Source organism: Myodes glareolus, chromosome 25 (assembly GCF_982192425.1).
Source record: "Myodes glareolus chromosome 25, mMyoGla1.1, whole genome shotgun sequence".
NCBI classification, from domain to species: domain Eukaryota; kingdom Metazoa; phylum Chordata; class Mammalia; order Rodentia; family Cricetidae; genus Myodes; species Myodes glareolus.
This window is the reverse complement of record NC_142050.1, coordinates 36,356,106-36,500,284: the sequence shown is the minus strand read 5'-3', so window position 1 is coordinate 36,500,284 and position 144,179 is coordinate 36,356,106. Positions and strand designations below refer to the sequence as shown.

Below are 144,179 nucleotides of genomic sequence, written 5' to 3'. Positions count from 1 at the left end.
GTCACACTATATAGTTCAGGCTGGCCTGAAACTATAGATGTAGACCAGGATGGTCCCAAATTCAGCATCTTTAATCCTCTTTTGGTGTTAGAAGCTTACCCTAACACACTTATTTTTCCAGTCAAGTAATACTTCCTTCTAGACACCTCGTCTCCATTCAGGTCCACATGACAGAATTGGTCTAACTCACTTATTTGCTCTCTAAACTATTAGCTTATTTGGAAACCCTTTAGTTCTTTGAATGACTTTCTTCAAAAAGTTTTCTGAGTTTCATTTTCATATACAGAATAAATGATGAAACAGGTTATGCCAGAAACAATAGCACACAGCTGTAACCTAGCATTAAGGAGTTTGAGGTAGGCGGATTGCAAGTTCAAGGCTAGTATAGGCCACAAAGAGAAACCATGCCAAAAAAAATTAGTGCATATGAATAATAGCAAAGCTATTATTTATTGCTTTGTGGAAGACAGTATGTCAAACCAATAATGGATTTTTTAAAAGTACATTTTATTTAGAGAGTGAGAGTGTGGGAATGCATGAATATGTAAAGGTCAGAGGATAACTTTCAGGAGGTTGGTTCTCATCTTCCATCATGTGGGTGAAGGATCACAATCGAGCTATTAGGCTTGGCAGCAGGCATCTTTATTCACTGAGCCATCTCGCTGACCCACTAACACATCTTTTAAATACCTTAACTGATGACAATGGCATCTTTAGGGGCCCAGAGAGATGGCTCAGTGCCTAAGAGCACATTCATTCCCCTTCCAGAGGACCCAAGTTCAATTCGCAGCACCTACATCACCATGGCCCACAATTGCTTATGACTTCAGTTACAGAGGATACAACACTCTTTTGGCCTTTATGGGCACTTACATGCACAATCATATACCCACAAGTGAACACACACATGTAACCAAAAATAAACTCCTAGAAATGCAATGGTGCCTTTAATACATCAACGTTATACACTGACAAAAGATGATGTCATTGAGTAACTATGTCAATCCCCCCCCACACACAGGGTTTTCTTTGTAACAATCCTGGCTGTTCTAGAACTTGCTTTGTAGACCAGGCTGTACTCACATTCAAGAGATCCACCTCCGATCTCTCCGATCTGCCTCCCGAGTGCTGCCAGCCACAACCACCTGGCATGCCTAATTATTAACTCAGGTGTTTTGGAGGTTTGGGGAGGCGTTAAAAAGTGCTTCCAAGGCCAACAGGATTAACAGGCAAGAACAGACACAGCTAATTGGTAGTTCAAAGTTGCTGGTGCTATTTGAAATTTTTAGTAGTCCTTTTCCTCTTCAAGACACCAAAAATGAAAACAAGCATTCAAACCACTATTCTTATTTGGGGGGTGTGTCTATGTTCCTGTCTATTTTTTTCTATGTGCAGTTACATATCATTCAACACACACCATGCTGTTGCCTACAGAAAGGACCTAGGGAGCCTACATTCTAGGACTCTCCCAGCACATCTACTTGCCCCTTCTTCCTGACTGCCAATTCTTGACCTGTCCTTGGAGGTCCACCTAAAGCTTTCTCTACTCCTCGGAGTCTTCCCCTGTTGCTCTAAAACAGAACTCAAATGTCCAGTGGCAAAGGAGCACATTTTTGTACACAAAGTTTGAATAATTCTTGACAACTGTATATTGTCAAGTGATTGCAAACTGTTTAGGAACACAATGAGCAAGTTGTGCCCTTTCATTGCCCATGGTGCCCAGGTACAGTATAATAAAGAGTCTCAACCCCTGTTGACGGTGGAACATTTAAACCCAAATTAGCGTAGTAACACAAAAGACACAAGAGTAATATTTACAGTCCTCTTTATTTAATACAACAAACATATAACATATACAAAAGCAAAAAACCCACTCATGTAAAAGGTCCTGTCACAAAGGATAGACAGGAAACATCTATTCTGAGTCAAATAAGGCTCTTATTTCAAAATGGGTTTGCTAGTTACACTTGGAATATGAACAAGGCTGCTGCAAAGTAAGCTGAACAAAAATCCCTGCACTGAAGGAGTGTATCATGGGCCAGGTTGGGAAGTTCACATTTAGGAATGTTCTCGCATATCCCAAATTCATCAGGGATTCTTATGAAATGTGAGGTTCTTTTGTTGTTACTTTTTGTTGTTGTTGTTGTTGTTTTTAAGCCCGCCCCTTTTTTCTTAGAAAAGTTGAGTTCTAAAACCAGGAATCAGTGAAGGGTGGAAACTTTCATACCCAAGTTTAAAGGGTGCCGGAACTAGATCAAGATCGCAACAGCAAGATGGCTGTGGAGAAGAGCTTAGGTTCTAACTTCCCATTTACTAGTTCTGCGCAGAGAGACCACTGGAAAGGCAGGATGAAGGACATCCTCCTTGCTCAGTGCAGGGTCAGTAGCAGCAGTTTGTCCATATTCCTGCTGAGCTTAACTAGAAATTCAACAAGCACCAATTTGTCTTAAAAGAGCCTTATGCACACACACACACACACACACACACACACACACACACACAGACAGACAAACACATACATGTCATCACCACCCCCTTTTATTAAATTTATTTATTTATTTACTAAAATAATACAAAAAAAGGGAGACAGGTATATTTACAAAACTCCATGGCTGGTACAGTACATAATTTTTAAGACACACTAAATGCTACAATCTTTCAGGTCCTGAGATTATTACAAATACCAACTCAAAGCTTGTGTTCAGGTCCAGTTTTTAGAGGAAAAAAAAGTCTCAAAGTATTAAGTCACACACTTATTTGAAATACAGCATATATTCCTTCAAGTTAGCAAAAACACACCTTTCTAAGAGTAGATGCAACACAGTAATTGGGGCATCTCCCCTAAAGGACCATCAACTCCTCAGGCTCCTTTGTGGGAGACAAAGACAGTATCTGTGCAGGGTGGAGCTGCCGAAAGGGGAAAGGACTGTTTCCCTGGTGGGAGCAGCTCTGCAGAGTGGACACTCAGGAATAAATAACTGTTTTTCCTTCTCCTACTAAAGAAAAGTCTCCCCTTTCTAAATTTTAATGCGGGTTGGAAATATGTGTTTCACCAGACTAAAATTCAGACTCTTTTTTTCCAGTTATAGCAAATAGGTCTGCAATCCCATGGTAGTTCTTGCATTCATAAATAAACCTTGCTCACAAGCAAAGAGAGAAAACACCCAACTCTTAGCCACCTTGGTTATACTTTATTTCATTGTTTGGAGCACAAAATTTTCACCAGGTAGAAATTTCTTTTCATCTCCTTAAAGTTCGATACTGTTTAACAAGAGAAAGCTTGGGAGAGGCTCAAATTAACACACACTCCTCCAAGAACGGTTTAGCACTCCAGTATTTTCTAGAATAAGATAGTTCTTCAATTACGGTTGACAACAGGTCACTGCAAAACTTGGCTCTCTTCTCTGGTGCTAACTATGAATTAGAGGAAGTTGTGTGGGAGAAGACCCTTGCCGATCACGTGTCAGAAAGGTATGTATAATCTATTATGGAGGCAGAGCTGAAACATCAAGAAAGCTGTCCAAAGTTGGCTCAACTTTCTATTTAAAACAAATACATTGTTTTACATTGACAAAAATTTATTTCCCTTTTTATGTTTCTAGCTAAAACTGGGCAAATCCTTAGTAATTTTGCCAGTGTGAGAGAAAAACAATTTTCTGACAGGGCATAATGTTTCTGCAAACAGTAGAGGTAAGCAAGAAAGGAGGAAAGTCTATGGCTCTAAATACAAAAAAATATAACTGAAATTTTAAACACAAGTTGTCACACAGGCAGACAATGGCTTCTCTTAGTTGTTGTTGATTCCTAAATGTACTCTGAAGACAGATGGAGCCACTGACTTTCACATTCCCTCAGGGAAGTCATTGTTTCTGATGTCAGTCAGAGCTCTACCACCAAGCATCCACCAGTCAGACTCAGGGTAAACCAGAATTATGTAACCGTAGCAACGTTGGGGCAAATGATAGTTTTCCAAGGAATTTAAAATTGGGACTAAGGATTTAAAGGTCGGCTTGGCTTAGATAGACCTTAGCAAAAGAGCTCTATTCTAGGGGAGGCATGGAAACAAGGCAGGTTGTTAGGAGCCCTAATGAAGACTGTATTTCCTCTGATGAATCTTGAAAGGTACTGGTATTATTTAAAAATGAGACCTATTTATTGTTATTATGGACCTGGACCTCCAGGCTTTGCAAATGCTGGACAAGAGCTCTACCACTGAGCTACACCCTCAGCCTGTGAGATCTATTTTTTAATATAAATGAGAAGAGGAAAATATTCCAATCATCAGTAATCCCCCAAGTTCTGGACTATATACAGAACCTTAATTGTACGACTGAGACTTCAAAATGTGTTCCTGACCAGTTTGGATAGCAGTGTTTAAGTATACAAAGTTTGAATACCAACTGCTATGAAATGGGAATACATAGAAAACACAGAGAAGCAGAAGCATCACAACACAAGGAGATCACAAATAAACACCTTAAAGCAAATGGTACTTAGAGTGTGCATGAGAAAAGTGCCATTCAGCATCAGGTTGTTAAAGGCATTTCCACGAAACTCAAGATAACCTATGCTTGTGCCCTCTGCTAAGATGCAAACTATCCACCTATACTATCTTTGTGTTGGAACACAAAGAGCAGATGGAAAAGTGGGGGAGAAGAGGATGTAGAAACAATCTGCCTTTCCTCCCTAGATCTAACAACAAGCAACTTATGCTATAGTGAAGCAAGTGGCTAACTTAAGAGCTCCACACCAAAGGCAAGAATAAAGACCAAAAGAAATGAAGAACTCAACATTAATATTTGAAGCTCCTTTCAATCAGTCTTAGCCATCTTTTCAGCTCTGTCAACCAAACACGAATCTAAACTTCTCAGCAACACACTGGGTGACTTCATAAAAGCACAAACATGCTCCACGACACTAACTCCAGGTATGCACAGGTAAAAGGGTCTTTAGCTAGCTTTTTATGTAAAGTTCACATTTTAGGACAGATGAACACAGACAACGCATCTATTTTAGGCTGCTGTTATTCTTCCCCAGAGGAAACACACACACATTCGACAAAAACCCTAAACTTTATTACTTTGGGTTGAAATCTTAACATTTTTTATTGAAGAAGGAAATGCAGAAAATAAAGAGTATGTTTATCTGCATAGCTGATACTTAGAGGTTATGAACTAAGGCCTTATCTGGAGGATAAAAAAATCAACAAAATGTTAAAAGGGATTTTTAGAAAAACAATAACAAACACCTAGGACTTAGAGACTGACCAGGTCTGAGCCAGTTCTGGGGTCAGCCCAGATGTGCTGGCTGCTTAGGCCTAGTGCTTTCTCCTAACTCGCTTGAGCTGTAACTGTTCCTTGACAGCCTGGTCTCTGCTGACTCTGAATATGTGCTGTAATTTAAACTCACACTCACTCCCTCTCACACACTATTTAGCCCCAGCAAAAACTGCAGCATCCATTTCTTCCTTTGTTTTAAAGAGAAACGTTTTATGTATTATTACTTAGTATGCACAAATGGAAGGTGAGATAAAATAATCTCCTCCTGGGAGCAAGGGAAATCATGTTTCCTTCTACTCTGACCATCCCTACCTCTGCTCCTGGTAGGAAATGAATCCTGTCTTCTTTCTCCCATTTTCCTACAATCTGAGTAGCTGATGCCTCCGACTTGTTTATGGGCTGAAGAAGCATGAACTGCAAAGTTAAAAGTACACACAGCTCCCTCCCCCAGGGCAAAGCTGGACAAACCTACAGAAACAGGAGCAGTGTGCAGGATCTGATTTACTGTTAGAAACGCAAAACTTAGTTTCCACCACCAAGCAGGTACTACAAGTAAACTAAATTCAGAAGGTGGAAGAGGGAGCTACAACCTGTCAAGATCATTTATCTGTAAACCAGACTATCTTGAAAACACCATACAAGTAACAACACCATAAAAGCTTAAAACAATCAATTGGTAGTTAAGAAACTTGGTGTCATCCCCTTTGATTTAACCTGAAACTAGTAATTCTACCACACTATAAATATGGTATGTTTAAATATCAAATATGCATCTAAATTAAAATTCCAATGATTTTTTTAAACATAAAGACCATAGGGTGCTCTTTATATCCATTTTAAGGAAAACATTTGCTTTTCAACCTCTGCAGTAAGATAATACTATTAATTATATAGGATGTTCTAGAAAAACTGAAAATATTTTTGAAATAGTAAAGTCTCTGATATCCCTGGGAGGTAGGCAATTATTATTATACCCAATTGTCTCATGGGTAATCTGAGGCACAAAGGTTAAATGACATCCCCCTAGATAAAGATGTTTAGGAGTTAACACCCACTACCGATCCTAGCTGCCAGACAACAGCTCTGCTACCAGGAGCTTCTTTTTTTAGCCACAAGTCTCCTTTTCCAATTAAAATTTTACTTACATGGGGTCATTTGTAGATATATTTGTACTGTTTAGAGAATTGGTTCAATTTAGTCTCGTTCAACATGTCACATCTAAAATAAATAAATAAATTTTAGATTCTGGAAGTTATGCTATTTTGCTCAAGATAGATATTTAAATAATCACGAAATCAAATCAAAATCTAATCATCTGGAAAATAAAGAGATTAAAAATCTCAAGTATGTTGCAGATTATGAGTGTTTTCTCACTATCTAAATTCTAAGCTTACTTAAAGGTATTCAGCTATATAATTTCTTAAAGATCATTTTCCAGAAGAAAACACCTTTTAATACTGACATGAGTGCTGACTTCCTTCAAAGTGTATTCAGACACCACTGCATGGTTCTAGCTCTAGCCACCCATGTGTTTGTCTGCATAGGGCACCGTCTCTGATTGGCCCACAAGATGCTCTTATTATTCTGATGCTTCCTTACACACTATGTCTGCCAAATTTGAAGGGTAGAGAGAAGTGGATTACATCCAGAAAATGTCAATGAGTCCACCGAGTTTATTATGCTTGCAAAAACCAACACATATATGCTATATAATATCCTACACACACACACACACACACACACACACACACACACACACACTAACTTCTACAGATATTCAGAAGGGGAAGCCAGCATCATGTGCAAAGACTACTTCCCAATCTGCCCATCTGAATCAACTCAAAGCAATGGAACAAACAGGGCAGAAGTTCTGCAATGTCAAAAGGGCAGTGCTTACAAAGATTGCCATGAACAGCTGTTCCTGGTTTTAGACACACACTGTGCATCTCGTACTTGTGTCCACACATACAAAGCAGAAGGAAGAGTATTATAACATGATATGATCTTGGCAAGTCTGAGATTCTTTCTCCTGAATCCCCTGACTTTATCAGTATGTATTTGAAGGTGTCTGAAAAGTTTCAAAAGAGGGGAGAAAAGAAAGAAATAAAAGGCACTTAACAAAGACAAAGGCCTGAACTGAGCATGGTTTAGAGTATATAAGCATTTTTACCAGAGATAAGAAATTATTTACAAGGAGTTAAACTTTTCCCTTAAAACTTTATAAAATAAAATTGCATAACATGTTTGTGATCATTTATCTACTACTGTACTTTTTTCTGCTTTGTTTTTACAAAACCAAAAGCACCCCCAAAGCAAAAACAAAAAGTCACACATGTACAACTAAAAGTCAAAGTGCCCCTCAGAGAACATCCAGCCAGCAGAAGTGCTCGTGCTGAAGCACAGAGAGTTCTCAAGTTTGGCCTGCAGTATAGACTTTTGTCATTCTTCTATTTTCAATTTGAAAAATAAAACAAAACAAAATCCAACAAACAAAGGAAACAAATTAAAAACCTAGATAATAATAACAATACAAGGACCAGTGTGCTTTTGTAGTACACTCCTAAAATAAAGTACCCTAGTTCTACACTGGGAGCAAAGCACATGACAAAATCTCCTACAAACAGAGAAGTTAAAGTCAACCAACACAGGCAAATTCATTTTCCAAATGTAGCAGCAAGTAGGACAGATAAGTCTAGAGACGATCCCAAAGGACAGAGTTCTTATAACCAATGGCAGTTGCAATAACAGTAGAATTTTCATTTCAGAAAGTCTTGAGCCAAGTAGAGGTGGAAAGGGTTGTGGGAGAGGGCGTCTGGGGGAGAGCGAATAGGAGTGCCTGCCCTTTCCATCTCTGCATAGTAAACAATTTAGATCTGCTTTGGGAAAAAATATCCTGGGTTAAGATCAGTTCCAATAAGCTGTTTCCAAGCAGGTGTCAAACCCACAGTTTTCAAACGGGTATATGACCGGTTCTTACCCCAGTGTTGGGACCCAAATAAGCCTTATTCAGCATCTATGACACAAAACAATATAATTTGGGCTAATAACATCCATCAAAGGGGTGGTGGGCATGAGAGAATGTACTAATTAAATCTTCCTGATTTCTTCAAAGTATAAGGACTTTCTTACTATAGATTAACTTGGCTTCTTTCCCCCAAATCTTTTCTCCAGATTGTTTTAAAATCATGATTTCCCACTCTGTTCTCAGAAGCATGAGAAGAATTATAATTTAACTTTAAAAGAAATTATTGCTTGCATTTATTTTGGAGGCTCTCAATGAGCTTGACACTTTGCTCCCAAACAGTCTCCAACTGAGGTTCAACACTGCTGTCCAAGGACAGCTCTGCTGACTGTTATTGCTTGTGAATACTGAGGATCACCTTGTATGTACAGTAACAGCTTATACATCAGTGAAGGCAATTTCAAATATAAGACAGTTGGAAACAAATAGCTTAATCTTCCTGAATCAAGTACCCCATGAGTGGGTTAAGTGTGCTGATTTATCTCTGCATTTGGATCTTGCTAATGCTCTTTAGCGATACACATTGCTCTACAGATATCCTTTCCAGTTATTCACCATTTTAAAAATAACATAATTTGACTTTAAGTGCAAAAATACAGTATGAGTCGCAAGTCTCTGTTAAAAAATAACCAACTTATATGCTTGTTTTTAGTAATAAAAACTGTAAAGACAGGTAACCATAAAGTATGGAGACCATTTTCAATGTTATGATATAGAAAGAAATGTATTTACATGTAGAAAGGACTCTGATTCATCTGTATAACATGAGAGGGTTGCTGAAGTAGGGATCTCACAGCAGTCCTTAGGGAATCAAGACTGACAGGAACAGAATATACTTTACATCTTATATTCTTAGAGCCCAGGGCTTCAGGGAATTATATAAAAAGACACAGGAAAAAGAATTACTAATCTTGTTTCCTAATGATGGCAAAGAACCATCAGAGCCTTCATATAGTATGGTTCAGAAGTGATGGATTTAAGAAACTACAATTATCATTATTTGACTTTTAATAGCATTAGATTTATATGAATGGGTGTGTCTATGTAAACACACAGGTATCAGCAGGAAGAGACTAAAGCACTGACTTCTCCTTGGCAGAGGAAGTGAAGCCCAAGGTCGCCTTCCTAAGCACACCCCCAGCACAGCAGCCCAGGCAGTATTAGCAGGCATGGTTGAAAAGAAGTCACCCGGTACTGGAGTAAGCCAAGAGCTGAGCAAGTTCCTCTAAGAGACCTTTCAAATAAAAACATGCTAAGTTCAAGTCAAAACTCTCTTCAACGTCCCTGTATCTTTCCAAAATATTTAGTGGGCTCATGTAGCATCTGTATTTGTTTTATTGATAAACTAAATTACAATAGTCAAGAAATTATACCAATGATTTCTTTTCTTTTTTGAGACAGGGATTCATTGTTAGCCTAGTCCAGATTAGCCTGGGACTCACTGACATATACTCCAGGTTAGCCTCAAACCTGAGATCCTCCTGTCTCAGTCTCCTGAGTATTGAGATTACAAACACTGGGCAGAACCCAAGCTTCAATGGTTCTTCTGAACAATCATTTTCCCTTACTGTAACAAGTTCTTGGAACTAAAGTTTTAAATTATTTATTCATTGACTTTTGGCTATGAATCATGACAATGTGACTTCAGTCAAATTATAGGCATTAAAAATCTGAGTAGATCTGTGGTTGCTTATTATAGTCCTAGATGCTTCTTGGGACTTCTGCTTATCAAAGGAAAATTGGGCCTGGTTAACACTCTTATCTGTATAAACTTAGTCGTACATGGCAACATGTAACGAGACTATAAAACAACCTTGTTATTACCAGGCTAGTCTGTCATCATATATAAACGAATCTGTCATCATATATAGACTAAAGTTACATTACTCAGAGGTACTCTTAGTTTGAAAATACTCAGAAGTTTAAAATTCAAGGGACACCACAATGTAACTGAGGCAAAAATAAAATGTTTCCAAATAGAATTGTTTGTTTTCCCCTTTACATCCTTCATTGTCTCTATTCACATACAGAAACCAGAATTAAAGAATCTTAATTATCTGTAGGTTTACTTGAATATCAGCATTCTGAGTAAATTCTAGTAAAACTTTAAGATTCCAAATGCTTGAAACATTCTTACTGCACTGGATATAGGGCATAAAGTTTCAATGTGATAGGAATAAAAGGTGATCCCTTGTGCACATCAGCATTCCTACTGGGATTCGTCCCTTTAAAACAGTGTACTATTATGTATATGCTATTTAGTTGGCCCACAAAGAAACAGATACTGTGCACACTCTGTTTATATCAACAGCTCTAATCACCTAAAGTACCACTAGTAAAGAGCACTGTGCAGTGAGGGAACTGGGCATCTGCAGTTCTTGGCAGGCTACAAAGGAGACGAGCAGCAAAGCAGCAGCCCAACAGCAAAGACCCCATGAATCAAGAGAAAATGCGAGCACTCCCTTCTGCGCATCAGCAGGAGAAATAAATACTAACCAGTCCAGACCGGACGACAGCCAGCTGCACAGAGGAGTTCAGTACCTACTCTGGAAGGAGGATGAAATAGACCCTTTCACAAAAAGGGCCTACATTTTGTCTGTTAAGAGCAACAGGCTCACTTTCTTTACTTTAAAAATCTAGAAGATATAGTAATATATATCACTGTGCTACAGCAACTTTGCTGAAGCATTTTCAGTCTACTGACTTACACTGTGAACTGCTACATACTGGAGAAGATTCAAGTTTGCTCAGGACATTTGAGGGTACAGTACTCTTGGGCTGTTGTCTGGAGAGCATCATGCAACTGACTGTAGCAAATCTTTCTACTACACAGACATGACTGATTCTCCTCAAACTGGGTTAATCCTACTTTTTAGTTGCTTTTATTATGCACTTATATGTAGAGTGTTCAGATCCAACCCCCAGGATGGATGGCCATTTATCCAAATCCTCTCAACTTCCTTCTTTCTCCCCTCAGGGTAAAAAAAAAAATCAAATTGATACTTCTGTGGGTTTGACAGCTGAGTCTCTTTAAAGTACGTTACTATGGGAACTTTAAGAGACCAAAGGTCACTAACTTTGCACAAAAGCATTTCTTCCTCCTGCACCTGGCTTTGCTCAAGTAACATTTTCTTTCCTTTTCCTCCTCACCACAGTGCTTGGGACAAGAATGTAAACATCGACAGAAACAGCAGCCCTGTGACCACATAAGACTTTCCCATCAGGTAGGTCCCATCAGCCAGTCAAATGATTCCTCTCTTGATTGCTGGGAAGTCACTGAGATTTCCGTGGTAACTTAGTGTCCCCTTTACTTTGGCCTCCATCTGAGAAAATAAACAAATTGATATGGTTTGGCATATTGGAAAAAATAAAAAAGGAAAAAGAAAAAGAAAAAGCAGAAGAATCAGTTTATTGTGAATTATATTTCTAAAAAGATAACCTTTATCTCACATGATGATGGCATTATAGAAGTTGATTACACATACAATGTAGAAACTCAAGTGACTGAAAACTATATGGTGTTTACCATTTATTTACCTCATAACCATGTCCATGATGAATTACAGAGAAACCAGATCACACAATGCCCACCTTCAAGGGACCTACCACATCTTTTGATTTCTTTGAAAGCCTAGATCAATTTTATTTTCTTGTAAGTGAAACTGAATACTTTGCCATAACATGACATGTGGTAATTCCCAAGCATTATGAATATATCACATTGGTAGTAAAGAAAGTCCAGCTACGTCTCTGTGTATGTCCTAGCCTTGAGGTACAGGATGTGAGGCTGCTGCTGGGCAGCTTAGTTTCCAATATCTACTAATGCTATTGTCCTTCACTATTTACAGAAAATATTGACCCACTCCATGTGATCCTCAGCCAAATAGTTCTAAAATAACTGGTAGGAGAGAAAAAAGGGTTACCCAGGCAAGAGTAGGACCCAGTGACCCAGAGGGCCAACAGAAAAGAAAGTTCCCATAAGTGTAGAACCCTAGTAAGGAAAAGAAAGACTCAATGACAAGCCAGGCCTGAGAGATAACAACAAGGGAAGGAAACTCTTCAAAGGAAGAGGAATGAGTAGGGATCATAAGTCACATGTTCAGATTCACTCATATCCAAGAATCTTAGAAAACATTTAAAAAAAATTTAAAACACTGACCTTAGAAGAAAAACTGTATCAATGTTAGTGATTATTATAAAGTAACTTTGGTTAATTATCAAAATAAAACAATTCTATCAACTAGACTGAAATTCTTTAAACAAGCGTTTAGTGTGTAGTATGACCCATGGCGAAATCTGGTCCATCATCTGTTTTTGTTAATAGAGTTTTATTGGAAGTCAGCTTTACTTGCTTGTGTATAAATTACTTGTGGCTATTTTACATTACAATGATTTAAGTAGTTGTAAAAAAAAAAAACCAAAAGGACTAAATGACTTTAGCGACTGCAGACCACAAAATATTTATTATTTGTGCCACTCACGCTTGGTAACACACAGCACATAGTGAGTTCAAGGCAAGTATGATCTATAAAGCAAGTTCCTGAGCAGCCAAGTCTACACAGAGAGACCCAGTCTCTGAAAACAAAAGCAAAGAAAACCTTTTTTGACCTCTGTTTACCAGCTGAGACTCTTTCAATCAGTTATTTTTATTAGATTCCAGTAGGACAGCTATGAAAAACTTTTCTTTAATCTTCAGTGTGGGGTAAGAGAAGTGATGGTGAAGCCTTTTCAAACTGGCAGCTCTACAACTGGAAATCCAAAAAGTTTAATGCCTTATATCAAATTTTTTAAATGAAAAGTTTTAAACACTAAACTTCAGTTATTTGGAAAATACTCAGTCATCTTTTTCCTGCGCTGGGAGAGTGGGGTTGACAAAATAAGAAGATAGTTCCCATAGAGCTAGAACAATGGGGTCTTTTGACCATCAAGAATCCTGTTTGTCTACTTCCTTGTAGACAATCATCAAGAGCTCCCGTCCCCAGCTGGATCCCAGAACAGGAATATATTCAAGTCCAGCCAAGAGCAGGAAGGTCAGATGGGGTTTATGCTCCTTCTCTCAAGGATGAGTCTTGGGCAGCTGACCACAGGAATGACCATGAAGTTGATGATAGCCTATTGCCTTCAGACTGATGCACAGCTCCAATTTCTGCCCTATGCTCAAGAGTAAACCAGTGTAAAGACAGTTTTAGTTTTACTTTCACTTGTATGGGTATTTCGCCTGTATGTATATACCTGGTATCCATGAAGGCCAAAAGAGGGCATAATAGCCCCTAAAGTCACAGATGGCTACGAGATGCCACGTAGATGCTGGGAACTGAACTTGGGTCCTCTGGAAGAGCATTAAATGACTTTAACTGCTAAGGCTTGAGTATGACTTCAAAACACCTTGTATGTGTGCATGTATGTATGGGCACACATACCACAGTGTTCGCGTGAAGAGGATACTTTTGTGGAATTGGTCCCTTTACCTTTTTTTGTGGGTTCTGGGGACAAAACTCAAGAACTTTAACCTGCTGAACCTTCTTGTCAACATCTGTCTATGACTTTGGATAATTATTTTATGAATTCTTGATTAGGTAACATGTCTATATAATAGAATCCTTTCCCCAAGTGTCTATCAGATCTCATTTATCCTTTTTTCTTAAGAAAAAAGTGTTTGTTGCCGCTGAGGATCCAGGTAAATGAAAACCCCCAGTGTTTTGTCACTTCATTCACACTGTTTGAAGAAACTTTAATCAGCATCTATTCTCAGTTATACACAATAGGAACACGCAGCTTGCTTACCATTAAATGCTTGCTGTAAGTGTGTAGGCAGAGGTGAGTGGGAAAGTGTTGCTGCATGCTGAGTTCCCGGCTGTAAACTCTTTAGTAAATCTGAGAGGGAAACAGACTTGTCAGTGATCTTTACCATGTGGGCCCCCTTAACTCAAACTCAGCAAGACTCTGTCTTCTCTAATGCCGGCCTAAGCCCCAGCTCCAGAGTTTTCTAACACTACAGCACACACATGTAAAGAGTTGACTTATGTAAATAGAGCCATGAGTATGCTAAGAAATCCCCCATGTTGACTTTCTCCTACATACTTCATAACAGAAATGTGGGTGGACGGCCCATTTGTTCATTTGAAACAGAGCCCCACTTACTCTGAGTTAGGCTGTGATGGAAAGCGGCTGAGGTAGATCCCGAGGTGGTTGTCACTCCAGCTGTGTCCGTTCCAAAGCCAAGTAGCTCCAAGGGAAACTGGAAGGGCATGGTCACTGGAACAAGGCCACCCAGCATCCCAAAAGGAGTCACAGTTTGATTTGTTACAGACAAAGGTGATGTCATGAGAGTCAGAGGTGAGGCATTAGCCAATAATGATGCTCCTGTTGTGGACTGTGTAGAAACCAGGGGTCAAAATAGATAAGAAATAAAGCATTGCACCTAAGTTGATTTAACATCTTCATGGATGTAAGACTGTGTCTTTATCTGTTCTAACAAATGAGAGAAAAATTAAGACTGAGGTGAAAAATATAATCTAGAGAGTTACTAATAATGCTTCTGAAAATCTGCAAACGACATTTGAAAACTTTTGTATGTACAGTTCTTGTATCAGCACTGTAGTTCGCTTCTTAGCTGTTCAATGCCCATTCTTGCTTGTAAGCCTTAATCTCCCTTTCGCTACTTCTCCTTCCACAACTACAGATATGAATCACAGGGAGTAATTCAAGTCAACGTCCCTGGGACTCCGCAGACTCTTTCCTGGCACAAGGCCTACAGCTGCTGCTCCCATCTACTGTGCTTTTGTCACGGCACCCGACGCAGATGAGCCCCTGAGCACTCCTCATCCTTGGTCTTACCTGTGCTTCCCCAGAGCTGCACACTTCCCAACCTATACCGCAAAGGGCGCCAACTGTAGCCTCCCACAACATTCTTTCTTTCTACAGCTCCACTGTTATTTCTGCTTCTTTCCCATCTCCCAGTCATAATCTAATCTGTAATCCTTTTCAAAAATCAATACTGAATGACAACCTTCATTTTTCACACCATCTATAGTCTCTCCAGAACCACGAAAACTGGCTTCCGTTACATCGCTTTTCTGAAATGGGACTTTCAGAGTATAAAGCATTTTCTCATTTCTTTATGTGAGTTCTGAAGCCCTGAGCGATGAATCAGAAATCTGCTAATGTTGGTGTGCTTCTATGGGAAACTACTTAAGTATACTCAAATAAATATATTTGAGCTAATTCAGTATTTCCAATGACTTTCTATGCGATCAGATCTTTTCCACTTTTGATATTTCTTCATGATGGGCACTCATTATTATCAACATTTATTTAAACACATTCAACTTTCTCAGACGCAAACATTACACACTATAGTCCTGCCACTGTAGTTTTCTTTTGTAGACTATAATGTTTCCTCAGCTAAAAAATTGATAGTTTCAACTGTGGTCAATAAAACAGATTTTAATTTTATTTTTTTCTTTTTTTTTTTAAAATTTAGAAAATAGAGAGATGGTCAGTGGAGGTGTCACATGCCTTTAATTCCAGCACTTGGGAGGCAGAGGCAGGCGGATCTCTGAGTTCAAGGCCAGCCTGGCCTACACAGCAAGTTTCAGGCCAAGTAGAATTTCCAAAAAGGCTTTTCTTTCCTTCTTCCTTTTTTAAAAATTTATTTGTATTTATTATACCCAGTGTTCTGCCTGCACACCAGAAGAGGGAATCAGATCTCATTATAGATGGTTGTGAGCCACCATGTGGTTGCTGGGAATTAAGTCAGGACCTCTGGAAGAGCAGCCAGTGCTCTTAACCTCTGGGCCATCTCTCTAACCCCAAAAAGCTTTTTTCTTAAGTTAATGATACATATTAGATATTATTGGTTTTGTGTGCTATTTCTACCAAAAACATCATTAAATAGGTTGATGTTTTATTTATTTTTCAAACAGCATCTCATTATGTACCTCAGGGCTGGCTTGGAACTCATTATGTAACATTAAAAAAAAAAACAAAAAACCCACAACCTTGAAATCCGAGATCCGAGTCTCCTAGCCTCAGCCTCTTAACTACGATGATTACAGGCATGCCTCAGATACCACCACACATGGGAAAGTCTAAAGGTTTTATTTCGTAACATGTAAGAAAATATACGTAATTTTCCCATACATATGTGGCACCCCAGGGTTAACACCACTGCTGAACAAAAAGTGAGGTCACTCTCAAGAAGTCATCTTATTTAGGTTCCACAACTTCATTTCCCTGCTTTGCGCATCTCCTGTGTTATCACTGACATTTATAAGCTCAGTTCTGACCTGTCACCTCAATTTTAATCTCATGAACCAGAGTTTAGTGAGTATCACCATGTGTGTTTCCAACACTCAGCTAGCCTGACATGTCCAAACTGGAGTCACCTGGTTCCCACCCTCCACTGTCTTGCCATCAGCAAGTACTTCTTTTTCCAGGAGTTTGGGACATCAACCTTAGTCTGCAGGCCTCATAAACTAAAGGAGTCTCTTCTTCACCCAACTTTCTTTTTCCACCCAAGCAGTAATCCTCAACACTTTGTTAAGAGACACCTTGAAGAGTTGCCAGCCCTTTTCTCTACTATACCTCTTATGATACACGGTGGGTACATTTAAGAAAAAATATCCAGTTAGAAACAACACTGTTTTAAAGTGACTAGGACAAAAAGGATCCTATATCAGTTTAAAAGCAAGCAAGAATGGAGGTTGGAGATATGGCTCAGTGGCTAAGGGCACTGGCTGCTCTTCCAGAGGTCCTGGATTCAATTTCTACAACCACATGGTGTGGTGGCTCACAACCATCTCTAGTGTGATCTGATGCCCTCTCCTGGCATAAAGTCGACAGAGCACTCATATATATTAAATAAAGAAAGAAATTTAAAAAAAAAAGTAAGCAAGAGCTGGACAGATGGTTAAGAGCACTGACTGCTCTTCCAGAGGTCCTACGTTCAATTCCCAGGAACCACCTGGTGGCTCGCAACCCTCTGTAATGAGATCTGGTGCCCTCTTCTGGATTACAGGCATATATGCAGGCAGAACACTGAAGACATAATCAAAAAAAAAGTTTAAAAAGTAAGCAAGAATGGTTCCTTCATTTTAAACATAAGTCTATTGGAGTCTCAAGATAATCTCCAAGGTTGTGCCCCAAATGAACTCTCAGTGAAAAACAGTAAACAATGCAAATGATTGAACCTTTTAAAGCCTTTCTCCAAGAATCTAACTGAAGCATCACAACAGATAGAGAACATAAATTAGGACAAGTCCCAAATTTTAAAAATAATTTAAATACCAGCAATTAAAAATATGTTATAACTAATGTTTTATACTTTTTAAGAATTTTTCAAACCTAATTTTGTTTATGACTAAGTTAGAATTGCCAGGTGACCTCAAGGTTACACTGACATTTAGGCATTTCTCTAAGAGGCACTTTCAGATGCAGAAAATCCCACTTTTATAATATCCGGGAGCATAGAAAGGCTGTCAACACTGGCTGGATAAGCAGACTATACAGTGTCCATGATCAGACATATTTTTTTTTATGAATGGAAACTGCTTTTCTCAGGTAGGCACCTGATCCTATAAAGCTACGCATTCTGTTTGGTGAGACAGCTGCTTCCCATTCACCTAGAATAATATTCTGATATGTAGCCAGACTGTTCTTCTGGTTAAAACCTTCCAACAGGTTCCCTTCTTCACAAAATAAACCTCAAATCCGTACTGTCCCTTATCAGGCCCCCTTGACCTAGTGCAGGCTTATCTCCATAGTTAGGTCACACGCACACGGGCTTTCATCTCAGGCTCTTTTTATATTCATCTCAGCATTTCTATATTGCTGTTTCCTCTAGCTCATACCAATTTCCTGTCTTCTTTATGCATGGCTATGCCCTGTTATTTCAACTTACAGCTCAAATAAAATAGTATTTCCTTTAATAGGTCTTCTGTAGTCCCTTATGTCAGCAACAATCCATTTTTAACATTTTTTTTCATAGCACATGCTTCTTTCTTTTTAAAATAAAACTGGTATTTAGCTTATCTAGAATATATGCTCCACGAGAGCAGATGTACTATGCTATTCACCCTGGTGCCCCAGCACACAGAACAGAGCCTGGCACATGGTACGCAATTTGCTCACTGAATGATGGCTTTTAGAGTCATAAAGTGCCAAATACAAAGTAAGTTGAAGCGCAATAAAGAGGAAGACGTTCTGTAAGGAAAGTGGACAGAGCTTGGACTTAGAAACATTTTCACTTTCAGCCTTTGTTCAATAACCCATCTTTTCCACTGCTAGCACTGTAGATGCCTTGTAGACAGGAGGTGCAGGCTTCCCAAGACCGGATACCAAATGTACTCCCCTCATGAAGAAACACTGCTTTAAGCACCTGTGCTTAATAATACCCGGAGGCCACAAACAGCTGAGAAGGCTTCAAAGCTGCTATGTCATATGAAAACAACTACCAATGGCAGAGGCGATGTGACATTAATCAACTGTTGAGTTTTTCTTTAGTCAAACCAGTAAGACAGAAAAAAAGATCAAAGAAAGCAGGAATCTTGGGGCTTCCAAGTCATACAGTGACCCAAGAGTGGAAGAGTACGGGAAGGAACTCGTCAGGAACACACATTTTTGTCATGCTGCTTTCTTGCTGACAGATGAATATTCTTAAGACAGTGAATGGCTTCTTTTAGAATAAATGATAATCAAATACAAGATGGTCAGGTAGATTTTAGAGGTAAGAAAAAGTGAAGGACAATATAACCAGACTCTTGAAGGCAATGACATAAAAAACGACACAAAGCCAATTTTTAAGTATAGAAAACCCCCTTACCATTTTATAAGAAAGTAAATGAAGCCATAACTCTGATAATGGAACAAATACTTATGTCATGGGAGATTTAACCAAACTCTGATTACTATTTCAGCAAAATGGTACAGCTACAGGAGAACTGTAATTCTTATTTTCATAATGAAAATGACAAGATAACATAATGGTAACATTCATAAAATTAAGAGTTTATCATTCATTTCTTCACTCTCTTTTGAGACAGGGTCTCCCCATGTAGTCTTGACTGGTTGGGAACTCACTATGAAGGTAAAGTTAGACTCAAACTCACAGAGATCCACCTGTTTCTGCCTGGTATTAAAGGTGAGCCACACCATACCTAGTTGTTATTATTTTTGCTAGCTGGGCATGGTGGTGCATGTTTATAACCACAGTAGTGGCCTTATCAAAGGTCTTGTCTCAGAAAGAACAAAAGTATGGATAGTAAGGAGGAATGGGGCCTGGAACTATCACTTTTTTTTTAGAATTCCATTTTTTTTCCTTTGACCAAATTAAAGGTTAATTTTAGAAAGGATCGCCGTTTTAGCAAGTGTGAACATTAGTAAAGACTAATTCCCAAATTATCTATAAGGAACAAGTGTAGCCCATAACCCCCACTATCAGTATCTGAGCTTTGCTGTTCACCTCTCCCCTTTGTCTTTCCTGCTCTCTTTGAGATACAGTCTCACTAGTTTGCCTAGGTTGGTCTTAAACTTACGGGTTCAAGTGATCGTCCTGACTCTTGTGCTAGGCTGCAGATGAAGAACACTCATGTGAGTAGAAGAATGATAACTTGTTATTTTTAATGTGTATTCAACACCAAGTCTTATACTATACTAAACTGCATGAAGCCCTACAAATAGCAATGAGAAAGCTTTTCATTAAATTCCTAATGCACAAAAACTGGAGTAGCATGACAACTCACTTCCCAAACCAGAGTCATGTTCTCAAAGACTTAGGACCTAAGTACTTGTAAATCACAAAATATCATATTTATAACATGACACTGTGTAAGACAGTTTTTTTTTTTTTGAGAAAAGCCTTAAAATACCCTACATATGAAAGGTGGTGGGCACAGGTGGTTTTTATTTTGTCTCTAAATTTGCTCACAGTGACTATGTATTACTTCCAGGAGGAAAAAATTAAAGAAGCCACTTCATTAATGTGAAGGATAAGTCTTTGAAAGCCTCAAAATATAGTGAAGGCAGAGAAATGAACACAATACAAGATGGCATAGAAATTAGAGCCAAGAAATAGATGAACAACAAATTAGATGTGCTAGTCCAAGGCTGTCACCCAGCAGCGGATGCTGCAGTAGGGCTGCTACAAGTCTGAAGCTAGCCTGGGCTGCAGAGTGAGATCCTCTCTTTAAAAAAGAACAAAGTTCTCAGAATAACCCTAAGCGGGGCGTGGTAGCACATGCCAGGAATCTCCGTTTCCGGGACAGGTAGGGGTACAGCAGGTCCTGGCCAGTCTGACCTAAATATAAATGTCCATTGTCTAATCAAAGCGTTGGATCAGAAACAATTACCAAATATAGAATAATATAGTCTTTGCGTTTTTTTTTAAAAGAAACTTCTTAAAATGACATTTCTTCTTGAGTTGGGAGAACTGTGTTACCATGTATGTGCGCATAGGCCAGAGGACAACTTTCAGGAGTCTGTTCTCCTACCGCCTGAGTTTCCAGGGATCAAACTCAAATCATTAGGCTTGGCAGCAAGCACTGTTACCCATTCAACCATCTCGCTGGCCAAGAATAAAAATATTCTTGAGCTGAAAAAATAGCCAGGTCTGAGGCTCATTATGTTCTAAGTACAAAAATTAATGAAAACTAGATAAACATAGCTATAGTCTAAGAATACTGGGGTTTAAAGGTAAATTTTCTAGCTATCTCAGCAGACAAAACACATTACTTACATGAAGAATAAAATAATCCTAAACACTAAGCAATGAATTTGAAGTGGAAGTCTACCTTCATGTAAGTGCTACAACACAGAAAGGAGAGATTAAGTAAGTCTGAGAAAGCAATGGTGAAGTAAATACCATCTATGCCCCGTCTAGCAGAGTCATGTTTACACTAAAACTTGACAAATCACTGGGAAACTGTGATATACAGGTATTCCAACATTAAGTGGACAGAATTATACACGGATAACTAAAAAGTTAATGTAAAATAAAAATTTGGAGAGGATAAAATTTTAAAGAAAAGACAAATGTATAAATTTGATTAAATAAACAACAACAACAACAACAACAACAACAAAGCTGGTTCAATGGTTAAGAGCTCTTGTTCTTTCAGAGGACCAGAGGTTGGTTCCTAGCACTCAAGTCAGGGCTGACACCTGCCTGTTAACTCCAGCTCCAGGGAATCAGTCGCCCTCTCTGGCCTTCTTAAGCATTACACCCAACATGCATATCATGCCCCCATACACATTTATAAAGACAGAAGAAAAGGTAGGGAGACAACTGAATATGTTAAATTTCTGCACTAATACTTTCTGTTCTTGCTTTAGTAAGAGATAGAGATTGCGAAGACGTTTTACCCTCAACAGGATGTCATACAGCTTATGCTGGCCTCAAACTTGACTGCGTAACCAAGGGTAACTTTGAACTTCTAGTCATTTGGCCTCTACCTCTCAAGAGTTGGAATTGTAGGAGTGTGCCAGCATGTCTGGCTAAGAGATAAAGTTTTAAATATAATCTCAAGTTCTGTTTTCCAAAACAAATATTAAGGTAAATGTGAGTCTTTCCCTGATATTGGGGACTGAACCTGGGGTTTCATACGTGTTAGGAAGACACTGAACTAACAACCCCAAGTTCTCATCCTACCTTCTAAAGGTTTTATTTTTAGTAAGACTTTGTTGTGCAGCCCAGGTGAGCTTAGAATTCCCAGTGTATAGCCCAAGCTGGCCTTCAACTTGAGTTCTTCCTGCTTCACCCTCCCGTGTGCTAGGATTACAGGTATATGGTACCATACACAAAGATTAATGAGATACTTGGCTGAAAAAAATAAAAAACATACATCCCAACAAAAACCTCACCCAGCACTATGATGTCAACACTGAGAACAATCCATGACCATAGCTGTTATCAGCCTAGTATAAACACACTTTACACATTGTATATGTCACATGAGAAGTCATTAAGGTGACTTAGAAAGCTTGCTCAATCTTACATTTATCACATGGATGCACATCATATACATACCTGCACACTGGCTGTTACCACCGAAGACCCTGAGGCAGAGGCTGGTCTATGTGGAGTAGACAATGGTTTAGTAGCACCCTGTGTTCCACTTCCTGTTCCCCCAGATAGACTAGTCCTATTAGCTCCACTTGAGTTAAGGTTGCTACCTCTGCTGGCAGGTACATTCATTGGAATTCCGCTCAAGCTGTTCTTCCCAACAGTTCCAGTGGATGATGAGTTTGTTAGTTTAGAAGGGGTCTGAAGAGTTTTTGTAGATGGAAGGCCAGAAGTGCGATTTGAGGGCAACAAATTCAGAGTGGGAGACTGTCTGCTGATGTTCATTCCACTGGGCTGCTTATGGACGGGGTTGTTATTTGAGGGATGGCTACTCTGGGCTACTAGTGTGTTTGGACTGGAAGAAGTTGGGCATACAGCAGGCTTGGGAGTTGGGTTGGATTTAGAAATAAGTTTAGTTGATACTGAAGGCTTAGCTGACAGAGAGGGCTTGGGTGAGGCAGAAGGCTTAGGTGAGGGCAAAGGTTTGGGGGATGTGGCAGGTTTGGGAGATGCGGCAAGTTTGGGAGACGCAGCCATTGAGAAGGGAGATTTGAAACCCTGGGTGGAGATCTGTGACACCATAGCCTTGGCTAAATAATTACTGGAGGTAGTGGTGCTCGGTGCTGTCCTAGAAACCAGGGGGTGGGGCCCCTGAGAACCATTTCCAGGTGATGGGGTAGACAAAGGGAGGCGATACATCAGTGGCTTATCTGAAGTCTTGAGTAGTTGGGATGAACAGGAAAGCTGGGGGTTATTACTTAATTTCACCACTGGGTTGGTCTGTGATTTACTAATGGTGGCTTGTAATGGAGACACATAGTTCTGCTGGACAGCTGAGTGCTGGTGCACCTTGGTTGCTTGTGTTAACGGAGAAGCATCTTGGGCCTCTGATGTTCCCAGAGCATGAGAGGAGGCAGCAACTTGGGCTTGGGAGGAGGAGACATGAGTCTGAGAAGAGGAAGAAGCATGTATCTGGCTTGACCTTTGCAGTCCTTGCTGGAGTAGCCTGGCTGGCAAAGGTTCTAAGGAAACTTTAGGGTTCTGAATTGAAGAACCAGCAATAAGGCCTGAAGAAATGCCCGTATGAGCTAAATCCTGGGGTTTCTTTGGTACTGGCCCAGTGTGACCAGCAATAAGACTTGATGAGTGTGCAGTCTGAGCAGAATCTAGTTTTTTGGGAGTAGCCAGTGGTAACTTACTCATGATACTTGCTAGTTTTTCTTCTCTCAGTCCTGGACGAGGCTTTGTAGTTGGCACATTTAGCCTTGAGCCAACTGAGGGGCCCTTGTTCCCATTGTTGATGACAGCTAAAGCTTCAGATACAAGATCCAGTGAAGATGAGTGGAAAGAAAGGTCTTCATCCAGGGAGTCATCAAGGCAGATGGTTTCTTGGGCTGGTGCTGAGCTAGAGCTGGCTGAGGCAATGATGGATGTGCTGGAGCTCGTGGAAGGACCACCAACTGAAGCCACCAAAGATACAGGAGCCTTTGGGTCTTTTTTCGGGCTACATTCCTAGCACAAGTATCATTATATTGGAAAAAATACAGAGAGTTAATTATAAATTTTAAACTTAGTTTTTACAAGATTAAGAAATTCCTATGATGACTAAAATTACTTTTTGGCTGTTTTGTTTGTTTTGACACAAGTTTGTTTATAGCCCTGTCCTGAAACTCCCTACATAGATCAGGCTGGACTTAAACATACAAAGATGCCTCTGCCTCTTGAGTGTTGGTATTAAAGGCCTTTGTCACTGTACTGGACCTCTTTTATTTTTTTTATTTTTTATTTTTTTAGCTAGAAATCTTGAGAAGACCGCTGAAAATAAAATTATGTTGAGAAGACGTACTCTACCCAGCTCTCCTCATAACACAGTGTGTGACACACTATGCCATTATGTCCTTGCAAGTCATCTTACCAAATCCTGAAACTGGGGCTGAAGGGCAGTGACTGACGGAGACATCATTCGTTAACTCTACCTCCATCAAATTCAGAACCCATTTCAATCCCAACTTCTCAGAGCTTTTACTTTCCTGGTGCTCAGCAGGGACTTCACCTCCGTATCAAGACTCAAACTCCTGTCTAGTAAGGTTTGCTGGTGCTGGGCTCTCATTCCCTGTTTCCTTGCATTTCTATAGCTACCTACAACCAGGACATAGGGAAACTACTGAATTATCCAACCACATTTAAATCATATTACTACTCATTATGATGAACATTACTTGTAATTTATCAACTATGTGTTTAGTGTCTCCTATGAGTTAAGGCTCTGTCCTAAGGAAATAAAGACATTAGTAATTAAAGTGCTAAACATCTAGGTGAATACTGTCTATTAAATTAACTGTCTTGCCAAGCGGTGGTGGCGCACACCTTTAATCCCAGCACTCGGATCTGTCAGTTTGAGGTCAGCCTGGTCTACAAAGTGAGTTTCAGAATAGCTAGGGCCATTACACAGAGAAACCCTGTCTTGAAAAACCAAAATAAATAAAGTAAATAATTAAATAAATGAATAAATTTTCTTAAAATTCGAGGAAGAGTTAAGAGAATTATAGTTTTAAGTATTCAGAGTAAAAGAAAAACATTAGCAAGTCAAGAAGCAACTTTATTTGTTGGGAGTAATATAAAGTACTAGACTAACTATGTGTAGGAGAGTCTCCTATCTATCTGTTGCTTTCATTGGTTAATTAATAAACTGCTTGGCCTGATAGGTCAGAACATAGGTGGGTGGAGTAGACAGAATAGAATACAGGGAAGAAGGCAAAGACGCAGTCGCCATGACTCTCCTCTCCAAGACAGACGCAGGTTAAGATCTTTCCCGGTAAGCCACCACCTCATGGTGTTACATAGATTACTAAATATGGGTTAAAGCAAGATGTGAGAATTAGCCAATAAGAGGCTGAAACTAATGGGCCAGGCAGTGTTTAAATGAATACAGTTTCCATGTAATTATTTCGGGTAAAACTAGTCGGGATGCGGGCGCCGGGCTCCCACCACTACACCATTACACAGAGAAACTCTGTCTTGAAAAACCAAAATAAATAAAGTAAATAATTAAATAAATGAATAAATTTTCTTAAAATTCGAGGAAGAGTTAAGAAAATTATAGTTTTAAGTATTCAGAGTAAAAGAAAAATATTAGCAAGTCAAGAAACAACTGTTTATTTGTTGGGAGTAATATAAAGTACTAGACTAACTTTATGTTTACGATAAAGACAAAACTACTACACAGATCAATACATTATTTCAGGGGCTCTACTAATTCCTTGGAAAAAAAAGTCCCAAACCCAGAATCTCATATATTGATGTGTGCAGCCACATGACTTACCTTCAGCATAGTGGGGAAAGAACGAACAGGAAGGGTCTTTACCATCACCTCCTAGGTGTTACAGTAAGCAAGCTGTTAAGAGTGCTTTACACTCCAACTTCCATAGCACTTGTTCTAAACCTCCATCCTAAGAACTCCATTTTGCAAACCTCACTACTGATAGAAGCATGGGTATGATCCCATTAGGGTCCCATTGTTGGCTAAAATGAGAGGGTAACACATGACACATATGCTTGCACATGTGTACAATCCAAGTACACCATTACTCCATCATTAGAAAAAGTACAGGACTGAAGTGGGGCAGTAATAGCAAAGGTATTACCAACACAAAGATTCTATTTCAATTATTTTTGGGGAAGGCAGAGTCTCATATATCCCAGGTTAACCTCCAACTCCCTATCAAGCCAAGGATCATGCTGATCATTCAATCTTTCCTTGAACTTCTGATTCTACCGCTCTCTCTATAGTGATAATAGTCATGCACTACCATGACTGTCTCATGTGATGGTCAAGCATGCTAGGCAAGCACTTATCAAATGACCTATATTCATAAACCAACTATGCCTGCTTTTGAGGGATATTTTTATTACACTTTCCACTTCAAATATTAATTTTGGCAGTGAAGGAATGGAGGAAGGCTCATAATACAGCTTCTCCTGAGCACTATATTAAGATTATCCTATATTCCTTATTTTGGGGGTAGGAACAGGGTGAGGCAGGGCCTATGATTCCCTGAGTGGCCTGAAGTTATGTTTGAGAATAGCCTCAAACTTGCCGCAATTCTTCTGCCTCTGCCTCCAGAATGCTGAAATTACAGATATGTACCAACACTCACGCCCAGGTACTTTATGTTCTAAACTAACAAATCTACCACCTATTTGTGGTGGATTTGTTTGTGATGTCCACCGACTCTAACCTGTACTAATAATTCCCCTTACATATTCTGTATTTCAGACAGTAAGCTCTTAATTTTTTTTTTGGTTTTGTCTGTTTATTGTTGTTTGGAGCTTTTTTTTTTTTGTGGTGCTGGGTTTATGCACAGGGCCTCTGACATGCTGAATATACACTCTGCCTGAAATCCACCTATAGCTTTTATGCTTGACTTGTTCTGTAAGTGGGTAAGCCTCAAGATGTGTGCCATTATATGGCATAGAATGCTTTTACCTGCTGCCCTGGGTCACCACTAAATCAGTAAATTACTCTGCCACCTTGTGCAAGTAATGCAATTTAAACTCCTAACAAATGGGACATTTTCAGGCAGGACTGTCTTTCTCCAATCTAGAACCTTTGGCCAAGACAGATAATTCTCTCTGCTGGTAGGTAGATGCTCCCCCTCCCTGTCATTAACTAAAGACATTGTTCTTTTAGGAGCCTTCTTTACACAGGCTTCTTTTCTATCTCTGACTACTAAGCCTAGAAAACCCTACCTATTATATTCTGAGAAGACAGTAAAAAGAAACTATAAGGCGATAGATAGTCTCTCCAAGGGCAATGAAGGCCTTATTTGTATTTATAATTTTAGTTATTTTTTGGGGGGGGGGGCAGGGTATATCTGAGTAGCCCTGGCTGTGCTGTAACTTGTACTGCAAACCAGGCTGGCCTTGAACTTAAGAGACCCACCAGTCTCTTCCTCCCAAGTGTTAGGATTAAAGTCATATGCAACTATGCCCAGTTATTCAAATGAAATAAAGAACACTTGTTACATTTTATCTATTATTTTTTTCCTATTGTTTTTATTGAGTTATACATTTTTCTCTGCCCCCCTTCCTTCCTCCCCTCTTTCATGACCCCCATACTCCCAATTTACTCTGGATATCTTGTCTTTTTCTCCTTCCTATGTAGACCCATGTGTGTCTCTCTTAGGGTTCTCTTTGTTGTTTAGGTTCTCTAGGTTGTGGACTGTAGGCTGGTTTTTCTTTGCTTTATTTTAAGTCTAAAAGCCACTGATGAGTGAGTACATTTGATATTTATCTTTCTGAGACTGGGTTACCTTACTCAGTATGTTTTCTTCTAGATTCTTTATCCAACATTTCTATGTAGAAATAATAAATGCAAATCTCCACAGCTCCACAACAATCTACTCCTCAAATGGACTTTTATGAAGCTGAAAACAAGCAACGTAGCATAGCACCTATTAATCTTTGCTAAATATCATGTGTCCTTTCCTCTAAGAATTTATCCCAACACTCACCATTAAGGACCAACTACAGATTTGCTGGATTCTTACCTTGACTTTGGGTTTTGATGCAGGAATCACCTTTTTCTTTGCTCTAAGATAAAAGATTAAAACGGAATTAGTTATATATTCAGAAGTAGTTATATATTAGGAATTAAAGTAGACTACCTTAATTCTTTCCACTATTTAGAAAATTCTTTGAAGAAAGTAACTACTCAGCTTGCATGGGGATTGTCAGCAATATTTTTTTTTAATTCAGATGGACTAAAAGGCCAAATAATTACTAAAGAAAGAAATATAAGTAGAAAAATAAAAGCCACATATAATTACATAAAACATAAAATGACTCAAAACAGGTTAGCCTAAGGAGACTCATTTCAATGGATTGGTAAGAACTCACAATTTATTTGTAGGGAAACACCTTCAGGGTATGACATACTCAAATCAGGGTAATGGGTTATTAATGACTCTTTTAAGAAAAACATTAAGGTTTTATTAAAAATTATTTTTAATTGCAAAAATAAAAAATTGTTAGAATGATAACAAATTAACAAATTAATTAAAAGGCAAGAAGGAAGCTTTGTTGAGTTTGAGGTTACCCTGGTCTACATAGTGAGTTCCAGGCCAGCCAGGGCTACGTAAAACAAAAACTTTGAACCAGCAGAAACACCTGTCAATATGCAGTTTCAGGAAAGCAACACTAATTCTCCATGCCGTTTTGGGAGGAAGCCATTAGAGCATTAAGACATATTTGCTAGGTGGTGGCATATGCCTTTAATCTCAGCACTTGAGAGGCAGAAGCAGGCGGATCTCTGTGAGTTTGAGACCAGCCTGGTCTATAAGAGCTAGTTCCAGGACAGGGTCCAAAGCTACACAGAGAAGCCCTGTCTTGAAAATTAAAAAAAAAAAAAAAGTCAAATTTACCTATCCTGTTTTCTGATTAAAACAATAAAACACAAAGGTAGTGGTAACAATGGAACTATTTTAAGAGCCGAGGAGAGGACTAGGACGCAGCCCAGTGGCAGAGCACTTGTCTGGCATGTATAAACCTAGGCTCAGTGCCCAGCACTGAGGGAGCCAGACATAGTGGCAAGCACTCATGATCTGAGCTACTTGAGAAGCAGAGGAAGGAACACTTGGAGATCAGGAGTTTAAGACCAAACTGGGCAACAAAGCAAGATCTTGTCTTAAAAGAGAAAATGAAGAATAATAAGTGAAACAATAGATCTCTAATGATATATTAACAAAATGTCCTTTCTAAAACGAAAAATATCCATTTCTTCTGTGTACATAAAAGGAGAATAAGAATTTCATAATATCACTCCAAAATGATAATCTAATACCTTAATAGAATTAAAAGCACATTGAAGTGCTTAAATCATTTATAACTCGCTAACTTTATATTTCAGTAACTTCTTTTTTAAATGCTGGAAATGGAACCAAAGGCCTTAGTGCATGGTAGGTAAGTCCTCTACCAACTGAGCTACATTCCAGTGATCAATATGTACCCCCAAAACAAACACTAACAAAACATGGCATCTTCCAGTGTATTAGGAGAATAAAGGTTCATTCTTTAATAAGTTTCACTGGGCTGGGCAGGTAGTTCAGTAGAAGAGTGCTTGTCTAGCATATGCTAGACCTGTGTTTAATTCCTGGTATAAACATTTTTTAAAATTTGGTTTTGTGAGTGACTGTATGTGTGTATACAGGTAGAAATGTGCCTTAGGGCATATACAGTGGTCAGAGGGCAACTTTCAGGACTTCATTTTCTCCTTTCACCATGGGCTTTAGGGCTCCAATTCAGATTCGCATGGCAAGTGCTTTTATCCACTGAACCAGCTTGCAGATCTAGAAATCTGCTTTATATTTTTACTATAGCCAGTTGTGCACAGAAGGATGAACACTGAAAGCTTGCAAGGCAGGGGAGGAGTGTTTATGGAAGTGTCCTAGAAGCTCAGCTCATCCAATGCAGTTGCCCATGCCGACTGTAAGAACAAGGGGAGCAAACCTGAGCTCCCTGGGGGATGGCTCCCTACAGCAGAATCCCTCGAGACTGTTTCCAAAAGCAGCAGTCAAAATAATATAAAAACAAAACAAAACAAAAAGGTGGCAATACAGAGATGACCTAAAAATACGCTGAAGTCTTAACTATGTCAATGGGCATTTTAGTAAGTAATATTTTTGTTTTTAAAACCATAACATGGATGGGTAGTGGTGGCACAACCTTTAATCCCAACACTTGGGAGGCAGAGCCAGGTAGATCTCTGAGATCCAGGCCAGCCTGACCTACAGAGTTCCATGACAGTCAGGATTGTCATGACAAAAACCCTGTCTTAGAAAAACAAAAGAAAACACCCCCAAAGAAGCCATAACATGAATAAAACCACGTGTAAAAATCTAGAGCCAGTATTTACTCACGGAGCAGAGGTAAGGTGATTATGTACACTCCGGCTTTCCTTAAAAAGCATTCTGGAAAAATTAGAAAGATAAAATTATTTTTTTATAGCAGATAACATGGTAATTGCTTTACTTTTTGTTTTTGTTTTACATAAAAGATCTTGCTGTGTGCATCAGACTAGCTTCAAACTTAGTATTATTGCTCAGGCTGAACTTGAACTCAAAAATCATTAACCATTTGATTTTTACTTATTTATCAAGCAAAAGTAGTAACAACTTTATTTCTATGTATTCAGAATTTTTAACAAATCAATAGAAAAGATTGTTTTTGTTACTTTAAGGATGATAGGTTGATAGCCTATTCTCTTAAAATTTCTCCAGCCAGGCATTGTGGCACATGACTTTAATCCCAGTACTCAGGAAGCAGAAGCAAGCAGATCTTTGTGAATTCAAGGTCAACACGGCCTACTTAAACCACGTTGGCTTTGAACTCACAGAGATCTGCTTGCCTCTGTTTCCCATGTGCTGAAATTAAGAGGCATGCACCACCTCGACTGGCAATTTTGTTTCTTAAAGTAGATTTCACAACATAGCCCAAGTTGACCTGGAATTCTCTAGTATAGACTTGCCTCAAACCTGCAGCCCTCTGTATATTCTCATTACTGCTAGGTTATAAGTGTGTACCACCACATCTAGTTCTGTTCTAAATCCAGCATGTGGTTCCTTTCTATCTGTTAAAAACCCCTCAAGTTTATAACCATTATCTCCAGTCCTTTCTCCCTATCACTCAACTTAGAAGCAAAAAAAAAGTTTTAATTAAAAACAAAAAAAACCAAAAAACATCTTTATACCTATCTTATTTCTAGTTCCACAAGATTTGTTTTGTTAAGTGCTGATGATCTGAAATACCACACACACACACACACACACACACACACACACACACACACACACACACACAAAATAGTTGGTTTTTTTTTTGGGGGGGGTGTTGGTTTGAGATGGGGGTCCTCTTGATATACTAATGTTAAACATGTATGCTCATTTAAAATATTTCTTTAGATTATAATTTCCCCCTTTCTCTTTTCTCCCTCTAACCCTTCCCATGTAACACCCCCCACCCAAACATAAGTTCTTAGCAAAATCGATCTGATGTATGTTTGTCTGCAAATATAGCTTTATAACAACAAAAGTCCATTTCTTACCTTGCCTGCATCCAGCCCTTAGGCCAAAGTGGCTTCACCTCTGTCTCCATGAAGGATTTAAGATAATCCTCAGCAGACTGGCTTTTATTTGGCTCTAATTCATAGCATCCCAATTTGATCTCAACAAGGTTACACAACAAAGTTCTAAACAAATTAAAAATATATACTGATATAAAAATGTGAATTATAAAACTTAAAGAAATAAGATTCAAAACAGTTATTTTTGAAGCACACAAATCTGGTGGCAATAAAGAATATTAACTGAAGTATTCAGACAATGATAAGAGAAATAAATTCTAATATTGATCATTCACTGTACTACACTCAACTCTCATCATGAAACAATGGCCTTTGGTGCCTTTCTTTAGTGACCAGAGACTGAAAGGGATAGTTGTCTCCCTGGGGTAAAGCAAGCAGACAGTTCACACAAGTTTATCACATGCTTGTCCTTATGCAAACAGAATGACTTCAGTGCACTATTAGATCAGCTGATAAAATGTACTATATGAAGACCAAAACACCAACCCCTGAGGCCATTACACCAGATTACTATTCTTGAGTATGTTTTCTTAGACACTAATCTTTGGTTGCTTCTGATCTAGTCCTCCACTTCGGGGGATTCTTCTCATTTCTTTGCCTATAAATGAAGACTAAGAAAGCTCACCTAATGGTGTCATCCCAGTGGAATTTCTTTCGTGGGCCTATGACTCGTTTCCCTGGTTTCTCCTCATCATCATCTTCAGATCCATTTTTTTCCCGTTCTTCATCTGCTTGCACCCTAAAAAATGAACAACACTTTATTAAGCAGTTTTAACCCAGAATTCACGACCATATAGTCCTTAAATACTTCAGTTGCTCATCCAAATGTTTACTTGAGACAGAACAAATAGGGAGCAGTATTTCCACATGATATTGTGAATGTAGAGCTAGTATAAAGTAGATGAGTAAATAAGGCCTCTAAACTATAATACAGAGGTACAAATGCTCAGCCTTTAGACCAAACTCTTTGTGTCCAGTCCCAGTTTAGTATAATTGGTCAAGATGTGAAATGCCTTAAGCAGTATTAGGTTTTAGTTTTTTTATTTTTTACTTTTATTTATTTATTTACTTATTTATTTATTTTGAGACAAGGTCTCAGCATGAAGCCTAGGCTAGCCTAGAACCTAGATCACTCTGCTGCAACCTCCTAATTGCTGTTATTATAGGCACATCCCATTATGCCTCCCTTGGCTCTTCTTTTGTTCGCATCTGTACACTAACCAGACAAAGCCTTTTGCTTTTGACAGCAAAAGCAGTTTAGTGGGAAGTGACACATCACTCAGAAAATATTCGATTACATCATTTTAACTGTATACATGGTGTCTAGAGAATGAAGACTATTCAACTAAGCAGGGCAGTGGTAGTGCAAACCTTTAATCCCAGCGATCGGCAGGCAAAGGCAGGCGGATCTCTGAGTTTGGCGCCAGCCTGGTCTACACAGCTGTTCCAGAACAGCCAGGTCTGCACAGAAAAATTGTAACTCAAAAAAAGCAACAGACCAAAAACAAATGACAACAAACAAAACAAAATAAAACAAAACAAAAAAATATTAACCAATGTCACTGTCAATTTTAAAACCAGTCCAAAGCAGAGGTACATACTTGGCACACTTGGCTTGACTGCGAGCCTGGCAGTCCTCCTGGTATTTAAACAGCTGTTCGGGCATGACGTTGCTAACAGCCAACTTCAATTTTTGCAGAGGTTCCCTTAAACGATCATCCTGAAGGGAGGAATATATTTGGAGGTTTTTTTTTTCCAAATATAACAAAACTTACTCTATAAGCAGAACTTCAATAGGTAAAATCATATTTTACATACTGAATATAGACCTGAAATGTTATCTAACATGATATTTCTTCTACAGCCCTGACTTGTCAAAGGTACACTGGAAGAAAAATTAGATTGACTTTGTTTTCCACTACACCAAGCAGAGTCCCAGTTTTTGCCTGCTTCCCCAGTAACAGTGTTCCTTCACATTCTTAAGAATGAGTCCAAGTTTTGGTCAATAAGTTTTATGAATGAATTATAATACAAATAGAAAAAGGGGCTGATATTGCCCAGACTACTGTTTAACTCCTGGTGTTGAGATATAGCCAAGGAAGACTACTCTAAAATACTACAACACACAATCTGCTCTGATGACTACCAACAGGATGTGGGCATTCTGTTCTCCCAGTTACTGCTAGCAATTATAACTTATGATGCAAGCAAAACTTAAGTTCAAGGCCAAAAGAAAGATGAAACTGAGAAACTCTTCTCCAGATGGGTTCAGCATAGAAAGGAAAATAAGAATTTTGTATCTGACAGCTCAAGTCAGCCAACAGCATTTTCATCTTACAAATAACATGTACTTAAGTGCTTAAAACCTTCATCAGTGTCATAGGCCCAGAAATATCTTAACTCTTTCTTCACTAAAGCAAAAGGATTTTGTTTTTTATAATGCAGATTGAATTCAAGAAATTAAGACATACTAAGGAAGTCTTTACCTAAGCTATACTATACCCCCAACCCTTAATAAGTCATTACACCTTTTGATAAAAAATGTATTTAGAATGTAAAAATTATGACTAGAAACCTATGCCATAGATACTAATTAATAAACTAAGCATGTAATGGTATCTGGAATAAAAATCTAAACACTTATTAACAAGATTTCTTGAAGAATTATCTAGTTAAGATTACCCTGGGAAATTTCAAATATCTATCAACAGTGAAACTGAGAAACTAAATGAGATATACGCATATGGTAGAAAGCTATATACACATCAGTAGAAATGGATTTCTACTACATGTCGACATACAGCTGAAGTACAACATGGTGTTAGAAAGCAAGTTAGAGAAGAAAACAGTTTGTTTATATTTATATGAAGCTCAAACAATGTAAAGCTCCTAATACAATGGATATAAGTGGTATGACAAAGCTTAGATAAAGACCAACAAAGACAAGATTGATGATGCCTTTAACATCAAACCTCAGATGCTTCTCTGAAAGTATTTTGTTATTATTTTTGTTATCATTTTTTTGAGGCAGGGTCTCACTACGTAGCTCTGCCTATCTTGGAGCTCACTATATGGACCAGGTTGGTCTCAAGCTGCCAGATCTGCCTGGCTCTGCCTTCTGAGTGCTGGGATTAAAGGAGTGCACTACTATAGCTGGCCCTAAATATTTTATGATCTGGGGCTGGGGATGTAGCTCAATTGGTTAAAAGTTTACTTAACATGCATAAAGTCCTAGGTTTGAATCCTGGAAAAACATAAAACCAGGTGAGGTGAGGCCAATCATGGTTGTGCACGCCTTTAATCTCTGTATTCAGGAGGTAAAGGCAGGCAGGCCATCTAATCTATATAGCCTGTTCCAGGTCAGCCAGGGCTATCCAGATTCTGTTTCCAGAACCCACATGGAGCTAACCACAATCCTTAACATCAGTTCCAGGGGAGCCAATACCCTCTTCTTGCCTCTGTGAGCACCATGAACAATCATGATATACAGATGTACATACAAGCAGAACACCCAAACAGAAAATAAAAATTAAAAACATAAACCAACAAAAAAAGGCAAGGTGATGAAGGCCTACAATCCTAGTACCCAAACGTAAACCCTGCTCTATTTGGGCAGGTCTAGGACATAAGGGGAAAAAAAGGGTTCTATACTACACAAAACGGTGTTTCTCTGGGCTGGTATGATGGTGCATACCTCTGCACTGCTAGTTGATTTCTGTGAGTTTGACAGAAATTTACTGTACATTGTGAGCTCCAGGCCAGTCAAGTCAAGGCCACATAGTAAGACCCTGTCACAAAACAAAACAAAACAAAAACAAACAAACAAACAAAAGAAGCCTACTAAAAAGTTTTTCTACTTCTAGTTCTATTTTATCAGTTACCCATTTTTGTCATTTGAATTTTGGTTCCAATTGCCAAGATCTAAAGTTGCCAGGAAAGACACAAAATATGAGACAGAAACACAATTTTTTGTTCATTAACCTGCTTTGAATCAAGAAGGAACTATAATTTTTCAACTCAAAAGAAGTCTTTGTTAACAGGTATCGGTGCCTTAATAAAGAATTCTGGTTTTTGTACCTACTACATTGACTTTATAGACAAAGAAGCTACCCCTTCAGAATCAGCACTTTTCATCTAAAGCTATCAACTGTTGATGTAAATATTTTTGTAAATTGTGTGTGAGGATATCTATGGAGTTGTTCATGCCGTGGAAAATTTCTAGAATTCAGAGGACAATTTTGTCAGGCTTGCTCAACAAGAGCCGGTTGGGGTGTTTCGCCAGCCTCAAAGAAGAGGCTCCTAATCACCTTTAGTAATAAATACCCTATGGTTATTAAACACATGTAACAGGACTACAAAGTGATGAATGTGCAAAGACTCTGAGCAAACATGTTGTTTACTGGTTATAAATCCGAAGATCAAGGTACTGTTCTTCCACTTACCTGGACATTAAGATGTAGCTTCTTTAGACGCTTTACCAGTGTTTCCTTATTACATGGCACAAATGCTTCAAGATGGGAGTAGACACCACTACGAATGACAGGGCCTAGTTCTTGTAGCTGTAATTCGATGCTGACCACAAAACAAAACAACACACAATAGTAAACATCATAAAATACTTTTTATATAGTACCTATATATAAGCCAGAAAATAGCCAAGCGGTGGTGGCACACACCTTTAATCCTAGCACCTGGGAGGCAGAGGCAAGCAGATCTCTGAAATCGAGGCCAGAATAGTCTACAAAGCAGGTTCCAGGACAGTTAGGACTACGTAGAGAGAAACCCTGTCTTGAAAAGTAAACAAAGCAAAAACAATAACAGAAAAGGAAGAAAGCAAACAAGCACACGCAGATATTTTTGAAACTACAGTCCCAGAGTTCCTATAGCACTCTCCTTTAAAGTATCTGAAAGCGCAAGGCCCTTTACAGCCAGCTATGTGCACACGATAATTTCCTCATCTTTGTTTTCCTTTTATGCCTGTGACACAGCTGTGTATTTAATAGTTTACTTAATTTATTGTAAATGATTAGTTTTCACGTCCCTTTTGGGGGCAGAAAACTAAATGTTAAATCTTTATTTTGACTAGTAGCAATTTCTTTTTGATACTTCAACCTGACTCCATCTTAATTTTAGAATCTTGTTACAGGGTCGAAATAAGTTCCTTCCTGTTTTCTGTAAAACTTAAATTTGAGCATGTCTTTACCTATTTTCTGGAATTTGACATGTTCCACACCTGACCTCCTCCACTCTGATAGGATGTTCTGCCAAATAATTTTGAGACGTTCTACCAAGTTCCTATGTAACCAAAAAAACCCTTGGAAACTCCCTTGCCTTGCAGTCTTTTGGGTTATATAAGCCCCACTTTCACCTATGTTCAATGCTATTTTTCTCAAACCTGGCTTTAGCGAGATGGTCCTGTCTGACAGAAATTAAAGCTTGCTTAATTTGATCAAAAAGGACACTAAGAAAGACTAACATAGATCTAATCTACATGGAAAGTAGAAAAAGACAAGATCTGCTGAGTAATTGGGAGTATGGGAACCTTGAGGGAGGGTTGAAAGGGGGAGGAGAGAGGCAGGAAGGGGAGCAGAGAAAAATGTAGAGCTCAATAAAAATTAAAAAAAAAATTGACCAAAAAGTTTTGTTCATTGGTCTTTACTCTCATTTAGTGGGACTAACATTTTTCTCTTCTCTCTCTCAATTTCTCTTTTAAAAGTAAACCAGTGCCAGGTGGTGGTGGCACACGCCTTTAATCCCAGCATTAGGGAGGCAGAGGCAGGTAGATCTCTGTGAGTTTGTGGCCAGCCTGGTCTACAAGAGTTAGTTCCATGACAGGCTCCAAAGCTACAACAAAACCCTGTCTCAAAAAATAAAACAACAACAACAACAAAAAAAAGTAAAGTAGTAAAGTTTGTAATAATTGCCATATTCTGGCAGAGAGAAACTAATAAATAAGGCGTCTCTCAAAATGGAAAAGATTGTATTTGGCAGCTGCTGCTGAAGAGAAAGAACAACTGATGTTAGTTTGAAGGTCATTATCAAATTGGGGCTCTTAGCTGGGCTTGAAGGTGCACATATTTAATCCTACTCGGAAAGAAGAGGCAGGGATCTCTCTGAATTCCAGGATAGCCTGGTCTATGCAGGAGTTCCAGACCAGCCAAGGATACATCGTGAGATCTTGTATCAAAACAAAACAAAACAAAACAAAAAAACAACACAGTAAAACAAATTGAGGCTCTTGACAACAAATTATGTCCAAGTCACCATAGATAATTATAGGAAAATGTACAGGGACACTTAGGAAACCCTCCCATATTTAATAATTTATCACTTCTAAGATACAGTGTAATCTCAGCTGGGCAGTGGTGGCACACATCTTTAATACCAGCTCTCAGGAGGAAGAGGCAGGCAGAACTCTGCAAGTCTGAGGCCAGCCTCAGGGCTATAGAGTGAGTTCCAGGATGGATAAAGGTACACAGAGAAACACTGTCTTGAACAACAACAACAACAACGAAAATGTAATTTCAGAAAAAAAGAAATCACGCTCTTAAGAATTGGTAAAAGGAAATCCCTAGTATTAGAAAAACTAAATAGTGAATAGATGATTAAATACAAGAGCCCACAGGGAAATGACATCATGGTCATGAGTGCTATGCAAAACTGCCTGATTGGTAGCATTTGGCTAGACAGTTACTAAGGGACTAGGCTCTGAGTAGGAGAGCTTCTGGACTCGCCTTACTGTTAAAAAGTTAGTTGAAGGCTGCACACTTTTATTCCCAGCACTCGGGAGGCAGAGGCAGGCGGATCTCTATGAGTATGAGGCCAGCCTGGTCTACAAGAGCTAGTTCCAGAACAGCTAGGACTGTTACACAGAGAAACCCTGTCTCGAAAGAAAAGAAAAAGTTAGTTGAAACTGAAGATAAAATATAAATTCTCCAAGTACTAAGAGAAGCCACAAAAGTCTGCCTGACTCAAGGAGACAGTTTAAAAAGTTACTGGTTTCCAAAAAGGTTAACTCAGACATGGGAAAACTGAATTCCTGAGGAGAAATCAACTGCTAAGTCCTCTGTATACTGCTATTCAATCAATGCTCATCAGAGAGCACCAAGGAGATGGCATGGAGGTCTCTCTCATAGGGAGTGTTCAGTAAACAGAATCATGCCCAGTGCAATCTGAGTGGACCAGAGGCAGTCAGAAGCTCGTTGTCTATTTGAAATGCCTGCTTCAGGGAACAGGGAAGAAAATCAAGTGAGCATATTGTATACTTGTTCATTCAGGTCAAATTCAACTATGGAAAAAAATGGCGAACCAAGAACTTAATTTTTTTCTCCTCAACAAAAGGAAGAAATGGTAAGGCCAATACACCTGGGTAATGTTATGGGATTACACACACTATTTATTACAACAGGTACTCTGTCCAGAAGAGGAGGGCATGTGGGTTTAAGATAGAGGGAAAAAAGCCAGAAACAATAATAAAGTGACTCTAAAGGAAAAACTTCAACTCTGTAGATGGTGTGTGTGTGTGTGTGTGTGTGTGTGTGTGTGTGTGTGTGTGTAGAGAGAGAGATGATTCAGCAGTTAAGGGCACTGACCCTCTTCCAGAAGACCAGGGTTTGATTCCCAGTAAACCATATGGTGCCTAACAATTGTTTGTAATTCTAATTTCAAGGAATCTAATGCTTTCTTCTGGCCTTCTTGGGCACTAGGCACATGCATGGTGCAGTTACATAAGTGCTGACAAAACATCCATACACATAAAAAAACAAAAACAACAAGAACAACAACAACAAAAACTAAAACATCTTCTAAGAAGAAACCAAAGTAAATGGGCTCTGCAATTCAGAGATTTGTTTGTGACAGACAGGGAACTCTACTAGTGTGTTTACCTGTGTTGCCAGAGCACAAGGATGGGGCTCTTGATTCTGGAGGTGGAGGGAATAGAGTGAAATGGAAAGAAGGGAGCGAGGGGAAGAGGGAGAGGAAAGAGTTCATCTAGTACAAGGGGAAAGAAAAACTGGCTAGTGAGATCAGATTATGGAATCTGGGACAACTCTGAAGAGCAACAGCTGCACTGTCTAGTGCCTCTGGAGCTTAAAAGCAGTCAGTAAGGGTGGCAACACGGATGTGAAGAGTCATGCACCTCTTTCAAGCACATGCATTCAACTGAAAATCACGGCCCAAACAAAGAACTCTTGTGCCACTCCACGGGAAACACACTGTTCTGTTTGAGTCTACTTTTTAAGTATAACAGATTGTAACTAACTTTAAGTACTGAAAAAACACCCTTTTATATCAAACATCTCTATTATGTATTTAGAAAACAGGAGTCACAGCAACACTATTTGCTTGTATCTGTCTATCTGACATTATAAAATGCCAGAGCAGACCTATTATTTTCATCATACACGTAAAATCTACTACCACATTTTGCCTAGTTCTGCCTGCATTCAAGTGGATTCTTAAATCCTATAACCAGCAGTTTAAACCTATGAGACATCCATTTACAAGCACAGTTTATTTGGCTACAACCTTCAAAATCGCAGCTTTATTAGTATCAAACTCTGAGGGTAAAATTGATAAACCTAAAATTTTGCTCATTTAAAAATAATTCATGTCATATATGAACCTTGATCTTTTTCTCCTAATCTGATTTCTACAGTTTTCATATAAACTAACAGCCAAGATTTCTTTATGTAGTCCTGGAAATCACTTTGTAGAGCTGGCTGTCCTCAAGCTCAGAGATCGACCTGTCTTTACCTCCCAAGTGCTCGGATTAGGTGTGCGTCACCACCCTGCCTGGGCTCCATGAACTTGTGGGGTTTAGGCTAGCCAGGTCACACATAATGGAGCCCAGGGCAGACTGGTCATGCATGGGGTCCAGGCAGCACTGGTCCCAGGAAAAGCCATAAGATGGCACCACCCAGGAACAGACCATCGAAAGGAAATTCCTAACACTTCAGCCATTGTAGATAGGATCACCTGCCAGCATACACCCATCCTTTTCACACAGACATCCCTAGATGGTAATGATAGCTTGAATTTTGCATGAAAATGGAAGGGCTAGAAAACATTATTTTGAGTGAGGTAACCCAGACACAGAAAGACAATTATCACATGTACTCACTCATAGGTGGTTTTTAAACATAAAGCAAAGAAAGCCAGCCTAAAAACCATAATCCTGGAGAATTTAGACAACAATGAGGACACTAAGACAGACTTACATAGATCTAATCTACATGGGAAGTAGAAAGTATAAAAAGACAAGATCTCCTGAGTAAATTGGGAGCATGGGGATCTTGGGGGAGGGTTGGAAGGGGAAGGGGAGCAGAGAAAAATGTAGAGCTCAATAAATACCAATTAAAAAAAATTCAAAAAACAAAAAAAATTTTTAAAATATTAGATGTGTGTGTATACATATGGTACCATGGAGTACCTAAGGAGGCCAGAGGGCAAATTGTAGACTTGGTTCTGTCCTCCAACCATGTGGGTCCCAGGAATCAAACTCAGGTCATCAGATTTGGTGGGAAGCACCTTATCCATTGAGTCATCTCATTGGTTTTCACAGGTCAACTGTGTGTATGCATGTAGCAATTTTTTTTTTTAAGGAAAAGTTTCATATAGCCCAAGCTAGTCTATAACTCTATAACTTAATATTATTCCTGGTCCTTCTGCCTCCATCTCTATAGTGCTGGAAAAACAGGTACCAAATCCATTAAGTTTTATGCAGTCCAGGGTAATCTGATCCAGATCTTGTAAAGTAAAGCCAAGAACTGTACTATTTGAACTCTATCTTCAGTCCCTCCTAATTCACTTACTCAAACTTGTAGTTCTCTTGCCTCAACCTCTTGGTGCTGGGATTAGAGGCATACACCACCACCCTCTACAAAATTTGCATTAATTATTTGTTTATTAATTTATTTGAGATAGAGTGTCAAGTAGTCCAGGCTGGCTTTGAACCCACAATGTAGCTGACTGAGGATTACCTTCAATTATTCATTCCTCACCTCCAAAATGCTGGGATTATAGAGGTGTACCAAACCACACTCAGTTTATGCAAATCCAGGGCTTCCAGCATGCTAAGCAAGCACTTTACGAACTAACTACAGCCTCAGCAGCCTGTAAGGTTTTTTCATTTGTACTCTTTTATTGCAAAAAACAACTTGAATTTAGGGCCTCACAAATGCTTTGCAAGTATATTATTAAGATTATTCCCAGTTCAGGTTTAAAAAAAAATAACTTACTCTAGAAGAATATTATTCATATCTTGTGTGAAGAATTTTTTTCTTCCTTCTTCATCAAAAAGTTTGGCAGCCTAGAGAAACATAAGGAAAACAGACAACATAATTCACAATAAAGTTACTGACATAAATTATCTAACAACAACAATAGTACTACTACTATTAGTAGTATAGTAGTTTACTATTATTTTATTTTATCAGTAAAATACCACAAATTTTGACCCAACCAGGCAAAGCCATTTGAGATCCAAAATCAAACAGATTATCATGCATGTCTGCTACAGTTGGTAATAACTAACACACTTGTGGCTTGAAAAGTACTTGGACACTCAAAATCAGTGCCACTGGGCTAAAGTCAAGTGACAACAGGGCTAGGCTCTTTCTCAGAGAGAAAAAGGAAAAAAAAGGCAAATTTAGACCCAAGAAGTTTTTTAAAAGTAAAGCATACATTGAATTAGTATGATATATGACGGCACATGGAACTAACAGTACCACTTGAGATAGCGCAGCTTCCCAAGAGCCACTTAACTAATAACCACAGGGAAATACTATACTTAAAAAGAGAAACAATGTCAAAATGCATTAGTGCTGCCTATTTCTACACTTGATCGTCATCAGAGGCCATGGAAAGTATGAAGCTGAAAACTGAGTGTCAATCTTGTGATAGATACAATGTTTGCCAAAATGCCTAAACGGACATGGCCTTTGAGTGAAAGAGGTTAAGAGCACTGCCTGCTCTTCCAAAGGTCCTGAGTTCAATTCCCAGCAACCACATGGGGGCTCACAACCATCTGTAATGAGGTCTGGTGCCCTCTTCTGGCCTGCAGGCATACACACAGACAGAATATTGTAAACATAATAAATAAATAAATAAATAAATAAATATTTTTTTAAAAAAGATCTTTCTCTCTCTATTCAAACACACACACATTTATTTATTTAAGCCATAGGCTCCCTATGTAACCCAGCCTATAGTTTGAGCTTAGCAGCCTCCTGAATCAGATTCCAGATTATCACTCCCACCTAAGGATGCTACAGAATCCTGTGATTATGTCCACTTTAAACTTTATAATCTTAAATACTAAATGTGATTAAAAATTTGTCTGGCTGGAGAGAGCTGATACAAGAACTTAAGCAAACCAGAGTCATCTGTACCAAGTTACCTAAGTATTTGACATGCTTTAGATCGAAAGGCAAATCTCCAAGAATATTTCTAGAATGAAGATTAAGTATATTCAGAGGAAATATTCATATACAAAGAAAGCCAGAATGGAAATGAAACTTGAGAAAAATGAAAAATTTAAGTCAAAAAGTTTATCATGAAAGGATACTTACTCATTACAAAGCAAGCAAAAAATGAACATCAAGAAGCTATTTATCAGAAAAATACAAATGTGTGAGCTTAGGAAAAATTTTTATTTCCTGAAGAAAAAGCACTGTCTTATATTTCAAAGTAAAACACAAAGAACTCATAGGTATTGTAAAAGGCCTTTCTTTCGGACCACCAACCAGCTCCCAAATTGTGTATTATTAATTATGAATGTGCAGCCTTATCGTATGCTTATTTCTAGCTAGATCTTGTAACTTAATTTAACCTGTTTCTCTTCATCTACTTTCGCCTCAGGGCTTTTTACCTTTGTTTCATACTGTATGTCCTACATTGTACCTGGCTGGCTAGCAGCTGCTTGGCTAAATTTGAGCAAGGTCTGCCAAAATTGAACACAAAATATTCTATACCTCAGATAAAGGGGGTACGTGTGAGACTGGGTTTGTAGCTAATCAAACTAGCAAATGAGTTCAAATATGAGGAGAAACCCATGACAGCTATCATGGTGGGAAAGAACTAATGCTAACTATAATTGCTGATTAGCTAGAAAAGCAGATCATAAATTAACTAGGGGTTCGTAATGTCACTCAGTAGTAGAACTCTCTCTTTTTTTCCTAGATAGGTTTTTTTGTATAGTCCTGGTTGTTCTGGAACTTGCTCTGTGGACCAGGCTGGCCTCAAACTCACAGAGATCTGCCCGCCTCTGCCTCTCGAGTACTGAGATTAAAGGCGTGAGACACCAACACCTGGCTAGAGGTAGAACTCTTGCCTAGGATATATGAAGTCAAGGACTTGATCCCTTGGAACTGCAAAAATAATTAACAAAATAAAACTACGTTAAAATAGTTTGAAGCAATCACGTCCAAGTACACGTCCACAACACAATATTCACTCCTTTCTCTACACTGCTTACTTTGTATGTGTCTGCAGTTAATAAAAAATTTATTAGGAGGGACTGGAGTAGTGGCTCAGCAGTTGAGAGCATTGGTTGCTCTTACATCAGACCAAGGTTCAATTCCCAGTGCCCACACAGTGGCATGTCATTGCTGCCTATAACTCCAGTCCTTGGGGATCCGTTGGCACCAAAAATATATAGTGTGTCTGTATACCAGTGTGTATACAGACATATATAGTGTATCTGGTATACAGACACACATGTAAGCAAAACACTTCATACACATAAAATAAATTCTAAAAAAATTTATTATGAAATCTATATAAAATGATATTTGTAAGGTAGGGTTTGTAAGATGGATCAGTGGTAAAAGCAAATGCTACCAAGCCTGACAACCTGAGTTTGAGTTCCAAAACCCACATGTTGGGAAATGGATTCCTGCAAGTTGTCCTCTGACCTCCACATGTGCACTATGAACATATGGGTGCATGCACACACACATATACACACAACCAAATATGAAGAAAAATCTATAAGGTAAACTGAAACAAAAAGAATCAACTCCAGAGCTTAGAATGAGTGGTAGTGACCATCTACCATGTATATGACATTAGGCTCTATCCCTAGCACTTAGAATGAGTGGTAGTGACCATCTACCATGTATATGACATTAGGCTCTATCCCTAGCACTTAGAATGAGTGGTAGTGACCATCTACCATGTATATGACATTAGGCTCTATCCCTAGCACTAGAATAAGTGGTAGTGACCATCTAACATGTATATGACATTAGGCTCTATCCCTAGCACTAGAATAAGTGGTAGTGACCATCTAACATGTATATGACATTAGGCTCTATCCCTAGCACTAGAATAAGTGGTAGTGACCATCTAACATGTATATGACATTAGGCTCTATCTCTAGCACTAGAATAAGTGGTAGTGACCATCTAACATGTATATGACATTAGGCTCTATCCCTAGCACTAGAATAAGTGGTAGTGACCATCTAACATGTATATAACATTAGGCTCTATCTCTAGCACTAGAAGAAAAAAAAAATACCAAATGTATAGTATAGCCATGTTAAAACTGAAGCTACTTAAGCCAGACGGTAGTGGCACACACCTTTAATCCCAGCACTCAGGAGACAGAGGCAGGCGGATCTCTGTAAATTCAAGTCCAGCCTAGTATAATAGTGAGTTCCAGGACAGGCTCCAAAGATACAGAGAAACTGTGTCTTGAAAAACCAAATATATATTTGGATAACATATATATTTTTAATATATTTATAATAATATATAAATAATATGTATTATAAATATATACATTATCCAATGTCTATAAGAGGCTATGGAAAAATAAGTTGTTGCGACTGTGGGTTGTTTTTGTTGAAAACTTTAAATTATATGTTTGTGCAGTGAATAAAAACCAAGAGCATCATTACACTTACTACACGAAGGTCCTCAATGCGTTTCTCAAGGAGCACAGGTAGACCATCTGGAAGTGTAGGTACCACCTTGGGTAGAACCTGAGAGGTTAAGGTGGGTTGAGTGGTGTTTCCATTTTCTCCCCCTGACTCAGAGAGGGGGCTACCATCAGAAGCAGCATCCAGTAATCTGTCAAAGTCAAAGTCATCTAGCATCTCGAGGGCATTCTCAGCTTCCTGAAACAATTCATGTTCATTTGTGCTAACAAAAATAGGGAGGTCTGGATCAGCACTGTTCAGACCTAAGTCCGAGATGTCATCCCCCAGGGCCGTGGCAGCACAAGAGGGCTTGGTCAGAAAGGAAGTGGTTAGGGTCACAGGGACTTTAGGGTTAGATTCCTTCTTTAATGCATCCTTCTCTTTTTGAAATTTTCGTATCATGGCAGCCAAAGAAAGGGAATCTTTATATCGCTTCTTCTTTTTTTCAGACTTGTGTGAATTGAGAGCCACAACTCTGTGAAGGAAAAAATACTGGTTAGGCTGTGTCATTTTAAAAGTTAATCCCGTATGTCAATGAATAAAATAATTAAAATAATCCAGTGAGAGATGGCAGAACAAAATCATCTTTTTAGTTTCTTATTAGATTACAATTTCATGATAGCACCGTCTACAACATCTTCTGGATATGTGACAGGTTTCACACAGCCTATGCTGGCCTCAAACCCTTATATACATAGTTCAGGATGTCCTTCAACCTCTGCTTCAACCTCCCAAGTCCTAGAAATACAGATTTGTGCCACCTCATTTGGTTTAACCTGGTTTTTCAAGATTAAAAAATTGTAATAAACAATGAAAAATCTGTAAGTGTAACTGAAACACTAAGTCTCTAAGATGACAAAGCCTCTTGTTTATTAATAGTACCACAATATTATTAAAATGCAGTAGATCATTATCAAATTAGACAACTAAATACATTAGTGGTGAATATATATTTCTAAAAGGAAACCATAATATTGTGATGCTAATTTCCTATTAGTCTTAGTTTAGCATACCCCAGTTGTTTGGGCACTTTTTTCCTTGGCTTCTTCTCTTTTTCCCCTTCCTCTTTCCGCTTCCGCTTCTTTACCTCAATATCATCTTCTTTTATTTTGGGAACCTGCAAAATGATAAGAGAATATGTCATTTATCCGGATTTTTCCTCTTTGATGTTAGCAACAGAGTCCAAGGCAGTGGTCTTTTACAGTGTCTGTTAGAATTACTTGGTCAAAGTATAAGATCTTAGGGATCGATGTTTTCACTGCTACTGTTGTGTATGTGTTTAGGTGTGTGAGTACTGATGCCTGTGAAGCCAAAAAACATGGGTGTCGTGGGTGTCTTCTTCACTGTTCTCTATCTTATTTCAAACAGGATTTTCATAGCACATGGAGCTCACCAATTAAGCTAGACTCAAGATATCCCAGACCCAAGCAAGTCCAGATATCCTTCTGTCTGTGCCTTCCGCGTTTGAATTGCAGATGTATGCCACCATGCTAGGCTTTTAGATAGGCACTGGGAATCCAAATTTGGGTGAGATGAATTGAGCCATATCACCAGTCTCTCAACTGTGACTTTGATTCAGCTCACTGGGGCCTTAGAGTTTACAGTTTAAATAAGACTTTTAATTATTCTGGTACAAATAAAGTCTCTGACCCCACAGCAGGAAACACCTATGAACAATATTCATTTCTCAGCTATAGTACAACAACAGAAGTCATTACAAATTAAATCTGAGGGAAGTTAAAGGTTATGAAAGGGTCTTCTATGGAAAATCCTACTTTTTGTTTGTTTGCCTGCTTTGTTGTTTTAAGTTTTGGAGACAAGGTCTCACTATAGCACTGTCTGGCTGTGTAGACCAGGCTGACCTTGAACTCACTAAGATCCCCCTGCCTCTGCTTCTCAAATGCTGTGATTAAAGACTGTGTGTGTTTGTTTTTAAATAGTGTAGTGATCAATTCCAGGGCCTTGTACATAGGAAGTAAGCATTCTACCATTAAGCCATAGCCCATGCCCACACCAACATAATTTTAAACATATAATTAAGTAAAATTTCACTAAACAATAGTATTTTACTTTTCCTTATGTCCACAGTTATGGCACAAATAATATTCAAAATATCTAACCTGAGGCCAAGTGTGGTGGTACATGCCTTTAATTCCAGCACTCATAAGGTAGAAGCAGGTAATTTCTGTTAGTTTAAGGCCACCCTGTGCAATGATATTTCATTTGTATTTTAATAAATAGGGCTTGCCTGAAGACTAGAATGCAAAACAGCCACACTAGTCAGCCATACAGGCCAGGCAGTGGCACACCTCTAATCCGAGCAGTCACACTAGTTAGTCATAGAGGTGGTGTTGCAAGCCTTTAATCCTAGCACTAGAGAGGTGTATAAGGATGGATGAGACAGGAACTCACTCTCTTTCAGTCTGAAGATTTCATAGAGGTTAAGAGCTCTCTACTGTCTAGTGGTTTGGCTGCTTTGCTGATCTTCAGATTGAACCCCAATATCTGTCTCTGTTTTTTTCTTTAATTTTATGATTTATTTATCTTTCATTTTATGTGCATTGGTGTGAAGGTATCAGATCCCCTGGAACTGGATTTTCAGACAGTTGTGAGCTGCCATGTGAGTGTTGGGAATTGAACCAGCACTCTGGAAGAGCAGTCAGTGCTCTTAACTGCTGAGCCATTTCTCAGCCCCCCTGTATCTGGGCCCCCTGTATCTGGGTTTTTATTATTTGTGCTACAATCTTCATTTATACAGCGAGTTCCAGGACAGCCAAGACTATAATGAGACATCAAAAAAAAAAAAAAAAAAGGATCTTTTGGGGGCCAACAAGATGGTTCAGCAGGTAAAAATGCTTGCCATGCAAACCTGATGGCTTGAGTACAGTCCCTAGAGCTCACAGTGGAAGGAGAAATCCAATTCCCAAAAATATGGTATACATATGCCCATACTCACACATACTCATCATATATACACATATAATAATAATGAAAAAGGAACAATCAAAAAATATCCTGGTCTGATGGTGTAACCTAGAAGAAGAATGCTTATTTTGCATATAAGAACTCCCAGGCTCAAATTTTAGCATAGCAAAAATATAAACAAAATAAAAGAAAAAGTATATTACATTAATTCTATGTTCTCCTTACTGATGAGATGTCAAACTCACCTTGGGTGGCTTGTGCTTTTGGTTATCTGTAATATCATCTTCCTCAGTATCTGACGTTTGGCGAAACTGAAGAGTGCCAGTGTTGATATAGAAGCCTCCATATTTTGTTGTTAGAGAAGCAGGGACTAATTCGTCATACTAGAGCAAAAAAAGTATCAAATATATTCTCTTGTCTATAATTATAAAAACATGTCAAAGAATAGCATTTACTGACAATTTCCTTAAATACTAACTGCAAATGCAGCAATCCCACTACTGGGCACACTCCCAAAAGACATGAAATCAGTATGCCAAAGAAATGCGAAGCTTCTTTGCTTACAGCAGCATCATTTGTAAAAGCCAAAACACCAAGCAACCTAAGTGTCCATCAGTAACTGAATGAAATATTAAAATGTGGTATATTTATTTATACAACAAAACATTATTTGGCATTGTAAAAGAAAGTCAGAGCTGGGCTTGGTGACATATGCCTTTAATCCCTTTAATCCCACCACTAGGGAGGTGAAGGTAGCTGGATTCTCTGAGTTCAAGGTCGGCCAGGTTAATATAATGAGTTCAGGACAACTAGAGCTAGAGAGCAAGACCCTGTCTTAAAGACAAACAAAGGCCAAAAAACACTGCCACTTGCAATATGTAAGGAAATGAGCCAGCACAGAGAGATCAGTATCACATACTATCCTTCGTATATGGACTCTAAATATGTTCAGTTCAAAAAGGTACAGAGTACAATGTTATAGAGTAGAGGTTTGGGATGAGGGCAGAAAGGAATGAGGGAGATACTCGTTAACTATCTTTATATTTCAAAATAGCTAGGAGGAGGTTTTTAATTTTTCTTACACGGAGAAACCCCATCTTGAAAAAAAATTGTGGTTTTTTTTTTTTTTTTTTTTTGGTTTGTTTGGTTTTGGTTTTTCGAGACAGGGTTTCTCTGTAGCTTTGGAGTCTGTCCTGGAACTGGCTCTTGTAGACCAGGCTCTGCTTCCCGAGTGCTGGGATTAAAGGCTTAACAGGCTTAGGCCACCTCCGTCATTGGCCTTGAACTCACAGAAATTTGTCTCGGCCCTGAGTGCTGAGATGAACTAGGTGATTTTTAAAAGAGCAAAGACAAAAGGTTACTAACTGTAGAAATCAACTTATACCTACAAAATTCATCCTTATTAAAGTAGCAGCTTTCAAATTTTCTGCATTCCAACGCAGGTATAAAAATAAATACATATCAAAACCTAGCATGTACACACACAATGAAAATGGCATCATCTATGTTAGTTTTCTTTGAAATACTACTAGTCAGGGCTGGAGAGATGTCTTGGCAGTTAAGAGCACTAATTTGACAGATCTGATTCCCAGGGCTCACATGGTGGTTCACAACTATTTCTGTGGTCCCAAAGGATCTTATGTCTTCTTCTGACCTCCAGGCATCAAGCATGCATGTTGTGACACACACAGGCAAAACACTCATACACATAATAATAAAATAAATAACCTCTAGTCACATGGTCTAAATTGATACATAATTCATATATTAGTTGCAAAATTAAATCTGAAAAGTACTTTATTCAAATACTACAAATGATATTAAAAACATTATTGATGAAGTCTACTATATGGTTTCCACTATAAGGCAGTCTTAAATTAAAAGTCAAAACTGAACTGGGTAGTGGTGATGTCTTTAAGTCCAGTACTTGGGAAGCAGAGGCAAGAGGATTTCTGAGTTCAAGGCCAGCCTGGTCTACTGAGCAAGTTCTAGGACAGCCATAGCTACACAGAGAAACCCTATCTTAGACACACTCCAATCAAAAAAAAAAAAAAAAAAGTCAAAACTGAAGACATTAGAGGTTGCCAGAGATCAGGATGGGAAGGATGAACAGGCAGAGTACAGAGAATTGTTAGAATGAAACTACTTTGCATGGTGCTCTAATGGTGGAGATATAGCAGTAAACATTTGTCTCAATCTACAGAATCTGTCATACCAGCAGATATAAACTATGAACTTAGGTGATAACAGTGTATTGGTGTAGGTTCATCAACTGTAATAGGTGTACCTCATTGGTACAGTATGTTGACAGCAAAGGAATGTTTGTATGCTTTTGTCTTTTTAGGGTGAATATGTTGGGTATATGGTATGTGTGCATCAGGGTGGCTATGGAAGTTTTTTGTACTGTCTGTTCAGTTTCGCTGTGAATCTAAAACTGTTCAAGCTGGGTGTGGTGATGTAGGGAGATCTCTGTGAGTTCGAGGTTGGCCTGCTCTACATAGTACCGTAAGACCCTATCGCAAAACTGAAAAATAAAAACCTGTTCTAACAATTTATTAACTTAAAAAAGTTTAGTAATAAGTTCATTAACTTTAAAAAGCTATTATGAGTACCTGCAATTTCCGTTACTGAATTTCCTTTTGGGTAAGTCAGAGTTTTAAATCTACATATTAGCATTATTATGAATGTTTGATACTTGTTAAAGCTCTTTTCCATATTTAAATTCACTTTATTTGAATCTCAAAGTAATTCTGGGAGATAGTAATTGTACAGAAAACTGGGTGACACTAACATATGTTTTCTTAACCAAATGTCAAATTAGTAACTTATATAAACCTAGAACCTAGGACTTTCACACTGAGTTCCAAATAACAGTCAATATTCTAGACAGAAACATCCCAGCCTTAATTTGCCAATTGCTTACAGTTCAAGGCCTCTCTACTCTAAAGGGCACTGCTAATATGACTAAGATACCACAAGTGAACATGATGTACAGTGTGCATCATGTTGACAATCATTCCAATCACTCTGTTACCAGTTTAAACTGTCTGTTACCATCTATGCAATCAAATACTGACTGTGTCACCCACCATGTGAAACCTATACTAATTTGTGAATCATGAAATTTTAACTAATGTCATTTTCTGAATACCCCAAGTAATCACTGCACATTGCAGAAGATAACATAATCCTAGAGTCATGTGGGAGTCCCCTCTGTGTGCTGTGATTACCATTAATGAAGAAAGAAACTGCTTTGGTCCTATAGCAAGGTAGAACTTAGGTAGGCAGGGAAAGCTAGGCTACATGCTGGGAGGAAGAAGGGTGGAGTTAGAGAGACACCATGGAGTCGCTGCCAGACATGCCAAAACTTTGCTTGTAAACCAATGTCACGTGGCAATACACAGATTAATGGAGATGGGTTAAATTAATATGTAAGAGTTAGCCAAAAAAAGCTAGAGCTAATGGGCCAAACAGTGATTTAAATAATACAGTTTCTGTGTGATTATTTCGGAGCTAAGCGGTTAGGAACCAACAAGTGGCCTCCTGCTACGCTAGAGGATATCATAATCCTAGGCATTAGAGTAATGTAATATCCAGATAAAAATGGAAGAACATAGACCTTACCAACATGACAAGCCTTAATTCATGTGCTACAAGACAGAGTAAGAATAATTCTTATACGATGTCCTAAATTCATCTTCTTTTCATAACAGAAAATAGATGCTAGAGCCAAAGTTACAAATTTGATCAAAACATACTGGTGATAAAGGATGTTGCTTAAGATACCACCATTGTAGTAAGGCATGCAACAATAACAAACTAAGTCTGTCTTTTAGGGATCTGCCAAAAAGACTACCTGGCTCCCGTTTTAAAAATCATTTCAAAATATACCGCCCAAAAAAGAAATTCAGTATGTGCCCATTACTAACAAATTCCATAGCTAGCAATCTGCCTCAACCATATATTTAAACTCTATAAAATACCTAAATATACATTTATTTAAGTAGAACAGAAGATGCAACAGAAGATGATCAACTACCACTACCTGCAAACACATAACCCTGAGAATTAAAATTACATTAATTAAAATCAGCATATCTATGCACTAATGGATAAATACCATAAAAATGTTGAATTGCAATAAAGAACATTTAAAATATATTTTTTTAAAAAGATATACATGTTGAATGTTTATTAGATACAGAATTTCTTGATTACAAAAGAAGTTTCATATTTACTTTCTGATGGATGGCATTTGGGGAATATTTTACCTTGTACTTCATAATGATCTTGGGCTTTATTGCTGAGTTATAAGCATAAATGATTCGTTTATGTATTGTATTTTGTATATGTGTATACGAGGGTGCACACGCCTGTGCATGAGTGTATGGAGGCCAAAGGTCTATGTCAGGGATCTTCTTCAGTCTCTCTTCATCATTTTTTTTTCAAGACAGGGTCTCTCACCAAACCTGGAACTCTCTGATTTGTTCAGACTAACTGATTGGTGAGCCCCCGAATTTGCCTGCCCAGTGCTGTGCACTGCAGTGCCTAGCTTTTATGTGGGCACCGGAGATCCAAATTCAGGTTCTCATGCTTGCATGGAAGGCCCTTTTTCAACTGAACCATCTCCATAAATAATTCTTTTAAAAGCTAGAAAAATAAACCAAAGAAAACCAAATAACAAAAAATTTCCTGTTTAAGTCTTATATCCAGAAATGCTAGTTCAATAAATCGTAGTTAAGACAAGCGTATCAGGGTGGCTGGAGAAATGGCTCAGTGGTTAAAAACACATATTGTTCTTAGAAAAAACCCAAATTCAATCCATGTCACCCACATCAGGCAGCTCATAACTTTCTGGAACTCCAGTTTCAGGAAGCTCACACCTCACTGACCTCCTTGAGCACGTACACACACATAAATAATAAAAATTTTTAAAAATTAAGACAAGCATATCAATATTTTCCATCCTTGATTAAACTTCATATAATTATTTTCAGCATTTGGTTAGAACTCTATTCCTTTTCCCATATATGTCCTTATATGTGATTAGTGACTGTGCTCATGTGCGAGAAAGTGCAGGTCCTTGTGTCCGTGATGTACTTATGTGTGTTTATTGACAATGTGTGCTCATGGTTTTTGTTTAGCTTTTTTGTTTTTTGGTTTTTTTTTTTTAAGACAGTGTTTCTCTTTGTAGCCCTGGCTATCCTGGAACTCACTCTGTAGACCAGAGATCTGCTTGCTTCTGCCTCCTGAACGTGGGAATTAAAGGTGTGTGCCACCACTGCCCAGCAGTGTGCTCATGTTTATAAACAGGTCCCAGAATGCCCTCAAATTGCTATGTACTCAAGAATGATCTTGAGCTTCTGATTTCTCTGTGTCTACTTTACCATACTGGGACTGCAATGTATAACACTATGCTTTTATCCTTTTTTTAAAAAACTTTACTTCTTGCTGGGCGGCAGTGGCTCATACTTTTAATCCCAGCACTCAGGAGGCAGAGGCAGGTGGATCTCTGTGAGTTACAGGACAGCCAGGACTATACAGAGAAACCCAAACTAGAAAAACTAAACCAACCAAACAACCAAACAAAAATTATTTCTCAGTTTGGGCAAGGAGCAATGATTTCTCCAGGAATTAATGCTAACTATGCACCTGAAAATAAGCAACTATTAGTCTCAAAGATTCTCACAGGACCTGAAAACACAGAAAGCTATATATAATGGTCTACCACTTTATTGGCAAATCAGAACTTGCTGGCCTAGCTCAGCCTAACAGTTTGTTACCCCAACTGCCAAAAATGAATTTTGCGTTTTTTAAGTGGTAGGAAAAACATCAGATTAAGTATTTTATGATGCATGAAAATTACATGAGTTTAAATTTCACAGTCTATCAGTAAAGTTTACTTTTAACACTGCCACATTAATTCACTTACATAATCTCTATGACTGCTCACATGCTACAGAAGGAAAATAGCTGTAACAGATACCAGATGGCCACAGTCTAAAATATTTACCACATGGTCCTTTAGAGATAGTTTGCCAAAACCTGGCCTATGATAGCAATATAGTAACAACTTACCATGAACAAGTCAACATTAAAAAATGTAAATCTATAGTATTTTTTAAAAAAAACTTCAAGTTATAAAAACAGCTTTAAAGGGTACAAATAAAAATATGTTGAAATATTTTAAGTTACTTCGTCTTGACTTCTATTGCCAAGAGCTTACTGCTATATTAAAGATATACTACTCACAGCCTCTGAGTTATCAATAAATGGATCTGTTTCATCATAGCCAAAGCCTATATCAATTAAATCTTGTAGCCGATCCTTCCGGTGTTTATGGGCTTTCCCACCCTGCAAAGAAGAAATAGATACATCAGACTTATTCAATACCTGTACTGTTTCCATAAATTTAAAAAAAAGACCTAGTAGAAGAATTAATTTTAGTAGAGAAACCTTCTGTAGGCATCTGGGTCTCCCCACACCTTGCATGCATATTGCACTTAGTGACTGCTTCCTTGGAGTACAAGCCAGACAAAGTGGTTATATGGTGGGAAATCTGTTAACACTTCCACAACCACACAGTCGGCACTAACAATGGTAAAACAAATAGATGACATCTATCTTTGACACAGTGAAAATTACCTTCCAACTCTGTAGTCTTCCTTTCAAAAACCTGTAACCCTTTTTCAGTCATGAGGCTACAAAATAAGTGGTCAGTGTTCTTCAAAGTCATCATGATTAAGAAAGCCAAAGAATATATTAAAAACCAGTCACTCTTGCTGAGCAGAGTGGCACACGCCTTTAATCCACATAATTGGGAGGCAGATTCATGTGGATCTCTGTGAGTTCAAGGCAGCCTGATCTACATAGTGAGTTCTAAGACAGAAAAGAAAAACAGCTAATCTAGATAAGCCTAAGGAGAGAACTCATTCTCAGAGCTATCCTCTGACCTCTGCATTTGCCACCTGCTTGTGAAGGTGGCTCATGTGCAGGCACTAAATAAAAATTAATTCTTTAAAAATAATTCTTTATCTTATATGTAGGACTGTCTTGCCTGCTTATACGTATGTGCACACGTTCATGCTTGGTTTCCCGCAGAAATTGAAGAGGACACTGGATTTCCTGAAATTGGAGTTAATTATGTGTGCTAAGAACCTAACCTGCATTCTCTGTAAGATAAACAAGGGATCTTAACTAACCACTAAGCCATGTCTCTCCAGCCCTCTTTTTTTATTTTCTTAAGACTTCTTCTTTGTTTTTATGTATGTGTGCCTGTGTGTGAATATGTGTGTGTATATATACATGTATGTATGTATGCATGTGCAAGTGCCCTCAGAAGCCAGAAGAGGGCATCAGATCCTCTGGAACTGGTATTACAGAGTTGTGAGCTCCCTGATGTGGATACTGGGAACCAAATTCAGATGGTCTGCAAGAGCACTTACATGCTCTTAACCACTGAGCCAACTCTCCAGTTCCCAAAAATTACTCTTAAAGTTATATCTAAATGTTATATAATTACACACATAAGCACATACAGGAATATGAAAAACAAGCATGTACAGGAACTGGTAATTCAGATCAAGATCTGTGGTCTAGCCTATTCTCAAGTGTGCTGTGCCAAGATCTATTCTCCAGCTTTGATGATGGCAGTTATGTGAGTATCTAGCTGGGTGATGAGCATAAGAGTTTCTTCTACTGTATTTGAAACTTGTGAACCTATAATTATTTTTAACTGCAAAGTTTCTAAACCAAAACAAACTAGTTCTTGGAGATTGCATTATTCAAGTTATACTTTACTTTGACCCCAGCATAAAGAACAGCATAAATATATAAATATATAATATTAATAAGTATATAAAATATAATGAACAGCATAAAGAGTTCATTATACCTCAAATACAAAATATTACTTGAACTCAAAGTTCCATATAAGCTTGGGATAAGTAGTTTCAACAGGAAGCAGGCTTCCTCTGGTACCATGAACAAAAGTATGTACGTTCTGTTTCCAAGGCTCATTTTGAATATTCACATTTACAGATTTAAATCCAAAAATGATTTTTAAGCATCCTTGCACCATCTCCCCATCCTGTTTCTCTTTGTAGTCAGGGATGGAGGAAATGAATGCATGAAAAGGAAGAAGAGGAAGATGAAATTGTTGACAAGGGCCTACAAACATGTTCCTTCTAAGCCACAGTGGGCTTTGCAGAAAGGTTGAAAGGAATATGTGAATCTCTACTGTCACTTAGCTCCAGTTCTCACAGTGTGGACTTCAATGCAAATTAAATGTTTAAAGATTGATACATTTTTAAAAATTTTATTTATACAGTGTTCTGCCTACATGTCTACACACCAGAAGAGGGCAGCATATCTCATTATAGATGGCTGTGAGCCACCATGTGGTTGTTGGAAATTGAGGACCTCTAGAAGAGCAGTCAGTGTTCTAAACCCTTGAGCTATCAACCCAGACCCAGGATTGATACATTTAATGCAATGTATCTTTAATAAAAACTAAATGCAAAGAAATTGGTGCTTGAGGGAGAAAAGGGCTGCATTGGAATAATGAGCAATGCCTCTAAGGCAGTGCCCTCCCTTCAGGATAACTTCCAAAGGTAATTCTAACTAAATGCTGTTTGGCATATATACTGACACTGAAATATCCAACATTTCTCAATCACCCTCCAAAAAACTTTTCTCCCCACTCTCCAAAAAACCCTCAGTGGGGAATGGTTAAATCAAATGGGAGTAACGATACCTATTTCATCTACTACATTATAAACCTTAAGATTTTAGAAAACTAGAGAAGGATAGGACTGTTCAAACACTGCTGGAAAGACCTCATTAACAAACTTTTTTGGAAAGCAACCTGAAAGCCTCTGTAAAACATTTAGTAATACATTTACATTTTTCTTCTTTTGCTTATTTCCCAAATTTTCTATGAATCATTACTATCAAAATGAAAATGTATTTAAAAAACTTTAAAAATTTTTATCTGATAAATAGAATTACATACTATTTTTCAAACCACTACTTAAGATTTGAGAGTATCTGTTAAGGGCTTGGGGTTTAGCTCAAAGGCAGACGGCATGTTTAGCACATGTGTAGTCCTGGGTTCTATTGGAACTTAAGCTATAGAGAGCATGCCTGCAATTCTAGTCCTTGGGAAGCAGAGACAAGAAGACTGAAAATCTGAAGCCACTCTTCTACACAGAAAGAAAGCAATATGCTAAAATAGCAGATACGATTTAAGTTCTTTTAAAGCTTTTATTTATTTTTTATTTCATGCACCTGAGCGTTTTGCTGCATGTATATGTGTACCATGGGCATTTGTGGTGCTCACAAAGTCCAGAAAGTGGCACCAAATTCTCTGAAACTGCCATAAATGTGTTGGAAACTCAACCCAGGTCCTTTCCAAGAGCCGCAAGTGCTCTTCATCACTGAGCCATCTTTCTGGAAGTTACAGAGCCTGTGGGGTCACTTTTTAGCTAGAGCCTTCAACTCAGTGTCACAATTCAAACCAGTGTCACCACTGCCACATGTCTCTGGATTAGCTTCTCCCACACAGTACCCCATTGGTCTCAGGCTTACTGTACTGAGCTAATGACATGATTCAGAGGTTAGAGGAGCCTGCACACAAATTCAATCCCCAGATTCCACTCACAGCAGGAGAAATACGGCTCCCAAGACCTATCCTCTGACCTGCACCTACTAAAGGCACACATACTTTATTACCTGATAAATTAGAAGAGTGAAAACAGCAAGTGTTAACAAGGAGATGGAGGAAGTCAACATCTCCTATTTCATTTATGGAGACAACATGGGATATAATAGGCAGCTGTAAAATCCTACTCTTACAATCTCAGCACCTAGGGAAGCTGGGGCATGAAGATCCTGAGTTTGAGACTAGCCTTGGCTATAGAGTAAGATACTGCCTCAGAAACAACTACAACAACAAAACAGGACAGCCAAAACAACACAGACCCTGTCTCAACAAAACAAAATCAACCAACCAAAGTCATACAGGCGCTTTGTAAGAATGGACACAGTGTTATACATGTTTGCAACAGTGCAGAGAGGAAAAGTGGAGACAGATTTCAGAACTCACTGGCCAGCCAGTCTAGCCCATCAGTTAAGTGAAAGAGCCTGCCTCAGTAAGGTCCTTAAGCTTTCACACACACGAGAGCACACATGTGCACACAACAAACACAAACATACATATCACATAAAAGAGAGAGTGCACAATAAAAAATGTATCTTTTCCTTTCACTTTCTTTCTATGTCGGTGCACAACACAACACACACACATGGAAGCCAGAGAACAAACTACAAAAGTTGGTTTTCTTCTTCTACCATGTAGGTTCCAGGGAACAAACTCAGGTCATCTGGCTTGGTAGCATGTGCATTTTCCTGCCAGCCATTTAATGCCCACACATTGTTTAAAGGTAAGTATTACATCAAGGAGTAGTGTATGCCTTTAATCCCAGCACTCAGGAGGCAGAGGCAGGTGGAACTCTTGAGTTCGAGGCCAGCCTGGTCTAAAGACAGAGTAAGTTCCAGGGCAGCCAGGGCTACACAGAAAAACCTTGTCTAGAAAAAAAAAGAAAAAAGAAAAAGGTTAAGTTGTTACTACAAAGCCCCATGCTAGTCTTGAACTTACTATATAGCTCAAGAGTGACCTGAATAACTGTGACAACCTTCCTGCTTCAGCATCCAAGTTCTGATTACAGGTATGAGCCACCACAGTCAAACTGAAAATATATGTTAATATAAAATGTATGCTATGATTTTTTAGAGCAGCTCTATGGGTAATAGTCAAAACTGAAGAATCGGGGCCAGTGAGATGGCTCTGCATGTGGAGACACTCTGCAGACAAGTCTGGTGACTCAAGTTTGGTCCGCGAAACTGATTCCTGAAGGTTATCCTCTGACTCCCACACATGAGCAGAAAATAGAAAAATACACTTTATAAAAAATAAAAAATCCCAAACTCTGAAAACATCACAATATCCTTCACGTGCTGAATGAATAAAACACTGGAAGATCCACTGACACAGGAGACACACAGATGGCTCTCAAAGGCACCATGCTAAACCAAAGAAGCCATACACAGGCAAGGAAATTCCAGAAAAACAAAAACCTACAGAAACAAAAACAAACCAGAGGTTGCCAAGGATGTAGAGGACAGTCTGAAGATATACAAACTTTGTGAGGAGATGAAACTGGCCTGTGCATGACTGGAGAGACTTACAAACTGCACGCACTTATGAAAACTCACCAAGTTGTACAACTACAATTGTTAAGCTGTAGTTAAATGATACTTCAATAATTTTGGCCTTCAAAGTCTGTCACTGTTCTTTTATTTTCTTTCTTCTCTACCTTCCTTCTCAATCTCTCCGCTTTAATTTTTTAATTTTTGCCAGAGTTCAGGTAAAACCAAGATTATTTCTGCTTCAAGAATTAGTATTTCTACTTCAAGTCTCTCTTAAGAGACTTTGTTTAAAAGTTGGGTCACACCTCCAGCTTCCTTCCCATTCTGTCCAGTCTAAAAAGCTGGCCATTGTTTTGACCCAAATGTATTCAATCCCTTGGCCTGTCTCATTTCCCTTAAGTTTACCATTACCACATCTAATGACTATCTCTATAACCTCCTGCCTCAGAAACAGCCTTATTACAAGACAAAAGGCTTTCTGCATGTTAACCGTGACTGCCTACCTACCTTTCTGTCATAATTTTCTGACATGAGCTTTTTGGTCTGTTGAATTCCTGTCCTAAGCTCATGCGCTCATCTTTCCTCAGGCTTTCACTGTATACGGCCTCTTACTCTTCAATGAATCCTGCTGCCTCTCACAGCTCAGTCTGAGTTTGAAAATTTTCTCTAGAACACTAATTAAAATTATAACCACTCTTTTCTGCTCAAAGAATACTTTGAGAGCAGGGAAATAGAGTACAACTATGTGACAACAATTTGCCTGAAGAAATCAAATCAAGTTGGGCGGTGGTGGCGCACACCTTTAATCCCAGCCCTCGTGAGGCAGAGGCAGGCAGATCTCTGTGAGTTCGAGGACAGCCTGGTCTACAGAGCTAGTTGCAGGACAGGTTCCAAAGCTACAGAGAAACCCTGTCTTGAAAAACAAACAGAAAAAAACCCCAAGCAAACAAGCAAACAAACAAAACCAAACAGCACAGTCTGTATGTGATGAGCAAATACAAAAGAGCAAACATCTTATTGGTAATTAATTTAGGAGCATGTATGTCAAGATTATCAGCTTATTCCAACTAAAAATGATTGCTGTTAAGTGCTCAATGGAACAGAATCACAGTGCTATTAAAAAGGCGTCAAATCTTTTCATTTTAAATGTGCATCTTAAAGAGTTTATCAAAAAGAATTAACTAAAGCCTTGACTATAATATTAATTTGTAATCTCACCAAAAATTCTACCAATTTGATGCATCAAATAGCATAACTATAAATCTTATCAACTATGGCATAACCATTCAATGCTATTGACCATTGAAAACCAATATGGCAAAAGATTGTAAATACAGAGAATAAGAAAAGCAATTTGTTAAATCTTATTTACAACTCAGGTTATTCATAGAAATGGCATTAAGAATATTCATTAAACTTCTGAGGGACAATAGTGATGGCTCACTGGTAAAGGCATTTCCTGCCAAACCAGAAAACAAAGCTTGATCCCCAAGACCTACATAAAAAGAGAGAAAAAGATAGTTTTCCTCTGACATCCACACATGTGATGTGCATGTGTATACTCAAACACACACTGCAAAAAATACATATTTTAAATTTAAAAACAGGTAGCTGTAGAGATGGTTCAGCAGTTAAGTGCAGAGGTTTGATTCTATCACCCACAAGGCAGTTTACACACATCTCTAATTCCAGTCCCACAGCTGGAACTTGCTATGTAGCCTAGGCTGTTCTTAAAACTTGTTTTCCCTACCTCAGCATTCAAATACTAAGATTACAGGCGTGTAGCATCATGTCTGTCTTGGAACAACATATTCAACAGATGCCCAAAAGGAGAATATACACTGTGAATTTAAAACATTAAAATTTTACCTAAAGAAACTCAAGACAGACTGGCAATGTGTCCTCCCTTCTACACATACCTATTGTGAATCATTCTCTTTTTCAGGAGACTGTTCCCTGCAATACAATCAGTCTTACTCCATAATTTTCGAAATTCTTTTATACTGTGTAATTTACACATTAAGTAGACCTTATAAAAATCAGATTTGTATGGAAATAAATTTTTTAAAATCTTCGATTTTGAGCCAGGTATGGGGGGGCACACGACTTTAATCCCAGTACTCGGAGACAGAGGCAGGTGGATCTCTGTCAGTTCAAGGCCAGCCTGCTCTACAAATCCAGTGTCAGGACAGCTAGGGTTGTTACACAACAAAACTTCCATTTTGCTCCATCGCAAATGAAGAGCCCTCTTTAAAGCTCTTTGTCCAAGCACTCCACAATGACTCAGACTATTACTGAGTCATTAGTACTGGCTTAACCAGATAATCAGTATCTCAGGCCAATGCTTAGGGATTACAACATTAGTAAACTGAAACACAAACAAGACATTCCTAGCACTGGACCCCCAATGCCATTGTGACAATAAATGCTATCAACATTCACTGATCACTTATGGCAGACAGAGCAAGCAGGACATTAATTCATAAGATTCAAGTCTTACAACCAGAAGAAAACACCCTGTTTATAATTATAGTTTCTCAACTTGTACCAAAGCCCTCTACAATTGCACCTTTTTATATCCATGCTGATTTCAACCTTCCAATAAAAAGGCATATAGTTTTTAAATCAGTAGAAACAGTCAACAGTACAGAAACACTAACACACATTTTGATAATCATCACTTATGGGTGCAAGTTCTTACACATGTCCTAAAACTGTTGTTTCACAATAGGTCTGCTGGGAATTAAAGATGTTGAAAATTTATTTAGCTCAAAGAGGCCACACAATAAAAATGGTTCAACAAAGTAAATGATCAGCATTGAACATTTACTGTTTCAGCATGATTTAGTTTCCTTTAAGACCGCACACCTGTAATCCCAGCACTTGAGGCGCTGAGGCAAGTCAATCTCTGCATTTGAAGTCAGCCTGGTCTACACAGCAAGTGGCACGACAGTCAGGGCTACATAGAGAAACACTGCCTCAAAAAACCAATGCGAGGAGAAGAAGGCTACCTTGTTCCTCAAAGTTGTTTTTAAAAGGTCATTTTATGATTTTAATATACATTCAACCCTTTACAACCTGGTTTGGTTCCAGGACCCCTAACAAAATCTCCAGATGTTCAAATATCCTATAAAAGATGTAGTATTTATATATAACCCACTTTTATCCTGCTGTATACTTTAGCTCTAGATATTTATAATATCCAATATAATGTGAATGGCATATAGTTATGAACCTGTATTGTTTAAGGAATAAAACTAAGAAAAAAGTCTTCACATGTAAAATACATTTCTTTCTTTCTTTTTTATTTTTTAACTATATCCGATTTTAGTTGGTTGAATCCATGGAGACAGAATCTCCCATACTACTATTTTTTTTGTTTCATTTTTGTTCTGTTTTGAAAGACAGAGTCTCTCTATGTAGTTCCGAATGTCCTGGAGCATGCGATGTAGACCAGTCTGAACTCACAGAGAGCCACCACATCCAGTCTAGTTGCAGACCAATGTTACTCTATACTAAATTCACTGGACTCTGTGTTTTATGAGTAGAATTCATTTTGTAGTGATCTTCAAAACCTTGCCCAAACTTTTTCCAAAACTTTACCAAGCTAAGTCCTAGGGACCATATGTAATAAAAATGGAGGAAAAACAGACCTGGGGGAGCTCCCCAAGTGCCCTAACTTCTCAGGAGTCATGGCTCACCAATGAGTGATACAATTCTTAAGATGATTACAGGTTTTTACAATATCTACTTCCCACTATCATACCCAAGGGGATTGTTGAAAAAATATTTCACAATTGATTGTGAAATCACTCAACACACTGTATACAATTATTTAAATCAATCAATATAATTATTTATTTTTGCTGTGCATGGTGGCATGCAACTTTAAATCCAGCACTTGGAAGGAAGAGGCAAGTTAGCCTTTGAGTTTCAGCCCACTAGGGCTATACAGTAAGATCCTGACCAATAAATAAACAAACAAAACAGATTAATGAATAGATAAGAGAACACTTTTACACGTATTTAATTGTTTTGGGAGAAGAGGTATATGCACACGATTCAGATGTGGAGGTCAGAGGACACCATATTAAAGTCAGCTTTCCTATTATGTGAGTTTCAAGAGGCAAATGCAGGTCTGTCAGCTGGGCAAAAATGAGCCAGCTCATCAGTCTAACATATGTTTTACAATCAATGCCAAAATAAAACCCAATTTTTTTTTTTTTTAGAAACACACACAAAGAGAGAGAGACAAGGTCTCACCAGGTTGTATATCTGACCTAGAACTCACTATGCAAATCAAATCTGCCTTGTCTAAAACTTGTAGTGGCCCTCCTGCCTCTGCTCTCAAATAACTGGGATTACAGGCATGCTCCAGAGCATGATCACTTCAACTATTTCGTTTATATGGCTTCTCAGAATTGTTTTTGAAACATCAAATTTATCACTGTCCCTTTAAAAAAAACTGACACTATTAGGACTCTGGTTTAAGCATGAACACTGGTATTCCTAATCTCTAAGGTAGAGGAAGCAGATATTTTTCTTTTATAGAACTTTAAAGCTGTAATTCATCAGAGGTATTAAATGCTTGGCAAGAAGTTGCTCAGAATCAAAGTTAACTTTAACCAATTCCCATGTGAAGCACCAAGCACTGTGCTGGACACCTTCACACGGCTTATTGAATTTACACCCAATTCTAGACACAGGAGTTTTCAAGATATGTGGGGTAACAGAAGTAATCTTCTAAGCATCACAAGTTATAATACTGTGTCTTATCAAACTAAGAGAACAAGTCAAAATCCATTAAGATGAACCTTGTTTCCTGCATGACATACATCATCTAGAAACTACCTTAAAACACAGCCAGAACCTTCAACATCTGAAACCTTAGTCAGGAAATAGAGACAGGAAGATCATGGCTTTAGGCCACCCTAAAGCTTTGTTTGTCTTAAAACAAACAAACAAAAAAAAACCAAAGTGCCAGAAAAAAAAAAAAAAACCTCAATACAAATTAGTCTGAATTTTTTGGTATCTTTTCTTTTAAAACATCTACCATTTCATCTGCTTTAATGAAGAGTCACAGAACATATATACACCAAGAACATATACACCCAGAAGGACTCTAAAAAAAAGTCTCAGTTTACAGATATGAAATCTGGGGCTTCAAGAGCAAAATAATGGGGCTGGAAGATGGTTCCACAGTTAAAAGCACTGACTACTCTTTCAGAGGACCCGGGTTCAATTCTTAGCACCCAAATGCAGATCACATCTGTCTGTAACCCTAAGGTCTGACACCCTCACACGTAGGCAAGATACCAAAGGAAATAAAATAAAAATAAATAAATAAATTATTAAAAAAGCAAAATAACTTCACTCAAAGAACACAATTTGTTGGTGGCAAAAAGTAGCCTAAATAAAACCCGCCTCAAACTCCACTGTGTTCTCTCACGCAGAAGCCAACCAGCGTCAACTCCAACTAGAGTTTCACTTTAAGGCTAACAGGAACACTAACATCCTATCTCTGTGAAGCACTTCTTATGCTCACAGAGGAACCAGAAGAGAAGCCTCATTCTCCACTCACTTAGGTGTTAAAGTGCCAAGAGTAGTTAAAGCCTTAGGATAAACAGGGCATAGGAATAGGAGCTTTCTATGGCCATTTATACTAAAAATTGGAGGAAAATGCTATATAAAAACTATATTTTTATAATATATTATCTATATATTTTCTATTAAAATAAAAACTAATGTGTTGTTGCATATAAACAGGATATACATGACTATTTAAGGTAAATATAACACAAAAAAGTTTCATACTGATTCTCTTAAAAAGGAGGAAGGGTGATGCTACAGCAAGAGAACAGTCCCCACCGAGGAGGAACGGAGCAGGGTGAGAGCTGCAGCACAGCTGCGTGTGCTGCCTGTTCTTGACCTGTGAGACCATGGACCTCGTCACATAACCATGGGCTTAAAGCCTCCTCTGTTTATCTGTGAGATACAGTAAATATTTCTTACCTTATCGCCTTTTACTGTGAGTTTTGTTACGCAAACTGCCTAGATTCTAGAAGGACTATAAAGAATGCAGCCCACTAACACCTCAGTCACACCTGTAAAACTGTCTGGCTGTCGAAACCATTCATTCAGCTTCAATTTGTGAGATCAAGATAAGTAAGCGGTTGCTATTTATAGGCCCTCCCAACTAACTGCACAAAGAAATCAGGCCAATAGGGTAAAATGACCTAGGTGAACACTATACTCACATATTTCATTTCAAACTTCTTAGCCAACATTTCCACTTCTTGCCTCTCCTTATGCTCATCATTAAATGGGTCTTCTGCATGAACAAGCTTCTTCTGATTCAAAGGAAACGGGGAAAGAAACAGAAGTATTAGAACTACTTCAACTAGACTGCCATATAGTAATCACATATCAACTACAGTTCAGTATAATTAAGTAGCATATCAAATAGATATTCAGTATTATATATTCCATAACTACATCCATGTATTGTTTTCCAGACTGGACTCTATCTTTAAACTTCAACGAACATAAATAGGTTAAAAGTATTAAAAGCAATCTTTTTTTTTTAAAAAAAAATGATAGCTCACAGAAGAAAAGTATCTGCAGTTGATAGATTTACACACACACTGTACAGTAAGAATTCAACATTCAAAACTGACTCCACTTGCAAAATGACCATATGACCATCCCATCCCAAGTAAAGCAATTTCTCCCCTTAGTCCAACATAAGTAAAAATGAAAATATGTATTTTATTTTGATATTATCCCTAAGAAGAGCAGATTCAGCCATGAATATCCCTAAAAAGGTATCCAAATTATTAGAGAATCAAGATTCATCATATGCTTACAAGTTATTACTTGAGTATCTGCAAGGGGCGCTGGCTTTCTGCTGAGACTTAGAATCAATAACTTCTTATATTTTGCCTGTCTCCTGTCAATGGATACCCATTCAAGGAAAAGACAAAGCTCAAAATAATAATAATAATAAAAAAGCAATAGCTGACCATGGCTTCCTATTAACAGTGTAGAATGAAACGTAGTTCTAAAATACACTTTAAAACACAGACACACTCACATACTATGAGCAAGGATCCTATATTCACCAGCCATTCGCCAAAACAGATAAAACTGGATCCTTTCCTGACTTTACTATGTTTTCAAAAAAAAATTTAATGTATTATTATGTGCTGCATGATGAAGGTGGGTGGGGAAGTGCACACATGTAGAGGTCACAGGGTAACTCTGTGTAGCTGATTCTCTACTTGTACCTTTCTGCGGATTCTGGGGATTGGACTCAGGTTGTCAGGCTTGCTATACTATTTTTATCTAATTTCAGAAAATTTACTTTGAAAGTAAATTTAGTTTTATTGTTTGCTTCTTTTGTTTTTTTGTTTTGTTTTGTTTTTGGTGACAGGGTCTTACTATGAAGCCCAGAATGACCTGGAACGTCCTAACTAGACCAGGCTGGCCTCGAACTCAGAGATCCTTCTGATTATCCCTCTTGTGGGACTAAAATATGTACAACCATACCCCTCTCAAAGTAAATTTTAATGAGGGTTTTTGTTTATTTGTTGTTTTTTTTTTTAAGACAGGGTTTCTTTGTGTGTAAGCCCTGGCTGTCCTCAAACTCACTTTGTTGACCAGACTGGCCTTGAACTCACAAAGATCCTCCTGCCTCTGCCTCCTTGGATTAAAGTCCTGAGGATTCATTTTTTTAAGCTGATGTAGCAGCTTCAAATAGTTAAAAGTATATTACAACCAAGACAAAGACCTGAATTCAGTACTAAGGTGCTTCATGCTAGATATAAAGACCAACACACATAACCAGCCTAAAGCATGACAGGGAAACATGGACAGGATGATATTATTTTATATATATTATTTTATAATATATATAATATAATATATTATTTTGATATCCTTCCCAGGATATCAAAATAAGGGGGGGGGACTCCTTAGATTTTAAGGAGTTGATTTTAGAATTTCTAAATGTAATAATAAATATTTATAGAATCTCTTCTCCTAATTGGCATTATGAATGAAAAAATCTAAAAAACCCAACTAAAAACAAACTAGCAAAGTGAGATTGGTAAGGAGTAAAACTGCTACATCGGGGGTACAGCAGTCCCCTGACACTAATGCACAGGACTGCAAGTAATCAGTATCTGTTGTTATAAACTGTCCCCTCCCACCACTGAGTAGTTCAAATACTAGATCCTTATTATCAGTATGATCAGGATTTTATGACAGTTTTATTGAACTCAGAGCCTTTCACTTGCTGACTTATTTTATATATGCAAATACAAACACAATTTTTTTACTAAGAATTGCTTTTTTTAAAAGATTTTTATTTTTATTTTTTTTTATGTACATTGGGGTTTTGCCTGCATATGTGTGAGGATGACAAATCCCAGGAGTGGAGTTACAGTTGTGAATTGCCATGTGAGTGCTGAGAATTGAACCTGGGTCCTTTGGAAGAACAGCTAGTTCCCTTAACCTCTCAGCCATCTCTCTATCTCGACTTTCAATGTTATTCTAGAATATTTTTCAAGACAGGATTTCACTACAGTCTAGACCTCAAAACTCACAATCCTGACTCAGTATCATGAGTATACCATGCCCAGCTTAATCTAAAATATTTTGTGTATTTTATACAGGCATTGAAATCTATCTCTTGTTTACATGTGGTCAATAAAATTAAAATAAACTCACTTCTCCTTTACCTTTAATGCCTGCAATCCAAGCACTCAGGAAGCTGAGGCAAGAAGTCTGACAGAAGTTTGAGGCAAACCTGGCCTACACAGAGACCTTACCTCAAAGCAACAAAGAATCATCTCTTTTAAGTACAATCACCCCCTCCACCCCCACCAGGTGAAACAAATTGTAAATTTTCAGCTACCCATGAGTAAAGTCAATGCAATGGTTTTCTCCTTTGATCTCAGTAGCATGTTCAAATCTTTCATAGGTTTTATCCGACATATGCAAGTGACAAGCAACCGAATACCACAGAAGTCTGTAACAGTACAGTTACATCACCATCATTATCGCTTGTTTTTCTCTTCATAGGAAACATTTAACTCATTATGTTCTCAAATGGGTGCTCAGATTATCTGATTCTTGGTTTGCTAAGAACTGAGTTTTTCTCTTATGTATTTATAAAGTCCAAAACTTAACTCCACAATGCACTTTCTCCAGCAATGGCGAACAAACTAATCTTTCAGGATAGGGATGATTCCAATGTCTCAGTACCACCTAAACCACCATAATTATGGCATAATACCACACAGAGATCAAGGAAAAGGGCAGACCTAATCTGTAAGGTGATTTTGTTTTTCAAAGTTAGCCAAAATATGCCTTTCCTCATAAATACAGATAATTCCAACTGTATTTCCACTAACTGGGATTGCACTCTTCATTTAGCAGGTCTGAAGGGGCTTATTTAAATGCACTCCAGTGCAGATGGTATTTACACATAACATTTTCAACAGTCCACAGCTACCAACTTTCAGTTAACAAATCTTGTTCACTGACATACAGCTATTTAAAACAATTTGGAGACTTTTTCTTCTAATTCTGCTTAGCCTACTACAGGTACATTAGTCAGTTCCAGTAACTCAAAATTAAAATTATTTTGGAAAGATTATAACTCCAAAAATAAAATTAATCTGAGTCAGTCCTGGTGGTACAGACCTGTAATCCCAGCTACTAGGAAAGCTAAAACAGCAGATCATGAACTCAAGGCCAGCTTGAGCAATTTAAAGTTATCTTGTCTCAAAACAAAGAACAAGGTAGACTTGGAGTCCTGTCAATGACCTAGTATGTTCAAGACCCTTGGCGTGATTCTCAGCACTGGAAAAACAAAAGTGAAAGAGCTCCTAGAGGAGGGAATCTGGGGCTTCCCACTGCCTAGACATTATAATGCTCTTTTGCTTTCCAGCTGGTCACTCTTCTAGGGTTTCCCTTTATGGAGTCATCACAATTCACTTACAAAGGTGTTATTTATACATTAGTAGGTAATAAATACATCAAGTAGGACTAATCATAGGAAACAGTAGCAAACTCCTGCTACAAAAGTATACAGCATTAAAAACAAAAAACAGAATAACAACCTGAAACAGAGTAACAACCTGGTCTATAGAGCAAGTTCCAGGGCAGTCAGGGATATACAAAGACACTCTCTCAAAAGACCAACAACAAAAAATAAAAATAAAAAATAAAATTTAAAAAAAAGAAAAGAAAAAAAAGAAAAAAAACCCAACAAAACAAGAAACAAACACCAGAATAAATTCTTTTGTGGAATTACAAAAGATATATGCTTGACTATATAATGAGAAATCTGGATCACTAAATTCCTTAATTGATAATATGTATGAAACAAACACAAAAATTAAGGCCAATTTATCTGTCTCCTAGAACATCAAAGTATAGCCATGTACCAAATACTGCTTTCAGGTTCGGGGAAAGATCACATACACAATGATAAATACCACAGAGTCTGGTAAATAGCAGGTTAAATGGCTAAGTACCATATAGCTAACTATATAGCAGGTTAAAACACCTAGGTTAGCTGGGTGTGGTATCCAACACCTTTGATCCCAGCACTGGGGAGGTGGATCTAAAGTGAAAGTCCAGCCTCATCTACAGAGTGATTTCCAGGACAGAACTGCTACACAGAGAAACCCTGTCTCAAAAAAGCAAAACTAAAGCAAGCAAACAAAAAAACCCACCTAGGTTAAGTGAAAGTACTTTCTACAGTGTTTGCACAATGACAAAACACTAACTAGTATTACATATTTTTACCTAAAGATGGTTCTTGTCTCGCAGTATTGTTATACTTATTTGTGTGTATATGTACACCTTGCAGAGGATAATGGTTCTCTCCTTCCACCATGTGGGTCTTGGGGATGGTCTTCAGGCCAGCAAGTGCTTTTACCTGCTGAGCCATTTTGTAACCCAGTTCTGGTCTTTTGAGGCAGGGTCTCACTATGTGGCCCTGAACTCTCCATCCTTCTAAACCCAGCCTCCAGAGCACTGAGGTCACAAACTAGCATGCCCATCTACAAAATGTTTCGAATCTGTAACTTATGCAAATTATAAAAACCGAACACCTTATACTAACAAATCAAATATAATTTCTTTGAAAAATGCTTCAAATTAAGACAAAAAATGATTTTTTTTTTAAAAAAAAAAGAGCTCTGGTAGGGCGATGTTGGTGCACGCCTTTAATCCCAGCACTTGGGAGGCAGAGGCAGGCAGATCTCTGTGAGTTCGAGGCCAACCTGGACTACAAGAGCTAGTTCCAGGACAGGCTCCAAAGCTACAGAGAAACCCTATCTCGAAAAAACAAAAAACAAAACAAAACAAAAAGACAGAGCTCTGAATGGAGTCTAAGAAACAAAATGTTACGTGTAAGTGACCAAAATGGTCTCTACCCCACAAATTCTTTTTTTGTCTGAAAACATTTAGTAATGATGGCTGCACAACAATACTTATAACTAGCGATCAAAGGATTATCTGGTACAAAATGAACACAGGCTAATGATATTATTCAACGTGAGACTTTTGATTAAGAGTCCTTCATTGCAATAACAAAGATAGTTGATGAAAGATACTAATGAATTATGGAGTCCATTAGACCTGCTAGAAAGCCCAGCCTAATAAAAGAGCAGAGTCGCTAAACTAGAGGACAATGTCTGTCTGCCTCTGTCTCTCTCCCACCTCCCCCCTCCTAAAGATCACCAACCCACAACAATAAAAATTACAGTCACCGGCAAACCGCTGTCCTAATCCCCATTGTTCAGCGCTTTCCTCAAAGGCATACCTATGTATTTTCCTAAGTTTTTCTTTCTTTATAAATTCAAAGCCAACGTTTTTTCCATCACTCTCCAAAAGACTACACCGGACAAATAACCCCGATTCGAACTAATAATAACCACTCAAATAATACGATTAGACAGCCACCGAGTAAGACAGGAGACCTTTCCATTCAAAGACAATATGCACAAACTCAACACACACACACACAAAGCTAACAATATTTACCAACACGAGTGCAACCACATTAACGAATCCACTTTTTCATTCCTAAGGTGGAATCTTTAGTTTCTGAAAATGTTTAAATTCTCTTAAATCCCCTTCAATCAAGGAAAATAAACCACCCGGCCACGAGCCCATCTCAGCAGCCCTGGCGCCCGGTACAGCTGGGTTGAGGAAGGATGAGGATGAGCCGAGAAGGGGTCACACAATCTCTCCGCTTCAGACCGGGGGGCGTGTCCCCCAAGGTTTTTTCGCTTCCCTTCTACCGGAACGACTGATGAAGTGCCACAAGAAGCTAGCCGCCCGGCTCGCGGGGCCTCGCGATTTGGTGTGGGGAACAGAAAGGAAAAGGAGGGGGGAAAAAGCTGAGGTTTCGAAAGGTGCAGAGGAAAACCGGCTCGGCGCGGTGTGGAAGGGGCAGCCTCGGCCACCCAGGTGGGCCGAGCCGCGCAACTCCCGCCCCGTCTAGCCGCCCGGCCCCCGCCACCCCACCCCCGGGGCGAGCGAAGTGCAGAGCAGCCCGGGCAGGCGGCCGGTCCGGAGGCACCCGGGCTGTGGGGCGGCCGGGAGGGAGGGACCCTCTGTACCCGTTGTTCTCCGCACAGCAGCAGCTCCGGGTAGCTGAACTCCACGCAGCTTTCGTCCGTGGGGTCCTTGAGCACCAGCTCCAGGCGAACCGTCTCCTTCGGCGGTAGCGGCGGCGGCTCCGCCCGGGCAGCCGAGTCCCGCGGCGGGGCGGTCTGCAGGGATAGCGGCGGCGGCGGCGGCTCGGGCCGCGGGGGCTCGCGCTGCAGCGCCATGGGCGGCTCAGCACGGCTGACCTCGCGCTGGGGGAGCGGCTTGTCGCGCGCCGGGTGCTGCGCGTCAGCGCGGGGGGCCGACTCCGCCCGGGCCGGCTCGCGGTACGGCTGCGGCGGCTCCAGGCGGGGGGGCTCACGCTCGGCGCCCGCGAAGTCGGCCTCGCGCCGCCTCACCGGTGACAGGCTAATGAACGCGACTCTGCGCGGCTCCGCCATCCCCACTGTTCTGGCCCTCGGCGCTCGCTCGAGCCGGCTCTCGCCTCGACCCCGCACGGCGTGCCTGCCCGCCTTTCCTTCCGCTCTCCGTCGCTTTTCTTCCCTCCAGCACCCTCAGCCGTCTCCGCGGACGCCACCGTGTGTGCGAACCGGGTCCCTGTCCCTGCTACTACGTTCTGATGAGATCCACCGCCATCGCCAGGGTCGCCGCAGCCGCCATGTTGGGTCCCCCACATAAATAGAACCAGGCCGCTGAGCGGGCGCATGCGCACACCGGAGACGCTCGCGTCCACAGTCGTGGCTGTTGCTCAGTTTTCCTCTTTTCCTCCCAACAGTCTGGAGTGCCGACAGCTCGGCGGAAGTGACGTCACAGACGTCCCTGTCTCCGTAGCAACGGAGACGCTATCTCTGCTTTGGCTCCGAAGGAGGGGTTTGGGGTTCCCGGAGTGATTTCCTCTGCTCGCCCGGAAACCGAGGCGCGCTCGCAGATCTCTCAGGGTGAGCGTTGCGATGTGCCTGGGAACGACCCAGACATGGCGCCGCGTCCCGCCCGTCGACGGCCTTTGGCTCTCGGCGCGGGGAAGCAGGGTTGTCAGCTGAGGACTCCGGGTGGACCCTGGAAAGGGTGAGGGACTCGCGGCCTGGCCGCGGATCCTGCCCGCCCGGTGCCCACTCGTCACTCGCCGGTGGTGTCCAGGGTAGAAAGGCTATGACTAGACTCGCCCCAGACCCCTCCCGCGAGCGCCACGCTGCCTCCCACATCGCCGCCGCCTACACTTCTCCCTAGCCGCTTTGCGCACGGCGGGGAGACTCTCGGTGACGCGCAGCGGTTGGGAAATTGAACTGGCAAAAGAACAGTTCGTGAAGACTTGAACGTCTTAGCAGGGTTTGTTGTTATTTTAGGAGACTCATTCTCGGGGAGGAGGGGGGTGACGACTTTGAGGCTCATTTCTGAGTGGGAAGCAGCGCTGTTGAGGCTGCGCCGGAATACCCGTGGGAACCGAATTGTGATTCGGATTTTAAAGGATGAGAAGTACTGACCGTTTTAATCTATTCAGTAGAAAGTGAATTTGAAGACTCGTTTTCCACATCCTCAAGGAAACCCAAGCTTGTTAATTGCCTTAGCTATATTAGATGTTGAGGAGCTGAGTCAAAGTGACATCATTTTTTAACAGGCTGGTATTAACTCAGAATTCTGTTCCTTTCCAAAGATGTGCCATATGGTGATGGAATGTTTATCCCAAAAGTTCCTCCTAGTTCTAATCCAGACGTGGAGGACACAGGAAGAGGCAGGCTGTGCGACCTCAACACAGTCTACATAACCAGCTCCAGCCCAAGTAGCACTTCTTTTTGGTTTTTGGAGGCAGGGTTTCTTTGTGTAACAGTCCTGGCTGTCCTGGAACTCACTCTGTAGAGCAGGCTGGCCTCGAACTCACTGAGATTCACCTGCCTCTGCCTCCCAAATGCTTAAAAGTGTGTGGCACTCCAGATTCAAGTGAATCTCTATGATACAAGGCCAGCCTAGTGGACTTAGTGAGTTCCACGCCAGGCAGAGCTACATAGTGAGACTTTGTCTGAAAAGGAGGAGGAAGAAAAAAGGAAAGAAGAAACAATCTCTTCTAGCTCTAAAATGCTGTACTATTTCCTTGACACCATGCTTTACCTACAACATTCCTTCCACCACCACCCCTGATCTTGATTGAGATCTCTTATTTTGGACTGAGGCACTTAAATGACCTTTCTGTCCCCAGACTCTATTTCTGCCAGTCTTACAATAGGGCAATTAATGTTTCCGAAACACTTTTTGTTGCATCATTCTCTATTCCAGCTCCAATTGACCTGCAAAGTGAACTCTATACCCGTGTTCAGTAGCTACAATTTATCCCAGAGCTTTCTGTCAGTCTGTCCTTGAGCCAGCTCTTCTATAGGTGTACTGTTCATCCAACATTATCATCTGCTGGGTGCTTTCCCGGTCCACAGTAAGAAGTAGATTCCAAGCCTTGACATAAACACTAAAACCAGCACTCAGGAGGCAGAGGCAGGCAGATCTCTGTGAGTTTGAGGCCAGCCTGGTCTACAGAACGAGTTCCAGGACTGAGACACTGTCTCAAAAATCAAAACAGAAAGAAAGTTCTTTGTAACCCAATGTCCACATCCACACAGCTGAAGTGCAGTGTGCCTTCCTGTGAAGCACAGAATGGAAACAGCGATGGAGGTTAAAGGACGATTTGTGGAGCCTGTTCTCTCCTTCCAGGTGGCCAGACTCGCATAGCAAGTACCTGTATCTAATGAGTCATCTTGTTGACCTAGAATTATTTACATGCTAATTTCTAGTATTGAATATACTTTCTTACACAGAGTAATAATTATATAAAACTGGTTTACTACATATATCTAACATAACAGTGTTCTGCACCTTTTCAATCTAAATGTCCTATAGTAATAGTTTAGATTGTAACATCACCAAGAACAAGTTTTTTTGTTTGGTTGGTTTGGTTTTTCAAGACAGGATTTCTCTGTGTAACCCTGGCTGTCCTGGAACTAGCTCTATAGGTCAGACTGGCCTCAAACTCCCAGAGATCCCCTTGCCTGTGCCTCCTCAGCACTGGAATTAAAGGCGTGTGCCACCTCTACCCAGCCCCAAGAATAAGTTTTTGATTTATTAGCTTATTTGTCAAAAAATATATGTGCCACATCCACCATATCCACCAGTGCGGAATAAAAAAGTTGTTTTTATTTTGTTTTTCTCTTTGAAACAAGGTCTCACTGTGTAAACCAAGCTGGTCTTGAACTCAGAGACCCTTCTGCCCCTGCCCCCTAGTGTTGGGATTAAAGGTGTGCAACAGTATGCTTGGCTGGTTTTCAAACCTTAATATAAGATCCATTTTTCTTTTCCTACATCAGAAGGCAATTAATACTGTCTTTCTAAGATTTGCATTAACTGGGAAGTTATGCCATTAACTTTACATTTTGAGGTCATATGTAAAGGGCTTATTGACTGTTTCATCCTAGTGAAGTTTCAGGTGTTTCGCTTTCAAAGTCATATAGCTGACACTGTCCCTGAACTCCTGACCTTTCTAATTCATCTCAAGTTAGTCAGTTATTATAAGTATGTCCCTTCACATCCAGCTATCTTATGAATTTTGAAAATATTAAGCTTCACCAGGTAGTCACACCTTTAATCCCAGAATTTGGGAGGCAGAGGCAGTAAGATCTCTGAGTTCGAGGCCAGCCTGGTTTACAAAAAGAGTTCCAGGATGGCCAGGGCTACACAGAGAAAACCTGTCTTGGAAAATGTAGTGATATTTTGTGTTTTAACAAATAAAGCTTCCCTGAAGATTAGAGAGTGCAGGGCTAAACCCCTAGAGGCCAGGCAATGGTGGTCACCCCTTTAATCCCAGCACTAGGGAGGAGGAGACTGGAGCTCAGTGCAGTCCAAGGTTTGGTGGAGATGGCTGCAGTGTGCACTCTAAGGAGGCAGCATGAGGACAGGATCGCCCTTCTGGTCTGAGGATTTGGGAAAGGTAAAAGGTCTCTCTGCTTCTCTGACCTTTCAGCTTTCACCCCCTAATATCTGACTCCAGGTTTTTATTATTAAGACCAATTAGAATTCATGCTACGGGGGGGGGGATGTATTAAACTTCCACAACTATACACATTTCTGTATCTTTTCACTTTCCTATTTCTCCCCTCTTCCTCTGCTCCATTTTTCCCTCCCTCACCCCTTTCTTTCTCCAGGGTCTCACTATATGGTTTTGGGTGTTCTGGAACTCGCTATGCAGACCAGACTGGCCTCAAATTCACAGAAATCCACTGGTATTAAAGAGATGCGCCACTACACCTGGCTTCTATTCCTTTTTCTAATAAAACATAGTCTTTGAGAGTATTTTATAGTATCTTGAATAACATTATGACATACATGTATTATATTGATGATATCCTTTTCCTAAAAACATAGAAGGTTCCTCACCCCCCGAAACTCAATAGAGAATTCTGAATGTTTTGTCAACAAACAACATTCTCTCTGCTTAATTGTGATCATGTAAAATTAGACTGACTGTCCCATGAATGAGCCCAGGATTTACCTTTCATGGACCCATAGATTCCCTCATGCCCCACACCCTGGTCTTAGCAGTTGTACTACTAAGTTCTAAATAAAGACTGGTGTGGTGTGTGCTGATGTTTTCTCCTTAATTCTATTAAAGTTTGCTTTATTTGTTCTTAAATGATGCTTGTAACCCTCTGAATCAGCTTCTGAACCCTCTAATTGATTACAGTTTTGAAGTTGAAGTAAATCCACAACTTAACAGAGACTGAACAGGTCAGGAAAACGTAATTTTGCTCCTAGAGACTAGAGATAGACGATAGATAAATACATAATCTCGAGAGAACTTAGAAAACCCTAAATGATGTAGTTGGGAAGAAAAGGCCTTTAAAGAGGCTAGAAAGAGGTATCCGCAGTTCCTAGTGAGTGGCAACTCAGTGTTTTACATAGTTAAACCATATACTATTATACTGATATTTTGTTTGTAATCCAACAAATAAAGCTTGTCTGAAGATCATCCACTAATTAGTCATAGAAGCCAGGCAGTGGTGGCACACACCTTTAATCCAGTACTCAGGAGACAGGCAGACAGATTGTTGTGAGTTCAAGACCACCCTGGAGTACAATAGATTGATCCATTCTAAAAGAAAAACAGAACTAGGTGGTGGTGGCTCACACTTTTAATCCCGCACCAGGGAGATGGAGACAGGAAGTGATATGACTGGGCAGAGAGAGGAATATAAAGTGGGAGGAGACAAGCCCAGGTGCAGGCCGAGGATTTATAGAGACAGGATCACCCCTTCAGTCTGAGCATTGGTAGAGGTAAGAACTCTCTAGTGGCTGGCTTCTCTGCTTTTCTGATCTTCAGCATTAACTCCTATATCTGACTCTGAGTTTTATTATTACTACCAATTAGAATTCATGCTACACACTATAAAGTCAGATTATTCTTTATTTTTATTTTATTATTTTTTGGGGAAAGAGTTTGGAGACAGGGTTTCTCTGTGAAACAATCCTGGCAGCCTGGAACTTACTTTATATACCAGGCTGGCTTTGAACTCAGAGAGATCTGCCTGTGTCTGCCTCCCAAATACTGGAAATAAAGGCGTGCACCACCACCGCCTGGCATACTCTTGTTTTTTATGTTCGTGTATATGTGTAACAATTATATATCCTGAGAGATTAAACTACTAAGCTATTCATACCTTATCTGTCTATGTGTATTGTATGTACATGCTTCTGTGTGCACATATGCTTGTGGGTATTGGTGTTGGATATCTTCCTCAATTACTTTCTACCTTATTTTTGTTTATTACACTTATTTTGTGTGTTTCTGTATCTGGGAGTGGAAGTAGGAGGTGTACATGTGCCACAGTGTACAGGAGGTCCGAGAACAACTTGCAGGAATTGGGTCTCTCCACCATGTGGAGCTTGGGATTCAAGCTTAAGTCCTAAGCATGGTGGTACCTTTATCTGCCAGGCCATCTCATTAGTTCATCTACCCTAGATTTTGAGACAGGCCCCTCCCTGAACGTGGAGCGCATCAATATGGTTAGTCTGGTGGGCCAGCAAGTTGCAGGGATCCACCTGTCTGTTTCTCCAGTACTGAGATTAGGACCCAGCTTTCTGCTAGGTGGGGAGATCTAAGCTTGGGTCTTCATGCTTTGGTTGGTCAGCAGTTTACTGACTGAGCCATCGCCCTGGGCCCCCATTCATGCCTTCTTGACGACACTTGTGTGAGGAACAAATAGATGTCTTGAAAAACTCTGAAGGAAGAGATTTGAAGAAAGAAAATTTAAGTACAGCGTCTGGAGGGAGTGAGCTGGAGTTTTGAGAGAAGGTGGAAATCTGAGAATATGGAGATGAGCTCAAGTAGAGGTGACAGACCAGGCCGTTAAATATTATTAAAAATGGAACCAGAGGCAGGAAATTTGGCTCAGTGTTTAAGAGCAAGTACCACTCTTGTAGAGAGCCTGAGTTCACTTCCCAGCACCCACTTCAGGCATCTCCCAGCTGCCTATAAACTCCAGCGCCAAGGGATCTGGCATGCCATTGTAGACTCCACAGGCACCTGTACCCACAGACAGAAACACACACAAATGGACTCGATAATTAAGAAAATAAATCTTAGATAAAAGTAAAACCAAAAGCCAATGGAAAATAATTTAAAGTGACATAGTGATAAAGTTCCAATTTTGATAAAGTTCTGCTAATTTTCCAATTCTGTCAAGTCCACTGTGTGACAAGGACTCTACTAGTAGATTGAGCGATCTCCCTAGCTCCTTTCTCTTTTATTTTATTTTTTGTTTTTTATTTTGTTTTGTTTTTCAAGACAGGATTTCTCTGTAGCTTTGCAGCCTGTTCTTGAACCAGCTCTTGTAGAGCAGACTGGCCTTGAACTCACCACCACCCAACTTATTTTTTAGCATCATTATTGGATAGGCCAGTCCAGATTAAAAACTTGAAACCTGTAATCTAATCCCCAAATCCCAGGGAATGACCAATGATTGTGTCCGTGGCAATCTTCAAGTCAGCCAGCTGCCAGGAAAGGCCTGCTGGCCTGGCTTCTGCTGAGGTGGATGGAGTTTAGGCAAAAGGACACTGTTCCAGAAACGACCAGGAGTCTGACGAGCAACTACTCTGAGGCCCATAACACAAAACTGTAGGACAAAATTGCCAATAATGCCTTGTGTTTAAAAGGTGATGACTTTTTTACTCACAGAAGAAAACATAAATACAACATAACTCATGAAAAGAAAGAAAATTTAAGCCAAGAATTATGTTGCTGGGTGGTGCACGTCTTTAATCACAGTACTTGGGAGTCAGAGTCAGGAGAATTTCTATGAGTTTAAGGGCAGCCTAGTCTGCAGAAGTAGTGCCAGGACAGTCAAGCCTACACAGAGAAACCCTGTCTTGAAAACAAGCAAAAAATGATGTTAAAGAGCTGACCTCTCAGTAAACAAGACAGACCAGCAAAGCACAAAGTCTAGAAATAGACAGTTTTATGGGGGAGTTCGGTCAAACATGATAGGAAAATGGGTTCCATAGTATTTAAATTGCTGCAGTATAGAACAGGAAGCGTCTGCTCCCCCAAAACTTGGCTTTTTTTCAGGTGTCAAGTGAAATGCTGCTTCCAGCTCCAGCATAAACCGACGGTAACACTAGAGGAGAAGCTGTCCTGAGATGCTCTTTGATCCGCTAGGTTGATGAAGGAGGTAGAAATGGGTGGTACTGAGCTGCTGAGGATGCGGAGAAATAATCCCTTCCTTTTATTGCTGGAATAACCTTTGCATGTGGCAGTTTAGAAGTAGCTGTCAAACGCACACATGCTTTAACTCGCAATTCCGTGAATTTATCAAAGAGCTATATTTTATTACATTTTATTTAGGTGTGTGTGTGAGAGAGAGAGAATGGAAAGCAGAGGACAGTTTGCAAGAATGGGCTCTCTCAGTGTGGTCCTGCGGATGGAACTCTGCATTCTCAGGCTTGCTGGCAAGTACCTTTACCCTTTGAGCTATCTTTTATTTTTAACTTTCTTTTTTATTTATTCTTTGTGTCTTTCACATCATAAATCTGACCCCACCCATCTCCTACCCCCTCTCATCTGTCCTCTGCCCCTGCAGCCTCTCCCCCAACCCCGAAAAGAAGCAAACAAAATTTAAGATAAAGAAGAAAGAAAGGGAAATGTGTCATGGAAGCTGCAGTGTGAACTGTACAGTAAATGCTTTATTCATACACCTTTACATGCAGGTGTTCATTTTAAAAAAAATCATTGATTTGGTTTGAGGCCCCTGGTCTCTGCTACACTGTCAACACTGGGACTCTTCCTGAATATACCGTGGAAATCCTGTAGCCCCCTCCCCCGCCCCATACACACACACCTGTGCTCCAGCAGATCACAGATGGGGCAGATGTTGGGGTCGGGCCAACACTTAACCCTGAGCATGGGTAGTCTCATGGTTGCTCAACCTGCCAGCTCTCTCCTGTCTTCACCACCAGGGTGAGTTCTCCAGCAAGGTCATTCCTGGCAGCAATGAGCCAGCTTTACTGTGTTGTCCAGTCGAGGAGTAGGGCTGCTCTCCTGAGGGCTGCAGCTGATGAGGAATAGGGACAGCTCCCTGGCTCTTATGACCTCAGTCCTGCTGGGCTTGGGGGAATCCCCTGCCCATGCAGCCACAGGACAGATAAATCCATTGAGCCACCTTAACAGACCAAACAGCTACAAAATTTTGTATATTTTTCTTCTGTCCCTACTTGATTGGGGAGACGTAAAAGGTTTTTCATTTATTTTACTGATTTAAATTATTTTTTGTTTTGAAATTCTTTTTCAAAGCCAGCTCCTTCACACATTGTTAGTATTATTATTTTTCTATTTTCTTTGAAACAACAACTTACTGTGTACGGACCAGACTGGGTTCAAGCTCTCCTCCTCTTGCCTCAGACTTCTGAGTGCTGGGATTCTAGGCAGGCAACACCATATGGCTTCTATTTTTAACTTAATTAATTTGGGGGTTGATTAGTCTTTCTAGTGGAACCCTTATGCTTATTTCGATAATCTTTTTATAACTTCTCAAGATCCCAATGTCACCTCATTCATTTTTTCCTGGTTTTTAGTGTGAGGACTTAAGACCTTGTCCCCGAGGTGTAACATGAATCTAGTTTGGATAGCCTCTTTTACTTCAACGTTAGGAAGGTTTTGTCTAGGCATTTGGTGCTTTTGTTTTCTCTTTTGTGTATTTTATAATTTTTAGAGCTGGGATGGTAGTTTGTGGCAGGATGTTTCCAAGCATTCCAGAAACCCAGAGTTAAGTGCCTAACATAACACAGAGGAAAACTTGCTGGTAGCACAGTAAGTACCTAGTTTCTTTGGTTTTAGTTTTAACTTCTGCTTTATATGACTGTGATTTAAAAATACGCATACTTTCTAGTCAGTGGCGGCACGTGCCTTTAATCCCAGCACCTCAGGAGACAGAGGCAGGTGGATCTCTGTGAGTTTGAGGCTAGCCTGGTCTACAAAGCGAGTTCCAGGAGAGCCAGGACTGTTTCACAGAGAACCCTGTCTCAAAGACAATACCCATAAAATACACATACTGGGCATTGGTGGTGCACACCTTTTAATTCCAGCAGCACCTGGAAGCAGAGGCAGGTGAATCTGTGTGAGTTTGAGACTAGACTGGTCTACAGAGAGAGTTTCAAAGTTTCCATGCAGAGAAACTATGTCTTGATAACCAAAAATAAAAAAAACAAATAAACAATACAAATTTTGGGAGGGGATTGCAAGGGTAGAGCGTGGATTCGAACTGACAGGGAAATGAATGGGATCGAAATGATGATGTGAAAGACACAAATACATAAAAAGAAAGCTTTTTAAAAATACACACAGTGGTTCTGCTGAGGTTACTGAAGAGGGTCTCCAGTGCTGAGGTTAAAAGTACAGGGTGAGAACTAGGCTGCCCAGTTGGGTCTAACTCTACGTCTGCTGCTCACTGTCTTACCCTCTGACCATTATACAAAGTCACTTAAGCATTTTGTGTCTCAGTTTCCCAATTTCAAAGTGGGAAGAATAATAATATACATAATTTAAAGCACTGGTATTGGGTAAAAGTGGTTCCGGCCAAGCCCGGGGACCCGATGGTAGAAGAACAAGACCTCCCCAGCTTGTTCTCTGATCGTTACACATGTGGGAACACATGTCCCCACAGACACACAAAGTAAATGTATACAGTAATTCAGAAATTAAGTGGGCTGATATTTGTGAAATGCTTAGAACAGGACATGATACATGGGAAGTGATGCTTTCTTTGTGGCATAATGTGCAGTCAGTTTTATTGAATGGCCCATGAGTCCTTGAAGGAGAGGTCTGTTCTTTGGCATATTAATCAATTGCTTATTCCCGACAATGTTTAGATTACCTGCTGGTTTTACTTACATTTTTATTTCACCTTTCATGGACTGCCATTGTCTCATCATTTTTGCTTTTTGAATATTAGTTCCTTTCCTTTGTTGCATATTCATAACCATTGTAGTTATATCAGGAAACAGAGCCTTTATCATTTAAAGTGTGTTTCTTTGACTTGCTTAATGATTTTGACCTGAATCCAACCTTGTTTGATTATGGCACCTGCTCTCTCTCTATTTGCATTTTCCCAGTTGTACCACTGCCTGCTTTTTTTCCCTGCAAGCGTTGATGAATTACTTTGTTCTCAGTAAGAGCTAGCAGCCCAGAGTTGGACTTCACTTTGTGATCTGATCTGCCAGTCCTTTTGTTTTAGTAGATGACATAACACACATGCAGTTTTGAACAAGAGGTGTGTTTGAATAGAGACATACCACTTTAGTCTGTCATTCTTTCTCCTCTACCTCTGTCAGAGACTCCTTGGTTTTTGTATATGTTGCTTCGGACAATTTGAATGCCTTATATTTTTGTGTAATGCAGTAAATTTTTAGAGGTAAATTTAAAATGACCTTAATTCTCCATTTCTTTTTAAATAATTTACTTAACTTTCATTTTATGTGCACTGGTGTGATCCCCCAGAACTGGAGTTACAGGCAGGTGTGAACTGCCATGTGGATGCTGGGAAGTGAACCTGGGTCCTCTAGAAGAGCAGTCAGTGCTCTTTAACTGCTGAGTCATCTCTCCAGTCCCAATTCTCAATATCTTTGGACATTGTCTACAATGTTAATGTTTTCCTCTGTACTTTAACTTGTTACTATAAGGTATACCCATGCCTGTGACTATACTTATTACTAGTAAATGATACTCATGTACTAAATCTACTGTCTACCTTTCTGTTCAGAATAAAATGCTTTGTTACAACTTTTACATGCTTGTACTAATTTTCAAGTGATAATTTAAAAGGTTTAGTTTATTTGATTTATGTGTATGTGTCTGTGTGTGTACCATGTGTGCGGGTACTCACAGAAACTAGAGGAGGGCATTAAACACCTTGAAGCTGTAGTTACATGCCACTGTTAGTCCAACATGAATGCTGGGAGCTAAACTCTGGTCCTCTAGTGAGATAGCAAGCTTCCTTAACTGCTGAGCCATCTCTCCAGCCCTGATCATTTTTTTCTTTTGGTTTTGCAAATAGGGTTTCTCTGTGTAATAGTACTGGCACTTGCTTTGTTGACCAACTGGCCTCAAACTCACAGAGATCCATCCACCCTCCTCTGCCTCCTGAGTGCTGGGATTAAAGGTGTGCACCACTACTGCCTGCACCCCCCCTTTAATTTTGATTCTTATTACTTTTCTTGTTTCTCACTTGTGCTCATTTCCTACAGATGCTAAGCTGTGTTGTGTTTTTGGTTTGGTTACCCTTTGAGGAACATGAGTTTTCCTGGGAAAGTTGCTGGTGGGGCATATGGGATTGTTTGTGTTTGTGGCAGGCATTCACCCTCTGGTCCTGGAGTTATATTTACCCTTCATTTGATAAGCAGCTAGGAGATGCTGTTGTCAAATACTCTTGTATCTCTGAGGTCCTGCTGCTTCCCCAGCATCTTAGAACTCTGTCCAAGTAAATTGAATGTTAAAATGTTGCATTTGTCATATCGTAATCAAACAGGAAAATTTTGTATTCTTTATGTGTGTCTGTCTCTCCATCCACTCCTATGCCTTCTCCCTGACTGTCCTTCTCTTACACATACACCCTTCATACATGAGGACACATCCCATCTCCTAACACAGTTGAATCCGTCTTTGGTTGATTCAGTGTTTGTTGCTTACAGTTGTTTGTTGTTTTGCTTTTCAAGATTTGTCTTATGTATATGAGTGTTCGGTCTGCATGTTATATGTGCTCCACATGCATGTCTGGTGGCATTGAGTTCCATGGAACTGAAGTTAGTAATAGTTGTGATCACCATGTCGGTGCTGGGAACCAAACATTGGCCCCTTGCAAGAGCAACAAGTGCTCTCAACCCCGAGCACTCTCTCCAGTCCCTGCTTACAGTCTTGTAAACCATATATTTTTACGGCTGAACCATGAAGTAGCAACATCTTTTCTCCGCTAAACACCTTTATAATTGTTTGCTTCACTTTAAGACCTAACCTGCCTCCAAACTCTCTTCTTTATGTGTGCATAGGTCATACACACTTGTGAACCTAATCTTGAATCAGTGGGTCTTGGACTATATGTCGTGATGCTCGGTACAGTTGTCCTGAAATCTGCTTCCATTCAAGCATTGCCATCACCCTTCTCTTGTTAGAGACCCTATTTCTTATACGATGGGTGTTTCCCCTCTGTTTGTTTCCAGATGGTGCACACCATGTAGGAGATTTTATATATATATGAAAAGGATATCTGTTCATACACATATCTGAGAGAAGCCTCCAGTTGAAATGTTTCTCCTCCTCAGCATTCTTAAGGATTTTTTTTTTTTAGTGTGCATTGATGTTTTGCCTGCATGTGTCTGTGTGAGGGTGTCAGATCTTGGAGTTACAGTGGTTAGCTGCCATGTGGGTGTTGGGAATTGAGCTCAGGTCCTCTGAAAGAGCTGAGCCATCTCTCCAGCGCCTCTCCTCAGAATTCTTAAGGCACTGCAATACATTTGTAGAGCTGCAATTGTGATGCCCTGTGTTATCTACTAATCAGTTCATTAGTTACAGTCTCTGCCCGCCAGACCCTTGAGTTTCCATTGTCTCTCGTGTTCTGTAGTCTCTTTTGTTCTGTTGACACCCTGGATGGATGCTAGGCAGAATTTCAATCTCTGAATGGTATTTGTCCTCACACAGGGAGCAAAATACTTAAAACCTAGATTCTTGTTTTTGAATCAACATTTAAACATTTATTATTGTGTGTGAGAGATTCATACATGTGAGTTTGTGCATGCCACACATGCATGCGAAGTTGGAGCACAACTTTGTAGAGTCAGTCCTGTCCTTCCACCTTCACATAGGTTTCAGGGATGGAACACAGGTTGCTACAGACTATAGAGAAGCAGTTCTCAACCTGTGGGTCATGACCCCCCCATTCAAAGGAGTCACCTAAGACCATTGGAAAACACAGGTAGTTACATTACAATTCAAAATAGTAGCAAACTTACAGTTAGGAAGTAGCAACAAAAATGCTTTTATGGTTGGGGTCAGCACAACATGAGAAACTGTATCAATGGCTGCGGCATTAGGAAGGTGGAGAAGCACTGCTTTAGAGGCTAGCCCCTTTGCCTGTGGTGCCATCTCGCCAAGCTTCCTTTTCAAAAATAAATATATTATGCCAGGTGGCAGTGGCACTCACCCTTAATCCAAACACTCAGGAGGCAAAGGCAGGCAGATCTCTGAACTTGAGTCCAGTCTTACTGATATAATAAGTTCCAGAACAGCCAGAGTTACATAGAGAAACCCTGTCTTGAAAAACCAAAAGAACAAAAAAAAAAAAAAAAACCCTTCATTATATGCCCCCAAACCCCTTATTTTAAATATAATTCTATGAGATTTGATAAATGTGCAGTCATGGTGACTAACATATGCATGTTCCTTAACATCCTAGCCATTTTTCATAATGGCCTGTAGTCACTTGTTCAGGTGATAGTAACATATTAGGTCATATTCAGGTCTTGAGAACTGTGAGGCATGGGTCTTCCCTGGCGCTACTAGAGTGTCCTCACGGCCCTCTGTTGGACTTGGCAGGACAGCTAGTGACTGCAGGTCCACCTGGGGGTTCACTGCATCCAAACCCAGCTAAGAGTCACATCACTACCATTGAGTCTATACCCATAACTGCCGACTTCTGTCTTTTGTTTGTCAAACAAAAACAACGGCCAAAGCTCTTCCAGTTCCGTTACTATTAGAGGGGTAATGCTTTGCCTTGTTTTATTTTTTTAACATGGGTTCTCATGTGGCCCAAGAGAGCCTTAAACTCACTATGTAGCTAAGGATGACCTTGAACTTACCATTTTCCTGCCTCTACTTCCCAAGAGTACTGGTCTTAGAGGAGTTAACCACTGTGCCCCAGTTTGTAAAGGCTGGGGGGATGGATCCTAGGGCCTCATGAGTGGTTGGTGAGCACTCTTCCAACCGAGTTACATCCCTAGCTCCTAACAGAGACATATTAGCAAAAGTCCAAATTTAACTGTGTAGGCACTGCTCTTGGAGACTTGGTAGATTGCAAATAATGAAATAACAGAAACATATTTTCTCACAGCTCATGGGTCCAAACTCAAAACAAGGTGACTGTTTCTAGGGTATTTTTGCTAGCTTCCTTCCCACCTTTGGTTCATCTTTTTTTTAAAAAAAATAATTTATTTTAACTTTATTTTATGTCCATTGGCATAACGGTGTCAGCTTCCAGGGAGCTGAAGCTACAGGCAGTTGTGAGCTGCCATGTGGGTGCTGGGAATTGAACCCGGGTCCTCTGGAAGAGCAGTCAGTGCTCTTAACCATTGAGCCATCTCTCCAGCTCCCTTTTTCTTTTCTTTTTTTTTTTTTTTGAGACAAGGTTTCTTTGTAGCTTTGGTGCCTGTCCCGGGACTAGCTCTTGTAGAACAGGAGACTGGTCTCGAACTCACAGAGATCCGCCTGTCTCTGCATCTCGAGTGCTGGGATTAAAGGCGTGCGCTGCCACCGCCTGGCTCGTTCATCCTATTTTTTTTAAATATCTATCTATCTATCTATCTATCTATCTATCTATCTATCTATCTATTATGTATACAGTGTTCTGTCTGCATGCGTGCCTACAAACCAGAAGAGGGCATTAGATCTCATTATAGATGGTTGTGGGCCACCATGTGGTTGCTGGGAATTGAACTCAGGACCTCTGGAAGAATAGTCAGTGCTCTTAACCTCTGAGCCATCTCGCCAGCCCTCATCTTATTTTTGAGACACGTTTTTGCTGTTGTAGCAATTTGTAGGATTTGCTAGACCAGGCTGGCCTTGAACTCACAGAAAATCCACCTGTCTCCTCTCAGTGCTGGAATGAAAGGCATATGTCACCACACCTAGCTCCCTTTGGCTTTAAAGACAAGGTTTTCATGGGGCTGGAGAGATGGCTCAGCAGTTAAGAGTATGCACTATTTTTGCAGAGGACTCAAGTTTGGTTCCCAGCATCTATAGCGAGCGACTCATAACTGCTTGCAATTGCATCCCCAGGGGATTGACGCCTTCCTTTTACCCCCGAGGGAACCTTGCTCACTTGTACAAACCAACACAGACACACATGTATGCACATAACTTAAAACAGGACTGAAATCTTTAAGGGCAGGGTCATGTAGTCACGGCTGTCCTCAAACTTGTTATATAACTAAGAATATTCCTGAGCCCCTTATCTTCCTGCCTCTAGCTCCAAAGTGTGTGCCACCATGCCCTGTGGCTTCTTGCTGGTCCTTATTTGGTGAAGGACAGAAGAATAGGCTCTTTTCATAGCACCCTAGTCCCATCCTTAGGCTATATTACCACGTAAACACAGGGAAAGGGAACTAATCTAGGAGTTTCCAGGGATACATTCAAACCAGGGCAACATCAAATGTTATTTTGTAACCCACTTTTTCTACTTAGCAATGTGGCCTGGAATTGTTTCAATAGTGTGCTAGTTTCTCATGGCTGCTAACAAATTACAGAGACCACTGACTAAAAGCAACAATCTTACAAAGTCAGAAGTCTGGAAATAGGCCTAATTGGGCTAAAATTAAGTCCTTGGCAGGGTGGTAACCCTGTCTGGAAGCTACAGAGGAAGCACCAGCTTCTGGAAACCTTCAGCCCTTGGCTCCCAGCTCTCTTCCTCCATCTCAAGCGCCAGCAGTGTTGGCTTAGATGTCCTTTAGCTGCCACCTTGGACTCCCACTTCTACCCCCCCCCCCCTTTTTTTCAAGACAGGGTTTCTCTGTGTAGCCCTGGCTGTCCTGGAACTCACTCAGTAGACCAGGCTGGCTTCCAACTCACAGAGGTCCGTCTGCCCCTGCCTCCTGAGTGCTGGAATTAAAGGTGTGTGCCACTACCACCTGGCTCCCAACTTCCACTTTTAAGGACCTCTGTGATTACACCAGGTCCAGCAGAAAATCCTGATAGTTCCCTATGTTAAGGCTGGCTGATTAGTAATTTACAGCATGAAAGTGTTTGGGACTCACACACCTTTAATCCCAGCACTAGGCAGGTGGAGACAGGAGCGATATGGCTGGATGGAGAGAGGAGTGTAAAGGGGAAGAGACAGGAACTCACAGGGGTGTGGAGTCTGAGGTTTGGTGGACACACAGTGCAGTCTAGGTAGTCTGAGGGTTGTACTTTCAGTCTGAGCATTGATAGAGGTGAAAGGTCTCTAGTGGCTGACTGCTCTGCTTCTCTGATCTCCAGCTTTATCCCCTGTATCTGACTCTGGGTTTTGATTAATTAAGACAACTAGAATTCATGCTACAGTAACTCTCTTTTGTGTCTGCAACCTTAACTCTGCTTGTGACTCAGCAGCCACATGAAAACTAGAATTGGCTGCTAGCCTATGTGGCCTCTTCCCATGCCAGCTCCTGGCTCCCTGTCTTGGTAACCTGTATTGACCTCTGTGCTCATCCTCCTGTTTACTTTCTAGTATCCGTGTCCTCTTTAATCATCTTTAACTTCGGAAAGGTTATTTCTGTAAAGCTCAGTATTGCTAAGGTTCACTCTTACTGCTGCAAGCGCCTGTGATGTGTGCTGTATAATATTCCACTGGGACGTCACAGAGTTTATTCTCTCATCTTATCCAGGGCTACTTGGATTGTGCTCAGGCTGCTCCTGAGAACAGCAGTTCAAAGTAGCATTCTTGTGCATATTGTGATTGAACAGAATGTCTCTTGGGCAAGCAGCTAAGAAATGGAATTGCTGGGCTGTCCTGTGAAAGCTAGTAAGTAAGGGCATGCATGTTGTTTCTTCTTTCTTAGACCAGGCTGGCCTCAAGCTCACAGAGATCCACCTGACTCTGCCTCCAGAGTACTGGGGTTAAAGGTGTGCACCACCATGCATGGCTCCACGTTGTGTCTTAAAGAACTCAAATGACCTGGAATGATGGATGGCCCAGGCCTGTGATTCCAGCACTTGGGAGGTGGAGGTAGAAGGATCATAAGCTCCACTCAAGGGTTGCATGAGACCACTGTCTAAAAGAAAAGTCAATAAAAAAAAAATAAAAAAACTTAAATAAGCAGCTAATCATAGTGGCTTGTGCCTGTAATTTTAGCATCCAGGAGGCAAAGCAGGCAGATCTCTGTGAATATAACCAATAAAGTATATCCACAGTCTGTGTGCATTGCCTTCTCACCTGAGCTTAGCCTAAACCCCTGGGCAGCCTTTAGGTGTACATAAGACATTCAGTGTGTGTGTGTGTGTGTGTGTGTGTGTGTGTGTGTGTGTGTGTGTATTTTCAATACAGGGTTTCTCTGAGTAACAGTCCTGGCTGTCCTGGCATCTGCTTTGTAGACCAGGCTGGCCTCAAACTCACAGAGATCTGCCAGACTCTACCTCCCAAGTGCTGAGATTAAAAGCTTGTGCCACCACCACCTGACTGACACTGAGATTATATTTAAATTTCTGATGCTCACAAGTTTGCAAACTTGTCTATATATGACACATTCAAGACACATGTAGGAAGTGGAGAGATGGTTAAGCAATTAAGAGCATTGTCTGTTCTTCCTCAGGATCTGGGTTCAATTCCCAGCACCCACATGGCTTATAGCTGTCTGTAACTCCAGTTCCAGGGAATCTGACACCCACACACAGACATACATGTATGCAAAAAATATCATGATGAGAATCAAATAACAGGGCAGGGTAGATGGCTTAGTCATCAAAGTGCTTGCCTTGCAACACGTATCAGGTCTCCAGCAGCCACATAAGAACCAGGCATGCCGGCATGTGCCCATAACCATAAGCAGTCAGGGAGGAGAAGACAGCAGATGGCATCATGCTGGCTACCCCGCACTGCCAAATGAGCAAGTCCAGTTTCAGTGAGAGACCCAGTTTCAAAAAATAAGGTTCAGAGGCTAGAAGATGGCTGAGTGATTAAGAGCAAATACTCTTGCAGAAGACTACAGTTTCGTTCCCAGCACTCATGGCAAGCAGCTCACAGCAACCTTAAGTCCAGTTTCAAAGGAACTATGTCCTCTTCTGGCTTTTGTGGGCACCTGCATTCATGTGCACAAATCCACATACATACATATAATGAAAAATAAAATAAATCTTTTAAAAATATAAGGTGGAAAGAGATTAGACACTCAACTTGACCCCTGACCTCCACATATGCAAGCATACCTATATAAACATAAACACACATGAAAAGAACCAAAAATAAACTTTAATTTAAATATAGTACAATGGTATATAATTCTTTTGCAATACAAAAATAATTGTAAAAGGTTTTTTCCATTTCTAAGTATGCACTACAGATTTTAAATAGTACATTGATGCTATAGACTACACATTACACATTCCCCATCCTGGGGCCTTTCTCCCCTGGGCTGTCATCTGTGAGAGAACACAGCCACAAAGCCTGGAACCCTGTCAAAACAATCAGAAGCAATTATCCCCCCAACAGAATTACATGTGCTTCACTTTAACTAGCCTTCATGTTTCTGTCTCAACCCTGTAGATTAAAAAATTTAAAAAGTAATCTAAAGCTCTGCTATTGGGGGAATAAACACCCTTCCCTCAAGACAGGAAAATATCAGACTACTGAGTGATAAACTCCAAAGACCTCATTGGGAAGTATATCAGCATGAATGAAGAACTTGACCTGAGCACAGTTCACTACAAGATGCTAATAGCCCCCAGGAATGGCATCCTCCCTCCTGCTACTCTGCTTCCTTTTGAGTAAAGTAAGTTTTACAAGACTGTTTCACAGAACTATACCAAGTTTGGCCATACCTGACCCACCTAATATCCTTGACACTGAGAACCAGCTATTACTGAAAAAGTAGGAAAAACAGAACAAGAAAACAAGACGCTCTGGCATAAAATGGCTTTGTTTCCTGGAGTTCTTTTAGACCAGACTGTGATTTGTGCTCTGTACTGATCAGATCTGGACCTATGTAAAAAAGATGGCACGCTGGCCCTCTTCTGAGCAGAGCTGCAGGACACCATTGCTTTGGCTGGTCTCACTCTGAACGAGCTCCCTTTTCTTGCTGTTCAGCACCATGCCACCTGCGGAGGGAGGCCAGGGCGGGAGGAAGAACTAGTGCTGCTTCCAGAAATCCTCCCCTCTCCCCACCCACTCTCTGCTCCATGAGGATGAGTCTGCGTGTTCTAGCCTGTGACACTGTGCACCTCAAACTTACAGACCATTGTAGGGCATAGAAACCAAGGTGATCTGATATAAAAAAAGATGTGTCTGTTCTCTGAAAGTGGGACATAGACCCAAGAATACTTGGTTGTAGAATGACGAGGGTTATGTAATGACAGCTCAGAGACATGAGCCTGAGATATAATGGAAACGTTAGCCATTAGAAGTTTTTGTCCAAGGACCCTTGTTTATAACTGTATTAATCTATTATGTGTGCATGTGTGCACAATATAATTTTCCAGGTGATAGTGGTGCACGCCTTTAGTCCCAGCACTTAGAAGGCAGAGATAGGCAGATCTCTATGAGTTCAAGGCCAGCCTGGTCTACCAAGTGAGTTCCAGGAAACCAGGACTACAGAGAGAAACCCTGTTTCAAACAACCAAAATCAAACCAAACAAACATGTACATATATTTCATGAAAACCTTTGCAGGCCTATGTTCAAACTGCTGTTAATTCAGCTGATAATAAGAAGCTTGCCCTGGCTTTGTTTCCTAAATACAAGGCAGTAGCAACTCGAGATTGGTTCACCTTCAGAGAGGCCACATTTTTCCTTTCCCTCACCTTTTAAAAACCCACAGTACTCAACTTGCCTCACTGTAACAAGCTGTAAGCAGCAGTTCACTCACTGAGTGACCTCTAAGCCTATTCTCGGCTATCGACTGCACAGTTGGTAGAGAGTCTCACGGCCATCCTTAGAATCACACAGCTGGGAAGACTTCTCCCAGGACTCAGCGATGTATTCTTCATGGATGGGCTAATGTACAAGATGATGGAAGATGATCAAATGATAGTAATTCTTTAGTATGAAAGTACTTGTCACTGCAGCTAGGAGAAAATGTCCTGAAATGCTAACAGAAAGAAAAACAAAACTATTATCTACTCTTAAAAGTCAGGAAATTATATGAGTATTCTGAGTGATTTTGGAAGAAAGGCACCGGGGAAGTCCAGAATCCTTTCACGTTAGATTACGTGGGTAAAGAGCAGGGACATCTGTCTGCCTGATGTAAGTCCACACATACCAGCCACTCATCCTGATGAGCTAACAGGAGGGAACAAATGTCAGTCAAACAGGGTCCTGGACTACATATTCAAGTGCAGGAAACAGCTCCAATGTGATGTGAGAGGAAGCTGGTCCCTGGCCTGGGGCTCAGCTGTTCAGATAGGCACTCTGTTCTCCTTGGCCCACTTCTTCATGATCCTGATGATATACTCCACTTGGGTGTTTCCCGTGCTTCTCAGTAAGTGCAGCACTTCTCGGAGGGTCTCTCTGGGGAAAGGGTTTGAAAGGCACTGTCTCAATAGAGAAGGAAAACTGGCAGTCTCTCACTGTTACACTGTATTCGAGTGAGGCATCCCTGCTCATGGGCCCTCCACTGAGCATAAGCCAATTACAGAGTTCCTAGTTTTCTAACCCATAGCAAAGGATGGCTTCTTCAACAGATTTGTTTAGAAAGGGCTCACAAATACTAAAAAATATAGATGAGAATAGCAGTAAGGACTGAAAATTGGTGAATATGCAGCATTTACACTTTAATTAAAAATATCTTAACTTGCCGGGCAGTAGTGGTGCATGCCTTTAATCCCAGCACTCAGGAGGCAGAGGCAGGCGAATCTCTGTGAGTTCGAGGCCAGCCTGGGCTACAGAGCAAGTTCCAGGACAGCTAGGACTGTTACACAGAGAAACCCTGTCTCGAAAAACAAAAAAAAAAAAATTTAACTTAAAAATTCATTTTATTTATGTATACATGCAGGGTCCCTTTGTGTAGGTTTATGTGAGTGTATTTGCACATGAGGAGGACAGAAGAGTGTGTCAGATCCCTTGGAGCTGAAGTTACAGACATTTGTGAGCTGCCTGACATATATGCTGGTATTCGAACTCCAGTCCTCATGACTAAGCAGCAAGAGTTCTTAACCACAAGTCATCTCTGGCTCCAAATTCAAATTCATTAAAATTAAGGCTTGGATTTTAAGTGAGGAGGGCTGAAGCTTACATGCTGTCTCATTAGAACATTGGCAATGATTGTGTGTGGCTCCCCTTGCTGTCTTGTTTTCTATCCCTTTTCTCTGAGGAACCTCCTGCACCTAAGTGCTTTTATTTCATATTGTAAATAGACTCATGGCAGGAGGTAAATTTTGATAATTTTGTTTCTTCGAGACAGGGTTTCTCAGTGTAATAGCCCTAGCTATCCTGGAACTAGCTCTTGTAGACAAGGCTGGCCTTGAACTCACAGAGATTCGCCTGCTTCTACCTCCCAAGTGCTGGGATTAAAGCCGTGGTCCACCACCGCCCAGCAAATTTATTTATTTATTTATTTATTTATTTCGAGACAGGGTTTTTCTGTAGCTTTGGAGTCTGTCCTGTCCTGGAACTTGCTCTTGTAGACCAGGCTGGCCTCAAACTCACAGAGACCTGCCTGCCTCTGCCTCCTGAGTGCTGGGATTAAAGCCGTGGTCCACCACCACCCAACAAATTTTGGTAATTTGCTTAGAAAGAATATAACATTTTTCCATGTATGCAGTAAGCAATGAACATATTGTGTAGAGTTATTTTTAGAGTGCTGAATTAATGAATGAATTTTAGTGGAGGCTAGCCTTTCTGGACTTGATCCCACAATTCTGCTTCAGAATCCCATGAGTGAATTTTAGCTGAGGCTAACCTTACTGGACTTGAACCCACAATTCTGCTTCAGAATCCCATGTGCTAGGAATTTATTTTTAAGTATTTTAACTTTTATTCACATAGAAATATAAGCATTGTAGTTTTACATAATCAAATACCTCTGCATTTCCTGGAATATAAGAAGGCAGAAGCAAAAACAGAATTATCAACCACGTCTACTCTGTTCCTATTTCTTTGAGACCTAAATTAGACAACAGAAGGAAAAGCCAATAGGTAGAGAAGAGAGTGGAGACGTGAATGACATTTGTTTATTGAAATGGCTGTTCATTTGGAGTCAGATGTATACCTTACCCTGGATTTAGAGGCTCTCGTATGCTTAGTGTCCCCAATATGTGTGACTTATAATCATTTGATTCCATAAAATAAGACATTTCTGGAATAAATGATCATACCGAAAATATTACCATCTCAACGTTTCTCTCTACACTTTCCACAGGTACCCGTCACAGGTGTGCTTGAACAGAGTGCTCCACCTATTCGTGTACTTACTTGGGTTCTCTCCCAGCTAAAATCATCTGGAAAATGCCCACACAGGCGCCCCTTTTGCCTTCCCAGTATTCAGGGTTGGGATCCAGCCTCTCTAGGACATCAAAAGCTTTGGCTGAATAGTAGAACTGGCCCATCTGCACAAAACAAAGCATGGTGGTAGTATTGACATTGAGACAAGAGGTGGAACTGAATGAAATATACAAACAAGAACAGAACAGGATGAAGCAAATACACACACACACACACACACACACACACAAAACCATTTTGAGGTAGCAACTTAGGTACATTTCAATTCCTGTCCAAAATAAGAGGACCACAGTTTAAGTGTATAGGTTTGTTTAAAGTAACATGTCCTTTCTTTCAGCAATAGAACATTTTGTCTACATATTGTTGAATTACAATGCCATCAAGACAGTTGTTATTTCTTCTCATTCTAGTCCACTCTTGTGAGAAACCAATGGCTGTTTTTTATTTTGTTTATAGGTATTTTCAAGTCTTCTCAATATATTACCCTTATCTGATCATATGCAACTTAAAAGACTGATCTTTTCCCAAGTACCCTAAATGCTTAGAATTTCTGGGCAGTGACAAGTCTAAGCACAAAAATCTCTTAATTCAACTCGACAGACATATTTCACAAAGACACGACACATTCCCTTGGTCTCACAGGACATGCTGAGCACAACCGAGTTGGCTCTTAAGGCTCCTAGTTGCTGGGTGATCCTCCTCACTGTTGATGTGGTGACCCCTTCAGCCTCCTTCTCAGCCATTGACCAGGTCCTTAAGTCCATACTGCATTCTTGGCTTTATTTATTTATTTATTTTGGTTTTTCAAGACAGGGTTTCTCTGTAGCTTTGGAGCCTGTCCTGGAACTAGCTCTTGTAGATCAGGCTGGCCTTGAACTCACAGAGACCCGCCTGCCTCTGCTGGGATTAAAAGTATAAGCCACCATCGCCCAGCTAATATTTTTTTTTTTTGTTAACTGTTTTTTTGTTTAGTTTTGTTTTTTGTATTTTGATACAGGGTTTCTCTGTGTAGCTTTGGTGCCTGTCCTGGAACTAGCCTTGTAGACCAGGCTAGCTTCGAACTCATAGAGATCTGCCTGCCTTTGCCTCCTGGCATTCTCAGCTTTATACTGTAAGGAAAGCACAAACTTTCTCCCCACAGAACAAATAATACCCTTCCCTTGTCCCATCTTTCTTCCTGTGTCGCAAAACAAGTGTTCTTCCTCTTCTCAGGGCTAACTTTTCTGTCTTCACGATATGTTAGATAACACAGGTAGATGTGTGTTAAATATGAAAAACAAGACCTTTAGCGTATCATCTGCCAATGACCCCTGCTTCTTCATTACTAAGCAGCAATTGCTATTCCCACTTCTGTGCTCAATCCTTAGACTTTCTTTATACTTTTATCTTCTACCTCTGCGTCTTTTAAAATGATTTTCAGATTTTGTGTTGGGGGAATATGTGTGTTTTATTTATTTATATGTGTGGAAGTCAGAGGAAAACTTTGGTAGCCAGTTCTTTCCTTCCATGTGGGTCCCAGGGATCAAACTGAGATTTGCTATGCTTAGATGCTGAGTCTACTCACTGGCCCTCTTTGCATTTTTAAATGATATCATCAAATTTTGCCTTTCAGAATTTTATCTATATGAAATACTTTGTCTTGAATTTGACTCAAAATTTTAACATCCATCTATACTATCACATATAGCACTAATTATTTCCCTAAGGTTATTTATTTGTATGTTTTTTCACTGTTTACCTGCACACATGTCATGCAGACATGGAGGCCAGAGGACAACTTGCGGGAGTTGTTTCTCTCTTTCTGCCATAGGTCCCGGGGATCACACTAGGCTGTCAGGGTAGGCGTCAGGTGCCTTACCCACAGAATGAAACTTGGCTCGTTGGCCAAGTTTTACCTTTATTTTACATGGAGGGTTGTTTGTCCACACTCATGTCTGTGGACAGTGTGGATGTCTGAAGGAGGCATCAGATCCTGAGACTGAAGCTGCAGGTGCCTGTGAACCACCATGTGGTTCCTGGAAATCAAATCGGGGTCCTCCGGAAGGGCAGCAAGTACTCTTAACTGCTGAGCCATCTCTATAGCCATTAACACCCCAGTTTTATTGTGAAATAGTTACAGATCTATAGGAAGCTGCACAGACAGGATGGTGTTGCCTGTGCCTCTCTTACGTAGGCACTGCTGAGGTGACAATCCTGAGGAGAATGCTAAGGTCCTCCACCACCAAGATCCAGATTCCTCCCTCACCAGCTTCACAACTCCAGAGGGAGGGAGAGAAGGCAGGAAAAAGTGTGTGTCGTGTGTGTGTGTGTGTCTGTGTGTGTGAGTGCCTGTGTGCCACAGTGCCCATCTGGAGGTCAGAGGAGAACTCCCAGGAACTGGTCTCTACTTCCACCATGCGGGTTCAGGGACTTTACTCACATCATCCATCAGGTGTCTTGGTGGCAGGTGCTTTTAATCAATAAGTCATCTTGCCAGCCCATAATCTCACTGATTCTGAGGGCTCCATTTTTCTTTTTCTTTGAAGCAGCATCTTTTTAGGTAGACCTGGTTGGTCTTGAAACTATTAACGTAGCCCAGGCTGCCTCCAAACTTATAGTGATCCTCCTGCCTCTGCTTTCCAAGTGCTGAGATCAGAGGTATGTGACACCACACCTAGCTAATCAGAAGGTAAATGCTCATGGTGAGTCCTAATCTGTTTCCGGATGACATGTTTCTGTCCATCAGCTGAATATTTCTACCTGGATAGCAGCTGAGCTTTCATGGCCTTAGAAATCAGAGGCCTCCTTCTAAACATCGTTCATACGCACATGAGACTCTGGAATACTAGCCTATCCCTGAGTTCACATAATTCATAAAAAGGGTGGCAATCTCTCACCAATAGCTAGTCAGTCTCTAGGACTAATGTTTAGCAGAGGAATCGTGACACTGATCCTGTTTCCCCTTCCCATCACACAAGCTCACCTTGTAACAGTCATTGGCAATGAGCTGTAAGAGGCTGAAGGACTCGCCGGAGGTTTCCATCTTGAGATAAAGTTCCCAAGCTAGTCTCGGTTTTTTGTTCATGATATCTACAAAAGGAAACAAGTATATTATTTATATTTATGACAATGTCTCAAGATATTACCTAAGCTGTTGCTCAACTCAAGCCTTCAGCCTCAACCTTGAGCCTCTCAAGTGATAGGGTTATAGGAGTGTGCCACCTTTTTTTAAACTTAATTTGTGTGTGTGTGTGTGTGTGTGTGTGTGTGTGTGTACCCTTGGAGGCCAGAAGAAGGCACTGGATCCCCTGGAGCTGGAGTAACAGAAGGTTGCCAGCTGACTGGGTGCTGGAACCTGAATTCTGTTCCTAAGATCAGCAAGCACTCTTAGCTACTGAGCCATCACTCAGCCCCTAAGCTTTTTAAGTGTTTAATAACTAACTTCTTCACTGTGGCGTCCTATGGACTTGGATTGATATCTCCAAACACAAAATGATGATTGTTGCCATCTAACTGGCTCCTTACCAGAATTAGATCAAACTTAAATACTTAAGACTTAATCTATTAATTACTTTTTAGACTGAGTTGATTTCTAGAAATTTCTGCTTTGCTAAAGACTACAGTCATTATTCATCCAGTCGTACTCACAGTTTCACCCTCATAGAACCTGACTGACCAGGGGTGGTGGTCCATGCTTATAATTCCAGTTTTTAGAGACTAAAGCAAGGGATCAGAAGTTTAAGGCTAGCCTGGGATACAGAGTAAGATGTTGCCTCAAAATACTACTAGCACCATCAACAAAAAGAATATGATATTGCTAAAAATCTCCTATGACTACAAAAACTGAACATTTATTTATTATCATGTGTACGGTGTTTGTGTTTGGGACTGAGGGGCACATGCCAGGGTACACGTATGATGGTCAGAAGACAAACCTGTCAGTTCTCTTCTTCCACCTTTATGTGGGTTCCAGAAAAAAGCGTCTACCTACTGAGTCATCACAGTGGCCCTTGGTGCCTATTTTAAATCTGACTGAATGGTAACAATGGCTATGCAAGGGACTATATAGACATAGACCCGACACTTGGGCCCAGATAAGGCACCACATACAGACTCTGAACTCCCACTGAGTTCTTTCCTTTGCTTCTGTGCTTCCCTATTTAATATTTAATTTTAACTTAATAGACTACCTCTGTTGTGCACTGTTTTCTTTATTTCTTTTTTTTTTAAATTTTGCTTTTTTGCTTTTTATTTTAAAGGTTTATGTTTTATTCAGGGACTGGAGTTATAAGCCTCTTGTGAGCAGTCTGATGTGGATGCAGGGATCCAGTCAAGTCCTCTGGAAGAGCAGTGAGCCCTCTACCAAAGGGCTACCAAGCCATCTCTCTAGTCCAGATTAGCTATTTAAAAAAAAAGATTTCACAGCTGGGTGGTGGTAGTGCACACCTTTAATCGCAGCACTTGGGAGGCAGGGGGCAGGAGGATCACTGTGAGGTCGAGGCCAGCCTGGTCTACAAAAGCTAGTTTCAGGACTGTTGGGCTGTTACACAGAGAAACCATGTCTTGAAAAACAAAAATAAAACAAAAACAACAAAAGATTTCATTCTGTAGCCCTGGATGGCCTAGAACTCTAGGTAGACCAGGATGGCTTTGAACTCACAAAGATCTGCCTCCCTCTGTCTCCCAACCAGCTTTATTTTTTTTTTTTTATACAAGATCTGGTATATCCCATGCTGACCACAAACTCATCATGCAGCTAAGGATGACCTTGAACTTCTGATTTTTCTGACTCCCCCTTAAGTAGTGCTGGGATTTTTGTTTGTTTGTTTTGTTTTATTCTTGTTTTGATTTTTTAAAGTGGTGTTCTCAAAGAACATAAGTAGACCTATAACTGTGGGTCTCCTGGTTTAGGTATCTGACATGATTCCATTCTCCTCTCAGCGGAGATGACTTATCTCCTCTGTTTTTATTGTTCTCCCTTTCTATTTCCTTTTCTCTCTTACTGTTTTCTGTTGCTCAAACTAATTATTAGGCTTATGCAGTTTATTTCCCTTCTGTCCCTACCATTAATAACTAATATCAAAGCACACAATGTACTGTCCTTGCTCCTTTACTCTCCTAAGATTATTGAAATTAAAGAGGCAGCTGCTTTTAATTAATTGTTGCTGCATTTTCTTCTTTTTTCTTTTTTTTTTAATTTAACTTTATTTTATGTTCATTGGCATCCCCTGGAACTGGAGTTACAGACAGTTGTGGGTGCTGGGAATTAAACCCTGTGTCCTCTGGAAGAGCAGCCAATGCTCTTAACCACTAGACCATCTCTCCAGCGCCCCCTGTTGCTACATTTTCATGGTAGATACAATTGTAGGTTAGATTGCTAATACTGCTCAGTTAATATTCTACTCTCAGGGCAGAGCTGCATATTGGGCCTGGTGCTCTGGGCTCGTAGGCAGAGGTTTTACTGCTGAACTACACTCTGTGACCAAAGGGAAGAAACTACATTAAACACTGAAAATACTTTCACTGAAAGAATACAAGTGACTGAAAGACAAAATCCAGTCAAAAACACAATTCCAGATGTGCAAAACCCAATGCAGAGCCAGGTGTGGTGGCACACACCTTTAGTCCAGCACTTGGAAGGTAGAAGCAGGTGGATCTTGGTGAGTTTGAGGCCAGCCTGGTCCATATAGTGAGTTCCAGGACAACCAGAGCTACATGGTGAGACTCTGTCTTGAAAAAACAAAACAAAAATCAAAAGCAAGTCCCAATTCAGAAACGTAAAAATCATGAAAAATAAAGACAATACAACTACTCTATAAAAATTCATAATTTCACAGTAATGGAGCTCAGTGAGAGTGAAAATGAATTAGGTGTAATCCTGGACAAAGAAGACAAAGAGTGAATAGGAGATCATTTGTTGAAATCAAAGCTAGCTCAGTGGTTAAGAGCACTGGCTGCTCTTCCAGAAGACTAAGATTCTGTTCTCTGAACCCACAAGATGACCCACAACTGTCCATGACTCCAGTTCCAATGCCCCCTTCTGGCCTCCACAAACATTGCATGAAGACTGTACACACTCATGCACATAAAATGTTTAAAAAGATAATTGTTAAAATAATTAAAAATTCAAAATGGGATAAGAAAGATGAATTCATAAGAAGAAATACTAGAAAAACATAACTTGAAATTTTGTAAGTGAAAAATTCAGTAAGCCATACAAAACTTCAGTGGGAGTTCTCACCAGTAGGATGATCCAGTGGAAGACAATATCCAGACTTAGGGAGAAAGAGTACGAATATGATAGCTAATCTTGGTTACATATCGGGATTCAACTAAAACTCAAGATTCTGGACGTGCCTGTGAGGGGTCTTCTTAATTGTCTGAGGCCGGAGCACCGCCCTAACATTTGGGAAAAGGAAGCTTTTGCTTTCTACCTGCTTGCCCTCACTCTATACACTCCTTTGCCTATACCAGAGCTAACCTCTTCAGGATTCCAACGTAGACTGGAGCTCAGCAGCTCTCCAGGAATCCTCTAGGACCCCAGTGCCAGACTGGGAGACTGGTGAGACATTCCCCCTGGGGACCGAATAACTACCAGATTCTCAACCTTTCCATCGTCTGACAGCTATTATTGGACTGTCTGGACCCTAGCTTGGAAGCCAGCATAGCAAATTATATATATATATATGTGTGTGTGCATTAAGTGTGTGTGTGTGTGTGTATGTGTAACAGTCTCTGTTTTATTCCTTTAGAGAATGATTAATACCATGATTAGAAAAGCCATATAACAATAAAAATAAAGTATTAATGCAAGATGAAGAAATGAGATATATGAAATGATTAAAAAATTAAATACATGATTCATGGGCATAGAACAGAGAGACTTGAAGACAAAGGCACAGACATATATTCGATAAGATCCCAGTAGGAAAATGTGAAGGTCTAGGGAAAGAGATCCCCATCCAGACACAGGAGGCCTATAGAATGCCAAGAAGATAGGGCCAGAAAAGTCCTTCCCATGCCATCGTTAAAACACTAAACATAGAGGGCCCAGAAGAACATTAGAAGCTTCAAGGGACAAGCATGAAGCCATATGTAAGGACAACTCCATCAAACAAGAGTAAGTTTTGCAACAGAAACTCTAAAAGTTTATGGAATGTCATATACCAAATTCTCAAAGACTATTGTCTTTATTATCATCGCCAACCCAGGTTAGTATATTCAGCAAAGCCATGCTTCATAACTGAAGTAAGAAAAACTTGTCATGATAAATACAAACTAAGAAGAATTGTGGGAGGAACATACACACTGAACAGAGACAAACATATCCATAGAGACATAGGAAAAATTAACCACAGTAGAATGGTAATAAACAAGGGAGAAAACCTACAGCAAACATTATACTAAATGGGGAAACCCAAACTTTCCACTAAAACCAGGAATGATACAAAAATGTCTATTTTCTCCACCCCTTAAAATATTTTAAAGTTTTAAAACCTTTCTCTACTCTTATTCTTTGAAGTCTTAACTAGAGCAATATGACAAGAGAAACAAATAAAACAACAGAAATAAGAAAGAAGTCAAATTACCCTTACTTGCAGGTATGATCTTACACGCTTAAAACTCTGAAAATTCTACCAGAAAACTTTAAAACCTGATTAACTCTTCCTACCAGTATATAAAAATCAACCAGAAAAAAACAGTAGTTTTTTAATATATACCAATAACACACTTGCCAAGAAAGAAATCAGGGGAACAACTCCATTTATAATAGCTTTAAAGACACATAATAGCAACTGGGAATAAACCTAACCAAGGAAGTAAGGCCCGCACAATGGAATTTAAGCACTAAAGGAAAAAAAAGACACTAGAAAAATGAAAGAGCCCCTGTGGTACTGAGTCAGCAAAATAAAAATGGCTATATTACCAAAAGCCAATATGCAATTTCGATACGATTGCCACAAAAATTCCAATGTCATTCTTTACAGTAACAAAAAAGGGAAAAAAAACCCTAAAATTCACATGGAAATACAAAAGAGGTACAGGCACAAAAGCAAACATATAACTCAATGGAACAGAATAAAGGACTCACAATTAAATCTACACAGTTATGGCCATCTGAGTCTAACAAGAGTTTCAAAACATAAATTGGGGAAAATATAGCCTTTTCAACAGATGGTGGACATCCACATGCAGAAGAATAAAATCAGATCCCTATCTCTCACTCTACTTAAACATGTGGGTCAGAGACCTTGACTGACAGTAAGCTGAAACGCTAAAACTGTTAGAGAAAATACTCCCAATAGAGGCATAAGCAGGTCTTTCTCAAAAGTACACTAATAGTTTAATAAATGAGGCCAGGACTTAACAAATGGGACTTCATGAATTAAGAAGCTTCTGTGTGGCCAAAGAAACACCTGAGTGTTGCAGCAGCCTACAGAAAGGGCAAAAATACCATTTAGCTATATATCTGATGTACTGGAATGTGGAAAGAGCTCCAAAAACTCAAAATACCCCAAGTCTAAATAACCCAACCAAAAAATGGGCTAAGAAAATTAACAGTTCTGAAAATATAAAGTATAATGACCAGTAAGCATGTGAAAAATGTCCACCAAACTTAGCAATCAGAGAAATGAAAATTAAAACCACATGAGATTCCATTTCATCCCATCAGAATGGCCATCAAACCAAACAAGTATGGAGAGTGTGGCGAGAAAGGACAATACATGCTGGTGGGACTACAAATTAGTCCAACAGGTTCAAAAGTTTGTTATCAAAGATCCTCAAAATCTCACCATGTGGGGTTGGGTTAAAGCGGTACAGCACCGGCCTGTCACACACCAGGACCAAGACTGGTCCCTGGCACCACAAAACAACAAAGCAAGACCGCCTAGAATAAAACCACATGAGGATTCCAGGTCACGAGGATTACAGGCACCTGTACAGCTATGTTTATTTCTGCACTATTCATAATGGCCATGCTGGGGAAATAGCCCAGGTCCCCACCAGCAGGTGAACAGATAAAATACAGTATACCCACACACCGGATATAAACAACAATGAAATTATGTCATGTTTTAGAAAGCATATACAATTTAAGAACATCATATTAACATATGAAAACTCAGGCAAATAAATGTTTTCTCTCATTTGTGAATCCTAGATTTTATACAGATTCACAAGACCATTTCTCCTTAGGACATGAAAGCAGAGGAGATGGGGAGTGGAGGAAACTATGGGAGGGTATGTGGGGTGGATATGGTCAGAGTGTGTGATATACTTGAAGTTGCTTGATGAAACCTGGCACTAGGCATAGTGAATATACGCAAAAAATCAGAGAAAAGAGACCTGAGAGACTTCTTACAGGTCATCAGTGAACAGAAATTACATTTTGACATGTTGCCACTTTTCAGACTTGACAAATGAAGAGGTAAAACCAGCGTGACAGCGCCATTTCTCTAATGGCACTGAGCACAAAGCCTGCAAGCTTGAACAGGGCTGAAAGAACCTGGCATTTGCTGCGCTAGCGGCGGTACGTCAGTGTGGAAGGGGGAGCTAATCACGGGTGAGGTGACACATCACATTCACATGGCAGCTCTACTCACTCTACACAACACAAAAGTGGAGAAAATGCTTGATGTGATTTTCCAGATTACTTAATGGAAAAAAAAAGAGGATCCTTGTTGAAATGTTGAGAAAGATAACTTACAGCAGCGAGCTAACCAGCTGAGGTAAATGTAATCATTTTTCAACTTTTCGCTTTGGATCAAAAGGAAGACCTGTGAGAGAAAAGAAAGGGAGTAAACGTGAGGCCGGGTAAACAATAAAAATGGACACAATTAACTAGACCAGGCCTTACTGTTTACTAGCAAAACTGAAGTTAAAGGAAAACATTAATTATTATAAAATTTATATGTTGATCAACACTGTATTTTTTAAGACTTACTATTTATGTGTATACATGTGAGCCCCCTTGAATCTATGCACACCATGAACATGCAAGAATCCACAGAAGAAGAAGGTGTCAAATCCCCTAGAATTTGGATCACAGGCAGTTGTAAGCCACCATATAGGTGCTGGGAACTAAACCCTGGTCTTCTGCAAAGGCAGTAAGTACTCTTAATGACTGAGCCATCTCTCTAGCCTGATATTATACTTTTTAATGTAAGCATAATGAAACATTATTTATTTATTCTGTGTATGTGTGTGTGCACACACGTGTGCGAGTTTGTGTGTGTGCTTGTGCACATAGGAGTATATGGTGCATGTTTAACATGATGGGCACATGGAGATCAGATAACAACTTTCAGAAGCTGGTTCTTGGCCCCCACCCTGCTGAAACAGGGCCTTTCATTTTGCTACTGCAAGTGCTGCAGACCAGGCTGGCTGCAAGCTTCCAGGTAGTTCCCCTGCTTCTGCCTCCCGTCTACAAGAATGCTGTCACAACCAGCTTTCTTATGTGAGTTCCAAGGATGAACGTGGGTCAACTGGCTTGCATAACTACTTTCTTAGCCCACTGAGCCATCTCTCTGAACTGTTTTGGTTTTTTGAGGTAGGGTCTATCTATGTAGTTCAGGATCCTAAGCTACTAAGTGCTGGGTTTATAGGAATGGGGTATCAGTCCCTATCTAAATCAACTTATAATAGTCCTTTACTCTTGGTCATTTTATTTTAGTGAGAAGAAGCTAAGGAGTCTTTCAGATATGATCATTCAAAAGCTTTTAAAAGCAGGCACCCGAATAAGTGTCATCATTTTTTGATTTTGTTTTTTGTTTTCCCGGACAGGGTTTCTCTTTTTTTTCCTTCTTTCCTTCCTTCTTTCCTTCCTTCCTTCCTTCCTTCCTTCCTTCCTTCCTTCCTTCCTTCCTTCCTTCCTTCCTTCCTTCCTCCCTCCCTCCCTCCCTCTCTCTCTCTTTCCTTCCTCCCTCCCTTTCTTTCCTTTTCTTTTTCTTTTTCTTTCTTTTTTTTTTTTTTTTGAGATAGGGTTTCTCTGTGTAGCTTTGGAGCTTGGTCCTGGAACTAGCTCTGTAGACCAGGCTGGCCTCGCACTCACAGAGGAGCCTAAAGGTGTACACCACGTGGACCCTTTTAAAGAGAACAAAAGCAGGTACTCACCTCCTCACCCTCACTGGTGTTGCCTGTCGCAGCTTTGGCTTGGGCATAATTAAAGTTAAAGATGTCATCATTGTAGAAGTAACTCTGCAAAATGTGACAAGAACAGAACACACTGAGTATTAATATGGAAAATGCAAAATCATTGGCTATACTGACTAGTAAAATAATGACTAATAATGAATAATCATCAGCTAGTCTAACAAAAAAAATAATCTTAAAGTGTATTATTGCTGGGCATGGTGCCACACACCTTTAATTCCAGCACTTAGGAGGCAGAGGCAGACAGCGCTCTGTGAGTTTGAAGCCAACCTGGGCTATCTGATCCATTCCAAGCCAGCCAGAGTGACATAGTACAACTCTGTCTCAAAAGAAAAAACATTTGTGTGTGTGTTGGTGGTAGTGGGGTAATGTGTGTGCCATGGTACATGTGGAGGTCAAAGGGCAATTTTGAGGTGTCAGCTCTAGCTCTTTCCTTCTATCTTTACATGAGTTTTGGGAATTGAACTCAGGTCACCAAACTTTCAAAGCAACTTTGCTGCCCCAAAGAAATAATCTTACAGAATGAAGCAAGGTGTGGTGGTACACACCTCTAATCCTTGAATTTGGGAGGCAAAATCAGGTGGATCTCCGGGTTAAAGACCAGCCAGATCTACAGAGCAAATTCCAGGACATCCAGGACTACACAGAGAAACTGTCTCAAAAGCAACCAAACAAATAAAAACCCAACAAAACCAACCAACCAAAGAAACAAACAAAAAAAGGATTATATTAATTCCTTGATGTTATCAATACCATCAGAGAAAGGGGTGAGCGACGAAAGTATAACTTTGTTGGGGAGAGCTGTGATTGTCCTTGAACTCCTTTTTTGTTGTTTTGAGACAGGGTCTCATTGTGTAACCTTGGTTGTCCTGGAACTCGCTCTGTAGACTGGCTGGTCATTAACAGAGATTCGCCTACCTCTATCTCCTGAGTGCTGGGATTAAAGACGTGTACCACCATGCCCAATTTGGCTTTGAACTCTTAATTCTCCTGCCTCAGTCACCATTCCCATCTAACACAGCATGTCAAGTGCTTCATACATAAAAGCACATAGATAACTCATACTGACCTTAAAGGAGTTGAGGTAAATCAAGACATCATCAAACTGCTTAAGCAGGAAGAAACAGGAAGCCATGCACTGCCTCCCTGGTATTGTATCTAAAATCAGGTTAGGGAAGGGAGAAGAAACCATAGACATTCATGAAACCACAAGTTGTTTTTAGTTAAAATTTCAGTTGTTGTAGAATTTAGAAATTGGATCCAGGCAGTGGTGGCGCACACCTTTAATCCCAGCACTCAGGAGGTAGAGGCAGGTGGATCTCTTTGAATTTGAGGCCATTCTGATCTACAGAATTAGTTCCAGGACAGGCTACAAAGCTACACAGAGAAACCCTGTCTTGAAAAAACAAAAATTAAAAAAATTGAAAAATTGGAAAAAAAAGAAATGGGAATGCAGCAGGATGTGGTGGTGCAAGCCTTTAATCCCAGCACCAGGAGACAGACAGAAGCAAGTGAATTTCTGTGAGTTCAAGGCCAGCCTGGTCTATACAGAGAGTTCTAGGACAGCCAGGTATACATAATGAAACCCAGTCTAAAATAAAATAAAGAATGAATCCCAGGACCTCTTTCTAAGTCCTGATTCTGAAACTGAAGATTCTGCTGAACCCAAGCTCCCAGAGCCCACAAGAAACACATCCCCCACGAGTACACTGGTTTTGGTATTCCCTAAACTGCCTTTATAAGGCTTTGGTTTATGCAGTTGGTACTTATCTCAGCTCAACCAGTATGGTCCAATCTCCACAGTGATCTGTCCAACACAACCCAGCACCTTCGAACTCGAGCAGAGGAATAACGTGCCGTGGAGCTACCTGATTCTGATCTGGTCCAGCATGCTGGATGACACCCCCAGCCACACCAGGGCATTTCAAAGGCTCCATGCTGTGCACGGTTTGTTATAGGCTGCTCTGTTCCGTAATCTGTATCTGCATCATGTACAAGGTCTGCCTGTACCACTGGAATGAAAGCCCCCACAAAGGCAGGGTCCTTGTTTATTTGCTACTACATCCCCAATGCTTCAGTCAGTTTTGTTGTACAAATAAAAAAGTGAAATAGGGAGAAGAAATACTAGTCAATAAATAGTGGTGGAGAATCATTTATGACTCTCCAGGGGCAATTAAAAAAAAAAAAGTTAACAATTGGTTCAGCAAGCATATTTTTTTTGCTCTGTAGACCAGGCTGGCCTGGAACTCAGAGACCCATCCCCTCTACCTCCAGAGTGCCGGGACTAAAGACACCATTCTAAGCAGATTTAAACTTTTTAACAGGGAGTGAGGGGATGGACTCAGTGTGATGACATATATCTGTAATACCAGGACTTAAAAATCTATTTATTACTCCCTCTCAGATTCATTATTTATTATGTATGCATGTTTGTCTGCATACCAGATCTCATTACAGATGGTTGTGAGCCAACATACGGTTGCTGGCAACTGAACTCAAGACCAGGGGAGGAGCAAGCAGTCAGTGCTCTTAACAACTGAGCCATCTCTCCAGCCTCCCTTTCTCTCTTTAAAATCTTTAAGGTTTTATTTTTATTTATGTGTATGTATACGTATTCAGGCATGTGTATGCAGATGCCCACAGAAACCAGAGAGAGGTATCAAATTCCCTGGAGTTAGAGTTATAGACAGTTAACTGTGAGCAGCCCAACATGAGTGCTGGGAACTGGACTTCAGTCCTCTGCAAGAGCAATACATGCTCTTAACCACTGAGCCATCGCTCTCTTTTTTCTAAAGGACTCTTATTATATTTGACATTTAAAGTATGTTTCATTACATTTATTTAGACATTCTGAATTGTGTGTATGTGAGTGTGGTCATGAACCTGCCATGGTGAGCATGCAGAGGTCAGAGGATAAGTTGTTTCTCTCCTACACCACGTAGGATGATGAACAAACTCAGGTCATTAGATTTGGTGGCAAATGTCTTAACCCACCAGTCAGCTCACTGGCCTTTATTTTTCAACTTTTATTTTTCATGTGTGTGACAAATGTGTTTATGTGCATGATGTGTGTGCATATTTGTCTGTGTATGTACCCCAGCATCCCTGGGGGCGAGGTGAGGGGCAACTTCACACGCCGCTCCTTGACTTCCAGCTTGTCTGAGTCAGGCTCTCCTGTAGCTGGGCTGTGTGTGCCAGGCTAATTGCCAGTCTCCACCTCCCACTGACAGCAGGAGCACTGGGATTGCAGATGCCACCACCCTGTCCACACTTCCGTGGGTGCTGGGAACCCAGACTCAGGTCCGCATGTTTGCATTACAAGTGCTTTACTTCAGAACCATCTGCTCAGTCTGGGGTTATTTTTATAAGCAACAAAATATGCTCCGAAGGTAGGTTTGCTGGATGTGCTGGTGCACACCTGTAATCGCAGCACTTTGGAGGCAGAGGCAGGATGATCATAAATTCAAAGCCAACCTGGTCTACATAGTGAGTTCCAGGCAAGCCAAGACTACATAGTGAGACCCCGTCTCAAAAAACAAAGCAACAACAACAAAGTGAGATTTAAAGGCAAATGACCCATGGTGGGGCGTGAATCTACAACATGCCAGAAAATTAATATATTAGAAATTGCTAAAAAATTTATTCTAATAGTTAATATTAAAACTAATTTAGTGCAGTGGTGGTGTATGCCTTTAATCTCAGGACTTGGCAGGCAGAGGCAAGAGCAGCACTGTGAGTTTGAGGCCAACCTGGTATACAGAGTGAATTCCAGGACAGTCAGGACTACACAGAGAAAATTTGCCTTGAGAAACCAAAAAAAGAAAAAGAAAAACTAATTTAGACTTACAATTCGCAGGAACTAATATGCAAATTCATTCCTGTATAGTGGTATATTATTTGTGTTTAATAAATAATAATTAGAAGAGACGATAGTTCATCAAACAACATGATAGTTTAATCTAAACTAACCTATAAAACTAAAAACTAACAAATGGCTGGGCAGTGGTGGCGCACACCTTTTATCCCAGTTTATGGCATATGTTTATGTATACACACACACATATTTTAAATTTTTTGTCATGATATTAATGGTCATATAGAGTACTAATTCTAGAAAAAGGTTTCATCTACCTTCCTGTACAGGATTTCAGGTTTGAGTCTCTATAGTTTTCTACAAAGAATCATGAGCATGCCTAACAGCGACTTTTGAAGTCTCCATAAGGAGAATGGACAACAACAATTCCTCCATGACTATGATAACACTACTAAGCTGAAAACGACCACCTAAGGATTGGTTTTGGATTACAAACTGCTCAGAAAAATTTTGAGGTGGCGATCCAGCCTCACAGACTACCTTAGCCAGGATTTGAGATAAGCCCTGCACTTTCCCATTATGCAGAGACTTGACAACAAATGATATAGCTGCCTCTCGCAGGACTTGACAATTAATCCATGTTTTTTTTTCTTTTCAGGATCCCCTAAAGATGCCACCATGCCCAGACAGCAGGAAGTAAATTTAAGAATACAATGCCAACATTCCCAAAAGGTGGGGTGGATGATTTTTGGTCATTCAATGGGTTATGGATATTTGTCATTGTTTAGGGCAGGCTGGGTACAAGTTGTTATTGGTTACAGCCAGGAGGAAAGTTGAATAAAGGAAATTAGATTCAAGGTTCTTGTTTTGAAAAGAAACAAAGGGGGTTACAGATACGATAAGACAAAAAGTTAGATTATTGAGTCTACTTTTAAAAAACAACTACTAGTTTTAAATGTTTTACATTGGATTGGATGTTTGTACATTGTATACAAATTTGTATATTGATACAAATTTGAGATTAATTTTGTTAGAACATATGGTACATACATTTCTACTCTTGTTCAAGGTATTGTACCTCTACAACTCATTTAACAATGTAATGCAAATGTCTAGTCTGTGAAAATTGTTATTACCAACTGTTTAGAATAATAAAGAAATGCAGGTTAGTAGTTATAGTCACCTATTACAATTGAACTTGTAGTCACATTAGGTATGTTTTCAAGGTCAAACAAAGATATATTTTAGATAGACAGGTCATCTTCAAACACTTCAGATATCTACAGAATTTGGCATTTAAGATGTTTTAATAACACAGATTCTTTTCTCTTTTTTATGACAACGAGACATGTCTGCTCCTGGAAGCACTAAAATACTTCAGAGATGATGATGGGTACTGCAGAAACTCCACATGGAGTTTACTTTCTTTGTAGCAAAAGTAAGCCACTGGGTAAGACAGTGCCCTTGCCTTGACTGTTGACAGTATGTTGTCCTAATTGGATAAGCAGGACACAAAAGAAAGTGACTGCCAAACATTGTCAAAACAAGGAAGGAGTGCCCTTCAGACTTTTCTGCTTCACAGAAAAGTATATTGGATATGCTAGGTCTGTAGGCCGAAGATGGATACCCCAGTATTACAGAGGAACTTTGGGTGACTGTCCAGGAAGCCAAATGTTTATGTCATATTTCACCTTTTTTTTTTTTTTTTGGAAGTTGCTTGCTGGCATTTCCTGCTTACTCAATTAATATTATTTCCTTCTTGGATCTCTAAGGGAGTTGAAGATTAGACAGTTTTAGTTTTCCTTGTTTACCAGACAAGAAATCAAGTTGTGATAGAAAGTAAATTAGGTACAAGACTTTCGACTCACCTAGATAGGATAAATAAGGGATATTTTCTCTGAATTTGTCAAATGCAAATACTAGACATTGCTGATGTATTTACTGCCTATATACAGTCTGTGGTTATTGTACTTAGTGTATATAGTTTTTATTATATTAGTTATAGCTAGATTTCTTTTTTATTTTAGATTTTTAAAATAGGGGAAATATAGTAGTATATTGTTTGTTTTAATAAATAAAGTTTGCCTGAAGATCACAGGGCAAAACTAGTGAGCCTTACAGGCCAGGGAGTGGTAGCACACACCTTTAATCCCAGGACTCTGGAGACAGAGGCTGATGGATCTCTATGAGTTCAAGGCCACCCTGGGTCAAGATTGAATCTATCTAAGAGAGAAACAGAGCTCACACAAAGGTGATTCCAGCATTTGGGATCACAAGCTTTTAATTCCAGTATTAGAGTTGTGGAGACAGGAGTGATATGGCTGGGCAGAGAGATGAATAGAAGAGGGGAGAGACAGGAACTCAGTGGCGTCTGAAGTGTGGGGCATAGAGTCTTCAGGATTTATGGAGACAGGATCTTCCCCATTTTCAGTCTGAGGTAGAAGGAAGAGCCAGTGGCTGGCTGCTTTGCTTTTCTGATCTTCAAATTGAACCCCAGTATCTGTCTCTGGGTTTTTACTATTCGTGCTACATTCCTGGTTTTTAAAATTTATTCTTATATCACTCTTTTCAAAATTGTACTTATTTTTTATGTATATGAGTGTTTTGCCTAAATTTATGTCTGTGGATCACATATGTGTTCCTGGTTCCCATAGAGGCCAGAAAAGGACATCCGTTCCCTGAGACTGGAATTACAGTCGTGAGTTATCATGTGGGTACTGGGAATTAGATTCGGATCTTCTGTAAGAACAGACAGTGCTCTTAACTGATGGATCATTTCTCTAGCCCATAACCTTTTTTCCCCCTCCCAAGACTGGGTTTCTCTGTGTAGCCCTCCCTGGCTGTCCTGGAACTCACTCTATAGATCAGGCTGGCCTCAAACTCACAGATCTCCTGAGAACTTGGATTAAAGGCATGCACCACCACTGCCTAGGGCTCCCCCTTTTTAAAACTAACCTACTTTTTCTTTAATTATGTGCACTGTGTGGTTATGTGCACATGTGCATGCAGGTACCTATGAAGTCCAGAAAGGAATACTGGATCCTTTGGAGCTGGGGATACAGGCAGTTGTGAACCACCTGATGGGGGTGCTGGGAATTGAACTTGAATCCTCTGTAAGAGCAGCAAATGTTCTTAACCACTAACATGTTCAAAGAGGATAATTTTAATATTTTTTTTATTGTTGTGTTTATTTGTGTGTGTGTGTCATTGTTGCAACAGTTTCCTATATACTGGGCTGGCCCTCACCATGGAGCCAAGGATTCCTTGAACTTCTGATCATCCTGTTTCTGTCTTCCAAAGGCTAGAATTATAGGTACCAGCTATCATGTGAGCTTCGTGTGGTGCTAGAGATCAAACCCAAGAGCTTTTGAGTGCTAGGTGAGCATGCTACAAAATGAGCTACATCCTCAGCCTTCCTCTCCGGTTCCAACCCCTTGTTTCATATCGAGAATCATGACATGTCCCTCAACAGTCAGACTCCACTAGTCAATCTCACCCAACTCCAATTATGAATTGTGTTCAAAAGGACAGATTGTGACATACCACATTCACTAGCTGATCCTCCCACCAACTGGAAAAACTGCTGGGCAATTTTCATATGATCCCTCTGCAAAACAGAACAGAACAGATAGAGAGGAAGCAGGCACAAATATTTTATTTATATTATACTTAAGATTACAATGCATTTTCCTATATGTCACTTAACAAAGATCCTTGTTTTAAATCATGCTCAAGTTCTTATTAGCTTATTATTACAAGCACCAAGAAAATTACAGTCAGAAATTTTGCGAAAATTTAGAGTCAATTAGAGAAGAAGAATCCAACCTTGAAATTTCACCCTAAAACCCCTGCATTAAGTAAATTCTCGCATTCAACAAATATGTAACAAACTCTCTGACTGTGCCTGAACTTTGTACAGAAGCCATACACATAACAAGGATCATTAGACTTATTTATTTATGCAATAAATATTTGCTGCCTACATGAAGAGATCTAGAGATGAAAGTCTTTACGGCATTTTTGTTTCATAAAGAACTTAATATGCAACATTAACATGGATAAAAACCTTAGTTTATCTGTCTGCCTGCCTGCCTGCCCTGTCTGTTGTTGAGAAAGAGCTGCACTATATAACTCAGGCTGCCCTTGAACTTTAGGTCCTCTTGCCTTGGCCTCCCAAGTCTGTAGTTACAGGTATGTACCACCATGCACATCAGCAGCCTAACTTTAGACTGCTTTCTTAGTTATATGAAGCTCTTTAGCTGGGCAATGGCAGCACATGCCTTTAAACCCAGTACTCCAGAGGCAGGAGGATCTCTGAGTTGAGGCCAGCCTGGCCTACGGTGAGAGTTCCAGGACAAACCCTGTCAAGAAAAACAAAAAAAAAAAAGAAGAAAGAAGAAGAAGAGGAAAAGAAAGAAAGAAAGAAAGAAAGAAAGAAAGAAGAAGAAGAAGAAGAAGAAGAAGAAGAAGAAGAAGAAGAAGAAGAAGAAGAAGAAGAAGAAGAAGAAAGAAGAAGCTCTTTAAACTAAGCTTTGGGGGAGGATGAGGACTGAAAATTGGCATGAACTCAATGTCATCCTGGGGATATAGTATTTGAGACTCTGTGTCACAAAACCAAAAGACCCTGTCTCATGAAACCAAATTTAAAAATCAAAACACAATGAAACAGATTTTCTAGAAGAGATAGGGGTATATCCCCAGTATCTTAAAAGCTTTTCTAGGAAAAGAATTTTTCCCATTTTCTAGGTACCAAATTTATTTTCTGTACTCATCAGTAAAGAGATGACCATATCGGGGCTCTTTGAAACAAAATATCAAGTTAATGGACTAAAGGTAAAACTCTCTACATAATAGAATTATTTTTGCAGGGATCCTGGACTTTGTTGGACCCTAGACTCCAATCACCGAGGGGGAGTCTCCCCAAGAGACCATCTCTCACACCACAGCTGATGTAAAAGCATGAGGATTTTATTAATTCTGTCATGACAGGGTCTTTCAGCATTAGAGAGGCCAGAAAGACCCTGAATAGCTGGTACAGGCTACTTTTAAAGGAAAAAGTCACAGAAGCAAGGGGGGCATCTGGGAGTTGTTCTATAACTATTATGATTGGCTTATTCAAAAGGGTTATTACCAATAATTGGCTGGAGAGTGGTTGCCAGATCAGATGAGGCAAGAGGAAACATCTGAGGGTCACTTTGACCCCTTTCCCAGGGACTGAGTCAAAACATCAGGGACTGAGTCAACATCTTAAAGGTTATCTTGCCCCAATTTCTAGAGAACCATCATAAAGACTCAGGGAAATGGAAAGTTCCCAACATTTCAGCACATACGTGGGTAATTGTTAGATTCCTGGTTCCCAGGGGAGGGGGGAGCGCTACTGCTGAGAGGCCTCAGAGTTGTCAGAAATGGCTTTAGAGTTATTTTAGAGTTCTACAACTTGAGGGTTTAAACAATTAAAAGGAACTGAAGGACCAAGGATATGGCTCAAAGCAAGTATATACCTAGCATAAGGGTTTGCTTCCTAGCACCCCACCCCCAACAACAAAGTACAGGACCTGCAGAAGAACCCAGTGATTGTAAGCTTGTCATTGGTTGCACATCCATTCCAGTTTTCACATTACCAGAACTTGGCAAAGTATGGACTGCTAATGACTTCATACTCACCGAACCCATTTCCTGGCCAAGGGCTGCATTAACAACTCCCTTGAGAATGTACTCCTGGAAAACACAATCATCCATAAATCAGCTGTGTGGGTGTTCCTGGTGGTCCCTTGACCAACTCTAGTCCACAGGCTAAAATCCCTGTCCCTGCTCTCCCCCGAGTATGGAAGGAAGCAGAGTCCGGTTTGACTTCTAGCAGGCAAATGCTCATAGAGCAGAGTTTATCATCATAAAAGCTCAGTCTTAAGTAGAAACACATGGGAAATGGCTCAGTCAGCAAAGGACTTACCACGTAGCATGAGGACCCCAGTTCAATCCCCAGGACCCATGGAAATTATAATCCCACTGCTGGAGAGATGAAAACAGGCAGATTCCTGGGGCTTGATAGGCAAGCCAGGCTCACCTAATCAGTGAGCCCAGGCCAGTGAGAGACTTTGTCTCAAAGAACAGGGGAGGCACTGCTTGTGGGAAAATGACTACTACATGTATGTCACTCCTCCTCTCCAATATCACATAAGTACGCTTTGGTCCTTTCCCTGAACATCTGATACTTACAAGATGCTTTCTCTTTTGGTGGCCTGTGGCCTCATCTGTACCCTATTTTTTTTCAGTCTTGGCTCAAAATTTTAATAATTTTTTTAAAGATTTATTTATTTATTCTATATAGTGTTCTGTCTGCATATATACCTACTCACCAGAAGAGGGCATCAGACCTCATTACAAATGGTTGTGTGTCACCATGTGGTTACTGGGAATTGAACTCGGGACCTCGGGAAGAGGAGCCAGAAGCCAGTGCTCTTAACCTCTGAGCTATCTCTCCAGTCCCTTAATAATGCTTTCCTTAGAAATATCATTAGCTCATTAAGAGGGCTCATTCTAGGTAGTGAAAATACTGGAGCCTTTAGTTCCCTTGAGTAAAAGACTTGTTTAGGTTCTATCCAGTCAGGAAGTGTTTTATATTCAGATTGTTTTCCTGTCTTTTGTTTCTTCTCTCTCTCTCTCTCTCTCTCTCTCTCTCTCTCTCTCTCTCTCTCGCTCTCTTTTAAAACATGTATTCAGTGTGTGTTGTGTTTGTGCGTGCTTATGGGTGTGGGTACATGTACACGCTATAGCATGTGTGTGGAGGTCAGAGTACAAGTTGTGAGATTTGTCACTTTCCTTCTACCATGTGGATTCCAGGGACTGAACTCAGGCCATCAGGCTTGATGGCAGGAGCTTTTACCCACTAAGCCATCCTGCTGGCCTCATGCAGTCTTGTACTCAGTGAAGGGATGCTTACTATGGACTTAGCACACAGTGCTTGCGATAGAGACAGTTCCTGACTGTAGGGAGTGAGCAGCTGACTGAGGGAAGAGAGACAAGCTGCAGACACAGGTATTAGACACATTAGGAGTTGTTTATTCCATTGTACTATAGCTGTAAATTTTTTAAAACAGATTTTAATATTTTCAAACTTTAGATTTTTTTTAGGAATGAAATAGATATTAAGGGACTTGAGTCACATTAAAAAAAAAAAAACAAAGCCCAGGGGCTGGAGAGATGGCTCAGTGGTTAAGAGCATTGTCTGCCTTTCCAAAGGTCCTGAGTTCAATTCCCAGCAACCACATGGTGGCTTACAACCATCTGTAATGAGGTTTGGTGCCCTCTTCTGGCCTGCAGGCATACACTCAGACAAAATATTGTATACATAATAAATAAATAAATATTTTTTTAAAAAAAAACCAAAGCCCAGAACAATCACTCTCATCCTAAAGCCCCCCCGCCATTGACAGTCTTCCTGGACTACAGCGGGACTCTTCTCGGCCACACCTCACAGCTGTGGCTGCACTGCTGCCCCCGACAGCCCATGGCTAATGGAGCACGGCACCTCCACTTACCTGAGGCGTCGTAGGCTCCAGATCCTTGATTAAGCTATAAGCTTCCTGTACGTCATCTGCAATGTAAGGAGTTAGTCAGTCGTTAGATGAGCTTGTGCTATATGAGCTCGCTGCAGCCGTCCCTAGAGAACTGAAGTCTGCAGCACTCAGACAGGCATACAAAGTAGGGGACAGCTTAGGAATAGAGCGCTTTTACAGCCTGTGCAAGGCCACACATGTGTGTGGACACGCAAACTCAGAAAATGTGATGTTTTACCTGACCTTTAATTCTCTATCAAGGTGAAGGCTGTGTAGTTATCCTAAAGAAAACAGATATTTTTCATCTCAAAAAATGCATGCGTGTATCTGCATGTGCAAATGTATGTGAAGGCCAGAGGACAACCCAGCCTGGAGTCGGAACCCAGGTCCTCTTGGCTTTCAAAGTGAGCACTTTATGGACTAAGCTGTGCCCTGACCCAAGAAAACAATTATCTTTAGAAAACTCACACTGAACCACAAGACACATAAAAAATGCTCAAATTAAGACTCTAGGCTGGGCCAGGCATGGTGGCACACACTTCTAATTCCAGCACTCAGGAGACAGAGGCAGGCAGATCTGTGTGTTCAAGGCCAGCCTGGTCTACATGGAGTTCTGAGATAGCCAGAGCTGTTACACAGAGGAATCCTAGCTTCAAAAACAAAAAGTCCCCTTCCTTTTTTTCTAAAAGAAATATGTATTCCATACACAGGAGTGAAATAACAATGGCTGTCCTGGAACTCACTGTGCAGAGCAGTTTGGCCTTGAGTTCTCAAAGTGCCATCTGCTTCTGCCTTCAAAGTGAAGGGATCAAAGTCATGTGCCACCACCCCAGCATAAAAATTATGTAATCTGGAGGCTTTGGAGGTTCTATAATTTGTTTTTGTTTATACTAGAAATTTTTCACAAAATAATTTGTAAAATATATTCACTTTTTCATTAATTCATATCTATCACCAAATTTCTTTTTGCTTACCTATCATATAGAGGGGACTGTTTGCAAGACATGTACCCACAAAATACACATTTTTCTCAGTGAGGCACAAGTTGTCTGGTTCGCCTCTACCATGCACTGAGAAGGTCGCACTGCTGATTTAAGACTGTGGCCAAGCGCCCTTCTCTGCTAAGTTCTCATGGGATTCCTGCACCCCAGAGCGGAGACACAGCCACCGTGAGCAAATACAAAAGCTGAGATTTTTTTTAAAAAAACTTAAAAAAATATTTTTAGGGTTTATTTAACATCATTTTTATGTGCATTGGTGTGAAGGTGTCAGATTCCCTGCAACTGTATCTTCAGACAGTTGTGAGCTGCCACGTGGGTGCTGGGAATTGAACCTGAGTCCTCTGGAAGAGCAGTCAGTGCTCTTAACCACTGAGCCATCTCTCCAGCCCTCAAAAGCTGAGTTTTAAAGCAAACAAAAAACACAAGAAAATGTGAATGTACATTTTCATAAAACGCAAACAAGAAAAATAAAATAAGAGGGAGAAAAACATTGGAGACCCAACAGGAACTTGATGGAGGACAGAAGAGCAAAGGGAAGAGCAGGGTGAGGAAGAAGAGGCAGTGGCAGGAGAAGAGGTACAACTCCTGAGTGCCATGAAATCTGTTCACAACACTGTTGCAGATACTTATTTGGAAGTGTTATGTGTGTAAAATGTATACAACTGATTCAATCATATTAAATATTCTAAAATATTTTTCTTTCTAAGTCAGAACAGGACAAGTTTTCCTTACCTTGGCGAAGGTAGTAAATCACTAGGTTTAGCCTGGCTTCAGGAATGACGTCAACCAGGGGAGGTAAAACCTGCAAAGCCCCCTCGCCTCCTCGGAAAACAACCTGTGTAGAAAGAGTGTACTGTGGGCACAGGCTCACACGGTCACCGTAGAGAGAGTGTACGGTGGGCACAGGCGCACATGGTCACCGTAGAGAGAGTGTACGGTGGGCACAGGAGCACACGGTCACCATAGAGAGAGTGTACGGTGGGCACAGGCGCACATGGTCACCGTAGAGAGAGTGTACTGTGGGCACAGACGCACACAATCACCGGTCACCATAGAGAGAGTGTACGGTGGGCACAGGCGCACACGGTCATGGTAGAGAGAGTGTACTGTGGGCACAGATGCACACAATCACTGGTCACCATAGAGAGAGTGTACTGTAGCATCACAGGTGCACACAATCACTGGTCACTGTAGAGAGAGTGTACTGTGGGCACAGGCTCACACGGTCACCACTGGAAATGCTAAGGAGCCCAGGGTAGTGACAGAAGGAGAGAACACCCACAATAGTCCTCTAACTACCACATGCATGCCACATGCATGTGCACATGCTTACTGTGCACACACGCACACACAATAAATCAGTTAATAAATATGGTTTAAAAAATGGATAATAAAATGATGAGAAGACAGACAACTTGAGTTCAATCTCCAGGACTCGAGTTCTTTTTTCTTTTTTGGTTTTTTGAGACAGGGTTTCTCTGTGTTATCTCTGGCTGTCCTGGAACTCACTCTGTAGACCAGGCTGGTCTCGAACTCACAGAGATCCACCTGTCTCTGTTTCCCTGAGTGCTGGGATGAAAGGTGTGTACCACCACTGCCTGGCTAGGACCTACATTCTTAATTCCAGCAAGTTGTTCTCTGACCACCACAAGTTCACATGTGCACCATGAAAACACATACCCATACACACACACAGAAATGAAATAAAACATTTAAAACAATTTGTTCACACTATTTAACTTCCATAGCCTAACAAATGTTCAGAACGTGGTAAACTGTCCACAAATACACCGAAACTAAGGTTATCAGGCATGGACTACATAATTTTATCCTCAGAATATTCATGTTGATCATTTTTCTGGTTCTTTTTTCTGTCCCTTCCTTTAACAAGGGGACTTCATCTGTTCCCTTGATCCTATCGCTTCTAACTCCATCTGACTCTGGTTCTCCATTAACCACTGTATCTTCAGTCTTCCCAAAGCAGCAGCCCCACTTCTCAGCTTGAAGCACACACACAAGGGTTTTTGTTCTCTTGTCAAATCTCTACTTGGTTCCTTTGTTCCCTCTGGAGAATGCCCTATTTTTTTTCTTTCAATGGTAAACTTCTTCAAAAGCTGTGGTTAACTGCTAGTTTCCTCTGACCCTGTCACTCCTCAGCCTCCCCCAAATTTGTGTTTTGCTACCAGCACCCTAGTGAAGTTACTCTCAAAAGTCACAAATGTATCCCTTCAACTAAAGGACTTTTTGGTATTCCATGCTTCTCTGTGGTTTGACACTGCAGGCTTTAAGAGGCTGGTAAAAATCACACCACCACTGGCAGTATTCCATCAGATGGTGGGGGTTACACAGAAAAGTTAAAAAACAAGATGGCTCAGCAGGCAGGCTGGGTTACTACACACTGAACACCCCTAAGACCTGGAATTTTGAGTGCTGCTGCTGATGCCATGAGTGTAAAAGTCCACACATGACCTCAAAGAGTAGGCTTGGCTGAGGACGGTGACATATGCCTTCAATGTCAGCAGTGGAGAGGCAAAAACAGATGGCTCTCTATATGAGTCCCAGGCCTGCCTGGTCTATGGCGAGTTCCAGGCCTGCCTGGTCTATGGAGAGTTCCAGGTCAGCCTGGTCTATATGGAGATTTCCAGGCCAGCCTGGTGTATAGAGAGTTCTAGGCAAGCCTGGTCTAAATGGAGATTTCCAGGCCAGTCTGGTCTAAATAGAGTTCCAGGCTAGCCTGGACTATGGAGAGTTCCAGGCCAGCTTGGTCTATATGGAGATTTCCAGGCCAGCCTGGTATATGGAGAGTTCCAGGTCAGCCTGGTCTAAACAGAGTTCTAGGCCAGCCTGGTCTATGGAGAGTTCCAGGTCAGCCTGGTCTAAACAGAGTTCTAGGCCAGCCTGGTCTATGGAGAGTTCCAGGTCAGCCTGGTCTAAACAGAGTTCCAAGGTCAGCCTGGTCTATATGCGGAGTTCCAGGTCAACCTGATCTATACAGAGTTCCAAGCCAGCTTGTTCTATACAGAGCTCCAGGTCAGCTAAGGCTATGTAGTGAGATCTTGTCTCAATAAGAAGAGGAGGCGGAAGAGGACACAAACAAAGCCACAAAAGAAGCTGTAGTTTTTGTTACCACTGTATTCAGATGGGGAAGCTGACTCATCATACAAGATCATTTGCTTAATGCTCCAGGGGTGTGGCTTGGGAGCACACAGTCTGCATCTCATTATGTTGACTGACTGGTAGAATACAACTTCACCTGGGCTTAGATTTATTTTAAGCAATGGTCATCATGATCTAGCCCTATACCACTGCTCATCCAACTTTACCCTCCACTCCCTCTAGACTACAGGTCATCTTACACACGTCACACTTGCCCTAGATTCATACCCTATCTAGATTAGAATGAACCCTCGAAAACTCAGCCAGTCTTCAAGGATTAAACAATTGTCCCCATTATTCTAACACATGAGGATATGTTCCTCTGATCCCCCAAGGACAAGGGACACTTGGGTCTGCCTTGCCTTGCTCTTTTTTCCAAACATTCTGCCCTCCTAATAAGAGGTTCCCCAAGGAAAGAGACTGGTGTTAGAAACTCATTTCATACCTTTCTCAGTAATGAGGCATTCCTTGGAGTAGAGCAATATTTGCTGGAGAATCTCCTTTTATTATTGTTTTATTTTGGTTTGGTTTGGTTTTGGTTTTTCGAGACAGGGTTTCTCTGTAGCTTTGGAGCCTGTCCTGGAACTAGCTCTTGTAGCCCAGACTGGCCTCAAACTCACAGAGATCTGTCTGCCTCTGCCTCCCAGGTGCTGGGATTAAAGGCGTGTGCCACCATCACCTGGCTGGAATCTCCTTTTATTCATCTTTAATTGCTGTGATGTACCAAAATAAAATAGGACTCAAGTCAACCAAGATGAGAACCTTACTCACCAGATTGTGCCTGATGAGTTCTTTTGCAAATTCAAAGGGTGAAGAGGCATTGTCCATCAAGCTTTTGAGTTCTGCCTGAAATATAAAAAGGAAAGACGTGTCAAAGTAATAAGCATGTAGTTCTTATTTTTTAAGATTTTCTTTGTTATTATATTTATTTATTTTGAATTTTTTTTTTTTTTTTTTTTTTTTTTTTTTTTTTAGTTCTCTCTATACAGTCCTGACCGTCCTGGAACTTACTATGTTTGAATTTACTGGATTTGAATTTACAGAGATCTGCCTGCCTCTGCCTCCTGATGCAGGGATTAAAGACATGTGCGACCACACCTAGCTTATAACTCTCTCAAATTATGTATATGTGTGTGCATCTCTGTGTGATGTGTGCATGTGAGTATGGGTACTCCCTAAGACCAGAGGTATCAGATACCTCTGGAGCTGGAGTTATAGGTGGTTGTGAATCATCCAACATGGGCTCTGGAAATTCAACTCAGGTCCTCTGCAAGAGCAGTATATGTTTTCAATCATTGATCAATCGCTCCAGCCCCAACGGTATATAGTTCTTATGTCACATATCTATATAATGCTTTATAGTTTACAAAGCGTATAACATGCTATTTCACTTGATCTTTGGGGCTCTCAGTCAATATAATTATTATTATCCACATTTTACAGATGACATCATTTATTTGTTTGTTTGTTTGGTTTTGGTTTTTCGAGGCAGGGTTTCTCTGTAGCTTTGAAGCCTGTCCTAGGACTAGCTCTTATAGCCCAGGCTGGCCTTGAACTCACAGAGATCTGTCTGCCTCTGCCTCCCAAGTGCTGGGATTAAAGGCATGCACCACCACCACACGGCTGACATCATTGATTCTTATAATTAAAAGTTAAGTGTTTTGGAGCCTGGGGTTGTAACTCTGTAGCATGTTTGCCTAGCATGCAAGAAGCCCTGAGTTTGATCCTGAGCATAACTGGAAGTGTTGGTAGACATCTGTAATCTCAGGACTCTAGAAATAGAAGCAGGAGGATCAGAAATTCAAAGTCATCATTGCCTACATAGCAAATTTGAGGCTACCCTGGCCTATATGGCATTCTAAAGTTAAGTATCTTGAGCCTCATAAAGACATTTAAAAGTTGTGCAGGTTAGTTTTAAGACTCATAGGGTTAATCTTTATTTTCAGTGTCAAAGACTTAGAAGTTAAGCCTTTGATTTTTTAGTCTTACCATTGCACCCATATTCTTTTTTTCTAATTTTATTATCTCTATTATTAAAAACTTGCAAAAATTCATATACCAGAATTAACCAGACTTAAAGTCTATACATCACAATGAACTTCTATACAGTTTGAATAGTAGTTCTGAATCCATAGAGCTTCACATTGGATTTTACACTTCCACTATCAAGTACATTTTTTTATACACTTATCTGCTGTGAGATAATGATCTTTATCTTGTAAAGATCTATCACTCATATTGGTTTAATAAAATGCTGACTGGCCAGTAGTCAGGCAGGAAGTATAGGAAGGGTGACCAGACTAGGAGAATTCTGGGAAGTGGAAAAGCAGAGATGCAGTCACCAGCCAGATACAGAGGAAGCAAGATGAGAATGCCTTACTGAGAAAAGGTATCAAGCCATATGGCTAAACATAGGCAAGAATTATGGATTAATTTAAGTTTTAAGAGCTAGTTAATAATAAATCTAATAATAGTTTAAACAGTTTATAATTAATATAAGCCTCTGTATGTTTCTTTGGGACTGAATGGATGCACGACTGGACAGGACAGAAACGTCCATCTACAAATGGTACCCAAATGCTTGGTAAGAATTTGCATATAAAGCCTGAGAAAGCTTTAAAAAAAGGGGGGGGGAATCTAGACAGACAAGAACAGAGTCAAACACAGCTTCTTGGTAACTGTCTTCTTTTCTCCTGTAGGTTCTGTTAACAGAGGTCCATGTAGACCAGGCTGGCCTGGAACTCTTCCTATTGATCAGGCTGAATTGGAACTCACAGAGGCAAAGGCAGGCAGATCTGTGTGAGGTCTACATAAGGAGCTGGAGGCCAGCCAGAACTACATAGAGAGACCCTGTCTCAAGACAATGTTTATACACTTATTTGGTTATAGAATCACACTGGCAATGACCAAGGAGCATTGCTACAGAGCTATAAATCCTAGAGCTTATGGGCTAACCTGGGAACTGTTATAAAGTAATTCCCATTAGAACTGAGCTTATTAGAAACACACATCTACATGCCTACCTCAGCTGCTTTTCCATTGTAAAGGCGAAAGTGATTGCAAGCCTTAAGGTTGAGTGCGATGGTACTATCAGGAATTTGCTGAAGGTAAACAGCCAGGACTTCTTGGGAGACATCATAGTAATCCAATTTGTAGTAGCAGAGGGCCACGTAAACATTGAGGGCCAGGTACTCCCTGTTAGCAGAAAGATTCAAGCTGAAGTATATTTCACAGATGCTGATTCCTGATACAACAATAATATGGTTTCCAAACATCTTCCTTTATTAATAACATATTCATTTGACTCTTTTCCAATTTTGATCTAGACTACTAACTAACATCACTTTATCAATTAAAGTTCATACAACAACTGGGTACATCTTCTACATACAGAAGTAACATGATAATAATAAGGTAGGAATGGAAGGGACAGAAGATGCAACATGCTTACAAAACAAAAGAAACTGCTTATCCAACAACACATCTGATTTGGAAAGATACAGAGACACAATTCTCATGAGGGACTAAACGTCTATTATATAAATACTTCAGAAAATCTACTTCCTAAAGCTTTATAATTTTTTTAGGAAGGAAAACAAATAGGTATGTTAAAAGAAGTTTGTTAGTTAACATTCATATACTAAGTATACACATTCAGTTTGAATCAGATACTTTTATAGATAGAAAACCCATCACACCGATTCTAGTAACATTTAAGGAAAAGTAGAATCCAACTATTGTCCTATATTAAATGTCTAACTGCAAAACTCAAATGAACAACAAGGCAAAAAACAGGGCAAGGATCTGCACTGGAAGGAAGAAAGGAAGATATAATTAGTGTATTTTTTTTCTTTTTGATTTATAATATTTGAGTGTCTTTCAAATACATTTGATATATTTCTCTTTTATAAAAGTTTTTATTAGCATGTATTATACATGCTAACTGGTTTGTGTCATTTTCAAATATACAGATAATGTATTTTGAGCTATTCATGCCCCCTTTATACTCTCTTATGCCCTTCCCACTCCTACTCCTCCCTTCCTCTTTTCTACCAGTCTCCCTTTTATATGTCTTCATATGTGTGTGTGAGCCAATGAGTTTAATTAGGGTTACTTAAAGAGGCAAGGGTAAGGGGTTATTTATAGGAGCATGCCTTCCAGCATGTACATAGCTGTAGAATATTCCTTTACACTGAGCAAATATATGTTGCTGAGACCAGTTTAATAAAGAAGCTGACTGGCCAATAGCTGAACAGGACAAGGTTAGATGGGAGAGCTAAACTGAGAATGCTGGGAGGAAGAAGGATGGAGTCTGGAAGTCACCAGCGGAGACAGAGAGAAGCATGATGGGCATGCCGTACTGAGAAAAGGTACCAAACCTCATGGCAAAGTGTAGGTAAGAAATATGAGTTAATTTAAATGTAAGAGTTAACTAGTAACAAGCCTGAGCTATTGTCCAAGCATTTATAATTAATATATGCCTAAGTGTGTTCATTTGGGAGCTGCTGGTGGGACAGAAACTTCTGCCTACACATAACTACTGTAGAAAATGTCCCCCTCTCCTGCCAGCACTAGTAACTACTTCTGTCTCCACAGGTGAAGTCTCATAAGCCCCTCTTCCCCAGCAACTATTAACTGTCTATAAGTCCTCAGAGAAGGGCAGGGTTTTGTGAGCACCCCCTGTTCTAACCTGGAATGATAAATGGCCCAATATTGTGCAGAGAATCACTGTGCTAGGTATTCAAGAATGCCCAGAAGGCAGCGTTCTTCAACTACCACTCTTTCTTCTTATATTCTTTCCACTCTCTCTTCCTTAATGCTCTCTGAGCCTTTGAGGGAGTGATAAAGATGTTTCACTTAGAGAAAACTTTTTTGACTTGCTACGAGTATCTATAGTTTATGCCCCCCACTACAAGGAGTTTTTTAGCGAAGCTGACAGTAGCACTTAATCTATGGGTATAAACATAAACATTCAAAAGGCAAAAGAGGTGCATCATGTCCCTTTAGAAAAACAGCAGTAGCTTCTCTACTAGGGCCAATGACTTTTATAGTAATGAGTTTTTATTTTAAGATGTATTTATTTATTTATGAATTATATATTTAGTGTTCTGCCTGCATGTATGACTGCAGGTCAGAAGAAAGCACCAGATCTCATCACAGACAGTTTTAAGCTACCATGTGGGTGTTGGGAGTTGAACTCAGGAAGTAAATATGCCAGTTATCATAACTGCTGAGCCATCTCTCCAGACCCTAGTAATGGGCTTTTAACCAGCTTTATAGTACTAGAAATGAATTCCCCCTAAGGAACAGGCCTCAAATTCAATCAGAAAGCAGGTGGTTGCCCCCTAACATTTAAACCACTATTGCCCTAGTAGGCAATCTTGCCTAGCATGCTAGTAGTCTAACAGGATTACAGTAGTATGCTGTCATGTCTAGCCTTAAATAATGTATTCTTTTGTTACTATTTTATAAATTATTATTAATTTTAAAATATAGCATACAAAGTAACAGATTTCTATATGGCATTGACATATATATATATGAATCCTTATATTTGTTATAATTTTTCCTCCTCCAAGGCCATAATTTTTCAAAAATGGCATTATGATTTCCAATGGGTAGAAACTGATTCTTATGAGAGGGTGAAAAAACACTCAATTTATGTAAAACCATACTCATTTTATATAAACACACACAAAGTTATCAGTAAATATGTCAGTATATAAATTCTCTGGAAAATTGGGAGGGAAAAATGTCAAAACAGGCTCATTACAAAGAAGGAATGGTAGTGAAAAAAGGTAGAGCCAAGCATGGCTCAAGGGCAACCTGGCCTACACAAGCGGTCCAGGACAGCTACAAAGTAAGAATCTGTCTTGAAAAAAACAAGGGACTGGCGAGAAGGCCCAATGGTTAAGAGCACGGGCTTCTCTCCCAGAGAACCCAAATTCAGTTCTCAGCACCCACATGGTAGCTCACAGTCACGTGTAACGCCTCCACAGATACCAGACACACATTTGGTGTACATACTTGCAGGCAAAACACACATACACATAAAATAGTAAAATTAAAAATGAAAACAACAAAAGAAAAAGGATGGAGACAGTCTGATGTGAATAATATCCAAGGAGTTTTTAACCTCGTCAGATTAGCAAGGAAAGAGCCTTGAATACGTGGTGGTACTAGGTCCTTAACCAAATTAGACACAAAAGAAACTAATAAAATAGCAGAGATTTCAAGGGGGCAGGAAAGAGCACAGACCTGTTATCCAGCAGTATCCGTTTGTATATATCAATAGCTTCTTGGTAATGGGATCGCATGTAGTGGATTGAGGCCAAACTAAGCTGGTCTTCTTTAATATCCTGAAGATTCTGATGAAAGTTCATCAATTTCTTCTCATCATTAAACTACAATGGTGAGAAAAGACATGCACAGAGTCACACTCATGTGAGAGAGGATCTCAGTGATGGAGGCCTCAAGTCCTCTCTGGCCTCTGTGTCTCTACTTCCTCCTTCTCCTAGCTCCTGTCTTTTTGGTCCTGTTGTAGGGAAGGATGTGAGTCATCTCTGGAGACAGAGATGGCAGTGGAAAGGTCCTAAATTATGGTTACAATTTATTACTTGATATCAACACCCTACTTATTTCTCTTCATTATATTTCTGCCTTTATTTCTATTTTCTTCTTTTTTTATTTTTTATTTTTATTTTTATTTACACATTTCTTTGCCCTCACCCCTTAACAATTCTTTCCCATTCTTTGGTTTTTCAAGACAGGGTTTCCCTGTAGCTTTGGAGCCTGTCCCTGAACTAGCTCTTATAGATCAGGCTGGCCTCAAACTCACATAGATCTGCCTGCTTCTACCTTCTAAGTGCGGGGATTAAAGGCGTGTGCCACCACTGCCTGGTTGTATATCTTTTTCTTTGGTGAAAAGTATGTAATCAAAATGTATTTGTCATCATGTAACTTCATGAGCACAATATTTAATTTTCTGTTTTTATTGTCTCTTCAGTTACCAAATGTGGTTGTTGTTTCAGGATATCAGAAATCATCTTTTATGGTTATTTTATTAAATAACAACTGCCTTTGTTTATACATAGGATCAAACTGATACATTTTGTATGTAACTCTTGATACAGACTATTCTTCACTCCTTCCTGGTGATTCAAATCTCTTTATTTTTAAAACAGATTTATATATCTTAATTTTAAGTGTATAGGTGTTACCCAGAATATATGTATGTGCATCCAGTGCCATGGAGGATAAAAGAGGACACTGGATCCTTTGTTTCTGCAGTTAATAAACCCAACTTTGTCTCAAAAAAAAAATTACATCCTGGCCAGGCAGTGGTGTCGCACATCTTTAATCTCAGCACTCAGGAGGCAGAGGCAGGTGGACCTCTGTGAGTCCAAGGCCAACCTGGTCTAACGATCAAGTTTCAGGGCAGCCAGTGCTACACAGAAACCCTGTCTGAAAAAAGCAAAAAATGTAAATAAACAAATTCTGAAATGGATTTACAGTTTGATCACAGATATACTACAGGTATGTATTGTATGTATGGAAATTTGTAGACACACGTGCTTATGTGATACTGGAGAACAAAGTCTGGGCTTCATGCATGCCAAATAAATGCTCTATAACAACCAAAATTAAGAACTAAGTAGATGTTTGCTAATGATATGGTATTTTACATAAGTGATCCCAAAAATTCTACCAAGGAACTTCTAAACTCATAAACACCTTCAGCAATGTAGCAGGATACAAGATTAACTAAAAAAAAATCAGTAGCCCTCCTGTAAACAGATGATAAAAGGGCTGAGAAAGAAATCAGAGAATCAACACCCTTCACAATAGCCACAAATAGCATAAAATTTCTCAGAGTAACTCTAACCAAACAAGTGGAAGACTTATATGACAAGAACTTTAAATCTTTGAAGAAAGAAATTGAAGAAGACACCAAAAAGTGGAAAGATCTCCCATTCTCTTGGGTAGGCAGAATTAACATAATAAAAATGGCAACCTTACCAAAAGCAATCTATATATTTAATACAATGACCATCAAACCCAGCAAAATTCTTCAAACACCTCAAGAGAACAATAACCCAGGATAGCCAAAACAATCCTATACAATAAAAGAACTTCTGGAGGCATCACAATCCCTGACTTCAAACTCTACTACAGAGCTACAGTACTGAAAACAGCCTGGTACTGGCATAAGAACAGACAGGAGGACCAATGGAACCAAATAGAAGACTCAGATATCAATCCACACATCTTTGAACACCTGATCTTTGATAAAGAAGCAAAAAATATCAAAAGGAAAAAAGAAAGCATATTTAACAAGTGGTGCTGGCATAACTGGATATCAACATGTAGAAAAATGAAAATAAACCCATATCTATCACCATGTACAAATCTCAAGTCCAAATGGATCAAAGACCTCAATATAAGGCCAGTCATACTGAACGTCACAGAAGAGAAAGTGGGAAGTATACTTGAAAGCATTGGCACAGGGAACCACTTCCTAAATAGAACCCCAGCAGCAGACACTGAGAGAAACAATTAATAAACGGGACCTCCTGAAACTGAAAAGCTTCTGTAAAGCAAAGAACATGGTCAACAAGACAAAACAACAGCCTACAGAATGGGAAAAGATCTTCACTAACCCCACATCAGACAGAGGTCTCATCTCCAAAATATATAAAGAACTCAAGAAATTGGACACCAAAAGAACACATAATCCAATAAAAAAAAAATGGAGTACAGACCTAAACAGAGAACTCTCAACAGAGGAATCTAAAATGGAAATGTTCAACATCCTTAGTCATCAGAGAAATGCAAATCAAAACAACTTTGAGATTCCATCTAACACCTGTAAGAATGACCAAGATCAAAACACTGATAACAACTTATGCTGGAGAGGTTGTGGGGAAAAGGGAACACTCCTATATTGCTGGTGGGAATGCAAGCTGGTACAACCCCTTTGGATGTCAGTGTGGCAATTTCTCAGAAAATTAGGAAAAAACCTTCCTCAAGACCCAGTAATATCACTTTTGGGTATATATCCAAAAGATGCTCAATCATGCCACAAGGACATGCGCTCAACTATGTTTATAGCAGCTTTGCTTATCATAGTCAGAACCTGGAAACAACCTAAATACCCCTCAATCAAAGAATGGATAAGGAAAATGTGATACATTTACACAATGGAGTACTACATAGCAGAAAAAAATAACAACAGCTTGGATTTTCCAGGAAAACGGATAGAGCTAGAAAACATTATTTTGAGTGAGGTAACCCAGACCCAGAAAGACAATTATCACACATACTCACTCATAGGTGGTTTTTCAACATAAAGCAAAGAAAGCCAGCCTACAAACCACAATCCCAGAGAACTTAGACAACAATGAGGACACTAAGAGAGACATACATAGACCTAACCTACATGGGAAATAGAAAGTAGAAAAAGACAAGATCTCCTGAGTAAATTGGGAGCATGGGGACCTTGGGGGAGGGTTGAAAGGGGGAAGTGAGAGGCAGGAATGGGAGCAGAGAGAAATGTAGAGCTCAATAAGTATCAATAAAAAAGAACTAAGTAGATGGATTTAATAAATGAGTAGACATGGCTATAGGAAGATTAATAAGAAATTTTCTCTCCAAAATGAGACAGGCTCCAAAGCTACAGAGAAATCCTGTCCAAAAAAAAAAAAAAAGAAAGAAAAAGAAAAGAAAAAGGAAAAAAAGTTTCTCAAAAAATAATATAGGCTGGGTGGTGGTGGCACACACCTTTAATCCCAGCACTCAGGAAGCAGAGACAGGTAGATCTAGAGTTTGAGGCCAACCTGATCTACAAAATGAGTTCCAGGACAGTCAGGGCTACACAGAGAAACCTTGTACTGAAAAACACAAACAAAAACAAAAGAAAACCCTCAACAACCAAAAGAACTTCAATAATGTAAATGACATATGCTATAGTAACTGCTAAGGTACTATAAAATATGCATAATAGCAAGCTAACAGAGGATAAATATGGAATTTTTAAAAATCAATACAAGACGAATACAAGAAAGGAGAGAAGACAGAATTCTGGTGTTTGGGACAAATAGAAACAAGCAGTCAGACGCAGCTCTTGATCCGGGTGTGGTGGTGCATGTCTTTAACCCCAGCAGCTGGGAGGCTAAGGCAGCAGGCTTACATGTTTGAGGTCATGTTGAGCTTTGCAGCAAGTTTCAGGCCAGCCTGTACAACATTGCAAGACGTTGTCTCAAAAAGCCAAGGGCAATGGATATAGCTCAGTGGCAGAGCATTTGCCTAACATGCACAAGACCCCGGGTTTAATTCTTTTTGTTGTTGTTTTTGATTTTTTGAGACAGGGTTTCTCTGTATAACAGCTCTGAACATCCTAGAACTCACTTTGTAGACCAGGCTGGCCTCACAATTAGAGAGATCTGCCTGCCTGTGCCTCCCAAGTGCTGGAATTAAAGGTGTGTGCCACCACATTCTGGCCCTGAGTTTAATTCTTAACACTGTAAGATAATAATAACAAAAATTATATTGTGAAAATTTTAAATGAACTGAATATATTTTTATGCTACTTGTCTATGACTTGATTAACTTTCTGTAAGACAATTTAGTAACATTAACAGAAATGTCTATTAAATATTTTCCATCACTGTTGGCAAAGGAAGAAAAAGGAAAATGATTTTAAAACAAGCAGTGTGAAATGAGAATATGAATACCTTGTGAGCCAGATGGAACAACAGGCGGTTTTGGAGCCGGCTTTTTGGAGCTGAAAAAGAAAAAAAAAAAAAAAAAAAGAACCATGTTGCTTGGTAAAGAATCCCATAGTTTGTAGACAGAAGATTCTGTCCCACCTAGTCCCGCAACTGTTCAGTCTCAAAGAAACATACAGAGGCTTATATTAATTATAACCTGTTAGGTTTATTAGCTCAGGCTTATTATTAACTAGTTCTTACAACTTAAATTAACCCATAATTCTTATCTATTTTTAGTCATATGACTTGGTACTCTTTCTCAATGCAACATTTTCTTTTTTTATTTTCTTTTTTTTTTTAAAAGAAAACAAACTATCTTTTTTCATTTTACATACCAATCCCAGTTCCCACTCCCTCACCTCCTCCCATCCCATCCACTCCTCAGAGAGGGTAAGGCACATTGCTTTAAGGAAGGACCAAGGCCCTCCCTACTATATCTAGGCTGTGCAAGGTATCCATCCAAAGAGAATGGGTTCCAAAATGCCAGTACAGGCAGGAGAGACAAATCCTGGTGCTACTGCCAGTGGTCCCGCACAGTGTAGCATTTTCATCTTGCATCCTCTGCATCTGGGTAGCAACTGCAGACTGAGCCTTTCCTCTTTCCAGAATTCTCCTAGTCTGTTAGCCCAGCCTATACTTGCTGCCTGACTACTGGTTAATCAACGTTTTATTAAACCAATATTAGTGACAAATCTTTATAGGATACAAGAGTATTATCCCACAGCAATAGAAGAGATGGCTCAGAGGTTAAGAGCACTTGCTGCTCTTACAGAGGATCCAGGTTCAGTTCCAAGCATTTACAAGTTTACAGATTCCTGTTTCAGGAGATCTTGGGCTCTCTTCTGGCCACCAAGAGCCCATTCAAGCAAAGCACTCACATAAAAATAAAAACTAAATCAATAGTCTATAAAAGTTAGTCCCTTGCTGGAATAAGATGAGGCTCAGGTGGGCCGCCACAAATCCTTCTCTAGCTGCATGTGTTTGCTAGAATAAACAGTCTGACCCACCTGCAGGAGCAGCCGCCACAGGAGAGCCAGAGGAGGCTTGTCCTAAGGTTCTGTTCTCTACTTCTCCCCGATGCTGCTGTGTGTCCCACAGCACACGGCTTCACACAGTCACACAGTGCAGCCCACCTCTGTGCTGTCCACACTGACCCACACACTGCGTGTCACCTCAGAGCACACATGCAGCCACCCACAGTTTTCTGCTCACCCCAGTGTTCTTTCTCAATCCCTCCTTTCCCAGAATTACACTCTGGAGTTACATGATCAAGTTTTCCTAGATAGCAGTCCTCTCTACTCCAGGGACCTTCTACCACAGATAAGTGCCGCCCTTAAACAGGCATCCAGGAAAAGAGGCTGGAACCTTCCAAGTTCCAGGCTTTTTTTTTTCCCCCGAGACAGGGTTTCTCTGTAGCTTTGGGCTTGTCCTGGAACTAGCTCCTGTAGACCAGGCTGGCCTCAAACTCACAGAGATCTGCCTGCTTCTGCCTCCTGAGTGCTGGGATTAAAGGCTTGTGCCACCACCGCCACCTTCTTAAGAGCATGTTAATCAATATTCCCTTGCACACTTTCTCTATATTTCCTTATATTCCATTTGATTTGTGTTCTTATTATCCTTTTTTTTCCTTCTGTGCCCCTCCCTCTTACTTGCAAGTCTGAATACAGTTTTTCTGAGATTACTCTGACAGGTTTCTAAGGTAAAAGCGAAACGTGCTGGACTCTTAAGGTGAGGATCTTTAGGCCGGCTTCTCCAGCCTCTCACTGTGAGCAATAAACCCCACAGCCCAGCAGCTTGACCTGAGACTCCTAAACACACCCTCATCTCAAGTCCACCTGTGGGGCCTTGTAAGACACCTTGCCCCTTTCTTCTCTTGTCTGCTTGTCTCTCGTGTTGGGACAAGGGACAAAGGGTGAGGATAAGGTAACTAACTCTCTTTAAAGACAGAACTGATCAAATCCACTACTTGAGGTGTTCTGAATAGCTCTCAGATCTAGTGTTGGGGTTGAGGTTTTTAGTTCTGTGGTAGAAGATTTGGCCAACAAGCATTGGGCCAGTCTGGGCTAATCCTCCAGCACCCAGAAAAAAAAAAGCAAAACAGAGATTGTCAGATTGGAATTAAAAATAAAACAAAGCTTCAGGTGTAAATTGAAATATCTATAAGACACACGCTTTAGAACCAAAAATAAATGCAGATACACGGCAAACCCTGACCATAGAAAGAGTGGGAGATGTAACAATGGACAGAGATATTATGGCAAAAATGAATATAAAAAGCCCGTTTTACCTTTAAACCCAGCAGTTTCTGCTTGTTTATACATCCCAAGAAAAAAGTAGGTGCAGGCCAAGTTTACCCACACTTCCGGGTTGCAGTTTTCCTCTTTCGTTGCGTTTTCATATTCCTGAAACAGACAGCAGGTGACGGCCTCGCTTGACAGTAAAGCAACTGTCCACTTTCTACAGTGAAGGAGGAGCTCTCACAGAGAGCGCAGCTGACACTTTGGGGATCCACATCACCTCCCCTGTCCCCTGCCAGAAGAGGTTAGGCTTACGTGTGCTTCCACCCAGCAGGGCTCTTGTATATAGAACTTATTCTTTGTTTCCTCCTCATTGTTAATATATCTTAGAAACCTTCAGAATTTAAAACAACTGAAATCTTTTTGCTAACTTAAAAAGACATACAGATGGGGCTTCTGGAGAGAAGGCTAAGAGAACTGGCTGCTCTTGCAGAGGACCCAGGTTGATTCCCAGAACCCACAAGATGGCTTAAAATCAGCTGTATGTAATTCCAGTTCCAGAAGATCCAACGCCCTCTTCTGGACTCTGCAGGTTCCAAGCATGTACGTGGTTCACATACACGCATGCAAGCAAAATACACCCATAAAATAAAGTAAATAAATAAAAAAAATTTAAAGAAATAAGAAATACTCAATGGCAAAACGCCCATCTGGCATTTGAGGGCCCTGAGTCCAGGCTCATGCCAATACTGGTCTCTAGCACACATGTAAAAGTGAAGGGCAAGTAAGATACAGACTCACATGCCAGACCATATAGGGAGAGTCTTTCTCCTTTTTATAAAGTTATTTCTTGGAGTTTAATTTAAACTATTTCATAATAATAACTTCCATTATACAAAAATAATACTAACAAATGTATTAAATACTCAGACATTATATTGGAATGCAACACATGTTCTTTGTTTTGTAGGTTTTATACAAGCATTTTAGTTTATATATTATATATCTGTAAATATCTGTCTCTTTATTGTTTAAAAAAATGGGGGGTTGAGACAGGGTTTCTCTGTGTAACAGCCCTGGCTGTCTTGGAACTCACTCTGTAGACCAGGCTGGCTTAAAACTCACAGAGATCCTCCTGCCTCTGCCTCCCAAGTGCTGGGATTAAAGGCGTGTGCCACCACCGCCCAGGTTATCTTTTTTTTTAAAAAAAAAAAAAAAAAGAAAGATTTATGTGTGTATCCCTGCAGGCCAGAAGAGGGCACCAGATCTCATTACAGATGGCTGTGAGCCACCATGGGAATTGAACTCAGGATCTCTGGAAGAGCAGGCAGTGCTCTTAACTTCCAAGCCATCTCTCTAGCCCCAAATTATCTTTTTAAATTAAACTACAAACTAGCAGGTTTCCCTACAGCACGCTCATTGATCCTTTTGATTGAGCCCCACCTCCTCCTCCAGATACCTTCTGACTTCCCACTGAACACCCTCTGAACACTCCTACCCACAGACATTTTCCCTTAAATGTTCCTATTGAAGTAGAATAAGTTGGAGAAGATCATTTATCTTATTTATTTAGTGATCTACTTAAAGCACGGCGTGTGCTGCCATCTGCCACACACGACTTCATTGCACACTGAAATCATGGGCTGTTGTTGCCCCTAACAACCTGCTGACAGCCACTGACTGCCATCGCAGTATCTGTGAAATGTGCTCACTTGCCTGTACCCTTACAGTTTTGGAGTATGAAACGAGAACGCACACTGGACCTGCAATGGAAGCCTCTCAGAAGTGTTCTGGCTTCAGTCTGCCCAGGACATTTCCTCACACATGTCTGCTGTTACCGTCCCCACCCTCTCTGAATCCATACCTTAGGAAGGGCCAGTGAGGTTTTAATTAAAAGACATAGGACTGGGGAAGGCAGATAGGCCAATTTCTTTCTTTTTCCTCTGTTTCCATCTGCATTATTTCCTTCTGCTGTTACTACGAGAATGTACCGTATAATGTTATTTTAGACACCACTTGATTTTATCTTCACTGACCTCCAAAGCTCTCTTGTAGTCACCCAGGTGAAAAGCACAGTATCCAATCCACAAGTTAGTGTCATCTTCTTGCTCCCCGACATGGCGTTTGAACTTCACAATAAAATATCAGGAAAAAAATCAGGAAAAAATATTTTAATAGTAAATGCTTTGACTTTTATTTATTTGTTTGTTTGTTTTGGCTTTTTGAGACAGGACTTCTCTGTGTAACAAATCTAGCTGTCCTGGAACTTACTCTCTAGACCAGGCTGGTCTCAAACTCAGAGATCTGCCTGCCTTTGCCTCCTGAGTGCTGGGATTAAAGGCATGTGCCACCACCACCTGGCTTGCTTTTATTTTTTAAAGGTATTCTGAGTGACTGATAATAAGTAAAATGGTAAACAATACAAGCTGAACCATATGCAGTCAATGACGCCTTCACTGACAGGTGTCAGTTGTCACCTACTTGTCACAGAAGTCCTTTTTTTCAGATAATGTTGGATTTGTTTTTCTGTGTTTGCTAGCACCTTATTCCAGAAAGTATGTGAGTTATCTAATAATTCTGGATAATGTTCAAGAATTATGTAAAACATTTAAAGCAAGCTGAGCAGTGGTGGTGCACGCCTTTAATTCTAGCATTCGGGAGACAGAGGCATGAGGATCTCTGTGAGTTTGAGGCCAGCCTGGTCTACAGAGTGAGTTCCAGGGAAGCCAGGGCTACACAGAGAGATCCTGTATCAAAAAACAAAAACAAAAACAAACAAAAAAACATTTAAAGCCAAATAACTGAAGGTTAGAGGCCAAGCCATGGTTCTCAGACGGCCCTGCCAGCCTCTGTCCCTGTGGGAATGGAGACTTAAGTTCATGTCTGCCTCCAAAGCTCAGGCTCCCACCACTGGTTTCTACTGTACTCAATAGTACACATCCATCCTATTAGCACACATGCATATTAATTAATAGCTCCGAACGGAAAGCATCCTATTACCTCGATCAGGCTAGTTTACAGACCAGATGAGTTAAAGGTGTACAGAGATAGTCTTCTGTGTCCACTACAAAAACTTAAGAATTCCTCACCTAACAAAAAAGGAGTTTTACTGCAAAGGAAAGAATTGAGAAGGATGGATTCTCAATTACCACGTGTCCTACTTTCATTTCCATTGCTGTGATAAAGACCCTGAGCAAAACAATGTAGGGAGCTGGGCATGGTGGTAAATGCTCAGCTGGGTGTGGTGGCACATGTCCTTAATTCCAGCACTTAGGAGGCAGAAGAAGGTGGAACTCTCTGAGTACAAGACCAGCCTGCTCTATTGTTTAAGGCCAGCCTGCTCTATGTAGAGACTTTGTCTCAAAACAGCAATAACAACAACAACAATAACAACAGCAAAAAAACAAAATACAGTGCTTCTTTGGTTGAAAACTGAGTTCCTTGGACAGAGGTAATACTATATAGAATTGCAAGCAGGCCTGACTTCAAATTTCTACCCTGCCTTCTCTCAGTATGGACTGTCACCTGAAATTATAAGCCAAAAATACCTCCTCCTCCTCTAAGCTTTTTTGTTTTGTATTGTTTTGATTTTGCTTTGTTTTCATCTTTAGTCGGCCCCGGTATTTTTATTTGAATTTTGTGTACTATGCATTTGCTGCTCTCCTAGAGAACCCAAGTTCAGTTCCCAGTACCCTCATAAGACAGTTCCGAACTTTATATAACTCTAGCTCCAGGGGATCCAGTTCTTCTGGCCTCTGTAGGGAGCTGTATTCAGGCACACATACCTACACACAGATACAAACAACTACACATCATTTTATAAATTCTTAAAAAATTAATAGACACGTAGCTGAGTAGGGGGTGCACACCTTTAATTTCAGCATCTGGGAGGCAGCAACACAAGGATCTCTGAGTTCAAGACCAGCCTGGTCTACAGATCAAGTTCCAGGGCAGCTAGTGCTACACAGAGAAACTCTGTCTCGACGAAAAAAAAAGTCATGTATATGGTATTCAGTCCTCTGACTTGCACTGCTAGATCCTTCCAAGTCCTACTGCAAAAGATGAGAGTTGACGCAAGAAAGCCAAACAACTGGACTCAGTATCAAAGCACTAGTAAGACAAATGGGATTTTTTTTTTTTGGTATGGAATACTGAGAAACTTACATAAAGCTAATCAGAGCAATTACTATGGACAGTTTCAGAGATGCATAACTAGAGATTTACATTAAAGGACCAGTAGAAAATGCAGTCCAGCAGACTGCAGCACAGCGCAGGCAGACCATGCTGCCAGAACACTTTATCCTTTGGCGCACATTTCACTCTTCGCTGCTGTGCTTTCCACGCGTGGTTTCTCCGACTCCAGTCTCCGAGGACAGTTAATGTCAGAAGGACTTCTTAGACTACATAGCCAAAATGAAACTTCCTGAGCACAACTGCAGACCTAGTGAATTCAAACTGGTAACGCAGGAGCCTAGGTCTATCCTTGGCACCTCCAATGCATATTAAAAGGTGAAGTCTACGCGCTGGGGCTGGGCTGGGGGTAGAACCCTGACAGAATGCTTACATGAGGCCCCGAATTTGATCCTCAGCATTGATTCCAAAAAAAGATAAAAAAGATGACACTGACACACAGGGTTAAAATGCTTTATGAGCTTACGATATTTTTAAAATAAATATGGTATGATCACTTAATTTCTTTCTTTTCTTTCTTTTTTTGTATTTTGTTTTGTTTTGTTTTTTGAAACAGGTTTCCTCTGTAGCCTTGGCGCATGCCCCGGAACTCGCTCTGTAGACCAGGCTGACCTCGAACTCACAGAGATTCTGCCTCCCTGTCTCTGCCTCCCGAGTGCTGAGATTAAAGGTTTGCTCCACCACCACCTGGCCCAATGATCACTTAATTTTTATAAGCAAAATACTATTATAGGAAGAAGTTATAAATCACTCAGAAATTAAGACAAATAATGTGTGAACTGACACTGCATTCTGTGTAATGTTGTATTTTTACAACATTCACCATCTGTGGGACTAGAGAAAAATAGTGTTAAGTGTATAAGTGTTCTGTCTTCATCTGTTTCTATGCACCATATGTATTCCTGGTGCTGAAGAAGGTCAGAATGCCTTAGATCCCCTAGCGTTACCAAGAGTTGTTAGCAGACATATGGGTGCTGGGAAACAAGGTCCTCTAGAAGAGCAGCCAATGCTCTTAACTGTCAATCCGTCTCTCCAGTCCCAAAGTTTTTCTGTTTTATCAGATTTATAGTTAACTTGGAGTCTGTAATATGTGTCTGGCTGTATTTACTTGGATTCCCCAGAATGTACCGAACTATCCCAATAGTACAGTAACCGATATTCACCAGACTTAACCCTTCTTTGACATTACCTCCAAAAGGGTAATAGCGCCAGTGAAATCTCTTTGCGAAAGCAGATCCTCTAGTTTTGGAATCTTTCTACCTTTCTTCTTTCTTTTGTCAGTGTGTGGTGATTCCCCGCCCACAGCGGGTTTGGCTCTTGAAAGCATCTGTAAAACAAACAGCAAAGACGGTTCAACTCAAAAGTCATTTTTAAACTGAGCTCTGTGATTTACAAGTCAAATCCTTACCAACAAACACTAGTAACTCTATTCAGATTCTTTTTAAACACGCATTTTTTTTTTAAAAGAGTCATCACCTTCTACTGTAGGGAAGCCAAATAACTGCTTCTAACTATTTATCCACAACCATCTACTTATCCACAAGAGACGAACAATTCTCGCAGCTTCTACCATCTCTGTCTTCCCTGGCTCTTTTTCCAGTTCACAAGCAGATCTGGTGTCGGGAAATGAAGAAGCAGAAGGGAAGAGAGCATCGGGGTATTTTTCTTTGCATCCCTCGCTATTCCCCGTGGAAACAGTGGAGGGATAAAGGGATCGGCCCCTGGAGACACACCTAGATTCTATCCAATAGTGTGTTGGGGGCTCTAAGCACGGGTAAAAACCTATTTGAAGTTCCCCCTTACTATTCAAAGCTACTAACCATCTTGGCGTCGGTCCCGTGAGCCCCTGCCGCAGATAGTCATCAAAGGCTGTGTCTCAGCCAGTTGCCACATCTACACAGTGAGCTCCGTCTCCACGGCAACGCTGCCAGGAGGCTGGTCCTTCGATGACAAGAGCTCGCCCGAGAACCAGTGCTCGCAGCTTCTTGGTTCCGTGCGTTTCCACGGCCAGAAGAGACGGTACTCTTAAGGGAGCAGATCCTTGTTTGTGCTGAGGACGAAAATGTGGTTGTGTCTCTGCTTAGGAATGTAATTTAGGGAAAGGCGACTTAGAATTTCTATTGCAATTAGGAAGTATATTTGATATGCAAGTTTCTTGGGAAGGTAATTTTCAAGAACCACTTCCGTTTTGTCTAGGTTCAATTATATAGCTACCGGCTGTCTCGCTTTTTGTCTTTGTGTTCCGCTGGTACCCGCTGAACCGAAGGGTGGTTTGGAGGCAGAAGCAACACCAAAACATTTCCTAAAGACACTGTTAATCCCAAAAGACCACGACCCAAATCATCGCAGCCAAATTAATTAAAGCAAGTTTATTCGTATACACGGGCTAACTCTCCCTAAGGCGGGCTTGGAGAGGTCAGCATTAGATGTGAGGAAAACACGTTTTTTGTAGAGCTCAGGGGTAGGGGTTTTCAAATTCGGAATTTGGTGGGCAAAATAGGCGGGATTACAGGAGAAGCACATAAGCATAACGAGTTAGCCATAACGACCTCCTGAAAGAAACACAGTTGAAAGGTGGGCATAACAGATAGTCATAAAAAGATGGTCATATAGCCTTTTGAAACAAAGGTAGTTTGCAAGATAGTTATAAACAACTTTTTGAAACACATGATTGCAAATCCTGAAACACAGTACAAAACCATTCATAGTTAAGGTTACAGGTGGGGAATAGTCTAATAGTCTAATTTTTTGTTTGTTTTTATTTTCAGTTTTTGAGACAGGGTATCTCTGTGTAACAGAACTGGCTGTCCTGGAACTCGTTTTGTAGACCCGACTGGCCTCAAACTCACAGAGATCGGCCACCACCGCACAGCTATAGCCCAATCTTTGAGAAACAAAGGTTCAATGATAAATAGGAATGAGCCTAGTTTGTCTTTGTTATAAGATGGCTTTTAGCCGGGCTTTGGTGGTGCACACCTTTAATACCAGCACTGGGGAGGCAGAGACAGGAGGATCTCTGTGAGTTTGAGGCCAGTCTGGTCTACAGAGCGAGTTCCAGGACAGTCTATAGAAAAACCCCATCTCAAAAAACTAAAATAAATAAATAATAATTGGTTTTTAAGTCTAAGATGGAGGCCGACTGGTCCTTCAACACATTTACATACAATTAGAAACAGTAAAAATGCATGTTGACTGGATTTACTCCAGAACACAGTGTTACTATGTCTGCAAAAATATTTTTAAATGACGGAGTCATGGAATGTAGGATCTAGAAGGGACCTTAGAGGACATCCAGTCAAATTTTCAGTATTAGCAGATCCTCTAAAGCCTAAAATCTTATTAACAATTTAGGAGAAGTGAAATTCCATAGTTGAATTACTTTGCATACCACCCTGATCAGCCCTACAGAGAGAGACTCACATATACCATAACTGTCTAGAAGGCTGGTATGACTTCTTAGATTCCTTTGCATCATCATCTCGATCCAGCCTTAGTTTCTCCTCTCACAACTGCAATCTGTTGGAGAGTGAGTGACTTTTGTCCTTAAGTACACACTTTTATATATAGACAAACCAATCGACATACAGAGCTACATACCAAAAGGCAAATACATATACTTCAAAGATGCACAGATTCACCAACACTCCACTTAAAATTCTTTTGTTCACAAATTTCAGAAATGTTTCAATTTTCAGTAAAAAAAAAAAACTCAACAAAATTATTTTTAGATATTTTTTGTGGTGTGATATAGATGACAGATACTTTAGTTGAAATAGATAATTATAAAACTCATCTTTTAAAAGCACACCTCAGTAGACTTTAGTGTATTCATAACACTGTGTATCCTTTACCAGTCTTAAATTCTCGATCACCCCAGGAAGGAACCTACAAGGTCCAGCAATCAGTCATCATTTTGCTCTCTCTCTTGACCTCTATCAGCCGCATATCTGTTTTCTGTCCCTGTGAATTTGCCTATTCTGAATATTTAGGAGAAATGAAATCACACAAGGAAGAACCATATTCCGCATACCTAAATATTGAAAATTTCAAAATCAGCACCGGAAATTATTAACTAAAATGTTTCATCATTCTACCTTGACAAATAAAACATGTAGATGTTTGGGCTCCAGTTTAGAATTCCCAGAATTGCTGACGAGTGTGGCAGTGCATTAAGATCTAACCTCAGCTCTCAGCCTTCAATCCCTTCTCCCCCTCAGGCCTTTACCCTGCACTGAAAGGGCTTTGTGCATCACTGTGGACCCTTAGTCTACAAATCCAAGCTTTTGAAATTTGTCACACTCTATGGACCAAAAGGGAAAACACCCAGAGCAGAGCCCTACTCAAGTGTGCAAACAAACTAGAAGTTGGTTGGGTACAGATTCACTATTTTAAACATCATGGTATAAAGAAGAGAGTACAAGAACTCAGTCCTGTAGATCCCGTCCATCTTGTTTAACATACAGTTGGTGTAGAACACAGAGCAGAGGGTTCTCCTACTATGGTCTAAAGTCAGTGTCACTGATAATGCTGTATGACATTCCACTGTGTGGAGGGTCGCAACCACATTCTCCATTGCTTCAAGGAACAAAGGTAGAGATTGACCTCTGTGACCTCAAGGTGTGGTGGTACACGCCTTTGGTCCCAATGCCTGGGAGGCAGAGACAAGCAGATCTCTGTGAGTTCAAGGTGATGTAGCACAGGCTTTTAATTCCAGCGCACGTGCTTGGTAACTCTCTACTGCTGCGTCCCTGCCTACTTCGGAGGCATCATCTGGGATAATGGGCAGCGGACCAATCCAAGAGTGACACGTCAGAAGCGAGGACTGTTTCCTTTATAAGGGCTGGGTTCCCCTCATTCTGGGTCTCCGCTTTGGAAGCTGATGCTCTCCCTCTCAAGAGGCATTAAAGCTTTACTGCAGAAGAATGCTAAGTGCCCCGCGTCGTTCTTGCTGGCGAGAAGGTAGCGCGGGACACCACTGAATTTACTAAATCAGTTGAAATGGTCCCTGATTTCTGAAAGTGTGTAGTATTGCCTTACATCTCTGAATCCTTGCAGAGAATGTTTGAGACTTACTGTAGTTACAAAGGACAGACTATGGCCCTGAGTGTACTTGAGAAGTTCTTCCCGACAACAGCTTGAAAAAAATCACACCTAGTGTTAAAAAGCATGTGATAACATCAGCACTGGACCACTGACTGCTGGGGTGACAGACAAAGCTGGG

The 144,179-nt window shown here is 40.2% G+C and overlaps 2 protein-coding genes across 7 annotated transcripts in view; both read right to left on the bottom strand.

Moving 5' to 3' along the window:
- Ubn2 (ubinuclein 2) overlaps positions 1-73,196 on the bottom strand; it is an 83,101-nt gene extending 9,905 nt beyond the window's left edge. Inside the window, exons 1-18 of one of the 6 annotated variants that reach the window (XM_085683498.2) lie at positions 72,201-73,184; positions 65,817-65,906; positions 54,604-54,705; positions 48,597-48,734; positions 46,440-46,543; positions 45,406-45,901; positions 41,741-41,811; positions 35,942-36,071; positions 33,101-33,219; positions 32,125-32,238; positions 31,461-31,604; positions 30,277-30,327; positions 27,910-27,952; positions 25,683-25,733; positions 22,325-23,872; positions 14,443-14,674; positions 14,086-14,175; positions 1,809-11,624 (exon numbers count right to left, since the gene is read on the bottom strand). In XM_085683498.2, coding sequence (XP_085539624.2) covers positions 11,575-11,624; positions 14,086-14,175; positions 14,443-14,674; positions 22,325-23,872; positions 25,683-25,733; positions 27,910-27,952; positions 30,277-30,327; positions 31,461-31,604; positions 32,125-32,238; positions 33,101-33,219; positions 35,942-36,071; positions 41,741-41,811; positions 45,406-45,901; positions 46,440-46,543; positions 48,597-48,734; positions 54,604-54,705; positions 65,817-65,906; positions 72,201-72,629 — 4,002 coding nt within the window. In that variant the 5' untranslated portion in view covers positions 72,630-73,184 and the 3' untranslated portion in view covers positions 1,809-11,574. Of the gene's footprint in view, positions 1-1,808; positions 11,625-14,085; positions 14,176-14,442; positions 14,675-22,324; positions 23,873-25,682; positions 25,734-27,909; positions 27,953-30,276; positions 30,328-31,460; positions 31,605-32,124; positions 32,239-33,100; positions 33,220-35,941; positions 36,072-41,740; positions 41,812-45,405; positions 45,902-46,439; positions 46,544-48,596; positions 48,735-54,603; positions 54,706-65,816; positions 65,910-72,200 lie in introns of those variants that run through there. The other 5 variants (XM_085683497.2, XM_085683499.2, XM_085683500.2 and 2 more) reach the window with 5 other exon arrangements.
- A 17,701-nt stretch (positions 73,197-90,897) lies between these two features.
- On the bottom strand, positions 90,898-140,923 carry Ift56 (intraflagellar transport 56). Its single transcript, XM_085683834.2, has 18 exons — positions 140,779-140,923; positions 140,148-140,285; positions 136,804-136,896; positions 134,818-134,932; positions 132,495-132,544; positions 128,020-128,165; positions 124,785-124,956; positions 122,533-122,607; positions 119,338-119,440; positions 117,587-117,642; positions 115,713-115,766; positions 113,592-113,655; positions 107,304-107,392; positions 106,196-106,279; positions 104,790-104,859; positions 98,064-98,170; positions 95,072-95,205; positions 90,898-93,169 (listed from the first exon to the last, which is right to left on the bottom strand). The coding sequence occupies exons 1-18, from the start codon at positions 140,779-140,781 to the stop codon at positions 93,058-93,060; spliced, it is 1,665 nt and encodes a 554-aa protein (XP_085539960.1). The 5' UTR covers positions 140,782-140,923; the 3' UTR covers positions 90,898-93,057.
- Between the last annotated feature and the right edge of the window lie 3,256 nt (positions 140,924-144,179).

Excerpts from the sequence above, each read along its gene's own strand:
- Ift56 (XM_085683834.2), bottom strand. Across the intron at positions 134,933-136,803 it reads ACTACAAGAGAGCTTTGGAG|GAATATGAAAACGCAACGAA; the intron begins GTCAGTGAAGAT and ends TGTCTGTTTCAG. Across the intron at positions 95,206-98,063 it reads TTGCCAATGACTGTTACAAG|ATGGGCCAGTTCTACTATTC; the intron begins GTGAGCTTGTGT and ends TGTTTTGTGCAG.